The 144,179-nt window shown below is 38.7% G+C and overlaps 3 protein-coding genes across 9 annotated transcripts; 2 read left to right on the forward strand and 1 right to left on the reverse strand.

The window, feature by feature from the left end:
* The first annotated feature begins 228 nt into the window (after positions 1 to 228).
* Positions 229 to 26,235, forward strand: rin3 (Ras and Rab interactor 3). 2 transcript variants are annotated; one of them, XM_057860056.1, is made up of 14 exons: positions 229 to 397; positions 3,213 to 3,672; positions 6,802 to 6,913; positions 7,426 to 7,498; positions 10,133 to 10,224; positions 12,318 to 13,323; positions 15,404 to 15,578; positions 15,665 to 15,836; positions 17,728 to 17,852; positions 17,939 to 18,125; positions 20,801 to 20,932; positions 21,020 to 21,186; positions 23,698 to 23,812; positions 24,083 to 26,235. In XM_057860056.1, exons 1-14 carry the CDS (start codon positions 363 to 365, stop codon positions 24,352 to 24,354), a joined length of 3,123 nt encoding a protein of 1,040 aa, XP_057716039.1. In that variant the 5' UTR covers positions 229 to 362; the 3' UTR covers positions 24,355 to 26,235. The 2 variants fall into 2 exon arrangements, with proteins under 2 accessions (XP_057716039.1, XP_057716040.1); XM_057860057.1 differs by having other exon boundaries at positions 17,731 to 17,852.
* Positions 26,236 to 30,891: 4,656 nt separating this feature from the next.
* LOC130930784 (dynein axonemal light chain 1-like) lies at positions 30,892 to 75,788 on the reverse strand. Of its 5 annotated transcripts, none has more exons than XM_057858903.1 (11): positions 75,457 to 75,788; positions 74,498 to 74,649; positions 72,684 to 72,722; positions 72,298 to 72,407; positions 72,114 to 72,169; positions 71,982 to 72,037; positions 71,702 to 71,828; positions 71,458 to 71,598; positions 70,604 to 70,669; positions 68,682 to 70,503; positions 63,315 to 63,396 (listed from the first exon to the last, which is right to left on the reverse strand). In XM_057858903.1, the coding sequence occupies exons 2-10, from the start codon at positions 74,501 to 74,503 to the stop codon at positions 70,460 to 70,462; spliced, it is 645 nt and encodes a 214-aa protein (XP_057714886.1). In that variant the 5' UTR covers positions 74,504 to 74,649; positions 75,457 to 75,788; the 3' UTR covers positions 63,315 to 63,396; positions 68,682 to 70,459. The 5 variants fall into 5 exon arrangements, with proteins under 5 accessions (XP_057714883.1, XP_057714884.1, XP_057714886.1 ...); XM_057858902.1 differs by having other exon boundaries at positions 75,467 to 75,787; XM_057858905.1 differs by lacking the exon at positions 70,604 to 70,669 and having other exon boundaries at positions 75,467 to 75,781.
* Positions 75,400 to 118,975, forward strand: LOC130930783 (gephyrin-like). 2 transcript variants are annotated; one of them, XM_057858898.1, is made up of 24 exons: positions 75,400 to 75,639; positions 85,128 to 85,206; positions 85,279 to 85,336; positions 85,525 to 85,617; positions 87,210 to 87,304; positions 87,409 to 87,475; positions 89,664 to 89,969; positions 94,739 to 94,840; positions 97,331 to 97,468; positions 101,590 to 101,632; positions 101,710 to 101,847; positions 102,000 to 102,092; positions 102,299 to 102,354; positions 104,936 to 105,055; positions 105,134 to 105,192; positions 106,304 to 106,457; positions 106,539 to 106,660; positions 109,112 to 109,199; positions 109,296 to 109,369; positions 110,098 to 110,162; positions 111,778 to 111,881; positions 114,616 to 114,712; positions 115,122 to 115,260; positions 115,323 to 118,975. In XM_057858898.1, exons 1-23 carry the CDS (start codon positions 75,576 to 75,578, stop codon positions 115,253 to 115,255), a joined length of 2,349 nt encoding a protein of 782 aa, XP_057714881.1. In that variant the 5' UTR covers positions 75,400 to 75,575; the 3' UTR covers positions 115,256 to 115,260; positions 115,323 to 118,975. The 2 variants fall into 2 exon arrangements, with proteins under 2 accessions (XP_057714881.1, XP_057714882.1); XM_057858899.1 differs by lacking the exon at positions 94,739 to 94,840.
* Positions 118,976 to 144,179: the final 25,204 nt, after the last annotated feature.

Genomic DNA, 144,179 nt, shown 5'->3' on the forward strand with positions numbered 1-144,179 from the left:
AATAATAATCATTATAGTAAGAGATAACCAAGCCATCATTTAGTTTTACAAAAAAAAAAACGGTGTAACATGAATAAAAGTGAAAGAGTTTTACAAAAAAAAAAAGATTTCATATGGCCAAGACAAGAGACGAAACTTGACCACATTTGACACCCACTTCCTGTCTAAGAGCTCAGGAAGCCGAGGCCAGAGCTGACACATACAAATATTTTCCCCTTATTTTTGCCTTTTTCAGCCCTGCTTGAATAAACAGGAGGAAGGACCAAGGAGGAGTGCAAGGCACAGAGAAGGCGGGATTTATGTGAAGCTGAGAACAGAACAGAAAAACTGATTGAGCAGTCTGACAGTGAACTTGAGAATTTATGATGGAAGTCAGCGTTGATTCTCAGGAAAGAGGGTGAGTTTGAGACCATCGAGATTCTGTACTTTAAAAACCTTGTGAAGAAGCTGCATTTTGTCATTGTAGCAGGGTATTGTAAATGGAAGAAGTGGGGGAGTAGTCAGGGGTGGAAGTCAGCAAGCCACAGCAGGAAAAACAGATGTGACTCACAACCTAATAAATAGGTCAATGGCTACAAAAAAAGCAGGATTGATGGGTTTACGTCATTACATTTTTATATTGTTTCCCATAGATCTTCATCATCGTATTGTTATCAGTACTAGTCATCTCCATTATGGAAATCCTGACATTTGAACATTGTCTTGGGCCAAAATCACTTTTTGACCACATAAGAGCTGTGTGTTTGACCCTCATTTACATTTTGAAGGCAGAAATCTTTGTAATGTACATACACAACTAAATGCGCTGGATTGTTTAAATCCATGTTTGAAGTTTCATTAACACGAGACAACTTCAGTGCTTTAATGGTAGAGCGGAAGATTACATCATAGTGTTAACTATTTTTAAGGCCCTCGTTGCACACATACAGAAAATAATTGTGGTCTACTTATAAGGGATTCCTTTCATTAACTCATTCACTGCAATTCACAGTGATTGACATGATTTGAACTGGGATGGCAGGCATTGAGGGATGACACTAGATGTCCAATCCAGTTTGCTTGTAAATGGCCGCCATTAAGCTAAACATAAAAAATAGAATAATTATCGTATCGTATCGGAAGAATGACATGAACATTTCTATGGAAATTTTACACATCTGTCGTCATTTAAATAGTTTTGTTTCTGCAATGTACTTCTTGGCCAGCAGATGTACCCAATTTGGTCTGACTTGCTCCATTTTGGCATTCCGAAAGCCGTAGTAGTACCACCAATCACAAGTCACAGGTATCAATGGATAATTACTCTATAATTAATCTTTACATCTGATCAAATATATGTATACTACCGTGCTGCTTCTTTTTATACTCAATAGTTTTAGGTTGCAGCATTACTTGATGCATTTAACATTTGTTACTGCTATATCAATACTAAAAAATACTCAATTCAATTTTCGATACTATACAAAGAAAATATGCCGCATTTGGTGGAAAACACAGACAAGACTGAAAAAGTAGTTTCTGCTCTTGCACTCCTCTTTAAAATAAACTGCTGTATTTCAAGCCAAAACAACTGTTGTGTTTCATAGAACAATATGTCTATCTGCTGCATAGCAGATTCATGGCTCATTAAGCCCCGAACTATTTTTAATTTGTCCCTTTTACCCTGGAAACGCCCGTTTGCAGCCGTCGTGCAACCGCTTTTGTTTCAACCCAGCCATAAAAAGGAGGTACTGTAAGTAATTATATTTATTAATCAAAATGTCGGTCATTTTTATCTTAGAATCATTAATTGAGGTATAATATTTCATTTTTAAAAAATGACTTTAAAGAATTTTAAACAAATTATGTCATAATGAAAAAAAAATGGCGTCTGTAAAAAAGTCACGGATATCTACCTCATATCTATCGATTAATTGTATTTTTTTGTTACTGTCACATTTTCCTCAATATGTTAGATGATAAATAATCGATCCAAACGTTTAAAAGGGTAAATATATGAAAAAGAATATTTCGACCACTCCATGATGTCTGCGATTTCTGCATCACGACGCTTGTTATATTACCATGTTTCACCCATAAAATTCCCCCAAAATCTGGCTGTGGCCATTCACATCTGTGTCTTCTCTTGACACCTGATGATACATGCTACATGGAGTTTTTGGATTGAAACAAGGTAAGTACAAGATAATATCTCATTAAAACCATAGCGTCTTTAATTCTGCTCTCGCGGGCTCTTGCCACCAGTTAGGGTTTTTCTGTTTGTTTGTTTGTTTGTTTTTTAATGCCCTCCTGTTCAAAAATTTTCTACCCCCAGAAAATACAGATTTTAAGCTTTCCAATAATGTATCACACATGCATATAGGACAATTTTGAAATTTGGTCAAATTGGGGGTCTCAGAGCAGAACTTCAAGTCACCTGAGTGTTTTCCGCCATATACTAGTATATTTTAAATGAACTCTTTCATTGTTTTTCAATTGGTGGTCATTATATTTGACACAAAAAAAAACTTTTTTGAAGGTGGTGATTAATAATCAAGAGAAAGTGACCTGAAAGAACCTCAAATTAACAAGGAAGTGACTCAAAATTAACTCCTAGCCTGCTACTGACACCAATAGACATCCAAGTCATTTAAAGTGTGAATGCTCATCCTTCAGTGACAATGACGGTGCTGGACGTCCAAATAATTTTGACTCTTTTTTTTTTTTTATCCATTTCATTTCAGGCAGTTACATTCATCTTCATGAATTCAGTTCTTTGCTTTCAAGAAACACAGAGAAAAAAAAGAAATAAAAACACTCACTCACGACTCTCAGTCGAAATGGATTGGATATCTAGCGCCGTCATTGATAGCCAATGAGTCAACAAGGTGGTGACCCGAAAATGGCCCAAGACAGTGTTTATGTGTTTACCAGAAAAGATATGTTTGGCTGCACCGCGTAACAAACTACTCTTAAGTGATTCTAATGTACAGGAAACTTCAACCATGCTACTTTAACCATACACCTTTTGTATGTAATCACTATGAATGAACATCTGTTTTGACAAAATATTGACCCAGCTTGGAAAGTTTTAAATCAGGGAACAATATGTTCATTGTCATCAGATGGATCATGAGAAAACAATGCACACAGGAGAGTTGTTTCCTGAGGCATACTAAAGTTGGGACACTTTGCCAGTATGGAATGCGTGACCTTCTCTTTGTCCTTCGCAGCCACACGAACAATCTGACAGGAGCACACAACCCTTCCTCCCTTCCCCCTTTAAGGCCATGTCGACCCAAGCCGCCTCCTCCAATCACGAAGTCCTCTCAACATCCTTCTAGACCTCCTCTACCTCCATCCACTCCTCCGTCACTCCCTTTAATCTCCACTCCTACTCCACCTCTCCCGTCTAATCCACCTCCTTCATCTCTCCCACCACCTCTCTCCCCGACCCCACACACTTCTGTCAATACTGAGCCAACTCCCTGCTTAACCCCTCTCCCTTCACCCACATCCCAGGCAGTGTCAACCTCACTCTCCTGCCTACCTTCGCCCTCCGTCATTTTGCCACTATCTTCAACACCAAAGTTGAGCCTTATGGATCAATTGGTGGGGAGCAGCTCAGTATGGCTTACCAAAGGACTCAGCCAAGAACAGGTCACATGCATCCTCAGAGAGGAAGATGTTGGGGTGAGAAATTTCTTTTTAGAAAAATGTGCAGTATCATTATGAAGTAAGACTTGTGGTCTTATTTGAACAAGTTTTTGCCTTATTCTCAAACCCATCTCTTTACCTTACTTTTATGTTCAAGATCAGCAAACAATTGTAAATATCAAGAGAAGTGGATTAGGCCAGTGAAAAAAAAAAATTGGCAGGATTTTTATTTTTTAAGTGAGAACTGTCACCTACCGTCATTTTCGGACTATAAGCCACTACTTTTTCCCCTCATTTTGAATCCAAAGTGGCTTATTTGTTTATGTATTTGGGTTGATAGGTAACACTTTATTTGACAGCGGCATCATAAGACTACCACAAGACCATCACAATTATGAAATGACATTATCATGGGTAAGGGTGCCCAATCCCGGTCCTCGAGAGCCCCTATCCAGCTTGTTTTCCGTGTCTCCCTCCTTTAACACTCTTGAATCAAATGATCAGCTCATCAGCAAGCTCTGCAGCAGCCTGATTTGTTGGTTCAGGTGTGTTAGAGGAGGGAGACATGGAAAACAAGCTGGATGGGCACCCATGATCATGGGCATTAATGAATGCTTATGATGGTCGTCATTTAGTGTTATCCGGCAAATAATCATCTTTAAATCCATTCAAAAGTGCGATAATTTGCCAGATGACACAAAATGACATCTGTCATAAGCATTTATTCATGCTCATGGGCGTGTCATCTCATAGTTATGATGGATTTATGACATTCTTATTGCGCTACTGTCAAATACAGTGTTACCAAATACCATAACTAGCATTTAATGAAACAACTAGAACAGTAATTGAAGAAATATTTAGCACAGGACATGAATATTGATTGTAATTTACATCTGTAGCACTGCAATGCATGCTCGGAGGCATGTTGGACGACAACAGTGTTGACAGCATGTAGCAGCAGAGGTTGACTGTCTCCCTCAAGGGAAAAGTGATGGCCACATGAAGCTTCTTGAACCAATGAACCAATTGACTGCAAAGCTTCATTTGGTTCATTTGGTCTTATGACAGTCTTATGATGCCGCTGTCAAATATAGTGGTTAATAGGTTAATATTTTTTTGTTGTAAATAACCCATGATACAGTGAGGACAGCTGTGGCTAACATTCCAGTGCGGCTTATCTATGAACAATTGCCGCTTTTGTGCCAAATTTGGTGGGTGGCGGCTCATAGTCAGGTGCGCCTTATAGTCCAAAAATTACGCAAGTCAGAATTCTGAGAATAAACTGAGAATCATTTAAAATTTGAAATGTAAATATTTCCTGTTGAAAGGGGCAGGAATGAGTAGATTTCTTAGCACAACAGATCTTGGGTCAGTCAAAAAATAAATCTCGCTGATGCCTAAATTCGCAACTTTGATGTAAACCCAATTAATCTTTCAGCCCTAAAGGAGAATTTTTTTTTTTTTCCATTAACCATGAAAAACCCAAAGCCATAGTCTTCACAGTCCTGCTGACCTGAAATATATAGGTTAACAACACATGAATACAGTGGTATGAAAAAGTATCTGAACCTTTTGTAATTTCTCACATTTCTGCATAAAATCACCATCAAATGTGATCTGATCTTTGTCAAAATCACACAGATGAAAAAGCAGTGTCTGATTTAACTAAAACCAGCCAAACATTGATAGGTTTTCATATTTTAATGGAGATAGTACGCAAACAGTCAGATTCCTGGGATGTCTGGCATGAATCGCTGTCTTTAGGTCATGCCACAGGCACAGCATCTGAATAGGGTTCAAGTCTGGACTTTGACTAGGGCACTCCAGAACGTGTATTTTGTTCTTCTAAACCATTCTGAAGTTGATTTACTTTTGTGTTTTGGATCATTGTCTTGTTGCACCATCCATCCTCTTTTTAGCTTCAACTGTTTGATAGACGGCTTCAGGTTTTCCTGCAAAACATCCTGATAAACTTTTGAATTCATTCTTCCATTAATGATTGCAAGTTGTCCAGGCCCTGAGGTATCTAAACAGCCCCAAATCATGATGCTCCCACCACCACGCTTCACGGTGGGGATGAGGTGTTGATGTTGGTGAGCTGTTCCATTTTTCCTCCACACATGACGTTGTGTGTTACTCCCAAACAATTTAACTTTGGTTTCATCAGTCCACAAAATATTTTTCAAAAACTTCTGTGGAGTGTCCAAGTGACTTTTTGTGAACATTAAACGAGCACCATTGTTTTGTTTTTTTTTTGTTAGACAGCAGTGGCTTCCTCAGTGGAGTCTTCCCATGAACACCATTCTTGGCCATAGTTTTACATATAGTTGATGTGTGCGCAGAGATATTGGACTGTGCCTGTGATTTCTGTAAGTCTTTAGCAGACACTCTAGGGTTCTTTTTTACCTCTCTGAGTATTTTGCGCTGACCTCTTGGCTTCATCTTTAGTGGACGGCCACTCCTTGGGAGAGAAGCAACAGTGCCAAACTCTCTCCATTTGTATACAACTTCTCTGACTGTCGATTGATGAACATCCAGACTTTTAGAAATGGTTTTGTATCCTTTCCCAGCTTTATATACAAATCAACAATCCTTGATCGCAGGTCTTCAGACAGCTCTTTTGACAGAGCTATGACACACATCGTACAATGCTTCTCATGAAAACAATTCTTACCAGGTGTGTGTTTTATGGTGGGCAAGGCAGCTTTAAACCACTCATCAGTGATTAGGCACACACCCGACTTAAATTGTTTGGTAAAAAATGGTTTCAATTGCTCTTTTAGTCTCCTCAGGCAGAGGGTTCACTTACTTATTTTTCCCCGTTCTGTCATTGTTTGCATGCTATCCTCATTAAAATATGAAAACCTATAAATGTTTGGGTGGTTTTAGTTAAAGAAGACACTGTATTTTCATCTGTGTGATTTAAAAGAAGATCAGATCTCATTTGATTGTGATTTTATGAAGAAATGTGAGAAATTCCAAAAAGGTTCTTTTCCATTCCACTGTAGGTAACAACCTATTAATAGAAGTGATTTCAGTACAATAACACTGTGCGGTGCATACCTGAAAATATTGTGTCTGAAATAGCCCTGTTCTTATTCCAAATAGTGTTCAACTTTCCACAGCTTGAGACAGGGTTATTTTAATATCTGGCACTTGCAGGTTTTCTTAGTTCAGAGTGCAGAAGAGCAAGGTATGATGCTGTCAGTTCGTCTGCCTGAGGAGCAGGAGGCATCGCCAGTACATAACCTGAAGGTCAAACAGCACAAGTCATGTATGTCCAACCATTTATTACTGTATATCACCTAGGGTTGTCAGAAGTATCGAAAAATATCAAAGTATCGATACTGGAAAAATATGATTTTTGATTGCAAAAGTAGGCATAGTGAGTTACACTGTATTTGTTTTTTGCATGCCCATGAGTCATCAGGAATTTATTATTTTGGGGTAAACTTTGCACTGCTTTTGATAGTAAAAGAGGATATTTTTGCATTTTCCTTTTTAACACATTGGCTGAGCTGTCATTGACGAAGCGAGGCATCCAATTATTTTGAAGTGGGAAGGATGGCAGCGAATAAACAAAGGTCCTGCCACCCTCCCAAATTGTTTGGATGTCTATTAGTGATAAACATATTTAAAGAATGAGTTTTAAATTTGTTTTTAAGAGCCACGTGATTGGACGTCAATCATTGTCAATGTCCCTGAAAGGGTTCTTTAAAAAACAATTTTGGGTTAGAAACAATAATGTGGATACTGCAAATATCACCTGTGATTCTTCTCCCACAGTTCTTCACTTAGATGGTTCCGTTCTGGTTTTTGATGACATCTACAAACTCATCTACTTCTACTGTGTCAGCAGGTAACACACACGCACACACCTTCAAGCACTAAATCAGAAAAATAAAGTGGTGAGGCACACCTCTTAATTAAGTAATTAAAGTAATCATTGTTTGAAGGACTTTGAGCTATTTTTGATACAATTCCTGTTGGTGAAATCACATTAGCACACTGTAAATGTGATGTACACAGGTAAACAGTAAATATCATGTGAATAATTACCTAATTTGACTAAATAATTACAATTAAATGGGTGGCACATGTAAAAAGAAAGAACGAAACAATGAAGGAAAGATAAAAAATGAAAGAAACAAAGTGAGCGAACAAAGGAAACAAAAAACAAAAAATAATTACTATCACCATTGCAGTTAATTTATGGACAGATTTGAGTAGATGAGCAGTGTAAGGAGAAGACCTGTATTGTTACACTTGTGGTAGATGAAATCTTTCTTGATGTCTTTTTTAAATGACTTATTATTATTATTTACAGTCGATGATTGCTATAACTTGTTTTGGCTGTGTACAGGATATGCCTTTGAGTGTTGTTGTACTGGCCTTTGCGCATATTAATATTTACATAGTAATAATAATTATATAAATAAATACAGTAAATACAATTGACTAATTTACTATTTAAATAAGGCGAATCAATGCTAATGTTTCTTTAGAATTGAATGGCATATCCTATTTTATAATAGCATTAGCAGGTGGGTTCGAAAAACAAAATACTAGTGTATATATATATATATACATATATATACATATAGTTTTTTTTATATTTTAATCCTCAGTATGTGACACTTTCCTTGTTACGTCTTTTTAATGTTGCAGTTGGCCTCAACTGGAGAGTAATTAGCATCATCAATAATTATGTTTTTTTTAATTTTTTTATTTTTTAAATAAACATGCCTCCATGTTTAGATGCCCGGCAAACTTTGACAAAGGTCCAGCATTTCTCTTTTTAGGGGTGGAACGTAAACTGCAATTAAAAATGCGTTTCGTTTACTCAGTTTCCTTTTTGTAATAATCACAATTAAGGTGTTGTATCCATACTCTTAAATTAAGGTTACCTCAATACCATTTGTTGTTGTTAAAGAAGCATATTCATGTATTTCACTGAAGTCACATTAACTGTCATCCATATGATGTCATAGATTATACCTATCTGCATACTCCCATCTAAGTTATGTAGGGTGACCATATTTTGATTTCCACAAGAGGACACTTGGCCCGGCCTCGAGATACTTGAATTTTCCTCGAAATTCACTCAAAGATGCCTATATCATTTTAATATATTTAAAGTGTGCCTCCTCCATCTGGATGGAAAAATTCAGTTTAATAATAAAAAAAAAAAAATGTGTGTGTGTGTGTATATATATATATATATATATATATATATATATATATATATATACACACATATATATATATGTGTATACACACACACACACACATATATATACACATATATACACATATATATGTACACACACACACATATATATATATATATATATATATATATATATATATATATATATATATATATATATATATTTATATATATTTATATTTATATATATACATATATATATATATATATATATATATATATATATATATATATATATATATATATATATATATATATATATAACCAAAAGACACCATTTAAATTCTCAGGAGTTACTCAACAGGCTTATTATTCCTAAAAAAATATTTGAACAGTAAAAACGAATCAAATAATGATTAAAAAAATATATATATATATATACACACACAGAGTAGGCTATTTGCGAACTAAACATTTTTATAAATTACTATCACGACAACTGTCATTGATAAATTGTTATCCCCACTTAATTGTTATTCTCATTCAACGTTCCCAAACAATAACCAAAATAAACTGACAAACGATTCAACCAGCATGTTTCCAAACACAGCAGTTCAAAACTAAATTTCCCATAATGCTTAGCGGGGCTTAGCTCACTAACAGCTACCCTATTAACGAGCACCGGTAGCCGAGGCAAAATCAAACATTGCTATAAAAGTTTACAATTATCGCCGGTGCAAAGATGCGACACCAAACGGATTTTAACAGATCACACCAGTACAAAGCGCTGACAGAAGTCAACAGTTGCTGAAAATAAGTTTAGCAAGTGTACATGCCAATAGCCTGTGAGCTCCAGTAGTGAAGATTGTTTGTTCGTGAATGATGACTGACAGTTAACGCCATGATAACGCCAGTCTGCGACTGCGTACACATGCGCAAATTCTTATTCAAAGTAGAATAAAGGTATTTTCGACTTAATTACTCTTTTGGGTACATGAGTATTTGATTATATACGTATTGATTGTAATAAAAGCCTTAACACTGAGCAGGCATTCTGGAAACATTTCACTGGCAGCTCAGTACCGTTGTATTTTGTGTAAAGCGTCAATTTCAACAGACGCTAATTGGTCCCTGAGAAAAATAATGAAAACTGGACATTTTCATGAATTTATAAAACCCCGCCGGATGCCTGGGACAGGATGTGAAAAGTGGACATGTCCGGGCAAAAGAGGACGTTTGGTCACCCTATGTTATGTCATAGTGGAAAAGCGACCAATTATTTTATAGCATTCCGTAACATTGTTTGTTGTTGCGTTAAATCAGGGACATTCTGGCTGTGCCATTGAAGTTACCACAAGCCATTTCATTAGCAACACAGAAAGAGGAGCTGGAGATCATCTCTGCTATGTGTACAGGTAATTACAGTATGTGCAACACATAATATACAATTTACTTTGTAAAAGGTGTTAAAATTTCAACTCAATATCGGTACTAAAAAATATATTCATTACTCAAAATTAGGGCTGTAAAATGATTTAAATTTTTAATCCAGTTAATTACAGCTTAAAAATTAATTAATCGTAATTAATTGCAATTCAAACAATCTATAAAATATGCCATATTTTTCTGTAAATTATTGTTGGAATGGAAAGATAAGAAACAAGACGGACATAAACATTCAACATACTGTACATAAGTACTGTATTTGTTTGTAATAACAATAAATCCACAAGATGGCATTAACATTATTAACATTCTGTTAAAGCGCTCCATGGATAGAAAGACTTGTAGTGCTTAAAAGATAAATGTTAGTACAAGTTATAGAAATTTTAAATTAAAACCCCTCTTAATGTGTATGTTTTAATAAAATGTGTAAAATTTTCAATCAAACAAAAAAACTAGTAGCTCGCCATGGTTTATGTCATTAAATACACAATGCTCATTCATGGTGCTGAAACCCATAAAATCAGTCGCACCCAAGCGCCAGCAGAGGGTGACAAAACAATAAACACAAGTAACAAGTGGACATTACACTCTGCTGTCATTTTTATCTGTTTGAGCGGGGCATGTGCGTTAAATGCGTCAAATATTTTAACGTGATTAATTTAAAAAAATTACCGCCCGTTAACGCGATAATTTTGACAGCTCTACTCAAAACTCTTTAAAAGAGTTTATTACTTGTTCAGATATCTCATCCACTTGAACTGGGAGGGTGGTGACCCTTCTACTTCAAACGGATTGGACGTCCACCGCCGACAATGGCAGTCAATGAGTCGGCAAAGAAAATGCAAAAATAGCTTCCAATACTATCAAAAGTACTGGAAAGTCAAATTTACATACCCCGTAACCAGTGTTGTTGATAACGGTGTTAGAATGTAACGGCGTTACTATCGGCGTTATTTTTTACAGTAGTGAGTAATCTAATTAATTACTTTTCTCATCTTGGCAACGCCGTTACCGTTACTCAGGATGGAAAGGCGTGCGTTACTATACGTTGCTATATTGGTTGAATGACGCGATATAAGTCTGAGGGAGACGGACTCACCGAGACAACAGAGCAGAGAAGCTGTGGGGAGGAGGCAAAAAAGTTGTGACGCCGAGCAAACGCGATGCTAGGTGGCTCCAACAATACCTGACTGTAGCCGATAGCCTACAAACTACGCCCACATGATATGGTAGATATGGTAGACATGGTAGATATCACACATATATATAGAACTAGATGTGAAATGACAGACACGGGGGCGTTAGCAACATGTACAGTATAGAAACTAGATGTGTTAGAAAACAGCTGCCATCTTAAAGCAGTAGACTTCTTAGGAAGGCTCTGTTGTAGAGAACCTTCCTAGCGAACCTAAGTAACTTTTTATCTAAAATACTCCTAAATCAGCAAAATCTTGACTTGAATCTATCTTTAAATGATGAAACAGTTTTAAAACTTCCACATGTCAAAAGTAGACAGAAGAAAACTAATGCAATAATGGGAGCAATTTTAACAACTTTCAACAGTTGATTCAGGGTAAAAGGGTAAATTAGGGTAAAGAATTGGGCTAGGGTCAATTGTCCCAAAAACCTTTTACACTTCACATAGTGTGAGCTAAGTTTTTTTTTTTTTTTTTTTTTTGAGGGAAAAAACAAAACAAAACATGAAAATTATCACCAGTTACTTTGCCAAGTAACTAATTACTCTTACATTCAGGTAACTGAGTTACTAACGCAATTACTTTTTGGGAGAAGTAATTTGTAACTATAATTAATTACTTTTTTAAACGTAACAATACATTTTACGGTGACTTGTGCTGTTGCAAAAACAAATAACTAAGTATTGATACTTTTGCAATCAAATATCGTATCTAGATATATTTCAGTTCAATATTGACACTTCAGTACTTTTCAATACTTTTAACAACCCTACTATGTCTGTGTGTCCGTCTGTTTGTCTGTCTATTGTAGCTATCTATCCATATAGTTATCGGAACTATTTTGTATTTTCTATTGTGTCTTGCAGACTTTTGGACATCAGATATTAATCAGAAGACCAAAAACCAGAACCAAGGTTTTGATCAAAGTCACGAAAATGATTATATGTACATCAACCCAATGACTTTGTTGGAAAAAGAAAACAAGCAGCAAAAAGATTTTTCTGAGTCCAAACTAGTAATCAACACGCCTGAAAGCATAATCCCCTACTTGCTCAATGGCGAATCCCTCCCTAAGGAAAACAACCAGGTCAAAAATCAGGTTAAAACTAACTCTAACCAGGACACAAAATTCAAACGGCCTCCTCCCAGGCCTCCTAGCCTAGGATCAGGCCCAGGGATGGGCTTGCTCTTCTCATCTCCTCCTTTAGACAAATGTTGTACTCCTTTGACCTCTGCGGCTGACAAAAAAGAGGAAGGAAAAGTGGGGGTAGGGGACAAACCAGAAAGGAAGACGGCATTGATGTCACATCCTCCATCAAGGCCTCCTGTCCCACTGCAGAGTCGAGCCCACCCCTTGCTGCCTCCTGCTCCTCTCCGTCGCACTTCCTCAAGGAACAGTACAGATGGTTGTGAGAAGGGCCAAAAACCTGTGAAGGGAACAGAAAAAGAAGGGGAGGGACTAAAAGAGCAAGGGAAAACATGTCTTTTGGGTGACAGTGTTGAACTGTTAAACACTACACCTCAAGCAGAGGCTAAACAGGATAATATGAAGGAGAAAGGGGATGAAACCTATATGGGCAAGGATAAAGAAGAAGATAAATCAATTGGTCCTCCATCTTTAGTGAAGAGACCCTCACGACCGGTACCTCAGCCGAGAAAGAAACCATCCCTATCAGACAGGCCTGGCAGTGGGTCGGCCAATCAGAATGTTGGGAAAAAAGTAGGCCCTCCCTCCCCAATACGAAGGCCAGATGTTTCACTCTACTCTCCCCAGGGGTGTGCCATGATGGGAACAGATCCCGACACCTACTCCAACAGCAGCACTGAAGAAGAAGAGGGAGAGACGACCCAGGAGCAAGATCAAAACCACAGGTTGGTATGGAACAACTAAATGAATGCTGGTGTCATGCCTAAAACACGACCATTGTACATCATATTTTGTGTTAGTGATGGGCTATACCAAATATGCATTGCAATGGAAAAACTGCTGCTTTTAATAACTAGCAGTTTCCCTACAAACTCACAAACCAATCCATCAACAACAAAATCTGATTAGTCAGTCTCACTCTTTAAACATTACCCTTAAATTCATATGCACAGAACATTTCCCTGCTACACGTTGTATTTGATCAAATTTTAATCTACTTAAGTTAAATATTTTGAATCTAATTAAAGAAGGAATTAATAGTAGGATGTTACCGCCCTCTAATGATAGATCATTAAAAACAAATCCAATAAACAATATGACAAAAAGTCACTTGCAATTAAAAAAAAAAGGAATAATAGCTAATGTTAGAAATACAGTAAGGGGAGATGTGTGTTTTTAAAATGTTAAGTAATAATTCATATATTTTTTATACCCAACTTGCTAGTAGTTCACTTGACTATCCTATGGAATGTAATGTGGGCTGATTTGCCCTCATTGTATCAAAATTAATCAAATGGAGACTCACATTTAGGTTACAGTAATACTTCACTGTTGAATATGTCACTACGGTCATTTTAGTGATTTTTTTTTTTTTTATATAATGCGGTATGAACTTTGCTTTTCTCAAACAAGATGTAGCTATAACTTTCCATTACAAAGCATATTCAATAGTGCTACAAAGTTCTTTTTATGTGAGATGACAAAAACGCCATATTTATCGTTTCATATTGCACATCAGCCACTAATGCTTATATCGTCTCTCATTATCTGTTAGCACCTACGTTACCTGGATAAGTCCTGCCTTTCGCAATCGCCCCTTCTAAAGTACTTTGCTTTGCTTCGGCGGCGTGCTCGTCTTTTCTCGTGTCCTCCTGAGCGGCATGTTTTTCATTTAATTCGTCGTGTGCTTCGGGATGCACGTTTCTTAAGTGTTTCGTGAGGCTTTTGGTATAACCAGAATATCTGACAGTTTCGGCACAAACTGTACACTTAGCCTCGTTGCTACTTATTAAAATGAAATATGTCCAAACCAGACTTCTTTTACGATCTGTCGTCGATGCCGCAGCCATGCTACCACTAGCTTCCAAATGTTTGTTTGTTGTGACTGTGTTGGTGCCTCGTGAGAGGGGCGGAGGAAAAGCATGCTGATCGACATATGATAGGGACGTAAATGGGGGCGGAAGCAGACACCAGTGCTCTGCTTATGTGCGTGCACTGCTTACGTGCGTGTAGAACGCGAAAGGCAAAAGTCGTACAAAAAGTGCACAAAAATATACCCAAAAAACAGACAAAGAAAATATAATATATTTATTCCAAATATCGATACTTTTGCTTGGGGATCGATACCTAAAACTTAACGCGCTGGATCGAAATATCGATATTTTGGTATCGATCCGCCCATCCTTATTTTGTATGCTTTTGTTATGCTTGCATGAGAACATTGTAGCATAGAACATCATTGTTATATTAACCTGTTTGAGTGTGCCTTCCCATAGCTTTGACTATTGTAGACTGTATCACAATATGCCCAAATATGGACTGTTATGTTCCTGTGTTTTCCAATATGCCCTAAATGTGGTTTATCAGACTGAGCTCATCATCGTTCTAGCCAGAGCCGGTGTTCAAGGTCATAACTTAAGGTGTTTTTCCCCTACTAGAGATGTTTTCTGTAACTTGAGATGTTTTTACCAGGATATGCTATAGTAAGTTTCGGTTTTGTTTCTATGATGTCAACCCATAAATAGAGGCATGCTCTGCATTTCTCTTTTGTCCACATGCGGAGAGGACGCTTTGTGCGTGGCTTCGCTTCTGTACCCGAGTGCTCTTGTTCATAAAGCCTTCGAAGCAAAGCAATCCATGGTTGGGGTCTGATCATTTCTCATCGAGCTATCGAGTTGAATCTTGACTTGGAGTTCAAAGTTGAATTTCCCTGACAGCTGGGAAACGAGCACTCACAGTAATGTATTTGTGCAACAAATACCTTTTATGTGTGGACTAAGTTTACTTTTTTTTTTCTTTTTAAAGTAACCCTTCAGAAAATCGCTGCAACAAAATAAAGCGTACGCCAACTACCATCATGTTGGGTAAAGCACGTTCCCGCCTGTCTGGTGTTATTACCGGCCTCATCAGTCACGACCGTCGCCTCTCACAACGCATTGTGGAGCTGGCTAGAGATCCGCTGAGCTATTTTGGTAACCTGGTAAATGCGTTACCATGAAATACAACCATATATTTTTCAGAACTTCCAACACATAAAATTGATTCGTTTGCATGTGTAATTTGTAGGTGAAAGAGTACCGAGCGTTCACCCTTGAGACCATGTCCAACCACTCCACCTCCACCGAGCTGTTGCAGGAGATCAGGCAGATGATGACTCAGTTAAAGAGTTACCTGCTGCAGAGTACTGAGCTGCAGGCCATGTTGGAGCCACAGCATCAATATTCACAAGAAAAACTAGGTATGGCCTTTGTGGTTTAGTTTCAGCGTTTGCTTTGTCCGATTTGCCGAGAATATACATGGCGGAAAACATAGACAAGACTGAAAAAGCAGTTTCTGCTCTTGCACTCCTCTTTAAAAGAAACTGCTTTATTTTAAGCCAAAACAACTGTTATGTTTGATAGAACAATATGTCTATATGCTGCCATAGCAGATTCATTGCGCATTAAGCCCCCGAACTATTATTAATTTGTCCGTTTTACCCTGAAAACCCCCGTTTACAGACGTCGTGTAACCGCTTTTGTTTCAACCCAGCCATAAAACGAAGGTAATTAATTATATTTATTATTCAAAATGTCTGTCGTTTTTAGCTGAAAATCATGAATCGATGTCTCATATTTCGTTTTAAAAAAAAAAAAATAATAATAATAATTATTCACTCACATATTTTAAACTTTTAAACAAATTATGTCACAGTGAAAAAAATGGCGTCTGTAAAAAAGTCTCGGATATGTACCTCATAACTATCGCTTAATTGTAATTTTTTTTGTTACTGTCACATTTTCTCCGATATGTTAGATGATAAATAATCGATCCAAACCAACAAAAAATGGGGGGAAAAAAACATTTAAAAGGGTAAATATATGAAAAAGAAACTCTCGACCATTCCTTGATGTCTGCGATTTCTGCATCGCGACACTTGTTATATTACCATGTTTCACCCATAAAATCCCCAAATAATCCACCTGTGACCATTCACAGCTGTGTCTTGACACTCAGTGATACATGCTACATGGAGTTTTTGGATCGAAACAAGGTAAGTACGCGATAATATCTCGTGAAAGTCATGGCGTCTGTAATTCTGCTCTCGCGTGCTCTCACTTCCAGATAGGGTTTTGCTGTTTAAAAAACTTTTTTTTTTTTTTTAAATGCCCTCCAGTTCAATTTTTTTCTTCCCACAGAAAATTGAGATTTTAAGCTTTCCAATGATGTATCACACATGCATATCGGACAATTTTGAAAGTTGGCCAAATTGGGGGTCTCAAAGCGGAACTTCAAGTCACCTGAGTGTTTTCCGCAACATACAAATTACAATATGAAATTATGCAATAGAATTTTCTATAGAAAGTTCTAATTCTGTCTGTATGACATATGGCAATTTTACATATCAATTTTTCCATTTTAGGCAAAAAGGTGTTCAAAGGTTTGTAAATTGGAGGCCGTATGGTTTAGCAGGCAACAGGAAAGAAAACTTTGTCATCAACCCTTGACTGAACTGACTGACTTGTTTAAAAAACAAATAAAACATGCAGGGTGTTTTGTGTACTGTATACAGTCATCCATCGCTAATTTGAAGCTCATCTTTCGCACCCTCAGTGCATCACAGCTTTTTAAAAAATATACAGTTTTTATAGAAAATATTTCTAAAAACGTATTTATGTGCACTTCATTTACATCTACGCATGTATGTACACTTACACACACACACGCCCCACACGTATCAAATGAGAGAATGAATGTACAGTATCTATTATTTATATTTTATTTATGTTATTAATATTTTATTTACATTTCAAACAATTCTTTAATGTTCTAATGAGAACAGGCATTTACAGTGGGGAGAACAAGTATTTGATACACTGCCAATGGGTTTTCCCATTGACTGTGTATCAAATACTTGTTCTCCCCACTGTATAGTGTTTTATAAGCACTTATTTATATTATATATACACACACAAAAAATGTACTTATGTTACGTTTTTCACTTTACGCGGTCAGTTGTGGTCCCCGTTAACAGCGATAATGAAGCGATTACCGTATGAAGATAAAGAATAAAAGTCTGTCTGCATGTGATTTGCAACATGTCCTTCGCAAACATACAGCCTTGAAGTTTAATTTCTATATTGACTCAGCAGAGAGCATCGTCGAAGCTGCTCTGTGTAAGAGCGTATTGAAGCCACTGAGAGAGCCTATTTACTGCAATCTGGAAAAACTGCACACCAATAATGGCAGCCTGAAGCAATTGGCACAGAACCAGGTACTATAGCAATACATTTCTATTCTGTGTTTTAATAATTTCATGCTCAACTGCTTAATTAATTTAGTTAATCTTTTGTGAGCTAGTCTGTAGTTCTCAGCAGTACCACCACAGCTCTGGGAGTTACCACCGCTGTCCCAGAAGCCCAAGCTATGGAGAAGATAAGCATGAAATTTAGTAATCTGCATCTTGAGTATTCTCCTGCGAAGAAAATTGGCATACTGCTGAAGGCCTGTAAAATCATCTATGACTCCATGTCTGTAAGCTGTCCAGGTAAGAGCAACTACTTATCAAACATACTGTTTTCACGTGTCACTGAACACACTACAACATCAGATAGAGGGAAAGTAACAATATTTAGGATTGGCCAGCAGATGGCTTTTCTGGCCCTATCGGAGAACCACTGGTAAGTACATATACCAGGGGTCGGGAACCTTTTCGGCTGAGAGAGCCATGAACACCACATATTTTTAAATGTAATTCCATGGGAGTCATACAATCTGTTTAAAACTAAAAATACAAGTAATGTGTACATTTTATGTAATTTCAACACTTTTAAAGTACAATAAGTCCCTCAATTCTGAACATTGTTATGCTGTTGCTAATCAATGATGAGTATTTATTACCATTAATACGACTTCAGGTGCTGCATGGTTTTGCTGATGGCTTTGTAGTCTGGATGATACTTGGTGGGGTTAAGCTTCATGCAGGCTTTGAGAAACGTATGCCCGGAGCACCATCAGTGCACACCAAAACAAGTTTATCCATCGGTAGATTTTTTTCTTGAGCGAACTCAGTGAAGGACTTGAATAAAATACCCCTCTTGTTGTCCCTTTCATAATCAAAACCTTGCAATCACGCTGACCTGGGATAAATATCTTACGTCGGGTGACTCATCCAAAGCGAGAAATTAAAAACGGTGCTGCATTTATGTCCTTATGACCTGCTGAAAAGCACGATACTCACCTTCTTTTTTTTTTTTTTGCCATATTCTGAAAAAGGTTTCTATCAACACGGAAAATCGAAACTGGAAACGAGGGAAGTTTACTTGCTTATCTCATGCACATGCGCACATCGGCCGCTATTTTCGACAGAAAAATACGGCAACCCCACTTGAACAGTGTTTCTGCCTCATCTGCATTGTCTACGCAATTGATAGATAGACACAACAACATGTATGTTTGCTACTTTGCCTCTAAAATTACTACGAACCAGCTTTCTAGTCGTCTGTGACCGTCACCGTTTTGCGCAATGCGCTGTTACTAATCTGCCCTGTTTGGTAATGCGGTGCTCCAAACCGTAGTCGAGAGTGGAACAGCGATTTCCGTGGCTCGTTCGTCCGGTTCGGGGAGGTGGCGTAGTGTATAAAAACACATAGATGTGTCGCTTTTTATCGGAGACTTTATTAACACAAACAAAAACCAGTGGGTTACGCCCAGCCACTCAACACAGCGCTTCTGCGCAACTCTCTCTTTACACCTGTCTCTTTCTCACCTTACGCTCATCCACTTCTTTTTTTCCACTAAATTGGCAATGCCGGTCATATTGAAACGGGACAGCGGCCCCTTGGGGATGCCAGTAACAGCTTAAAGGAATATAACAAAACATTTTTTTTTTTGAATAGTTAAAGGTTTGTCTGCGAGCCAGATGTAGCTGTCAAAACAGCCAGATCTGGCTCGCGAGCCATAGGTTCCCGACTCCTGACATACACCATAGCAATGAAACAAGTTCATGTGACTAAAATCATTGCATTTTGGTGTACCTTAACCCTTTTACAGTATGTACAGTGGTCACTACAGAGAGAAGCCATTCAGTGTCATGTGATCTCATGTATCAATGTCCTAGCATATTGCATCACACCTATGCATCACAAAGCTTTCATCACATGGACTGGGTACTCTTTATTATGACACAAAGAACAACTGAGAACAGTATATAAAGCACAAACAAATAGAATTCAGTGTCAGATTGTCAGCGATTCAGCATATGTTTGCATGCCAACCAGCCATTACTGATTGACCTGATTGTTTCCTTTGCCTGTCAACATCAATAAAATCCTGTGTCTGCAATACGCAACTTGTTCCTCGGTCTCGTACATGACATTCAAAAGTTGAGACCTTTAACACTTTAAATGGAAAGTGACTTTCGGGTCATTTAAAATAACTGAAATATGACCAAATATTTATAAATTAATGCAATATTAATAAAAACTAAATAAAATTAAAATAATTTCTTAAAAAATCATAGGATTGCATGCCATTGATGGTGATACTGTAAACGTCCAATTGGTTTAGACCCGACAGACTGCTTGTGAATGCTGAGGTTTCAGTCCCATCCCATGTACACCTCAGCAATGTATCCTTTTAAGAGACTTATAAGAAAAGCATTTTGAGTCGCTACTCACACCAGCTGTGATAACATGTCACACACATAGCCACAACAAAATGTTCCACAGCAAACAGATGTAAAAATGTCAGGGACATGACCTAAAATTAATCGAGCTGCTTGACTGGACGCTTAGTTACCAAACCCAGATTGTTGACTGTGTTATTTTACAGTTTTGATGTATGTTCCATTCCTGAATGTGCGTCTTTAGTTGTATGGGGGACGGGAAACTGATAAGCATATGCTTCATCTCGTCCACCTATGTCGTCTTCTTCGGTTCCTTCGGGCAAATTATATCACATTTTGTACTTGTCAATGATTGTCAATGATACCGATGATGATGACAATAAAATTCCATAAATTATCGCCCCAACCACTCAAAATGGATTGGATGTCTAGTGTCGTCATTGACAGCCATTGAATTCAATGCCTGTCCTGTAATTCATGCATAAAAGGGTTCAATCTTGTTTTGGATTTACTTTTTGAGTAATGTTCCCCAGTAAGTAAATATAATTTAACCATCCTCTCAGGCGGTGATAACATCTTCTGCATGATTTCTTTAGGGCGGGCCCATGGTGCTGATGACTTCCTGCCTGTAATGATGTATGTCCTGGCTAGATCTAATCTGTCAGATTTACTGCTGGATGTGGAATACATGATGGAGTTGATGAATCCTGCGCTAACAATAGGAGAAGGTACAGTAAACTACATGACATGGTCCTTTTGAATCAAATATATGGTCCCTTTAATGATCTTTAATTGTAATGTCTATGCATATGTAGGGTCATATTATTTGACGACCACTTACGGAGCTCTTGAGCATATTAAGACTTTTGACCAGGAGAAGTCAGCTTCACGTCAGTTCAGTAGGGAGATTCAGGACTCCATCCAACGTTGGGAGCGACGACGTACACTCAACCAGGAATGTTCCAGCCAAAGATCGGTCCAGGTCAACACACTAATGTTCTAAAGCATTAACTTAAAAAAAACACAAATCTCTACACTGAAATAAAATTGTGAGCAGTTACGAATGTACAGTATATAGTAGTATTAGGGCCACATAAAGAAAAAAAGGCCGATATGAATAAAGTCCATCCATCCATCATCTTGTTCCGTGGTCAGGTCGCGGGGGCATCAACTTTAACAGCGAAGCCCAGTCTTCCCTCTCCCCAGCCACTTCAACCAGCTTCTCCGGCAGATTCCCAAGGCGTTCCCAGGTCACTCGAGAGACATAGTCTCTCCAGCGTCCCTGGGGCCTCCCGCCGGTGGGACATGCCCGGAACACCTCTCAGGAGAGGCGTCCAGGAGGCATCCGAACCAGATGCCCGAGCCACCTCAGCTGGCTCCTCTCAAAGTGGAGGAGTATAGGCTCGACGCAGAGTCCCTCCCGGATGACCGAGATTCCCACCCTATCACAAAGGGAGAGCCCGGACACCCTGCGGAGGAAACTCATTTCGGCCGCCTGTATCCGGGATGTTGTTCTTTCGGTCACGACCCACAGCTTGTGACTATAGGTGAGGGTAGGAACGTAGATCGACTGGTAGATCGAGAGCTTCGCCTTTTGGCTCAGCTCCTTCTTCACCACTACGGACCGGTGCAGAGTCCGCATTACTGTAGATGCTGCACCGATCCGCCTCTCAATCTCCCGCTCCATCCTACCCTCACTCTTGAACAAGACCCCAAGATACTTTAACTCCTCCACTTGGGCCAGGATCTCATCCCCGACCCAGAGAGGGCGCTCTACCCTTTTCCGACTGAGGACCATGGTCTCGAATTTGGAGGTGCTGATCTTCATCCAAACCGCTTCAGACTCGGCTGCGAACCGCTCCAGTGAGAGTTGGAGGTCACGGCTTGATGGAGCCAACAGCACCACATCATCAGCAAAAAGCAGACATGCAATGCTGAGGTCACCAAACCGGACCCCCTCAACGCTTTGGCTGCGCCTAGAAATTCTGTCCACAAAAATTCTGAATAGAATCGGTGACAGCGGGCAGCCTTGGCGGAGTCCAACCCTCACTGGGAACGAATATGACTTACTGCCGGCAATGCAGACCAAACTCTGACACCGGTCGTACAGGGACCAAACAGCCCTTAAAAAGGGGCTTGATACCCCGTACTCCCGGAGGCCCCCCCCCCCCCCCCGAGGCACACGGTCGAACGCCTTCTCCAGATCCACAAAACACATGTAGACTGGTTGGGCGAACTCCCATGCACCCTCGAGGACCCTGCTGATGGTCCACTGTTCCACAGCCGGGACGAAAACCACACTGCTCCTCCTGAATCCGAGACTCTACTTCACGACGGACCCTCCTCTCTAGTACCCCTGAATAGACTTTACCGGGGAGGCTGAGGAGTGTGATCCCTCTGTAATTGGAACACACCCTCTGGTCCCCCTTCTTAAAAAGAATAAATGAATAAAGTCAAATGAAATAAATTCAAATTACAACTTTAATCGTGTAATATTAGAAGATTAAAATATTAGTTAATAACATTACAACTTTTTTCCCTTAATATTAAGTATGATTACATTACATTACAATTCCTGGGCATCTCATAATGTAACATTACGATGTTTCTGCTGTTATGTGTTATGTCGTATTGCGACTTTAATCTCATTTTTTTCTTGAATGTTATGACTATCGTAATAGTACGATTTTACCTGTATATAATCTTATATTACAAAGTATGACTATTTTTGTAATATTGCTTTTTTTTCTTGTAATATTGCAACTTCTTGTAGTATTACATTCGTGACTTTATTCTCGTAATATTATGACTTCAATTTCATAATATTTAGGGCCCGAGCACTAAGCGTGTGAAGGCCCTATTGTAATATGACTTTATTCTCGTTGTCCTTTTTTTCTGTTTGGCCCCAAGACTCCGTTTTACAAATCAATATTCCATTAGATACTTGACAAAAACAAGTTTTTATAATATATGTTGTATCCTCAGAAATTGTGACTATTTTTAGATCATTAAAAAAAAAATTCCGACCTTCCGACTTCGCTAATTGCCGCAATGCCACGCTACTCAAGTCTTTTTCGTGGTTGAAACAAGCAGCCAGCAATCTTACAATGCCTATTTATTTATTTTATTGGATACATATTTTTATACTGGAGTGCCATGTCCAATTTCGTTGTTCACAATGTTCCGTTGTTGACAATGACAATAAAGACCTATTCTGTCCCAAAACATCAAAACATACGGTATATACACGATAGGTTTAACAAATTTCAAGTTGACAACAAAGAATTTCGAGTTGGCCCTTGCAACCTTCAATCTCTCCGAAACCGGCACTCAGAGAAAAAAGCTTGGACACCAATTATTTAAACCCTTTTAATTTTGTATCAACGACAGCAACATATACAGAAGTTTGTGGTGGTTTGATAATACACTCATTCCATTTCATTCCGACTGCATGTTCATGATTGTAACTCTTGTGTTTGTGGGTGTTGTGTAGGACTTCTTGACAGTTTGCTGTCCCGATACTGGAAGTAATCCCAAAACTCTCGGCATCCTTCCTACAACCACGATCCAACAGCTCACTGAAGAATGTGCTGCACGCTTTGAACAAGGTAGATATGGGTAACATGTGGAGAACCCAGTTTATAATTGAGGAAGTGCCAAATGCTCAGCAGAACCCTTACGAGATTTGTTTTGCTACCGGTTTTTCTGGTACAGAAACCAGCATATGCTGGATTTCCTTTGTTGACCAACAATAGGGCGGCTTGAAAAAAAGCAAAGCACCGCACAATAGTGCATGTCAGCAATACCTGAATAATGGCAATTTCCATTATATACAGATTTTTTTTTTATGTGGAACAAATATTTTTTCTGTCCTTCAGATTCATACATTCTCAGCATCCATGAAGATGGTGTCCGTCGGCCGCTGGCCCCTGGAGAGCTGGCGTTGACTGTGAAAAACAAATGTCAACCAGGAGCATATTGCTTCATCTATCACCCCTCAGACCACGGACCAGTCCAACCAGCCTGGCCTGGACGCAGTTGTCCCACTATCCCGCCGCCACGACCACCCCCACAAAGTACTTTCCAAAACATTTCAGCAGCAATCAATATTGAAAAGCCAGAAACAGAAACAAGCCTAATTAGCTGGTAATTTTTTGCATGTACAGTGGGGCAAGTAAGTATTTCGTCAACCACCAATTGTGCAAGTTCTCCTACTTGAAAAGATTAGAGTGGCCTGTAATTGTCAACATGGGTAAAATTCAACCAAGAGAGACAGTATGGGTAAAAAAAAAAAAAAAAAAAAAAAAAAAAACAGAAAATCAAATTTTTTAAAGAATTTATTTCCAAATTAGAGTGGAAAATAATTATTTGGTCACCTACAAACAAGCAAGATTTCTGGCTGTCAAAGAGGTCTAACTTCTACTAACGAGGTCTAACGAGGCTCCGATCGTAAACTGTATTAATGGCACCTGTTTTAACTCATTATCGGTATAAAAGACACCTGTCTACAACTTCAGTCAGTCACACTCCAAACTCCACTATGGCCAAGACCAAAGAGCTGTCGAAGGACACCAGAGACAAAATTGTAGACACCAGGCTGGGAAGACTGAATCTGCAATAGGTAAAACGCTTTGTGTAAAGAAATCAACTGTGGGAGCAATTATTAGAAAATGGACATACAAAAAAAGACATACAAGACCACTGATAATCTCCCTCGATCTGGGGCTCCATGCAAGATCTCACCCAGTGGCGTCAAAATGATAACAAGAACGGTGAGCAGAAATCCCAGAACCACACGGGGGGGACCTAGTGAATGACCTACAGAGAGCTGGGACCACAGTAACAAAGGCTACTATCAGTAACACAATGCGCCGCCAGGGACTCAAATCCTGCACTGCCAGACGTGTCCCTCTGGAGAAGCCAGTACACGTCCAGGCCCGTCTGCAGTTCGATAGAGAGCATTTGGATGATTCAGGAGAGGACTGGGAGAATGTGTTATGGTCAGATGAAATCAATATAGAACTTTTTGGTAGAAACACAGGTTCTTGTGTTTGGAGGGGCAAGAATACTGAATTGCATCCGAAGAACACCATACCCACTGTGAAGCATGGGGGTGGAAACATCATGCTTTGAAGCTGTTTTTCTGCAAAGGGACCAGGATGACTGATCTGTGGAAAGGAAAGAATGAATGGGGCCATGTATCGAGAGATTTTGAGTGAAAATCTCCTTCCATCAGCAAGGGCATAGAAGATGAGACGTGGCTGGGTCTTTCAGCATGACAATGATCCCGAACACACAGCCAGGGCAACAAAGGAGTGGCTTCGTAAGAAGCATTTCAAGGTCCTGGAGTGGCCTAGCCAGTTTCCAGATCTCAACCCTATAGAAAATCTGTGAAGGGAGTTGAAAGTCCGTGTTGCCCAACGACAGCCCCAAAACATCACTGCTCTAGAGGAGATCTGCATGGAGGAATGGGCCAAAATACCAGCAACAGTGTGTGAAAAGCTTGGAAAGAGTTACAGAAAACGTTATTGCCAACAAAGGGTACATAACAAAGTACCGATATGAACTTTTGGTATCGACCGTATACTTATTTTCCACCAAGATTTGCAAAAAAAAAATTCTTTAAAACTCAAACAATGTGATTTTTTTTTCTTTCCACATTCTGTCTGTCATGGTTGAGGTTTACCCATATTGACAATTACAGGCCTCTCTAATATTTTCAAGTGGGAGAACTTGTACAATTAGTGGTTGACTAAATACTTATTTGCCCCACTGTAACTGCAACAATGGTGCTGAATGCTAGCTGATTTTGTCCCGATTTGGTGTCTCGATAAAGCAAGCATTTCTCAACTGTTGTTTCTCTTCGGGCCATATTCTTTGTGTGCACTGTTCAGATAAAGTAGAAATTGACAGCTGCGTAAAAAAAAATAACATGGGGTCTGGAACTCCCGTGTTTAAATACTTTGTTGTAACTGCAATACAATCATTTTGTTGTTATGCATTTCGTTTTTAATAAACCTGCATCTGGCAAGCCTGGGTTGTACCCTATCTCTCTGCAAATGTGAGTTTGGAAAGGCTTCACCTTGAATAGAATAAACAGTAAAACATGGAAATATTAAATAAGCAAGCAATGCTCAAAAGACTTCATACGCTTTAAATGATTACCAGGTTCAGCACCAATATATCCTGTAAGTGAGTCACCTACTTATTTCCTCATTCAGGGGTTGCCACAGCGAATCACCTTTCCTCATCTCTCCCTCAACAGTTTATCCTATGTACTTAAACTCCTGCACTCTCTGCTCCCTGTTAAAATAACATTCCACTGGCCTTCTTTTCATCCTTATATTTACAGAAGTATTGTCTTCCTCCGACTGACCTTCATTCCCTGCCTCTGCAGTTCATATGTGCCAAAACATCTTTAGGTCCTCTTCCAACTGCTCCTGCAGAATATTGCACGATATGACCATATACAATCACAAAAAATGAACAAACTACATTTCTATCACCAAAATTGTCAATAGTGGGCTTGTGAAAACTCCTGTGACATTTTATATGATTAAAAGTTGTATAAATACTGTAAATGTGACTTGACTTGGATGTCCAAAATTTTATTCTCAGAGCCACTTTTAGAAAATAAAATCAAAGGATGCAAGGGCCAACTTGGAAATCCAATTTTATTTTTTAAACAGGGGATCGGAATCAGGTAAATATAAACTCATTGGCTGAGATAGATGTCCAATCCATTTTAAATGTGACTCAAATCGGAGTGGACGCCTGTTGCTGTCAATGGCAGTGAAACATGAACGCTCAATGCAAGACATCCCAGTTGAAATAGATTGATCTCTATAACTGTCAATGGCAGTGAATGTACGGCTGCAGCTATCGAATATTTTAGTAATCGAGTAATCGACTGAAAATTCTATAGATTAATCGAGCAATCGGATAAAACATTTTTAGGTAAAGAGCAATTATAAATATAGATGAGAAAACAAGACATTTCATCTAATATTGAACCATTTTCAGTCAATGAAGGTCTTTATTTTCGATGTACATTGTTGAAAACGGCCAACAATTGCATCTCAAATGTGACTTAATAAAAAAAAAAAAAGTAATTCACGTTTACTCAAAAAACTTTTAGATCTTATAAAAAATATATAAATTTCTTACCTAAAAATGTCATTACGCTTGATAACACACATCACTTATAAGTTAGGTGTTTTCCCCACGTGTTTCAATTGAATTTCCACTTCAGTCAAGCAGCAGCTATAAGTTCTAGTTAAGTTTTAAGTTAGTCTAAACTGTAAATCCTGATAGGATTTTGAGTTTTTGCAGTGTTCAAAACTAATGTTGTGCTGTATTGGAGCACAGTAGGCACCAGTGCTACTTGGTGTTTTATCCAGCAATGACTACTGAGCTAAAATTGACAGTTAGCATTAGTAAGTTTTTATTTTACACCCTACTCTATAGCACTGTTTTCACAGATTAAATAAAGCCTGTATGTAAGAGTTAGCCACGCATCGACAGTGGTCACAATGAAGAGAAACTTAGCCCTTCGCAGGGATAACGTTACGCGAGCGAGTGACAGTAACGTTAATCTTATTTATGAGCGCTGAGAAGTGTACTGCTTGAAGATGACGGCTGTTTAACGCCGCCGAGTCGGTAATTTCACATCTAGTTCTACGTAAATGTGATATCTATGACACGCATCAGACGCTACCTGCTACCACCGTCGCAACATGCGGGTGTAGTTTTTAGCAACGTTGACGCAGTTTGTAACGGCTGTCGGCTGCAGTAAGGTATTTTTTTTATTGCTTCTTCTTCTATGCATGTGACGTCAGCGCGTTGTCCCGCATTAAAAGTAGTCCGGGCAAAACGCGATGCTTAGAGCTGGCAAAATTAAATGATTCCTTGACGTGAATAAAATTACTCGAATCAGTTTTTAAACTCGAGTTACTCGAGTTTAAAAACTGAAGCTCAATATATAAACTTCGATCTTTTTTTTTTTTTTAAATATAAGATTATATATGCATATTTTTACACACACACACTGACGTTCTACAGTTTCCTACATTGATTTAAACAGGTTGTCAGGTTTTTACCCAAGTTAATGGACACTCTTTAAGTGACTAGGAGCGAGCTCCATCCAGTGTTAAAACTGACAAGTGCAACAGAATGTAGACTGAATTCAACCTTCTTGTGGGGGCCACGTCCACAATCTGTGCCAGTTGTTGAAGTGCTATTTTTTTGACACAGACTTACGCTACAGGCATGGCAACAGCAGCACACACAGGTAACCACATGGGCAGATTATCAAACACTAAAACGTAATAATCTAACGTGATTAGTCTTAAATTGTTGCTAACATTTTAACAAAGTAACACCTTTATTCCATTTCAACAATATTTTGACTAACGATTTCTCACTGGCCAATCTTTTTCAAATCCTTACCCTTGAAAAATAATCACTGATTCTTCATTTTTCCCCCCCCATTTTCTTCATGCTCCTCCATCTTTAACAATGAGATTATCAGACATTAACACTTAAATTAGGTTTTCTAGCAGTTATATAAATATTTATGATATTCAGAACAATCCCGCCAGCCACAGCTTCTATTTTTAAACTAGCTGGAATTACCATTAATGTTTTGCCATCACACAAGGCATATACAGTTGTGTTCAAACACGACTGAAATAAAAATATTTTTTGGAATATTCCAATTAATGGCCTTTCTGTGATTACCTCATTGACAAAATTATTCAACCCCCCCACCACTCTTAAGAACAAAGTTTTCCATCAGGTGTTGTCAAACACCTGGCTCTTCTTGGCAGTTAATGACATCTTTACATGGTGAAATCCAAGGAATGGTCAACAAAGTTCAGGAAGGAGGTCATTTCAAAAAGATAGCAAAAGGACTAAAATTTTCAAGAGACACAACTGGGAGCGTAGTCCGCAAGTTTAAAGCTAAAAACTAAGTGGAAACGCTACCTGTGCGATACCTGAAGCGGAAGGTGGAGAAAAATTCCCGGGTGACAGCTGAGGAACTACGACAGGACATGTCGGAGGGAGGTGTTCAGGTTTCATCCCAGACAATAAAAAGCACACTGCGAAATGATGGCATATTCCATGCAAGAACTCCCAGGTGCACCCCCCTGCTGACTCCAAAGCACAAGAAGAGTTGACTCCAGTATCCCAAAAACCAGGTGAACAAACCACAGAGGTTTTGGGATACTGTTCTCTGGAGTGATGAGGCCAAACTGGAACTCTTTGCGCCAATGGATCAACGGTATTTGTGGAGGGGAAAGAATGGTGCCTATAAAGAAAAGAACACGTTTCCTCCTGTGAAGCACGGAAGGCAGTCATGCTCTGGGGTTGTTTTGCTTCTTCAGGTAGAGGAAATATTCAGCGTGAACAAGGTATTATGAATTCAGTTTACTACCAGGAGATCTTGGATGCAAACGTCATGCACTCGGTGACAAAGGTAAGGCTTTGGAGAGGTTTGACAGACCTTCCAACAGGACAATGATCCTATAAGCATACCTCAACATCTACCACATTTTGGTTGCAAAAGAAGGGCTGGAAGATTTCTGGAGTTGCCATTGCAATCATCAGACTTTAATTCCATTGAAAATCTCTGTGGGAATTGAAGAAGGCAGTTGCAGCTTGCAAGCCCAAAAATGTTGATTTAACTGTAGGCCTTTGCTCATGAGGAATAGGCAAAGATACCTGTGGATCGCTGCAAGAAACTTGTGTCAAACTATGCTTCATGTCAAAAGGATGTTATTGTTGCAAAAGGATGTTATTATAAGTACTAAAGTTATACATTCCTAAGAGGTTGAATAATTTTGTCAATGAAGTAATCATAGAAAGGCCATGGATTAGAATATTCCCCAAAAATATTTTTGTAATTTCAGTTATATTTGCCTATTTGACGTCATTATTTAATGTGCTTATAAACAAGATGAAAAATAAATGTCAAACTTGAAAAAACACATCTACTGTGGGGATTGAATAATTTAAAAAAACTAATCTATTGTCCTGATGACCTGTTGACAATAACACAACTTCTTCATCTAAGTAAATTCACCTTTATTCACTTCCTTTGGCGTAAACACAGTTTTAGACTCCCATGGACGCATTCAAACAATAGATGATTAAAACAAGCAGTGGTGGTTTGAATGAATCAGTAGATGCTGCGTGTTCAAGAAGGCTGGGCCAGCAGAAGGTGATGCTGCGCTTTGGCTTGTTAAGCATGTCAGCGCTTACATGAGAAAGCTATGCAGTCTGTGCATGCGAAAATGATATGTAGTCCACAGCACTATCTTTAAATACAGTCCATGGATGGTACTGCCATTTTCCATTGAATTGTTTGACAAAGGAGCAGTGTTGGGCACGTTACTTTAAAAAAGTAATTATAGTTACTCATTACTTCCAAAAAGTAACTGAGTTAGTAACTGAATTACTCTATAGTAAAAGTAACTAGTTACCGTTACTTTAAAAAAAAGTTGTTGTATGTCAAAGAATTTGAAATTTTCTGAGCAGTATTCGAGTCAGTTGAATAAAGAACAGACAGGTAGTTGTGTTGTAGAACCTTGTAATATTTATTGCACCTCACCAGCAACAGATTTATCCTACACTTGAAGTGCAACAAAAATAAACAGTAAACAATATAATAAAATAACAACCAGCAGTAAACAATATAAAGTGAGTTTAATCAATTAAATCTCTCACAACCTGAGACAACTGGTCAAGTAGACATAGCCTACTGTACTTCAAGTATTTTGACTTGAAATAGTGTTTATATCTCCACCTCGTAAAGGACAAATTTTCCTCTGAATGCTCTGCCCTCATATCCCTCTGCATCTGCTTTGCGTGTGTGTTTGCCGCACGCGCTGTTCCGGTTTGTATGTGAAAACACCGGCTCTGATTGGCTTACCATGACACATGACTAACCCTCAGCCAATCACTTCCATCGCATCTATCCAGGTGGTGCATTCAGGTAGCCTCGTCCCCCTACTCCTCCCGTCATCCACAAAGCGTCTGCCGTCCTCAAAATGGAAGCAGCATTCTTGCTGGCTGACATTGGGGGATGGGAACGATTTGCAATGTATTGAACATTAAGAAATCAATGGGGCAAAAAGTTTATGGTGGTATCAACAACAGTTTGTCCAGTCTCCCAATCAACTCCTGCAGCTGCATCTTGTTGGCAAATCTCTGTGTGTCCCTCGCGTCTAGCAGTTGTCTCTCAGTATGAGCAAGCAGCTCTACAACCTCAGATACTGGTAACTCGTCTGCCTCGTCAACTGTACCTTGGAAACTCTTGACTGAGCTGCTCTTGACAGTCTTCCTAGTCAGGAATCTAGGTCGGTATGCTTGAGAGACAGATATCCTGGGAGGTAAAGATTCAAGAAGTGCGTCACTGCAAATGTCCAAATCATCCTGTAGTCTCCCTTTCCTGTCCTCTTTGTCCACTTTCCCAGTCTCCTGCCCTTTCCACTGAGGGGAAAAAAGAACAACAGCACTCTTTTTGAATCTGAGTTTTGATGATATTTGATTGTTTTTATCTTGTCAAATGCATTTTGCTTGAACCCACATATTCTGTTTTGATTTTTTTGCAACCAGAAGTTATATCAATTAGGCACTTTTTTTTTTTTTTTTTTTTACAAATACATGTCATTCAAATCTACAGTTGTGGTCAAAAGTTTACATACACTTGTGAAGAACATAATGTCATGGCTCTCTTGAGTTTCCAGTTATTTCTACAACTCTGATTTTTCTCCGATAGAGTGATTGGAACAGATACTTCTTTGTCACAAAAAACATTCATGAAGTTTGGTTCTTTTATGCCTTTATTATGGGTTAACAGAAAAAGTGATCAAATCTGCTGGGTCAAAAATATACATACAACAACACGAATTAGCAATTTCTTGTGAGTGATTATTGACTTGAACAATCATTGACTTGAACAAGTCAGGAAAGTCACTTGGAGCCATTTCAAAGCAGCTGCAGGTCCCAAGAGCAACAGTGCAAACAATTGTAAGTATAAAGTGCATGGCACTGTTTTGTCACTGCCACGATCAGGAAGAAAACGCTATCACCTACTGCTGAGACAAAATTGGTCAGGAGGGTGAAGATTCACCCGAGAATCACCAAAAAGCAGATCTGCCAAGAATTAGAAGCTGCTGGAACACAGATGTCAGTGTCCACAGTCAAGCGTGTTTTGCATCTCTATGGACTGAGAGGCTGCCGTGCAAGAAGGAAGCCCTTGCTCCAAAAGCGGCACCTTAAGGCTCGACTGAAGTTTGCTGCTGATCACATGGACAAAGATAAGACCTTCTGGAGGAAAGTTCTGTGGTCAGACGAAACAAAAATCGAGCTGTTTGGCCACAATCCCCAGCAATACTGGACTGTCTCAGAAAATTAGAATACACAATATTCTAATTTTCTGAGACAGTCCTGTATATTGTTCTATGTAAAGGACGTCAGCCAAGGTCGGCCCCCCACATTTTTACCACGCCAAATCTGGTCCCCTTTGCAAAAAGTTTGGACACCCCTGCTTTAAATGGTGGATTAATGTACAGGACTGTCTCAGAAAATTAGAATATTGTGTATTCTAATTTTCTGAGACAGTCCAGTATGTTTGTAGGAGAAAAGGTGAGGCCTTTAACCCCAAGTACACCATGCCTACCGTCAAGCACGGTGGTGGTAGTATTATGCTGTGGGGCTGTTTTGCTGCCAATGGAACTGGTGCTTTACAGAGAGTAAATGGGATAATGAAGAAGGAGGATTACCTTCAAATTCTTCAAGATAACCTAACGTCATCAGCCCGAAGATTGGGTCTTGGGTGCAGTTGGGTGTTCCAACAGGACAATGACCCCAAACACACATCAAAAGCAGTAATGGAATGGCTAAATCAGGCTAGAATTAAGGTTTTCGAATGGCCTTCCCAAAACCCCATTGAGAACTTGTGGACAATGCTGATGAAACAAGTCCATGTCAGAAAGCCATCAAATTTAAATGAACTGCACCAATTCTGTCAAGAGGAGTGGTCAAAGATTCATCCAGAAGCTTGCCAGAAGCTTGTGGATGGCTACCAAAAGCGCCTAATTGAAGTGAAAATGGCCAAGGGACAGGTTACCAAATATTAGCGCTGCAGTATGTATATTTTTGACCCAGCAGATTTGATCACTTTTTTCTGTTCACGCATAATAAAGTCATAAAAGAACCAAACTTCATGAATGTTTTTTTGTGACAAAGAAGTATCTGTTCCAATCACTATCAGAGAAAAATCAGAGTTGTAGAAATAACTGGAAACTCAAGAGAGCCATGACATTATGTTCTTCACAAGTGTATGTAAACTTTTGACCACAACTGTATGTATCGACCAGTCTGTACATAAGGACAGTGCTGATCCAGGAGAATGGCAATAACAATTTTAGTATGGTTGCCTTGTCTGTTGTCAATTCACTAAGACAGTGGTAGAACATGAACGACTAGTAAGTGACTGTTCACAGTCAATCATAAACGCAATTAGGCATGTTTCACTGTATACTGTAGTATGAAAACGCGTATGTTTCAAAGCCGCAAAAATCATCCATCATACAGTCTCTAAAGTATTAGATCATTTTTATGTCCCCAAAATGCATGGAGCAGCTGCAAGGCTCAAACCTCCCCCTACCGGTTGTCGCTCAGTGTCAGTGAGTCAGCTGTGCTACACGATGGCTGGAGTAGGTGAAACTCCTTAACTTTTTCCCCTCACCGAAGAAAAAAAAATTGCTGGTAAGGGAATACTTCGGCTACAGAAAAGTTACAGACGGCCATGGTTTAGAGGACGAGGGCCAAACGACATGTAAAACATGTTTGTGGAGGGTGGCTGCCGAGGAGGCAATACCTCAAATATGATTCCGCATTCATACAAAATTAAAGGTTAGTAAACACGGTCATGAACGTTTTTCACCAGCTACAAGTTAACTCCAGCGTGTTTAGTGTGTCTAGCTGTGGTAAAACTTTTTTTTTTCTCTCTGGCAACTGTCTGTGTTGAGAAAGAGAGTGTGTGTATAATGTAAACATGATACGAGTCATACACACGTGCTTTTTATGGAAAACTATTTTTCTGATGGTAATCATGTTGACCTGTGGCTGTGGGTTTAGGCTCACCTAAAGGACTGAAATTATCTTAATTTTATTTAAAATATTTTGCTATTTCTTATTAATCTATTTTAACATTATACTTATATTCCAATTAGCTAATACGTTTTGACAATTAAAAATCTAGTTCAATGTAGGGCTGGGCGATATGGCCTTAAACATGTATCACGATAAATTGAGCAGATTTATCTCGATAACGATAAATGACGATAAATTCGCCCAAGCGTACTGTTATATAATTTGAAAATCTGAATCAATGCATGAAATAGATTAACTGTTTCTTGTTTATTTACCAGCATTCAATTTCATATACTGTATTTAACAATTGTACATGCAGTCTAAACATTAAGTTTATAAAAATGTATTGTAAGCAATAAGAATTCAAGTATGTACACTATCAAAATCAATATGCCTGTGCAAACATGTCATTGTAACACAAATGACTTGCAGCTTGAACAGTACACTTCAAAAAGACAACTTATTGTTAATGGCTGCTGTGACATAATTATTCAATACAAGTGTTTACATTATGGTTTCAGGGTCCCCCCCAGTGCATTTTTTAATAAATGCACGCACAAATGAACCCCCAAACAAACACAGAGACACACACATTAAAGCTATATTGATCTTCTTCAAATGAAACGCTTAAGATTTTATGATAGCAATAATGACACAGAAATAAGCACATACAGAAAAATAGCTGGGGCCATTTCTCGGTCATTATAAGTTTCGCCGTTGGATTGTACTTTATGCTGAATGATTTACCATCACAAAAGCTATCAGAGGAATCACACACAGACAGATACAAAATAACGCCACATAGTAATTGCTAGATGCAGTCCGTGCCCAATCCACTCATTAAATTCAGCCGTTTCGACAAAGTTAGAGCTGCTATCCGACTCCATCACGTTCATTTGTAGCGTTAGCCGCTAGCTAGCGTTAGCCTGGCTACCAGTAGAAAGCACTGAAAGCACCATCTCCGGAAATCGTGAGAACAAGGGAGGACAGCAGGTGAAAGCCCGTCTGGATGCCACCAAGAGTCTACTAAATGTCGGTTGAAAGTTTGGTGAATCTCCCTTAAGCCACACTCCATCACGTTTTGCTTGTAGCGTTAGCTGCTAGCGTTAGCTTACCGGGCTTTTGTTTGATTGGCTTCTTGATGATCACGTGACTCCCTACGTAAGCCCATTGACTGCTTTCTTAAAGGGGAATGAACATAGACGAACAACACAGAATCAAAGCGGGATGAAAAGACTATATTTTCTTGTTTTATTAATTTACCGAATTTACCGACATGGTCAAAATTACGTCGGTCATCGTTAAGAATTTCGGTGACGGTAAATTTTCGGTTTACCGCCCTGCCCTAGTTCAATGGAAAAAAGTTTAAAAATTTTTTTTTTTGCCCAGATATTTCAAAGTAACACATTTTCATGCTGTAACTGCCATACCGTGATATTTTAGCTTAAAGTTATCATACCTTCAGAATATCATACCTGCACATGCCTAAACACTTTTTTTTTTAAACACTGTGGTGATAAGTGCGTCCGGTGGTGTTCATGGGGCAACACTGGTGATCTGGCTTTTAGCATTGACCTTTGACTTCATGTGTACTGGTATCACAATTATGTGTGTGTCACTATGTACCTGCAATGTTTCCAGTCTCAGCAGTATATTATCCAGTTTGTCTAAAGCTAGTTGCCCAGCGTTGCAGTTGACATCTCCCCGCATGATGTGTGTAGGCCTCTCAGTGACAGGATCCTTTTCATGCAAGTCCACCACACTGTCCTGCAACGCGACAGACAATCATGCTTATACATTCGAGATGGTGTTGAGTCGTATATATTAAGATAAAACTCACCATCCAGGTCCAAAAAACGTTCTCTAGCTCCTTCCATTTAAGGTACAATTCAAAGACGTCAGATAGCTGCTGCACATCATTGCATATCTATAAAAACACACGGTGAGGTGAAGAGTTATTAGCCACCTCCTCAAATTCTTATTTTTCAGGATAGTTTCCCTATGTTAATGTTTACGTTCATAAAACAAATGTAATTTTCAGACAAAGACAACTTGCAGTAAAGTGATTTCATTTATTAGAGCAGGGGTCCCCAACGACCGCGCATTTGGTACCGGGCTGCACAGAAATAATAAATAATTTATTAATGACTGCATTCTGGCCAATTCACTTTGGCCTGTGCAGCTTAACACACCAATATCCCTGTCTACTCTAGATATACAACTCCAGGATAGGAGGTCGTCATAGAAATGCATTGATTGGACTGTTAGCAGTACATCTTGTTTTGTACATCTATGTGCGCTTGGCCTCGATAATAACGTATGACGTAGGGCCGGCACATCACAATTGTTCCTGGAAATAATTAGCCCCCCACTAGAATGACTGAAAAAAAGACGTATTTGGACAGATTTTTTGGGGGGAAAAGGGAACCTGACGGGCCAGAAGATGAGCCTACAACCTCGAAGAAAACAAAATCTATGCTACTTCCCAATCACTAAAGACCCACGAACTGCAAAGGAGTGGATTCATGACCCGTATGTGAATAAACCGAGTGATTCGAGCATGTCTGTGCAATAGGAAGAGATGTAGAGATCGCAAATCACGGCGACCTTAAACGTACATTTGAGACAACAACTCTACCGAGGTTCTGGATTAAAGTCATTTCGGAATATCCTGACATCGCTAGGAGCGCACTAAAAACTGTGCCACAATTTCTAACATCGTATCTTTGTGAAGCCACGCTCCCATCTCGGGACCATCTCGTCACAACGAAACAAGCTCAGGCCTCCCTCTGATTCAGCGGGTGAGTTGTATTTTCCCTGCACTGAACATGACAGGGCTAAAAACAAATGCTATTTTATATTTGCTGTATTTTTCTGCCGCACATTGCTGGTGTTCTGACAAATTTAACATGCGCGTAACGTTAAAAATGATCGCGAATGCAGCGATTCCAAAGTACACACTACAAACTTTCTTTAAAGAGAGGAATATTAACTTACGTTTGCCAAGTTAACTGGCCACAACTGCTCGCAGCTCTCTCACTTAACGACTTCGCCGTGTCGTTAAGCATTAATTTACGCCATTTTTGTGTTGCACATGTATGTTTATGATGTAAATAGTTTTTTAGCACCGTTGGATAACATTGAGAGTCCAACTGAATATAAAAGAGGGCTTTTTTCACTGCCACAAAAGCTTTGGGAGCAAAATTTTATAAGGGTGAAAAATTTGACAGAACAACAGTCCGTGAAAAAAAGACCCAAATCACACCAGTCCATGGTGCAAAAAAGGTTGGGGACCCCTGTATTAGAGGAACAAACTATTCAATATAACCTGGTCTGATGTGAAAAAGGTACATTCCCTTTAAATCTATATATATTTGTTGGGTCACCCTCAGCAGAACCAACTGAAATCAAGCATCTTGTGTAGAGGTGCAACAATTAATCGATTAGCAAATTAATCGACAACTATTTTAATAACCAATTACGGTAATCGTTTAGGACCTTCATCTTAAACATGTCTAAATTATTGAAATTGTAAAACATACATATAACTTCTCAGATGTAAATATTGTCAGATTTCTTAATTATATTTTTGCTAAGTCAAAGGAGGACACAAACAAAAATCAGCTTTTGCTTTGGAAAACAACTATTCACATTTTTGCCAATTTTCGGACATCTTACTGTCTCAATTAGCTTCTTAATAAGGCTGCAACAACAAATCGATTAATAAATATGGTACAAAATCAAACGTTTCTCATTTTCAACATTGTCATATGATATTTTTTAGGCACAGCCGAATTTATACCTCATCACTATTCATCCTTCACACAACCACTGGAAACAGAAATGTCCTTCAATCCAACTGCAGGCGACTGAGAGATCAGGATTTTATGACAATGTGCGCTGGTCGTCATGGGAAATGCAGTCTTCCTTAAGGCAAAACACTATCGCTTTATCCACCTGTGCCATTTAAATGGACCAAAATTGAAAGTTCCCTAGTGTTGCTTTAAATGTATGAAGTAGTGCTGCAACAAAACACTATACAGTGTAAACAAAAGCAGCACAGTAGCATACATATTTTGTTTCTCAAATGCAAAGATTAATTATAATTCACGAATACAGTGGTAGCTCTACGTGCGAATTTAATCGTGCGAAAATCCGCCGTGCAGCCGTCTTGTGGAAAAACAATGAAATTGCAACTGTCCTAAATTGTTGTATTTCGAGCATGTCGTCATATATAGAGACAAATGACGAGTCAAATTTTACGTCGGATGTCGGAAGGATCGTATGTCGCTACTTGACTAGTGGATTTGACTTTTACGACTGTTGTATATTAACTTGACATAATACCATTAATTATGATTCAACGTGTTACATTACACATACCAAATAGTTCAACTTTCTACAGATCGGATCCGATCACGTCATTTTCAAAGTATCGGAATCGGCAAAAAAATATCGGACATGCCTTTTTTTTAATATATATATATATATATATATATATATATATATATTCTTTAATTAAATCGCTTTCTAATTGTATTTAACGTTACAGACATAATATGTTACACTCATCCAGAGTCTTTAGTTTAGGCTTAAGGTAGGGTTATCAAATTTATCCCGTTAACGGCGGTAATTAATTTTTTTATTTTTTTTATTTATCACGTTAAAATATTTAACGCAATTAACGCATGTGCTGCACGACCCACTCACGCATTGTCGCGTTCAATCTGTAATGGTGCCGTTTTACCTATATATAGAGCTAAAAGGCAGCGTTAAATGAGTAGAGTGAATATTGGCAGCCTTTGGTGCCTTTTTTTAATTGGCTTAAGCCTTGCAAACCCTCTCCGTATGATTAGAAATGTCATGGGAAGCAATGTGGGGAAGAAAGGTAGTAGTTAATCTTTTTCTTAACACCCTATGTTATTTCCCAACGCAGAGAAGATATATCAATTTGTAGCACTACGCACAGTCATGGTTCCACTTCCCATCATGCATTTGGGTTGAATGGCTGCAGTATCATTTACTGAAAGCTCAACCAATACACTACATGGCAATATTTAGTCACAATATACAAAATCACATTTATCCTTTAAGAATTACAAGTCTTTCTATCCGTGGATCCCTCTCACAGAAAGAATGTTAATAATGTAAATGCCATCTTGAGGATTTATTGTCAAAATAAACAAATACAGTACTTATGTACTGTATGTTAAATGTATATATTCATCCGAGTTTTATTCATTTTTTTTCTTAATGCATTGCCAAAATGTGTATGATCGGGAAAAATTATCGGGAATGATTGGAATTGAATCGGGAGCGGAAAAAAAAGCAATCGGATCGGGAAATATCGGGATCGGCAGATACTCAAACTAAAACGATCGGGATCGGATCGGGAGCAAAAAAAACATGATCGGAACAACCCTATAACTTTCATCTTCTCAGTACATCTTTATCAACCCTAAAGTCTTTGGAATGTTCGAGATATTTGATAAAACAAGGGTTTTACGTTTTTGGTCAGCAGTATTTATTGCCTTGGAACTCTACCATTAGTGCCATTTCTGTTGAGTCATTGCTACTCTCCACAACTGAAGCAGCTCTTTATACGTTGTCCCAGATTTCTTTGCGATTTGTCGTCAGTCAGAGTACTCTTGGGTTATTTTTTTGTACACATGAAACACTTGGGTATGCTCACAACTGTATAGAAATGAGTATACCTTTTCCAGACTAATTAATGTGAATTTATTGCTTTTGCTTGTTGTTAACAACATGTTGTTATTCATCGGTTTTTTAGTTTCCTCGATTTTTGCATTTTGTTGCAGCTTTTGGAGATATTTTGACCGACTTCATTTTGTGATACAGGTTTTTCTACAGACGTGCAGCACGAGCATCACGCTAAGCGCAAGCTTCCAGAATGGACGGACATCAAAAGGTGTTAAAGGCTACTTATAAAAATAGTGGGAAACGACCACTTTGCAATCCCAGATATTTTCACCAGCTGATGCCCTAAGCATTAACAAGGACCCTGTCACACTGACAAATGGTTTCTTTCCAGAAGCTGTGACATAAACACCAGCACAGTGGGGTTAAATTACAGGCGTTAATCTAAGCATATAATACCTTTTTCAGTGCGGGAGAACTTTGTCCTGAAGATGAGGATCGAGATGATTGGCTATGAGAAAGAACCTGGAAAAAAAGGAAAAACATAAATATACTCATTACCTTGGTCTTTCTGAAAGAAAGAACAAGGTATTGTTATTGTGCAACTTTATTGTTCTTATTACCTTGGTCTTTCCTATGGAAAGAACAAGGTATTGTTATTCTGCAACTTTATTCGCCTTATTACCTTGGTCTTTCCAAGGGAAAGAACAAGGTTATGTTGTTGTACAACTTTATTGTACTTCTTTATTATTATTCTTTATTATTATTATTATTCAATAATTGTTGACGTTTTTTTCGGCGCGCCGCGCAGCCCGAACCGTAGCACCGATCGGCACCGTTCAAGTATCGGCACGACCGGAATTTTCGCGCGACGATGGGAATTTTTCAAACGGCCCCGAAAAATTTTCCGTTCGCCCGTAAACGGCAAATTTCCGAAAAAAAAAAAAAGTTTCAAAACGCTACTTGTCCTACAATTTTTGACCAAATCACATAATTTGGGTATCAAAAATTCCGGGACGGTGAGGGGCATAAAAGTTGTATACAGAATTTGACAAAAATTTACGGTTCCCCGGAAATTTGCCAAAAACTTTCCTATTCATTTTGAATGGAAAAAAAACGTGCGCTTCACAGCCCGAACCATAGCACCGATCGCCATCGTTCAAGTTTTGGCATGACCGGAATTTTCGTGCGACGCAGGGTCTTTTTCAAACGGCCCCGAAAAATTTTCCGTTTGCCCGTAAACGGCAATTTTCCGTAAAAAAAACAAAAGTTTCAAAACGCTACTTGTCCTACAATTTTTGACCAAATCACATAAATTGGACATCAAAAATTCCGGGATGGTGGGGGGCATAAAGATTGTATACAGAATTTGGAAAAAAATTACGGTTCCCCGGATATTTGCCAAAAACTATCCCATTCATTTCTAATGGGAAAATTTCCCATTCACTTCCAATGGGATTTCCATTGGAATTTACATCATTGATGCCATTGACGGCTATAAATGTCGAATCTATTGATGCCAATGTACTTGGATTCAATTGACTATATGGATGTCGATGCCAATGACGGCCATGGACGTCCAAAATTTTTCCCATTCATTTTCAATGGGGAAAAAACTACATTTCCCCAAATCAACAGAAAATGACCAGATATCAATAGGACGTGTCCCCCAAACGTCCCCAACTCCATTGACGCTTATAGGGGGTTCTGCCATTGACGGCCATGGACGTCCAAAATTTTTCCCATTCATTTTCAATGGGGAAAAAACTAAATTTCCCCAAATCAACAGAAAATGACCAGATATTAATAGGACGTATACCCCAAACGTCCCCAACTCCATTGACGCTTATGGGGGGTGCTGCCATTGACGTCCATGGACGTCCACAATTTTTCCCATTCATTTTCAATGGGGAAAAAACTAAATTTCCCCAAATCAACAGAAAATGACTAGATGTCAATAGGACGTGTCCCCCAAACTTCCCCAATTCCATTTACGCTTATGGAGGGTGATGCCATTGACGTTCATGGACGTCCAAACTTCCCATTCATTTCCAATGGCATTTCTTCATGTTTGTTCATTCTATTGATGCCAATGTACTTGGATTCAATTGACGCTTATGGGGGGTGCTGCCATTGACGTCCATGGACGTCCAAAAATTTTCCCATTCATTTTCAATGGGAATTTTTTTTTTTCCCCAAATCAACAGAAAATGACTAGATATCATTAGGACGTGTCCCCCAAATGTCCCCGATTGCATTGCCGCTTATGGAGGGTGATGCCATTGACGTCCATGGACGTCCAAACTTCCCATTCATTTTTCCAATGGCATTTCTTCATGTTTGTTCATTCTATTGATGCCAATGTACTTGGATTCTATTGACGCTTATGTAAGTTGATACCATTGACGTCCATGGACGTCCAAAATTTTTCCCATTCATTTTCAATGGGAATTTTTTTTTTTTTCCCCAAATCAATAAAATATGACCAGATATCAATAGGACGTGTCCCCCAAACTTCCCCAATTCCATTGAAGCTTATGGCGGGTACCGCCATTGACGGCCATGGACGTCCAAATGTCCCATTCATTTCTAATGGCTATAAATTATGTTTTTTCATTCTCTTGATGCCAATGTACTTGGATTCCATTGACGCCTCTATAAGTTGATACCATTGACGTCCATGGACGTCCAAAATTTTTCCCATTCATTTTCAATGGGGAAAAAACAAAATTTCCCCAAATCAACAGAAAATGACCAGATATCAATAGGACGTGTCCCCCAAACTTCCCCAATTCCATTGACGCTTATGAAGGGTGCCGCCATTGACTTCCATGGACGTCCAAAATTTTTCCCAATCATTTTCAATGGGGAAAAAACTAAATTTCTCCAAATCAACAGAAAATGACCAGATATCAATAGGACGTATACCCCAAACGTCTCCAACTCCATTGACGCTTATGGGGGGTGCTGCCATTGACGTCCATGGACGTCCAAAATTTTTCCCATTCATTTTCAATGGGAAAATTTTTTTTTTCCCCAAATCAACAGAAAATGACTAGATATCAATAGGACGTGGCCCCCAAATGTCCCCGATTGCATTGCTGCTTATGGAGGGTGATGCCATTGACGTCCAGGGACGTCCAAACTTCCCATTCATTTCCAATGGCATTTCTTCATGTTTGTTCATTCTATTGATGCCAATGTACTTGGATTCCATTGACGCTTATGTAAGTTGATACCATTGACGTCCATAGACGTCCAAAATTTTTCCCATTCATTTTCAATGGGAAATTTTTTTTTTTCCCCAAATCAACAGAAAATGACTAGATATCATTAGGACGTGTCCCCCAAATGTCCCCGATTGCATTGCCGCTTATGGAGGGTGATGCCATTGACGTTCATGGACGTCCAAACTTCCCATTAAATCCCAATGGCATTTCTTCATGTTTGTTAGTTCTATTGATGCCAATGTACTTGGATTCCATTGACGCTTATGTAAGTTGATACCATTGACGTCCATGGACGTCCAAAATTTTTCCCATTCATTTTCAATGGGAATTTTTTTTTTTTCCCCAAATCAACAGAAAATGACTAGATATCAATAGGACGTGTCCCCCAAATGTCCCCGATTGCATTGCCTCTTATGGAGGGTGATGCCATTGACGGCCACGGACGTCCAAACTTCCCATTCATTTCCAATGGCATTTCTTCATGTTTGTTCATTCTATTGATGCCAATGTACTTGGATTCCATTGACGCTTATGTAAATTGATACCATTGACGTCCATGGACGTCCAAAAATTTTCCCATTCATTTTCAATGGGAATTTTTTTTTTCCCCCAAATCAACAGAAAATGACTAGATATCATTAGGACTTGTCCCCCAAATGTCCCCGATTGCATTGCCGCTTATGGGGGGTGATGCCATTGACGTCCATGGACGTCCAAACTTCCCAATCATTTCCAAAGCCATTTCTTCATGTTTGTTCATTTAATTGATGCCAATGTACTTGGATTCCATTGAAGCTTATGGAGGTTGATACCATTGACGTCCATGGACGTCCAAAATATTTCCCATTCATTTTCAATGGGATTTTTTTTTTTTTTCCCAAATCAACAGAAAATGACTAGATATCATTAGGACGTGTCCCCCAAATGTCCCCGATTGCATTGCCGCTTATGGAGGGTGATGCCATTGACGTTCATGGACGTCCAAACTTCCCATTAATTTCCAATGGCATTTCTTCATGTTTGTTCATTTTATTGATGCCAATGTACTTGGATTCCATTGACGCTTATGTAAGTTGATACCATTGACGTCCATGATCGTCCAAAATTTTTCCCATTCATTTTCAATGGGAATTTTTTTTTTTTTCCCAAATCAACAGAAAATGACTAGATATCATAGGACGTGTCCCCCAAACTTCCCCGATTCCATTAACAATTATGAAAGGTGCCGCCATTGACGTCCATCGACGTCCAATTCTCCCATTCATTTCTAACGGCTTTTACTTTGTTTTTTGCCAATGACTGGCATTATGATCCATTCTATTGATAGACCTGAGTGGGGCTAAGATCTGTATCTCCACAGAGGAAAGACCAAGGTGTGTAATTTCTCCCGAAATTGCAGTTTCTAGTTATTATTATTTATTATATCTTCATCTTATTCTCCGCGTTTTTTCGGCGCGCCGCGCAGCCCGAACCATACCACCGATCGGCACCGTTGAAGTATCGGCACGACCGGATTTTTCGCGCGACGCAGGGACTTTTTCAAAATCCCCCGAAAAATTTTCCGTTCGCCCGTAAACGGCAATTTTCCGAAAAAAAAAAAAAGTTAAAAAATGTATCTAGTCCTACAATTTTTGACCAAATCACATAATTTGGGTATCAAAAATTCCGGGACGATGAGGGGCATAAAAGTTGTATACAGAATTTGGCAAAAATTTACGGTTCCCCGGAAATTTGCCAAAAACTTTCCTATTCATTTTGAATGAAAAAAAAACGCACGCTGCACAGCCCGAACCGTTTGACCGATCGGCACCGTTCAAATATCGGCACGACCGGAATTTTCGCGCAACGATGCGAATTTTTCAAACGGACCCGAAAAATTTTCCCTTCGCCCGTAAACGGCAATTTTCCGGAAAAAAAAAAAAGTTTCAAAATGTATCTAGTCCTACAATTTTTGACCAAATCACACAATTTGGGCATCAAAAATTCCGGGACGGTGAGGGGCATAAAAGTTGTATACAGAATTTGGAAAAAAATTACGCTTCCTCGGAAATTTGCCAAAAACTATCCCATTCATTTCGAATGGGAAAAGTCCCATTCACTTCCAATGGGATTTCCAATGGAATTTACATTGCATTGATGCCATTGACGGCCATGCATGTCGAATCTACTGATGCCAATGTACTTGGATTCAATTGACTATATGGATGTCGATGCCATTGACGGCCATGGACGTCCAAAATTTTTCCCATTCATTTTCAATGGGGAAAAAACTAAATTTCCCCAAATCAACAGAAAATGACCAGATATCAATAGGACGTGTCCCCCAAACTTCCCCAATTCCATTGACGCTTATGAAGGGTGCCGCCATTGACTTCCATGGACGTCCAAAATTTTTCCCATTCATTTTCAATGGGGAAAAAACTAAATTTCTCCAAATCAACAGAAAATGACCAGATATCAATAGGACGTATACCCCAAACGTCCCCAACTCCATTGACGCTTATGAAGGGTGCTGCCATTGACGTCCATGGACGTCCAAAATTTTTCCCATTCATTTTCAATGGGAAATTTTTTTTTTCCCCAAATCAACAGAAAATGACTAGATATCAATAGGACGTGTCCCCCAAATGTCCCCGATTGCATTGCTGCTTATGGAGGGTGATGCCATTGGCGTCCACGGACGTCCAAACTTCCCATTAATTTCCAATGGCGTTTCTTCATGTTTGTTCATTCTATTGATGCCAATGTATTTGGATTCCATTGACGCTTATGTAAGTTGATACCATTGACGTCCATGGACGTCCAAAATTTTTCCCATTCATTTTCAATGGGAATTTTTTTTTTTTCCCCAAATCAACAGAAAATGACTAGATATCAATAGGACGTGTCCCCCAAATGTCCCCGATTGCATTGCCTCTTATGGAGGGTGATGCCATTGACGTCCACGGACGTCCAAACTTCCCATTCATTTCCAATGGCATTTCTTCATGTTTGTTCATTCTATTGATGCCAATGTACTTGGTATCCATTGACGCTTATTTAAGTTGATACCATTGACGTCCATGGACGTCCAAATTTCCCATTCATTTCTAATGGCATTTAATTATGTTTTTTCATTTTATTGATGCCAATGTACTTGGATTCCATTGACGCCTATGTAAGTTGATACCATTGACGTCCATGGACGTCCAAAATTTTTCCCATTCATTTTCAATGGGAATTTATGGGACGTCGGCGTCATCCGCACGTTGGACTTCGTCGACTGGACGTCGGCGTCATCCGCATGTTGGACGTCGGCGACGTTTGCTAGTTGGACGTCATCACCGTCCGCTCATTGGACGTCGGCGCCGTCCGCTCGTTGGAAGTCGGCGCCGTCTTTATGTTGGATGTCGGCAGCGTCAGCACTTTGGACGTCGGCAGCGACAGCAATTAGGACGTCGGTGACGTCCGCTCGTTGGACGTCGCCAAACTTTGGACGTCGGCGTCGTCCACTCTTTTGACATCGTCACCATCCGCTCGTTGGACGTAAGACGGCGCATTCTGCACTTTTGACGTTTGCTTGTTGAACGTCGTCATTGTCCCACGTTGGACGTCGGCACCGTCCGCTCGATGGACGTCGGCAGCGTCAGCACTTTGGACGTCGGTGACGTCCGCTCGTTGGACGGCGCATTCTGCACTTTTGACGTTTGCTTGTTGAACGTCGTCACTGTTCCACGTGAGATGTCGGCACCGTCCTCTCGATGGACGTCGGCGTCATCTGCTCTTTTGACGTCTTGGACGTTGGTGACGTCCGCTCGTTGGACGTCGCCAAACTTTGGACGTCGGCGTCGTCCACTCTTTTGACATCGTCACCATCCGCTCGTTGGACGTAAGATGGCGCATTCTGCACTTTTGACGTTTGCTTGTTGAACGTCGTCATTGTCCCACGTTGGACGTCGGCAGCGTCAGCACTTTGGACGTCGGTGACGTCCGCTCGTTGGACGTCGGCGCCGTCAGCAGTTTGGAAGTCGGTGATGTCCGCTCGTTGGACGGCGCATTCTGCACTTTGGACGTCGGTGACGTCCGCTCGTTAGACGGCGCATTCTGCACTTTTGACGTTTGCTTGTTGAACGTCGTCACTGTTCCACGTGAGATGTCGGCACCGTGCGCTCGATGGACGTCGGCGTCATCTGCTCTTTTGAGGTCTTGGACGTCGATGACGTCCGCTCGTTGGACATCGTATTCTGCACTTTTGACTTTTGCTTGTTGAACGTTGTCACTGTCCCACATGGGATGTCGGCGTCATCTGCTCTTTTGACGTCGGCCTCTCACGCTAACTTTTGACGTCGGCGCCGTTTGCTCGTTGGACGTCGTCACCATCCGTTTGTTGATCGTCGGGGACGTCGGCGTCATCTGCTCTTTTGACGTCTTGGACATCGCATTCTGCACTTTTGACGTTTGCTTGTTGAACGTTGTCACTGTCCCACGTGGGATATCGGCATCATCTGCTCTTTTGACGTCGGTGACGTCAGCCTCTCGCGCTAACTTTTGACGTCGCCGCCGTTTGCTCGTTGGACGTCGTCACCATCCGTTCGTTGATCGTCGGCGCCGTCCTCTCGATGGACGTTGGCGTCATCCGCTCTTTTGACGTCGGCGACGTCCAATCCACTCTGAGGTATACGCATAAAGTAGGAAACTGACCGGGGATCGAACCACCATCCTCTCGTACCAAGGTCAGCGATATTAACACTGAGCTATCCATCTGCTAAATGCAGTGTTGTGTGATATGTATATAAAGTTATCATGTATGTGATACAGGCATTGACAAAAGCTAACTTGGTATTAACAGAGGTTCGATCCTACGACCTCCCGCATCAAAGTCATTTTCAATTGGAATTTTTTTTTTTTCCAAAAATCAAAAGAAAATGACTAGATATCAATAGGACGTGTCCCCCAAACTTCCCCAATTCCATTTACACTTATGGAGGGTGATGCCATTGACGTCCATGGACGTCCAAATTTCCCATTTATTTTTAATTATGTTTTTTCATTCTATTGATGCCAATGTACTTGGATTCCATTGTAAGTTGATACCATTGACGTCAATGGACGTCCAAAATTTTTCCCATTCATTTTCAATGGGAATTTTTTTTCCCCCCAAATCAACAAAAAAACGACCTGATATCAAAAGGACGTGTCCCCCAAACTAGTCCAATTCCATTGACGCTTATGAAGGGCGCCGCCATTGACGGCCATGTACGTCCAAATTTCCCATTCATTTCTAATGCCATTTAATTATGTTTTTTCATTCTATTGATGCAAATGTACTTGGATTCTATTGACGCTTATGTAAGTTGATACCATTGACGTCCATGGACGTCCAAAATTTTTCCCATTCATTTTCAATGGGAATTTTTTTTTTTTCCCCAAATCAACAGAAAATGACTAGATATCAATAGGACGTGTCCCCCAAATGTCCCCGATTGCATTGCTGCTTATGGAGGGTGATGCCATTGACGTTCATGGACGTCCAAACTTCCCATTCATTTCCAATGGCATTTCTTCATGTTTGTTCATTCTATTGATGCCAATGTACTTGGATTCCATTGACACTTATGTAAGTTGATACCATTGACGTCCATGGACGTCCAAAATTTTTCCCATTCATTTTCAATGGGAATTTTTTTTCCCCCCCAAATCAACAAAAAATGACTACATATCATTAGGACGTGTCCCCCAAATGTCCCCGATTGCATTGACGCTTATGGAGGGTGCTGCCATTGACGGACATGGACGTCCAATTCTCCCAATCTTTTCTCATGGCTTTTACTTTGTTTAGTGCCATTGACTGGCATTATGGTCCATTCTATTGATAGACCTGAGTGGGGCTAAGATCTGTATCTCCACAGAGGAAAGACCAAGGTGTGTAATTTCTCCCGAAATTGCAGTTTCTAGTTATTATTATTACCTTGGTCTTTCCAAAGGAAAGAACAAGGTAATGATATTCTACAACTTTATTGTACTTATTATTATTATTATTATTACCTTGGTCTTTCCAAGGGAAAGAACAAGGTTATGTTGTTGTACAACTTTATTGTACTTCTTTATTATTATTCTTTATTATTATTATTATTCAATAATTGTTGACGTTTTTTTCGGCGCGCCGCGCAGCCCGAACCGTAGCACCGATCGGCACCGTTCAAGTATCGGCACGACCGGAATTTTCGCGCGACGATGGGAATTTTTCAAACGGCCCCGAAAAATTTTCCGTTCGCCCGTAAACGGCAAATTTCCGAAAAAAAAAAAAAGTTTCAAAACGCTACTTGTCCTACAATTTTTGACCAAATCACATAATTTGGGTATCAAAAATTCCGGGACGGTGAGGGGCATAAAAGTTGTATACAGAATTTGACAAAAATTTACGGTTCCCCGGAAATTTGCCAAAAACTTTCCTATTCATTTTGAATGGAAAAAAAACGTGCGCTTCACAGCCCGAACCATAGCACCGATCGCCATCGTTCAAGTTTTGGCATGACCGGAATTTTCGTGCGACGCAGGGTCTTTTTCAAACGGCCCCGAAAAATTTTCCGTTTGCCCGTAAACGGCAATTTTCCGTAAAAAAAACAAAAGTTTCAAAACGCTACTTGTCCTACAATTTTTGACCAAATCACATAAATTGGACATCAAAAATTCCGGGACGGTGGGGGGCATAAAGATTGTATACAGAATTTGGAAAAAAATTACGGTTCCCCGGATATTTGCCAAAAACTATCCCATTCATTTCTAATGGGAAAATTTCCCATTCACTTCCAATGGGATTTCCATTGGAATTTACATCATTGATGCCATTGACGGCCATAAATGTCGAATCTATTGATGCCAATGTACTTGGATTCAATTGACTATATGGATGTCGATGCCAATGACGGCCATGGACGTCCAAAATTTTTCCCATTCATTTTCAATGGGGAAAAAACTACATTTCCCCAAATCAACAGAAAATGACCAGATATCAATAGGACGTGTCCCCCAAACGTCCCCAACTCCATTGACGCTTATAGGGGGTTCTGCCATTGACGGCCATGGACGTCCAAAATTTTTCCCATTCATTTTCAATGGGGAAAAAACTAAATTTCCCCAAATCAACAGAAAATGACCAGATATTAATAGGACGTATACCCCAAACGTCCCCAACTCCATTGACGCTTATGGGGGGTGCTGCCATTGACGTCCATGGACGTCCAAAATTTTTCCCATTCATTTTCAATGGGGAAAAAACTAAATTTCCCCAAATCAACAGAAAATGACTAGATGTCAATAGGACGTGTCCCCCAAACTTCCCCAATTCCATTTACGCTTATGGAGGGTGATGCCATTGACGTTCATGGACGTCCAAACTTCCCATTCATTTCCAATGGCATTTCTTCATGTTTGTTCATTCTATTGATGCCAATGTACTTGGATTCAATTGACGCTTATGTAAGTTGATACCATTGACGTCCATGGACGTCCAAAATTTTTCCCATTCATTTTCAATGGGAATTTTTTTTTTTCCCCAAATCAACAGAAAATGACTAGATATCATTAGGACGTGTCCCCCAAATGTCCCCGATTGCATTGCCGCTTATGGAGGGTGATGCCATTGACGTCCATGGACGTCCAAACTTCCCATTCATTTTTCCAATGGCATTTCTTCATGTTTGTTCATTCTATTGATGCCAATGTACTTGGATTCTATTGACGCTTATGTAAGTTGATACCATTGACGTCCATGGACGTCCAAAATTTTTCCCATTCATTTTCAATGGGAATTTTTTTTTTTTTCCCCAAATCAATAAAATATGACCAGATATCAATAGGACGTGTCCCCCAAACTTCCCCAATTCCATTGAAGCTTATGGCGGGTACCGCCATTGACGGCCATGGACGTCCAAATGTCCCATTCATTTCTAATGGCTATAAATTATGTTTTTTCATTCTCTTGATGCCAATGTACTTGGATTCCATTGACGCCTCTATAAGTTGATACCATTGACGTCCATGGACGTCCAAAATTTTTCCCATTCATTTTCAATGGGAATTTTTTTTTTTTCCCCAAATCAACAGAAAATGACTAGATATCATTAGGCCGTGTCCCCCAAATGTCCCCGATTGCATTGCCGCTTATGGAGGGTGATGCCATTGATGTCCATGGACGTCCAAATGTCCCATTCATTTCTAATGGCATTTAATTATATTTTTTCATTCTATTGATGCCAATGTACTTGGATTCCATTGACGCCTATGTAAGTTGATACCGTTGACGTCCATGGACGTCCAAATTTTTTCCCATTCATTTTCAATGGGAATTTTTTTTTTCCCCCAAATCAACAGAAAATGACAAGATATCAATAGGACGTGTCCCCCAAACTTCCCCAATTCCATTAACAATTATGAAGGGTGCCGCCATTGACGTCCATGGACGTCCAATTCTCCCATTCATTTCTAATGGCTTTTACTTTGTTTCGTGCCATTGACTGGCATTATGGTCCATTCTATTGATAGACCTAAGTGGGGCTAAGATCTGTATCTCCACAGAGGAAAGACCAAGGTGTAATTTCTCAAGAAATTGCAGTTTCTAGTTATTTATTCATCTTATTCTCCGCGTTTTTTTGAGCCAACGCACAGCCTAAACCGTAGCCCCGATCGGCACCGTTCAAGTATCGGCATGACCGGAATTTTCGCGTGACGATGGGAATTTTTCAAAACGCCACGAAAAATTTTCCGTTCGCCCGTAAACGGCAATTTTCCGAAAAAAAAAAAAAGTTTAAAAATGTATCTAGTCCTACAATTTTTGACCAAATCACATAATTTGGGTATCAAAAATTCCGGGACGGTGAGGGGCATAAAAGTTGTATACAGAATTTGGAAAAAACTTACGGTTCCCCAGAAATTTGCCAAAAACTCTCCCATTCATTTCTAATGGGAAAAGTTCCCATTCACTTTCAATGGAATTTACATTGCATTGATGCCATTGACGGCCATGCATGTCGAATCTACTGATGCCAATGTACTTGGATCCTATTGACTATATGGATGTCGATGCCATTGACGGCCATGGACGTCCAAAAATTTTCCCATTCATTTTCAATGGGGAAAAAACAAAATTTCACCAAATCAACAGAAAATGACCAGATATCAATAGGACATGTCCCCCAAACTTCCCTGCTTCCATTGACGCTTATGGGGGGTGCTGCCATTGACGTCTATGGACGTCCAAATTTTTTCCCATTCATTTTCAATGGGATTTTTTTTTTTTTCCCAAAATCAAAAGAAAATGACTACATATCAATAGGACGTGTCCCCCAAACTTCCCCAATTACATTGACGCTTATGGAGGGTGCTGCCATTAACGGACATGGACGTCCAATTCTCCCAATCTTTTCTAATGGCTTTTACTTTGTTTAGTGCCATTGACTGGCATTATGGTCCATTCTATTGATAGACCTGAGTGGGGCTAAGATTTGTATCTCCACAGAGGAAAGACCAAGGTGTAATTTCTCCCGAAATTGCAGTTTCTAGTTATTACCTTGGTCTTTCTGAAAGAAAGAACAAGGTATTGTTATTGTGCAACTTTATTGTACTTATTACCTTGGTCTTTCCAAGGGAAAGAACAAGGTTATGTTGTTGTACAACTTTATTGTACTTCTTTATTTTTTATTTCTTTATTATTATTATTCAATAATTGTTGACGTTTTTTTCGGCGCGCCGCACAGCACGAACCGTACCACCGATCGGCACCGTTCAAGTATCGGCACGACCGGAATTTTCGCGCGACGATGGGAATTTTCCAAACGGCCCCGAAAAATTTTCCGTTCGCCCTTAAACGGCAATTTTCCGAAAAATAAAAAAAGTTTCAAAATGTATCTAGTCCTACAATTTTTGACCAAATCACATAATTTGGGCATCAAAAATTCCGGGACGGTGAGGGGCATAAAAGTTGTATACAGAATTTGGCAAAAATTTACGGTTCCCCGGAAATTTGCCAAAAACTTTCCTATTCATTTTGAATGGAAAAAAAACGCGCGCTTCCCAGCCCGAACCGTTAGACCGATCGGCACCGTTCAAGTATCGGCACGACCGGAATTTTCGCGTGACACAGGAAACTTTACAAATGGCCCCGAAAATTTTTCCGTTCGTCCGTAAACGGCAATTTTCCGTGAAAAACAAAAAAGTTTCAAAATGTATCTAGTCCTACAATTTTTGACCAAATCACATAATTTGGGCATCAAAAATTCCGGGACGGTGAGGGGCATAAAAGTTGTATACAGAATTTGGAAAAAAATTACGCTTCCTCGGAATTTTGCCAAAAACTATCCCATTCATTTCGAATGGGAAAAGTCCCATTCACTTCCAATGGGATTTCCAATGGAATTTACATTGCATTGATGCCATTGACGGCCATGCATGTCAAATCTACTGATGCCAATGTACTTGGATTCAATTGATTATATGGATGTCGATGCCATTGACTGCCATGGACGTCCAAAATTTTTCCCATTCATTTTCAATGGGGAAAAAACAAAATTACCCCAAATCAACAGAAAATGACCAGATATCAATAGGACGTGTCCCCCAAACTTCCCCAATTCCATTGACGCTTATGAAGAGTGCCGCCATTGACTTACATGGACGTCCAAAATTTTTCCCATTCATTTTCAATGGGGAAAAAACTACATTTCTCCAAATCAACAGAAAATGACCAGATATCAATAGGACGTATACCCAAACGTCCCCAACTCCATTGACGCTTATGGGGGGTGCTGCCATTGACGTCCATGGACGTCCAAAATTTTACCCATTCATTTTCAATGGGAATTTTTTTTTTTTCCCCAAATCAACAGAAAATGACTAGATATCAATAGGACGTGTCCCCCAAATGTCCCCAATTGCATTGCTGCTTATGGAGGGTGATGCCATTGACATCCAGGGACGTCCAAACTTCCCATTAAATCCCAATGGCATTTCTTCATGTTTGTTCATTCTATTGATGCCAATGTACTTGGATTCCATTGACGCTTATGTAAGTTGATACCATTGACGTCCATGGACGTCCAAAATTTTTCCCATTCATTTTCAATGGGAATTTTTTTTTTTTCCCCAAATCAACAGAAAATGACTAGATATCAATAGGACGTTTCCCCCAAATGTGCCCGATTGCATTGCTGCTTATGGAGGGTGATGCCATTGACGTCCACGGACGTCCAAACTTCCCATTCATTTCCAATGGCATTTCTTCATGTTTGTTCATTCTATTGATGCCAATGTACTTGGATTCCATTGACGCTTATGTAAGTTGATACCATTGACGTCCATGGACGTCCAAAATTTTTCCCATTCATTTTCAATGGGAATTTTTTTTTTTTCCCCAAATCAACAGAAAATGACTAGATATCAATAGGACATGTCCCCCAAATGTCCCCGATTGCATTGCCGCTTATGGAGGGTGATGCCATTGACGTCCATGGACGTCCAAACTTCCCATTAATTTCCAATGGCATTTCTTCATGTTTGTTCATTCTATTGATGCCAATGTACTTGGATTCCATTGACGCTTATGTAAGTTGATACCAGTGACGTCCATGGACGTCCAAAATTTTTCCCATTCATTTTCAATGGGAATTTTTTTTTTTTCCACAAATCAACAGAAAATGACTAGATATCAATAGGACGTGTCCCCCAAATGTCTCCGATTGCATTAACAATTATGAAGGGTGCCGCCATTGACGTCCATGGACGTCCAATTCTCCAGTTCATTTCTAATGGCTTTTTGTTTTGTGCCAATGACTGGCATTATCATCCATTCTATTGATAGACCTGAGTGGGGCTAAGATCTGTATCTCCACAGAGGAAAGACCAAGGTGTGTAATTTCTCCCGAAATTGCAGTTTCTAGTTATTTATTCATCTTATTCTCCGCGTTTTTTTGAGCCAACGCACAGCCCAAACCGTAGCACCGATCGGCACAGTTCAAGTATCGGCACGACCGGAATTTTCGCGTGACGATGGGAATTTTTCAAACCGCCACGAAAAATTTTCCGTTCGCCCGTAAACGGCAATTTTCCGAAAAATAAAAAAAGTTTCAAAATGTATCTAGTCCTACAATTTTTGACCAAATCACATAATTTGGGCATCAAAAATTCCGGGACGGTGAGGGGCATAAAAGTTGTATACAGAATTTGGCAAAAATTTACGGTTCCCCGGAAATTTGCCAAAAACTTTCCTATTCATTTTGAATGGAAAAAAAACGCGCGCTTCACAGCCCGAACCGTTAGACCGATCGGCACCGTTCAAGTATCGGCACGACCGGAATTTTCGCGTGACACAGGAAACTTTACAAATGGCCCCGAAAAATTTTCCGTTCGTCCGTAAACGGCAATTTTCCGTGAAAAAAAAAAAAGTTTCAAAATGTATCTAGTCCTACAATTTTTGACCAAATCACATAATTTGGGCATCAAAAATTCCGGGACGGTGAGGGGCATAAAAGTTGTATACAGAATTTGGAAAAAAATTACGCTTCCTCGGAAATTTGCCAAAAACTATCCCATTCATTTCGAATGGGAAAAATCCCATTCACTTCCAATGGGATTTCCAATGGAATTTACATTGCATTGATGCCATTGACGGCCATGCATGTCGAATCTACTGATGCCAATGTACTTGGATTCAATTGACTATATGGATGTCGATGCCATTGACTGCCACGGACGTCCAAAATTTTTCCCATTCATTTTCAATGGGGAAAAAACAAAATTTCCCCAAATAAACAGAAAATGGCCAGATATCAATAGGACGTGTCCCCCAAACTTCCCCAATTCCATTGACGCTTATGGGGGGTGCTGCCATTGACTTCCATGGACGTCCAAAATTTTCCCCATTCATTTTCAATGGGGAAAAAACTAAATTTCTCCAAATCGACAGAAAATGACCAGATATCAATAGGACGTATACCCTAAACGTCCCCAACTCCATTGACGCTTATGGGGGGTGCTGCCATTGACATCCATGGACGTCCAAAAATTTTCCCATTCATTTTCAATGGGAAATTTTTTTTTTCCCCCAAATCAACAGAAAATGACTAGATATCAATAGGACGTGTCCCCCAAATGTCCCCGATTGCATTGCTGCTTATGGAGGGTGATGCCATTGACGTCCAGGGACGTCCAAACTTCCCATACATTTCCAATGGCATTTCTTCATGTTTGTTCATTCTATTGATGCCAATGTACTTGGATTCCATTGACGCTTATGTAAGTTGACACCATTGACGTCCATGGACGTCCAAAATTTTTCCCATTCATTTTCAATGGGAAATTTTTTTTCTTCTCCCAAATCAAAAGAAAATGACTAAATATCAATAGGACGTGTCCCCCAAATGTCCCCGATTGTATTGCTGCTTATGGAGGGTGATGCCATTGACGTCCATGGACGTCCAAACTTCCCATTAATTTCTAATGGCATTTCTTCATGTTTGTTCATTCTATTGATGCCAATGTACTTGGTATCCATTGACGCTTATGTAAGTTGATACCATTGACGTCCATGGACGTCCAAAATTTTTCCCATTCATTTTCAATGGGAATTTTTTTTTTTCCCCAAATCAACAAAAAATGACCAGATATCAATAGGACGTGTACCCCAAATGTCCCCGATTGTATTGCTGCTTATGGAGGGTGATGCCATTGACGGCCATGGACGTCCAAACTTCCCATTAATTTCTAATGGCATTTCTTCATGTTTGTTCATTCTATTGATGCCAATGTACTTGGTATTCAATGACGCTTATGTAAGTTGATACCATTGACGTCCATGGACGTCCAAAATTTTTCCCATTCATTTTCAATGGGAATTTTTTTTTTTTTTCCCAAATCAACAAAAAATGACCATATATCAATAGGACATGTACCCCAAATGTCCCCGATTGTATTGCTGCTTATGGAGGGTGATGCCATTGACGTCTATGGACGTCCAAACTTCCCATTAATTTCTAATGGCATTTCTTCATGTTTGTTCATTCTATTGATGCCAATGTACTTGGTATCCATTGACGCTTATGTAAGTTGATACAATTGACGTCCATGGACGTCCAAAATTTTTCCCATTCATTTTCAATGGGAATTTTTTTTTTTTCCCCAAATCAACAGAAAATGACTAGATATCATTAGGACGTGTCCCCCAAATGTCCCCGATTGCATTGCCGCTTATGGGGGGTGATGCCATTGACGTCCATGGACGTCCAAACTTCCCATTCATTTCCAATGGCATTTCTTCATGTTTGTTCATTCTATTGATGCCAATGTACTTGGATTCCATTGACGCTTATGTAAGTTGATACCATTGACGTCCATGGACGTCCAAAAATTTTCCCATTCATTTTCAATGGGATTTTTTTTTTTTCCCAAAATCAACAGAAAATGACTAGATATCATTAGGACGTGTCCCCCAAACTTCCCCGATTCCATTAACAATTATGAAAGGTGCCGCCATTGACGTCCATGGACGTCCAATTCTCCCATTCATTTCTAACGGCTTTTACTTTGTTTTTTGCCAATGACTGGCATTATGATCCATTCTATTGATAGACCTGAGTGGGGCTAAGATCTGTATCTCCACAGAGGAAAGACCAAGGTGTGTAATTTCTCCCGAAATTGCAGTTTCTAGTTATTCATCTTATTCTCCGCGTTTTTTTGAGCCAACGCACAGCCCAAACCGTAGCACCGATCGGCACCGTTCAAGTATCGGCACGACCGGATTTTTCGTGTGACGATGGGAATTTTTCAAACCGCCACGAAAAATTTTCCGTTCGCCCGTAAACGGCAATTTTCCGAAAAATAAAAAAAGTTTAAAAATGTATCTAGTCCTACAATTTTTGACCAAATCACATAATTTGGGCATCAAAAATTCCGGGACGGTGAGGGGCATAAAAGTTGTATACAGAATTTGGCAAAAATTTACGGTTCCCCGGAAATTTGCCAAAAACTTTCCTATTCATTTTGAATGGAAAAAAAACGCGCGCTTCACAGCCCGAACCGTTAGACCGATCGGCACCGTTCAAGTATCGGCACGACCGGAATTTTCGCGTGACACAGGAAACTTTACAAATGGCCCCGAAAATTTTTCCGTTCGTCCGTAAACGGCCATTTTCCGTGAAAAAAAAAAAAGTTTCAAAATGTATCTAGTCCTACAATTTTTGACCAAATCACATAATTTGGGCATCAAAAATTCCGGGACGGTGAGGGGCATAAAAGTTGTATACAGAATTTGGAAAAAAATTACGCTTCCTCGGAAATTTGCCAAAAACTATCCCATTCATTTCGAATGGGAAAAGTCCCATTCACTTCCAATGGGATTTCCAATGGAATTTACATTGCATTGATGCCATTGACGGCCATGCATGTCGAATCTACTGATGCCAATGTACTTGGATTCAACTGACTATATAGATGTCGATGCCATTGACTGCCATGGACGTCCAAAATTTTTCCCATTCATTTTCAATGGGGAAAAAACAAAATTACCCCAAATCAACAGAAAATGACCAGATATCAATAGGACGTGTCCCCCAAACTTCCCCAATTCCATTGACGCTTATGAAGGGTGCCGCCATTGACTTACATGGACGTCCAAAATTTTTCCCATTCATTTTCAATGGGGAAAAAACTAAATTTCTCCAAATCAACAGAAAATGACCAGATATCAATAGGACGTATATCCCAAACGTCCCCAATTCCATTGACGCTTATGGGGGGTGCTGCCATTGACGTCCATGGACGTCCAAAATTTTACCCATTCATTTTCAATGGGAAATTTTTTTTTTTCCCCAAATCAACAGAAAATGACTAGATATCAATAGGACCTGTCCCCCAAATGTCCCCGATTGCATTGCTGCTTATGGAGGGTGATGCCATTGACGTCCAGGGACGTCCAAACTTCCCATTCATTTCCAATGGCATTTCTTCATGTTTGTTCATTCTTTTGATGCCAATGTACTTGGATTCCATTGACGGTTATGTAAGTTGATACCATTGACGTCCATGGACGTCCAAAATTTTTCCCATTCATTTTCAATGGGAATTTTTTTTTTTTCCCCAAATCAACAGAAAATGACTAGATATCATTAGGACGTGTCCCCCAAATGTCCCCGATTGCATTACCGCTTATGGGGGGTGATGCCATTGACGTCCATGGACGTCCAAACTTCCCAATCATTTCCAAAGCCATTTCTTCATGTTTGTTCATTTTATTGATGCCAATGTACTTGGATTCCATTGACGCTTATGTAAGTTGATACCATTGACGTCCATGGACGTCCAAAATTTTTCCCATTCATTTTCAATGGGATTTTTTTTTTTTTTTCCCAAATCAACAGAAAATGACTAGATATCATTAGGACGTTTCCCCCAAATGTCCCCGATTGCATTGCCGCTTATGGAGGGTGATGCCATTGACGTTCATGGACGTCTAAACTTCCCATTCATTTCCAATGGCATTTCTTCATGTTTGTTCATTTTATTGATGCCAATGTACTTGGATTCCATTGACGCTTATGTAAGTTGATACCATTGACGTCCATGGACGTCCAAAATTTTTCCCATTCATTTTCAATGGGAAATTTTTTTTTTTCCCCAAATCAACAGAAAATGACTAGATATCAATAGGACCTGTCCCCCAAATGTCCCCGATTGCATTGCTACTTATGGAGGGTGATGCCATTGACGTCCAGGGACGTCCAAACTTCCCATTCATTTCCAATGGCATTTCTTCATGTTTGTTCATTCTTTTGATGCCAATGTACTTGGATTCCATTGACGGTTATGTAAGTTGATACCATTGACGTCCATGGACGTCCAAAATTTTTCCCATTCATTTTCAATGGGAATTTTTTTTTTTTCCCCAAATCAACAGAAAATGACTAGATATCATTAGGACGTGTCCCCCAAATGTCCCCGATTGCATTACCGCTTATGGGGGGTGATGCCATTGACGTCCATGGACGTCCAAACTTCCCAATCATTTCCAAAGCCATTTCTTCATGTTTGTTCATTTTATTGATGCCAATGTACTTGGATTCCATTGACGCTTATGTAAGTTGATACCATTGACGTCCATGGACGTCCAAAATTTTTCCCATTCATTTTCAATGGGATTTTTTTTTTTTTTTCCCAAATCAACAGAAAATGACTAGATATCATTAGGACGTTTCCCCCAAATGTCCCCGATTGCATTGCCGCTTATGGAGGGTGATGCCATTGACGTTCATGGACGTCTAAACTTCCCATTCATTTCCAATGGCATTTCTTCATGTTTGTTCATTTTATTGATGCCAATGTACTTGGATTCCATTGACGCTTATGTAAGTTGATACCATTGACGTCCATGGACGTCCAAAATTTTTCCCATTCATTTTCAATGGGAAATTTTTTTTTTTCCCCAAATCAACAGAAAATGACTAGATATCAATAGGACCTGTCCCCCAAATGTCCCCGATTGCATTGCTACTTATGGAGGGTGATGCCATTGACGTCCAGGGACGTCCAAACTTCCCATTCATTTCCAATGGCATTTCTTCATGTTTGTTCATTCTTTTGATGCCAATGTACTTGGATTCCATTGACGGTTATGTAAGTTGATACCATTGACGTCCATGGACGTCCAAAATTTTTCCCATTCATTTTCAATGGGAATTTTTTTTTTTTCCCCAAATCAACAGAAAATGACTAGATATCATTAGGACGTGTCCCCCAAATGTCCCCGATTGCATTACCGCTTATGGGGGGTGATGCCATTGACGTCCATGGACGTCCAAACTTCCCAATCATTTCCAAAGCCATTTCTTCATGTTTGTTCATTTTATTGATGCCAATGTACTTGGATTCCATTGACGCTTATGTAAGTTGATACCATTGACGTCCATGGACGTCCAAAATTTTTCCCATTCATTTTCAATGGGATTTTTTTTTTTTTTCCCAAATCAACAGAAAATGACTAGATATCATTAGGACGTGTCCCCCAAATGTCCCCGATTGCATTACCGCTTATGGGGGGTGATGCCATTGACGTCCATGGACGTCCAAACTTCCCAATCATTTCCAAAGCCATTTCTTCATGTTTGTTCATTTTATTGATGCCAATGTACTTGGATTCCATTGACGCTTATGTAAGTTGATACCATTGACGTCCATGGACGTCCAAAATTTTTCCCATTCATTTTCAATGGGATTTTTTTTTTTTTTTCCCAAATCAACAGAAAATGACTAGATATCATTAGGACGTTTCCCCCAAATGTCCCCGATTGCATTGCCGCTTATGGAGGGTGATGCCATTGACGTTCATGGACGTCTAAACTTCCCATTCATTTCCAATGGCATTTCTTCATGTTTGTTCATTTTATTGATGCCAATGTACTTGGATTCCATTGACGCTTATGTAAGTTGATACCATTGACGTCCATGGACGTCCAAAATTTTTCCCATTCATTTTCAATGGGAATTTTTTTTTTTTCCCCAAATCAACAGAAAATGACTAGATATCATTAGGACGTGTCCCCCAAACTTCCCCGATTCCATTAACAATTATGAAAGGTGCCGCCATTGACGTCCATGGACGTCCAATTCTCCCATTCATTTCTAACGGCTTTTACTTTGTTTTTTGCCAATGACTGGCATTATGATCCATTCTATTGATAGACCTGAGTGGGGCTAAGATCTGTGTCTCCACAGAGGAAAGACCAAGGTGTGTAATTTCTCCCGAAATTGCAGTTTCTAGTTTAGATTCTTTTTTCTCATTGAGCAACTTTAAATTTCTCAATACTCTCAAGAAATTGTCAAAGTACAATTAATTTTGTACTACTTTAACAGCTTGCAGTTAATCAACTTCATTAACATACATTAGCAAAGTGATCAAATTATATATATTTGGCTAATTAGAAAAGATGAACTTCCTCACAGCGTGAAATAATGAGGCTTGCTCGTCCTGCATGGACAGCAGCATCCGTCCTTGGTGTCTCAGGAAACCAACGAGCCATTGAAGTCGTTTAACAGAGCTGCACTCAACCAATGGCCCCTGAGGAATCTCAAGTTTCAACTAAAAGAAGGGAAAATATAATCTTAACCTTTTCATGCACAAAATATGACTACTTTTTTTTTTTTTTAAATAAATCTTACAAGGCACTCATTTAATTCATTGCCTGCCATTGACTGCGCTAGACGTCCAATATCTTGACTGGGACAAGAGAAAGAATATTTGTTTGTTTTGTCTTCTAGAGGTAGGTAAAAGTTTTTAAAAATTGTCAGCTACAAATTGCAAAAAAAAAAAAAAAAATCAATATTGTTTATTTTTACATTTTGAAATACTGTAGCTTGTTTTCTCTTTAATAGCTGTATCGCAGAGTATCGTTGATTACTGATCCGTGTATGAATAGTTGTTGTATCACCACAGTGCGAGAAAATTGTTATCGTGAGGCATGTATCGCAACTCGTATCAGGAGGTAACCAGAGATTCCCATCCCTAATGGAAACCCCGAAATGCAAACAATCTGAGCTATAATTAACATCTTAACTGTGCCAAAGGCGGATCGACCTCCATTCCTCAATGACTTGATGCTGTGAAGGAGGCCCAACAAAGTACAGAGGGCATATTACTAAAGTGCACTTTTCCGGTTGGATCAGTAATGACATCCAATTCAAAAACTGAATGGTGCGTAGTAATGGAGCACAGTGGTCACTGTACTTGAAGGACTTACAAGTACGGGAGGAAGTAGTGTTTTGTCCAGTTGCTGAACTCGTTGGATCAAAAGTTTCTCTAGCATTCCAGCGGCAAGCAGCCAGCCAAGTGCCAAAAGGAGTTCCCTGCTAGAGACTCCTTTCACCTCCCTATCATACAACCAGCCAGCATAGTAACCACTCTTCCACAGGCCTGTGCTCACCAGTATCTTGCACTCCAAGGAAACTATAGAACACAAACACCAGAGAGGAAAGTTTATCAGCCCTGCAAGAACTACCGCAGATTCTGAATCTAACAGATCTGTAAAGATGTACGACTGACCATCTTTCGTTAGGGTACCGCCAGTCGGAGACACCGTTTTTGTCTGCAGGATGTTCGCGAGCAGCTGCCAGAATTCATCCTCCTGGAAAACATTACGGAAGCAAAGAAAAAAAAAAAAAAGTGTCATCACTGTACTAAATGACGAAATCGGTATCGGCAAGTACTGGAAAATAACGTGCCAATGTAAGCACTACATCTAGCCAAGACGGCCACCAGCTACTCATGCTGCCGATAAAAAATGTATGTTTGTCGCACTCCCCAAGATAATGATAAACATCCAAGGAATGCTTGTCGACCTTCCTAAAATGATAAATGTGTGGCATCCAATCATCCTTCTGCTGTGAATTTAAATGAATGTATTAATTGTAGACATCCAATCCATTTGAAATGGGAGGGTGGCAGCGTCAAATAAACTTTTCAATTCGCTGCTAGGCTTCACACTTCAAATGCATTAGATGTCTAGCGCTTTCAATGACAATAAGTTAAGCAGTGTCTAAGCATGCCAGATAGAGATTAATTTACAGTGAGTTTACAGTAATTTGTTAAAAACTAATTGTATTTTTTTTTTTTAAATGAGGTACAGATGTTGTATTTGATATTGGGAAACTAAAAGAATTGTATCAGTGAAACCGTAATTTATATATTTCTGATTTGCATTCAACTGTTAAAGCAACACTCTGTAGCTTTCAGTTTGTCGATTTTAGCGACGCCGGTGGCCAAAAGCGATAGTGTTTTGCCTTAAGGAAGACTGCGTTTCCCATAAGGACCAGTGCACACCCGCATAGTGTCGTAAAATCACGATGGTCGCCTGCACATGGATTAAACAACATCTCTGTTTCCACCGGCTGTGTGAAGGATGAAACGCAATAAGGTAATAAATCCAGGTTTGGCTAAACAATAGCATATTACAGTAAGCAACCATGTGGCTTAGTGTGGCTAACACCCCCAACCCCACCCTGACAGTTAGCAACCATGTGGCCGAGTGTGGCTAACACCCCCAACCCCACCCTGACAGTGAGCAACCATGTGGTTCAGTGTGGCTAACACCCCCAACTCCACCCGTTGGTGGGAGTTGGGCGTCACGCCAGCGAATGAAAGCCAGGCCAATGTTTATTCTGTATATCCTGGTAGCCACCCTTTCTTTTTCCTCCTCAGACATAAGTTTTTGTCTCTGTTGCTCTGCCATCTTTGCAGAATTCGCGCGAAAGCGTTAGCATCGACTTCTGTCTTTATAATGAATGAGGAAAAGGGGGAAGTGACATATGCCGTAAAGCAGTCAGCACATTTGTTTTTTTTTTGAGTGTGGCAAGGTTCCCGCCACCCTCCTCAAAGTTAATTAGTGCCAGTGAAAGTGATACAGACTAAGCCTGAACGATATATCGTTTACATCGCGATGTGTGCATGCGCGAGTCCCATCGCAAGGACGTGCGATAGTTTTTGTTTTTTTTAATCCACATACGCCCTGCTTTCTGCTCACACCCTCCCTCTCCCAGCTCTTTAAACCTCAGTCACTGCAGCACTTGCTTATTGAAGTTAACGATGCTGGTATCTTTGATCTTGCCAAAGAAGCGACATCACAGCGCAGCAGCTATCAATCATCGTTTAACTTGTTAAACACTTTCTGCAAGGAAGCCGCTTTGGAATGAATGTGTGTGTGTGCGGAGATGTTCGAGACATATAAATTAAATGCCAGAAGTGGTCACGAGGAGTTTGTAATTTCTACATGTCCACCAAGAGTAGGGATGGGAATTGATAGGATTTTTACGATTCCGATTCCATTATCGATATTGCTTAACGATTCGATTCTTTATCGATTCTCTTATCGATTCTAATTTGGGGGAAAAGAACAAACGTTTTGATTGGCATCGAGTTTGTTTAATCAGAAGTCACAACCTTACAAACTCACAACGAGATCAAAAGAGGCCCAAAGCCTCAATGTTAACTGTGGCAATAAGTGGCAAATACACAAGAATGTGTAACATTTTACTGAAACATTTATCTAATAGAAATAAAAAATATTGGTATATATTGGCAGATAGGTTTTTGTTCTGCCTTTGGCAATATGTGTTAAAGCAGGGGTCCCCAAACTTTTTCCTGTGAGGGCCACATAACTTTTCCCTTCTCTGATGAGGGGCCGGGGTCAGTTTGTTACAGAAAAAGTGTGACGATTGCAGAAATGCATAAATGTAAAAAATTATTGTTTTTCAGAAAGCCACAATCAAATAACCCTTTCTGGATTCTTTATAATAATAATAATAATTAATAATAAAAACACTATTAATTAAATAGATAATAACCAAATAACCCTCTCTGAATTCTTCAAGGAAAAGGCCAGAAAATAAATAACACGATTGAGAAAAAAAAAAAAAAATCAAAATGGCCGGACCAAATGTGGAGGCGGGCCGTATTTGGGCCGCGGGCCGCAGTTTGAGGACTGCTGGAGCGCGCATACACCCAAAGCAGAAATGCCGCATCCAAGTGAGTGAGAGAGGGAAACACTTCTACGAGCCTACGTTCTTTGTTAATGTTAATATCTACAGAGGCAACGCCTGTATGTATCATCTTTTGTGTTGTTGTTGTTGTTGTGTTTCCACTCGCGATCGGACACTTAAATCCAGTTGTGTAGTGGTTTGAACGATGTGCTAATGCTAGCGAACGAATGCTAACCATACTGGTATTAGCAGCTACTCATCGCTGATTCACGTTGATGCAAACCTGTTTGTTATTGGGGACGAAATTGATTTGTTTCATTTCTATTCTTAGTTTCACTCTTCAGGTGATGGTTGAATAAAGTCAGCAAATTATACCAACGTCTTCTGCATCGTCATTTGGGAGATTAGCTAGCTGTATAGCCGGGACTTTTATTTTTTATTTTTTATAGCCAGGACTGAGCCTCTCTGTGAGGACAGCGCAATCGTATTCCCTCCCAATGCAGTTATCTCTACCTTGCAATGACTGCAAGTCGCTTTGTTGTAATTTTTCCTCGTGAAGTGAAGACACACTTTCGAGCGTTTGAACCTACGTGCTGTCATTGTTATGTTTATGGCTGCAATGCTCGTGCTTACCCGTCGTAACCTTTCATTTTCACACTCTTTCCTGGTGAAGTGTAGTCAAACTTTGGAGCGAGTGGTTCTTGGCGCCATGCTAGTTTGATGCGTCTGGACAACAACACATGTCACGACGCAATACGCGTCTTTAGGAATCGTTAAAGGGATCGTTAAGGCTTTTTCATTGTGATGTCGAGGCCTCGAAACACTCGGAACCGGTTCCGAATTGGAATCGGATTTCGATTCCCATCCCTAACCAAGAGTCACAGCTAAGGTAGATAAACAGAAGTGTTTAATAAAGCCAAGTATTTTTCTACTACAGTACTTTATTCTTGTTCAAAAATGATTTGGTTGGACAGTTATGTTTAAAAATGATCATAATTATTACATTTGAAGTGCTTAATACCATATATATATATATATATATATATATATATATATATATTTTTTTTTTTTTTTTAATCATACTGTGGGGAAAAAGTGAGAAAAAAACATGCCTTATATGTATCTTTCCAATGCTAAATCTGAATAAATACACTGAGCTCACACACACAAAAAAATAAAAATTTGGGGGGCGGGATGCGCAACTTCGCGGTTTTTCACTTATCGCGGCGGGTTCTTGTCCCCATTAACCGCGAAAAACGAGGGATCACTGTACACTGGTCATTGTGAGTCATCCAAAGTCTTTCCAACCAGCTATTCAAGTCATCTAGTGAAAATTTCTTTAAAAAAAAAAAAAAATATATATATATATATATATATATAACCCTATATATATTTTAATATCACAATATAATATCGCAAACCCCCCAAAAATCACAGCAATAGTTTTTTTCCAATATCATTCAGGCCTAATACAGACCCTCTGAAGATATACAATCATGTGAAAAACTTAGGACACCCTATGGAAGCCTGTGTGTTTTCTAACATATTTGGTGATATGGATATTTTAATATCAATTTTAACAATCTTGAGAGATTCGGGAAAAAAAATGGTTCGGGGGAACTCTTGTCGGCTTCCTCTAGTTTTCTTCCGGTGACACAGCAACGCCAACGGAGATGGAAAGCTTGAATGTAGATTTTCACCTCATCAACATGTTGATCATAGAGGCAGTCGGACATCCGGGCATTAATGACATCACCAGCCACAACAAAGCGTCGCCATATTGAAATAGGGGCAAACGACGGGTCACAAGCAGTTGCTCTGTCGTGCATTGTAATACAAACGTGTTGAACTTTCGTCTTATTTGCGGTCTTTTTTCCGTTTGAATGACTAAAAGTTGCTGTGTTGCGGGTTGTCACACAAGGAAGAGTTCGGAGCCGCATTTGAAGTTCCTCATTCTTCCTCGTAAAAAGAAAAGGAGAAACAAATGGCTGAAAGCAATTAATCGAGGAACAGTAAAAGAAGACAGTTCGATGGACTATTCTCGCCTGTGGGAACCTAAATCCAAGCACATTTACGTTTGCAGCCGACATTTTATTACTGGTGAGTAAACTTTAATCGATTTTTTTTTGCCCCAATTAGCTGTTAGGATTCAATAGACTAGGCAGTGGTTATTATTACCGTAACCGGCAACTCGCAAAGCGTTATTTTTCTTTTGCCATAAACTGCTCTGATTAGTCAATCGGTATATTATTGGCCTGGTGGGAATTGGTTATTTTGCCTTGACATGTTCACGGCTAAATAACGCTTGGAGGCAAATTACCGGTTACGGCAGAAATAATCAATCTGTTTATACTACCAGTTTTCTTAGTTCCACACAGTACATATTCCGCGTAGTTGATAAAGTTCAACTTACTGGGTGACTTTATGAGGTAGTTGTAGATGTTTCCGAACTCCACTGCAGGCCATTCCTTTGGATTGTTCATTCAGCTATCAACATTTGTATGATCAACATTTATTCAATGTTGATGAGCTGAAGATTTACATTCAAGCGTTCCATCTTGCATTGTTTATTTTTTTTCCGTTAAACTTAACTGCCGGAAGTCAACAAGCATGCTCCAAAACCGTACAAACATAACGCCACACCCTCTAGTGGCTCGGCGCTGAATTACAGCGCAACGCGTTCCCTCACCGCAGAACTATCGAATGCTCATTCATTGCCGTAGTCACTTCGCCGTCACCGCAACGCAGGAGCATACCTCAGGCTTCAGACGTCCAATCCAGTTTGACTGTGATGATTAGCAGCGATTCAATCTCCCAGTCAAACTGGATTGGACGTCAAGAGCAGCTAATGGCAGCATACGAGTATTTAAAGCATATGAGTATTTAAGTACTGTAACCTGTTGGAAGGATGTACTACAGAGTATTTGACACCTACCGCATTGTGCTCGCCATACTTCGCCCTTCTAAAAGTCTCCGGCGCTGGGACATGTAGGAGTCCGGTGGACGTCATTAATTTACACAAAATTACAATGGCCTGCTTTACCTCCACATTCGCTTTATGCCGCTGCATCACGCAGTACAACAAACTTCAAAATGAGACTGCTTTACCTCCACGTTGGCTTTATGCCGTTGCAACATGCAGTGCAACAAACTTCAAAATGAGACGAGACAAACGACTTCCTCTATTTAAAATTCTCGGGAAGTTGAGGGTAATCAAGGAGCATTACTGCCCTCTTTTGGGCAATGATTGAACAACAACTTCTTGTCATTTTAAACTTTGTAATCTCATTTCATACAGGGATATAATGTTAGAAAAAGATAGGAACAAAAATCAATACAAAAAGTAAGATTTTCTCTGAGTGAAATATGGGCCACTTTAATTAAACACCAAGCTCATATACTTGCAAGAAGTCATAACTAACTTCCATCACTATAGTCTGTACAAAAGTCAAAGAAACAAAGACATATGGGCCATTTTTTAAATAGGCTACCATTTGTGTCTCCGGGATAAATTAAGCTTTTTTTTTTTTTTTTTAAACTAAAATTGGACAATACTCAACTTTGTGTGTGTGTGTGTGTGTGTATTATCAATTGCCATATGCTATGTTCCCAGTGTGTTTCAATCAAATTCAGTCTAAAAAAATAACTAATATAAGTAGAAAAAAATTCCAAAATAATTGTTATGATTTGATTGTCCCGGATAAACTATCTTTAATCATGTGTTGTTTTTAGATTATAACATATAAATAGATTTATTTAAAAAGAAAAATGAAAAATCTCCCATTTATGAATGACATCACTGTTGTGCAATAACATCGCACCAGTGGCAGGGAATTGTACAGAGGATGATTAGTACCACCGAAGGAAAAGTAAAATAAAAATCTGGCCAAGGTACTACAGAAGAGTACGGAAGAGTATTACGGCCACTGAGAGAAAAAAGAGCTGGCCAAGATGTGACCTTAAAGTCAGAATTCTCACTTTTTTCTCAGAATTCTGACATTATTCTCAGAATCTTGACCAGTGTTTTTTTCTTCTTTAGTGGCCCTAATCCTCTTCTGTAGAATTCAACAGTGGTAAGCAGTTTTTTTTTTTTTTTTTTTTTAAATCATTTAACAATCATATTTTGCAGTTTTGTGACATGTTCAGCATGGTTGGTTATGATATGGCCACTCTTTTAAAGCTATATATCAAAGAAATTAAAGGAATTGAATAATTTCAAAAGGTATATTTATAAAATTATAGATTTCTCATCAAATATCCAAAGTTATGTTAGCTATTATGCTAACAAAGCTGGTCTGAGGGATAAATTTAGCACAAAATGTCCCCTCTGTTAGTGTCCACTCTGTTGTGTCCAAATGACACCCTATTTAAAAAATGACCCATATTTGTAGTTTACAAATAATTATTGTCAGAGAAATTTAGTGTAGTTTTTAAGTACTTTTCTAGACTAAGGGCTCATTAAATTTCTATTTCTTAAGAGGCACTCCAAGGTGACACCAACCACGTAGACTGAAGTTTACAGCTGACCAAGGATCTGAGTGAATGGTTTCTAGTTTATCCACAATATACTATACATACTATTTGAATGGTAGCAACAGTAGCATAGCACTGCAGAGCTGGTTTGACATTTGATTTTTCACAAAAAGAAATTTCAAGATGATGACTATCAAAGAGAACTTTTGTAGTTTTGCAGCAAGACAGTCCTAGAGCACATCAGTCGTCATCAGCACCTGCATCTTGTTTAATGACTGGAATCCCTGGAAACAATAGAAAAAGAAAGGATGTATCATCCTTCCACTGTAGAAAGCAAGCATACTGCACATCAAATGATATTCAGTGCCTTGTGGGTGAGACTACTTAATTGTGCACTGGAATCAAAGTGGGAGGCTCCCCCAGGAGGTTTTCTCTTCAGTCCCATTGAAACTACAGGATGAACAGCAACGTAATTCATCTCAGGAAGACAGTTCAGTTCTGCAGTACTTTATGTGCTTGTGTATATTGTCTCTTGGCAAACAATATATATATAATATGTGAAGTTGTGGACTATAGACCAGCAGTGTCATTTTTTTTCCAAAGCACAGAAAAATAAGGCTTGTATGTAAATAAGTCCCAGGATGTGACCCAGTTAGTGAAAATTAGTGTTGCATCGATTACATGTTGCATTTTTGGGTAGGCTCGCAATGCCAATTCTGACAACCAATTGTGCGGTATCAGCCAATGCTAATACTGTATCGATGACACATTTTTGGAAATACTTTATATACAGTTTTATTTCTTTTAATACTGAATTGCTGCATACTCACGTGACTGTACAGTAAATTATATCAGGACTTGGTCAGACACTGCTTACCTCATTGTGTGCCATTGACGACACTAGATGTCTATGTAAACTGGGATAGGTTCAAGATTCTAAGTGATCCATAAAAGTCATGAAGAAATATTATTAAAGAGGGTAAAACAATACTAAACTAATTAATCAATTAAAGGATGTAGATGCCATGTTTGCAATTTGCTGGGACCCAGCCTGGGTGACGTTGTTAACTTTTCTGTAAATGTTTTCTTTGTAACAAACAAATCATATTGTTTTTTTTGTTTTTTTGTTTTTTTTTGCTAGCTTCAAACACTCCAAAATTTTAACGAAACGATCTAAATTGGATGAACAAATTTACCAGCAGTGGGATTTTAAATGTCTCAAGTGCTGTAATTCTCACCATCCAGTTTTGTCAGTCTAGGTAATCTTTTAGTAGCTTCATCCATCCATGTTCCATCAGGGGTGTGTTTTTCTTCTAGAGGATTTCCCACAAAAACCAGATCTACAAGGCATGGTAAATCAGCCAACTTTGCAAATTCTCCTGCAAAAAAATGCAATTAAAGAAACTCAATTATATAATCGATAAAATATGGTTTAGCTTCACTTTTCTGCACATCAGTTGTATTGAGTGACCATATGATTACCCCAATCTTTGACTAGGTTATTGGACATATAGAGAACCCTTAGTTTTTTCATCAAATGAACTCCCTTCATTTTCTCAATCAGGTTGTAAGAGATCCACAATTCTTCTAATGTGTCGCCAACTGCATCCTGTAGAATCGACACACACATGATGTGATTGCATGTGTTATTATGCGTTATAAAACCGACAAAAATACATAATAATAAATAAATGTTCAGAGTGAAAAACAAAAATGTTGAAAATATTTACAAAATTTAACAATGTAATGTATGTACACTCACCAAGCCAGTGAAGGCCTTGATATTATTTCTACCCAATGATAAAATTTTCAGGCTTTCTGGAAAAACAGAAAGGAAAATGATAGTAACAAGTCACATGCTTTGTTTATAACTGCATGTTTGATAAGTCCTTACTTAGTTCTCCTAAATTGGTTATTTTGTCAATGCAGTTTGTGGAAAGACACAGCTTTCTGGGGATGCAGTAAACAGAGAATAAAAGACAGGCACAAAGACATGATAACTGTTGGGTAAGCAGATAAACATCATACATTATTGCATATATACTGACAATTTGATTTAAGTCATGTAAATGACTCACTCGCAACAGGGGATTTTGCTAAGAGTGGAATCCAACTTTTCAATCGGGGGAATCTGACCATAGAGCTTTATAACTGTGGCCTCTCCGCTCTTTTCTCCGGTTTTCTCCTCCTGAACACCAGAAACACATATTAAACAGTCCTATTTCAATCACTACTATCGTCCATATTTACCAGAGACTTAAAATCCCTGCTTGGAAATCCGGCATATGTTGGTTTAAGTACCAGCAAAACCAGTGCCAAATCACAACAAATCTAGCAGCTGGATTTGTTGTGTTTTGGTACTGGTTTTTTTCTAGTACAAAAACCAGCATGTGCTGGATTTTTTTAGTAGGGATGTTACAGTATATTGCGTCCGTATTTCTAAAATGCTTGATACACCACTTACCCATTTGGTCAGCGCTTCCTTTATTGTTGTTGCTTTCCCCTAGGGACATGGACCAAAGAAAGAACTGTATACTGTTGAATTTCAAAAAGTTGTCCCATTGTTTAAGAGTAATCACAAACACTATAGACTGGTTTTGAAGGCTAACTGCTAAATTATTATCATTTCATATGGACTAATGTTCTGCTCAAGGGTGTAGGTTTGCATATAGGGACGGTAGGGACATAACATTACCAACTTTTCAGGATGCTCAAATTGTCTTCACCATCTTTAAAGCAACCTTATTATTGATTGGCTGATGACATGACCCCCCCCCCCCACACACACACACACAGAGGAAATCCAGCCCCGACACAAATACAACACGCTGCCTCCTTCGAAGACGAGGAATATTTTTTCAGCTAGTGGCAGCCACTGTAAGTAATGTAAAAATGTTGCGGCGGTGGGGAACACACCGCTAATTTTGCTACTGAAAGTCCGACCTGCATCAGAGTTAGCATAATATTAATCTGTGTGAATTTCCTGAACTCAAGGAGAAATTCCTTTGAGAGAAATATCCTCCTGTATGTCTTTTCTACTGTTAGCGTTAATTAAACTGTGAGAAATGTACTTAAACAAGGTTTACCCTCTTCTCCCATATTTTCATTTTGAGTTTATTTTTGTGGTCTTAAAGCATCCCAAAAAAGGTTTCATTTTTTGTTAAGTTTGGCTGTGCTTCTGGACAAAAACAGTAGTGTTACTTGAACAAAGGCTCCATTTTTATTTATTTTTGTTATACGCTGAGATGTTTTTTCAGTTATATTTATTTATTGAGACAGACAATGTTGAGTGGTCTTAAGACAAATGTTTTTTTTTTGGGTTTTTTTGCATTCCTGTAGTTGAGAGGTTATTAACATGTTTGTATTAATTGTGTATGTTAATATAATTTAAGTTATGTTCAGATACTGCATTTTAAATTTGCTAATAAAATCCAGACATTTATTCTGGAAATTTTCAAAATATTTCTTTAGCAGTTTTTGAAAACAAAAGTTTGAATTGAACAGTGTATCACCTGAACCGACACATATGCACTGCAAAAACACACCTTAAAACTTGTTAAATTCCTTTGTTTTTAGTGTAAATCTACCAGAAATAAGTGAAATGATCTGTCAATGCTTCAAGTAAATTTTACTCACCTAAATTTCTTGAAATAAGAAAAATAGCTAGCTGAAAACATGATTAACATACTTATTTTAATGTAAAAGTTATCATCTTTAAAAAAAAAAAAAAAAAAAAGAAAGAAAAAAAAAACTTGTTTGTCAGAAATTTTAAAAAAATCTTAAATCAAGGATAGATATTTTTCTAAACATTATTTGAAAGCATTTTTTTCTGGATTTAGGTGAAAAATTACCAACTTTTAGATGAATGGGCTTAATAAGAACACATAGTAATATTTACTTAATTTAAATGGAATAATCTGATGTATTAATCTGTTAACTAGTCTTTAACACTCAAAACAAGATGGAGAAAATTATTCGACTAGATTTAAAATGATCAGATTAGGACGTTATAAATGTGCATTGTAAAAGTTGGTATAAGTCAATACAGATTTATTTTGCATTGATAATTTAGTTTATCAATTAATTAGATTCATATTCGTGACAAATGTAGCCCTGATCCCCGTTCACCCAATCTGTTTGGTCTTATTAATGTCCAGTCCCCAGCAAAAAGTGTACATGCAGGTCATGCTGTTATATCGTCCCTACCAATATTGAATCAAACCTACGCCCTTGGTTCTGCTATAGAGAATAACAAAAAATTGTCGACGAACTACTCACCACCATTTCGAGAGGACGCTGCAGTTGCTATGACAGTAGAGTAAACAAGCTAGTTGCGGTTACCGCCCACTTTCTTCCGGCGTCCAAAGAAAACTCCGCTCCCGAAAGTTTTATTATGTCACCGTTGAAATGGCATGCAACGGTCCGATGCACTGAAACATCAAAGCGGTCAAAAAACACACGTTTTTACACGTCAAAATCTAACGTGTAAAAATTTACACGTCAAAATCTGACGTGTAAAAAATAAAAAATATATATTTATATATATATATATCGTTCATGTATAAATGATTAGCCGTGTGACTGACTTGACTCAAGCTATGCCAATGGGGATAACAGGTATGGAGGTAGATTTGACATATAACAGGCGGCCTCCCCAAAATCACTTGCTAGAACTGTAGAAAACCTAGAACTGGTTTCTCATGCTGGAACACTATCCTCCTATGTTGCCATGCAATACGTGGGGATTCACATATTTTAAGTGTATTGGAGGATATATTGAATTATCCTTTTAAGACCCCAGTTTTGTCGAATAATCATAATGTGATTAACGTCCAATCTATTTGAAGTGGGAGGGTTGACATATACCAGAATGTTCATTCGCCGCCTCCCCCTCGCCCTCCCAGTTCAAATGTAATGGACGTCTACTGCAGTAATAAACATGGATTGGCACCGAAACACAGGCATTCAAAGCCAGTCTTCCCGTTTTAAATGAATCGGACGTCTATTGTTGTCAATGGCAGCCAATGAGTGAATAATAAATATATATAGTACTGTATATTAAAATATAAATAAATACAGTATCCTATTTGAAGACTTTTTACTTCGTGCAAAATTGCTCTATTAAAGTCGGTAACCCACACAACCCGTTTTTTTCTTGCGTGAAGCCTGATCTTATTTTTTAGGCAACCTAAAAATACACTTGGAGCGATCGAAAAACGTAGTGTACATCCACGCACGTCCACGCACATGCGCCAGCACGCGCAGCCAGTCGTCCTCCAGAGGTGCCGCGGCAGCTAACGTTCCACAGCACCGATTCTCTCTATGTGCTGTCACAGTGCAGACAGCGGTTGTAAACATGGCGACGGACGGGATGGTGCTCACCAACCACGACCATCAGACCCGAGTGGGAATTCTGACAGGTAAGAACGTGTGAGAGAAAATATAGTGAAATGCCCCGAAATTGCACAGCTATGTGCCGCTTTCCCGTCGTTTGCCGCTGCTCGACGGTGTCACGAAACGAGCTGTTTTCACTGCAGAGCTAGCCGTGGTTAGCTACTATGCTAACCGGTTCCGTTGACTGTCATTGGTTTCACGCTAGCATCTAGCTGTTTGACAGGTCAGACAGATGTTGCATGCGGTTTAAACCCACGACTAAGCTTTTATGTGTTTATATGTTTAATGCAACAATTCCATGTGGGTTGTAAATACTTGATGCCACGTGATTCGACACTATTTTTGGTTAGATTCACGCTGCTATAGCGAGATATTTTAATCAGCACTAGCGGCATTAGGGCAGTAGACTTTTGTAAAATACTTTCAAAATTACGGTTTTTCTCGTCACAAGCCTGTCTGGCAAGAGGCCTATACGTTAAATATATGCTTTTATTTTGAAGATCATTTCCCTATTTCCTGTAGAGCTCTTCTTTCGTTGCTACCTTGATGCTGGGAAGTGGTATAATTTTTAGCAGTGTAACGACTGTGCAACCTACCAAGCCTATGAGCTGCATTATTCATGTATTTTTGCAGATTTGTTGCCTGCTTTTACGGGCGTATTTCGTTTTCACGATTACACTGTCACTTTGACAGACATTTTGACTGTCCAGCCTAACCGTGTAACCTTTCATTTCAAGAATTTTAATCTGTTAAGCATAAATCGAGGGCTTCTAAATTTAATTAGAAGGCTGGAGCCGTCAACGGAGCAAAATGAATTCTCCTCTGCAGGTTGTTTAGCAGCTTCATTAATTCGTTCGCCGATGTTTTCCTTAGAGTCGTGAAGATGAGGATGGGGACTAGCGGAGAGTCGTGTGGCAGTCACCAGTAGGCCTACTGCCTCCTCTCCAAGGCAGGAGGAGACGTGCTCAAAATGCTCAAAGAGGATGCAAGGCATCCAGCAGCTTACTGCTAAATCTTTTGTAGTGATTTTGACAAGGTAGCGTTTTATTTGCAAAACCTCGTGAACGACGTTAACAGACTAGCCTTTTACATCTAAAACACTTTAGTAACATCAGCCTAAGGTTTGACCCAACCATGTCCTGTGTTTAAATTTATTTATTTTAAATTGTAACCTGGATTTAAAGTGGGAAATTCAGTTTCCGGAGTAATTTTGTGGGGATGCTTTGCTCTCCCATGGGTCATTTCCCATATATTTAATGGGCATTTTTGGTTCACTTCCTTATTAACTCATTGGCTGCCATTGACAGAGCTAGACATCCAATAGCGTACCGCACGGATGCTATTTTTAGACCATGACGTCGCCATCGTAACACGGAAGTGGGTCAACATAGAAACGCCCTCTCATACAATCCATGTTATTTATGCTTGTTTTCTCCGGTAGTCTTTCAAAAAAGAACATGCCGAGTAAACACTGCTGCTATGGAACTTGTAAAAACGACTCTAAACATTACGACATATGATGTTTTCTTCATAATTTTCCCGAAACCAAAAACTCGGAGGAAAAAATATGAAGAATGAATAAACTTGCGCGGATGTCCAAAAGACCAGTTTAACGGCAGCAAGGTGAAGCCATTCACATTTCAATATGCAGTAAACATTTTGTTGGGGGCCATGGTCCTACAGAGGATGAAGAGGTAAGCCATTTTGATATTTTTATTTTTTAGCGTGGCGTTTTGCCATGCTCCTTCTCTATGACAATGAATGACCTGAAAACAATTAAAATGGTATCTGACTGCCACTGTTGTTACCGTTTCTGTTGTAAAAAAGCCACTTTAGTAAGGGGGAAGTGTAAATACATTATATCAGGGGTGCACATAAGTGGTCCGCATGCGTGCATGCGTACTGGACGTAGACAAATGCGCTGGCCCTCAACGACTTCCAAACGCTTTTGCGTACCGATGGCTGACCACTGTATTTGCGGCGGACACGAGAAAATAACTTCTCAAAATTTTGAAGAGGCAGGCCACACTGAGTAATTACTTTAGTGATGGGACGAAATGAGCCGAGGTTCCGAAGCTTGTGTCGAGTAATAGGAGGGGGGTTTCCACGAAGCTTGTAGCGAGGAGCGCTTCATTTCGGCAAAACCCGGAAATGATGACGTGGGAAGCCTCGCCGGCGGCCGGCTGAATCTCGTGAGTGCTTCGGAAGTGATCCAACGTTTGGCGCACATTGCAAAAACAGGACGGACTACGGTATAAATTGGTTGCAAAACGCAATGGCGATCGCCTGTTATCTCACATTTTGTGGATTTCGGGCTCCTGTACTTGTTACATCTGTGCGCAACAGTGCAACCAGTGCAATCTTTTTTCGAGCCTTGTCCTTTGCTTGCGATGGAACCTGCGCGAAAAGAGCGATCCTCCCCTGTATGGGAACATTTTGATTTGATTGCTTTCAATAAGGTAAGGGAGAAAAACGACTTTAATATAAATGTGAGTGTGTGTGTGTACCTATCTGAACCAAACATCAACAGAATGAACAATCCATTAGTGTACTGGGAGGCACAAAAGAATACCTACCCAAATTTATATAATCTGGCACTCACATTTCTCTGCACCCCAGCTTCATCTGTGCCTTGTGAAAGAATATTTTCTAAAGCTGGTGAAATATTTTCCAAAAAAAAAGAAACTGTTTAAAGCCAGCCACTGTGGCAAAGCTATTATTTCTAAATAAAAATGAATAACAAATTACCCTTAGCACTTGTTGTATTTTGTTCACATACTAAATTACTAACACAAGCACATTCATATCTTTGTCTTAAGCAAATAGCCATTGAATTCTTAACAATGTCTCTTAACTCTAACTTAACTCTTGGGCTTCTAGACCACTTGATGGCGCCATAGGGTAAATGAAGCACCATGAAGCTTTGCTACATGTGCAAACCAATTGGCTGCAAAGCTTCATTGCTTCATGAGGCTTCATTTGGCCATCACTAAATTACTTCCGTGTTCCCCCACCCCCGTCAAAAGACAGACAGACGACAGAGACGTCACCGGAGCTACCGAAAAAAAGGACTTTTGCTGAAAAGTGGCTACAGGAGGTACCATGGCTAGAAGCAAATGATGCTCGCACGGAAATGCGGTACAAAATGTGCTGTGAGAATCCCAATGTCGCCGATAAGAGCAGCGCATTTTATGTAGGGTCAAAGAATTTCAGCCATCCAAACTTTGAAAAGCACGAAAAAAACAGCATGTGGCAATTAAGCAAACTATCGATGTCAAACAGGACCCCACTCGCCCTACGGACAAGTGGCGGAATAAAGGTAATGAACAACGACATGCACTGACAAACGTGTTTTTGCTCGCATTTTACAAAGCTAAACATGCACGTTCAATGAGGTCTTATGAGGAGGATATCCCACTTTTAAAAAGGCTTGGAGTTAATGTGGGAGCCGCATAATGCCCTTTATTTTGAATTGGTGCTTCTTATTTCTTTACATTTCACTTCAAAGTAATGGCAATTTTGTTGTGCCAGTTGATGTTAATCAAGCATTAATTGTTAATATAATTAATTAAAGTTAATTGGCTCTAAGTAAAGCTTGTCATAAATTTATTGCATCGGGCGGGTCGGCTCTCAAGCTCAATGAGGACCAAGTCACATCTCCAGGTCCTCCTCTGAGAACCTGGGCAAAAAAATTATGTGCACCCCTGATTATAGAATTAAGATTTGTTATCAATGAAAAAATTTAAAGTGTTTGTTGGCTGTCACTGAGTAGCATTTGCGATCGCTACACAAAAATAGCAATGTAAATTGCCCCCAAGAAAGGTTAGAGACTTAAGACAACCTGAGGATATAATACTAGTATATATAAGAAAGTAATATATATAAGAAAGACAGGGCATATGGTGGTAAAGGACAGATTGTTGAAACAGGAGAATGTCATTGTCAGTGGCTTAAGAAGCAATGCACAAAAGTCTTTTACAGCCCTCGACACTCAAGCCATCTCTTTAACTGAACATTTGTATGTTCTTCCACATCTTTACCAGTGAATTTGGCACCAGGGATATCATTTTCGGACAGAATTGGTAGGTTTAGCTCAGTAAACATCTCGTTCATACACTATTTCCATACATTTACTATTAGGGACAAATGGGAGGTTGACCTGCCCTAACCACAATTGCTAACGTCATGAATATTAAGGAGCAAAAGTATTGCTTGCGGTATGCCATTCAATTTTACTGGGAAAGTCAAAGACTCAGGACTTTGTGTCGGCAGAGCCTCAAAATAAGAAGACTCGAACCCACGAGCAAAAATATGCCATCGGGACAGCCTTAAAGTTAACAACCAATGTACTGTATTAGGCATATATTTTTCATCGTAATAGTTAATGCCGAGTGTTAGTTGGTTTCAATTTACAATGTTTCACAATTCAATGACCGGAAAGACTGATAAAATTATTCAGGAAATATTTTATTAACAGTTTAAAAATTGTTAATAATTTGATCCTAGCTCACTACTATTATCAGTTTTATTATTTTCATTAATTCAAATATGAAAACAAGCATCCCAAAAGTTTTCTAAGTACTGTACTTGAATGTTCCTTGCGTGCTTATTAAAAATAATTCAAAACAAACATTTATCACAGTTTATAGAACTGTATCGCCTGAATGTATGAATTTTTAATGACATGCTTATTAGAGGACACGGAAAGAAAAGGTAAAAGCAGTTCTGTATTTTCCAATTGTTGCGTTTTGCTAGTTGGAGTGTAAAGACAGAGCTGCAGTACTTTGTTGTTGCTCAAGTAGTCGACAACTCGGCTGCGTAAGGATGAACACTGCAAAGATGGTTGTGGTGGGGGTTTCAGTAATGTAGTTGTGTGCATGTTTCCGACCAAACCTGCCAGACACCCTGAGGGCAGTATGAGTGCTGGAAGTCCTCAAGTTAGACCTGTGCTCACGTCCCATCACTGTCCACCTTGATCGGCATTCAATACTAACAGCACTACAAAGTTGACTGTTTAGCCATCGTGCCCTGTTCTATTCACAGATTAGAGAAGTTTTATACTGAGCACATGTGACAGATGCGAGAGCTGGAATGACATGTTGTTTCACTGCCTGCAAATCATCCAGTCATAACCAGTTTTGTTTGTGGGTCTCTGGCTACGTTTACATGCAGCCAAAACCTTGTCATAATGGGGTTTTGGCAGTAACTCAGTTATTCAAGGCCAGGTAAACAAGTTCAAAAACCTGTATTCTGTTTTAAACTGCCTGGATGGAGGGCCCAAAAAGTCACTTGCTTTTTCTTCTTCTTGTTCTTCTTGGCGAGGACACAAACTAAAATGGCTACTCCTCCATTATTTGTTTGGTCTCCTGCTGTAGGGTTCTGCCTTTACCGTTACTTGTGCCGAAAGGAAGTCCTTAGAAATTTGACTAGTTGTGAATATAAGGTGTTCACTTGTTAGCTGTGAACCAATATAAAAATAAATTTAAAAATCAAGACTGACAATTTGGTTAATGACAAGAATTGAGAATGATTCATTCAGGTACTTCACTGCAAAAGATGCTGAAGTCAGGGGGCTATACCACTACTAAACTATCCATTACTCTTAGCCAGTGCTTCTCAATTATTATCTGTTACGCCCCTCCCAGGAAGACGTATAAGTTTCGCGCCCCGCCAATTTTCTGCCACCACTATAAATAGTATTATTTGTCAATAAAATTTTTTATCATAAGTATTATAAGCACCGTAATTTTTGGACTATAAAGCGCACCTGACTATAAGCCACCACCTACCAAATTTGACACGAAAACAGCATTTGCTCATAGTTAAGCCACACTGGACTATAAGCCGCAGCTGTCCTTGTTGTATTATGGGATATTTACACAGTAAGATATTAACCGGTAACACTTTATTTGACAGCGGCATAATAAGACTGTCATAAGACCAAATGAACCACCATGAAGCTTTGAACCGATTGGCTGCCAAGCTTCATTGCTTCAAGAACCTTCATTTGACCATCTCTGCTCCGTTGGAGGAGACAATCAACCTCTGCTACCACCTGCTGTCAACACTGTTGTCGTCCAACTTGCTTCCTAGCATGCACTGTAGCTCTACAGTAAATAACGGATGTCATTTTGTGTCGTCCGGCAAATTATCTCACTTTTGAATGGATGTAAAAGGTCCGAGCTGGACATAAATGGAGTTAGTGACATAATTTGCCGGATGACACTTAATGAGATATGTCATAAGCATTTATTAATGCCCATGATGTTGTCGTGTCATAATTACGACAGTGTTATGGCAGTCTTATGACGTCGCTGTCTAATAAAGTGCTACCTATTAACTAAAATAAATCAACAAATAAACCGCACTGGACGCAGAACTCAAAATGAAGGAAAAAAGTAGCGGGTTATTGTCCGAAAATTACGGTACACCTCTGCATAACATTGTGTCCTTTACAATATTAAAGAAAAAGTAAGATAGATCAACTTACAATAAAGTATAACTGTGTTAACATTCTTTTGTTTGTAACAGTAAAAGACAAAGTTCAGCAATTTGCCTGAGTTAAAATTTTTTTTAAAAAAAGTGCATCAATCTGCCTGAATTTAACAAAGAAAAAAAAAAGTCACATCAAAACTAAAAATACACTCAAGGTACATTTTTTGACCATTTGATACTGTAAAAGATTAATAAAATCAATATATAATAATAAATTCAAACTGAGTAGCAACATTAACTCATGAGGACAATATGCCAAAGAATTTGACGGAAAAAAAAAAAAAAAAAACGACAGCGTCATTGGACAGAGAGGAAGTTTTTATTTTTACTGCTGGCAGTATCAGCTCCTTTGCTGTGGTGTGAGGTTATTTTGCACTGAATAACTTGGTAGGCCCCCTTATATGATGCTAACAGTGCTTGCAGGTTTACTGATGTAACACTGTGAAACAAAATGTGGGACGATTGTTTGCAATATTCAGCCCCCCCCCCCCAAAAAAAAGAATCAAGTAGGCCTGCAGCAGATTATTTTAGTTGTCGACTAATCGATGAAGTATTTAGTTCGAATAATCTCGTAATCGGATAAGGAACATAAAAAATTAAAATACCTGACCTGAGCTTCAAACGGTATAAAAAAATAAATAAATGCGGATATATGTAAAATAAAAGAACAATTGGCTAACTTACATAGTAAAAGTCCGGTAGTTTAAATGCTATATAATGCCAAGGTTTTTTTTTTTTTTTTTTTTTTTTTTTTTTTTTTTTTTTTTTTTTTTTTTTTTACAGTGCTCTTAACAAATAGGTAAAACACATGTTCCCACAAAAAATGGCTAAATAAACCTTTAAATTAACTTTTTTTTTTTTTTTTTTTACAATGCTCTTAACAAATAGGTAAAACACATATTCCCACAAAAAATGGCTAAATAAACCTTTAAATTACGAATGCATTAAAATAACATTAGCTCAAACAAAAACTTACCATATGTTGGTCTTAACAGGGAGCAGCTGGATTCAGCCATGTGAAATGTGGCAGCCTAGAGGGCAGTGTATCCACCCAAATCAATGAAACTAAAGGCAAACACTTTCAAAACAAACCATTACAGTGCCACTTTAATTAAACGAATACTCGAGGCAGGAAAATTTAATTTGAATATTTTTTTTCTGATCAAATACTCGAGTTAATCAATTAATCGTTGCAGCACTAGAATCAAGTGATGTCTTACTTGATTTGGCTTCCTGCTATCGGCTGCAAACATTTTTAGACACTGTAAACAGACCGGTCTTTCCTCGACTCCCATTGTATTAAAAGTCAAAGCCAAAACCTGCATATGCTCTGTCAAATTTCCTCGTCTTAGCTCTTCATATCTCCAGTGCTCTTTGCTGTGTGCTCTTGTTTGGTTCGAAAATACAGTGCACACTCTGAAAATGAGAGCGTCACTGCCACCCACTGAGTGGATGTGCAATTACACTTTATTTTAGTACGGCAAAAAAGTATGTTCCTCGAGGTCACATGCGCCACCCCCGGCATCGCTCTGCGCCCCCCTATTTCAGAAGTACTGCTCTAAGCACAGATTTTGGCTTATAATTTTGGACTGTATGTTGTCCTTTGTGTCCAGTCCATTAGACACTACAGCAGGGGTGGGCAAACCGGTCCTCGAGGGCCGCAGTGGGTCCTGGTCTTTGTTCAAACTGACCCAGCACAGATAGTATAACCAATGAAGTTTCAGCAGAAATGAGAAGCACCTGACTGCAATCGACTGATTGCACTTGTAAAACAGCAGATTGGTGAAAATGTGTCCCCTAATGGGTTGCAACAAAAACCCGCACCCACTGCGGCCCTTTGTGGAATAGTTTGCCCACCCCTGCACTACAGTATACCTTAGGGGCGAAGCTTGTGGGAGCGGCGGCACCCGGGTCAGGGCATCTTAGGGGGCTTAGTTTGCAGTTGTGAAGGGGGCGTGATTGGTCAAGGGGAGGGTCAGACAGAAACGTAAATTGATGGGCGGAGCTGTAATATAGTGTTAAAGTGTTTAAATACACACTCACACTCCCCCGCCGCACCGGGACCTCAAGGGGGCCTGGTACGTGGGCATAAGGGGGCGTGGTTTTGTGAGGGGAGGGTCGATCTTAAAGGTAAGATAGAGCTGAAATATAGTGTTTAAGTTTTAAAATATCTCTAATTTTTCCCTGCTCGGCTGGTTGTCTGGGGGTGCAGGCAGAACATTTTTCACTAGCACCACCCCACACATCGGACGGACCTTGAGGGGCCTGGGAAAGTGTGGAAGGGGTTGCGAGTAATTATCCACTTGGACCCCCACCCGCCGGATGTTCACTTACGGGGGCCTGTTCATACTCATTGCACTCGGGCCCTGTTCACATTTGTTTCGCCACTGTTCTACCATATTTTTGATCAGTTGACCTGCTGTTTTTGCAATTTGCTTGTAAAATATTCAAATACCGTGTATAATTTAGCAAATATAGTATTAGATGGTATAAGGCATAGCCTGTTCTTTACCAGCATGATTGTGCTATAGAACTCATAGCAGGCTTAATAGAAAAACTACCCAACAAAAACTTCTTACCTCTTCCAACGTGTCAAGCATTTTTGTAGTACCAGTATAAACATTGTGGTAGACCCTGGAGTTTGGTCTCTGGATTGGAATACCCATTCAAGTCAATATTTTCAAAGCAAGCACCTTATGCAAGGAAATTGTAAGTCAAATATTGTTTAAGGTCTTCTTGATATGTTCATCTTGTACAATAAGACATGCCTTGCATCAATTCAGCACTTTAGTAATAGTGTGGCTTAAGTGTTCCAGATCATAATTAACTACTTTGTCATTTATTATATGAATGTGAATGTTACAAATACTTTTTGTAACAATTTTCAATTTGAGTTGTTAACACTTCTAAACAGGGTTGTTTTCCAGTTTTCTAATTTAGCTATATCAATAGCAGTTGTAGTTATGATAGTTTTGCATGGTTCCTTTTGGCATGTCAAAACATATGACCTTCTCCACAGTCAGTGACAGTTGTTTCAAGAACTTGGCTGAGGACAGAAGTGGGGTCAACTTGAAGGACCTGGTCCATGATCCGTCATTGTAAGTCTGCAAACACATTAGCACAGATTTGTACTTTTACAGGTTACTCTAATTACTTCTCACAACCTGCAGGTTAGGTGGGGTGATCGCTGCCTATAAAATTGTTCCAGATGAGATTGATGAAATCAAGGTATCTGAATGTGCTTTGGGCACATGAATTAATACATTGAAGTCATGACACCCATTTGATGAGCATTAGAAACCTGTAGATATTAAGTCTTAATTTTTGAAGAGCCTAAGGTCTGACAAATTAACGCACTATCCCATCTGATTTCCGGAGTAGATTGCAGTTCTTAATTCTACAAATTTCTTGAACAGGAAACACTTTTGGAATGGTGCGATGACCAGGAGCTTAATCTCATTCTTACAACAGGAGGCACGGGATTTGCACCGCGAGATGTTACGCCAGAGGTATTGACATTTCATCGCTAAAATAACCTCAATGTATTCCTCCTTCATTTAGATATGTGGTCATGTCTCAGTTGAGTCGGGTGTTAACTAAGACCAAGACCTTGATAAAGTGCATCTCAGCAGAAAGAATCTTTTGTAATAAAGTGGAAGAACAGAATTTCATTTTTCCGATGTGTAAAAGTGGAGAAAATTTTGAATGATAGACTATATTTGCTGGAAGTAGGAAAAAGAGCCGTTGTCATACATTTTTAAATGCCAGGACCATTTTAGCCAGTCAAGTGGGAGTATCTCAGAATGTTTCGCCTACTCATCATGCATTGGCTACCCACTGTGCTATGCGCCATCAATGGCCTATACACCCTTTAATGGACCGAGGAAGTGAAGCAGGCTACGTCTGAGTCTTAGACGAAGAGGGAAGACAGAGACATATTGCAAAGGTACAGAAACTATAAAGTGTGTGCTTATTTTCTTAGCCACCTTTTACGAGTGTATCAGCGTTTATGTGCTGCTCACGCATGGCGTGACTAATGTCACGTCTTTTACATTTAGTTGGAATCTCATTATCCAAAAAGTGCCAAACAAACAAGTTACACCATAAACAGTAAACACATATATGCAACATGAATACGGGGTAAATAAATGCTCTAGAGGGATAAGCGACATGGAAAATGAATGAATGCATTAAATTTAGTTTGATTGCTGACTATTCGTATCATTTTCAGCCCACCAGATTATAATGACGCCTTATTTTGCACATTTAGTTATAAGAGGACTGTCGTGTACTTTATTTGTACTTAAAGCACGTTCGCTGCATGTAGTTTGCGTTCAAGACCTCACTGTTTAGGAACATTAACTAACACCACAAGGACCATGTTATTTTTTTTTCTACATCGATAGTATGGGTATTGTTTACACGCGCAGGGAGACAAAGAAAGGGTAGGTGACAGTAGGTTGGGATCAATTAAAAAAAAAAAAAAAAAGAACGAGGTAAAACCATGGTGAGAGGCATATGAAAAAAAAAAAAAACAAGCCCAGGATGTAACTAGCAACAAGGGGATCAAGAATACAAACTGTCAAATGGCAGCAAGTCAATATCTCGACAACCCGCCTAGGATCGGTTTTAAGACACTGCTGATGAGCTGGAATTTGTTGCAGGTACGATGTCAGGAACTTATCCCACAGCTCAGTAACAAAACAATCTGACCAGCAGCAGAATATGCCAGTCGTCATACTAGCTCTGCTGCTACATAGCACAGATATTCTCCCCGTACAATCCAACCGCGCCATCACCCCCAGCGTGCATTGCACGCATAAAACATATAACATATATGATAGGTCTAGGTTATAATGGTCTAGTGAAAAATTTTGGTAGCAACCTGTTTGTTCATTTATTAAAATGTGACATCTTTTTAAAATGATATATAGATTATTTTCAGGAGCATATCAATAACCTATAGCAATACAAAGTATCGCAATATATCAACATATCGATATATTGTCACACCAAAATTCTAAATTAGTGCCTCATGTCCTAAAATCATAATGTGGGATTTAATCAATTGCTCACTATCAAGCCTTGTTTCACACTGTAGGCCACCAGAGAAGTGATTGAGAGGGAAGCTCCAGGCATGGCTCTGGCAATGCTAATGGGTTCTCTGAACGTTACACCGCTGGGGATGTTGTCTAGGTGAAGATATAAATTCTCCTCTGCTCACATTTCACATTTTATAACACAAATGTGTTTTATTGTACCTTTTTTCACATGTCTTCATTAACAATTTTTAATTACAGGCCTGTGTGTGGTATCCGTGGTAAAACTCTGATCATCAACCTACCAGGGAGCAAGAAGGGCTCTCAGGTACTTTACTGAGATTTTCTGTCACATTATACTGTTCCTCAAAGGGTATATTCACTTAGAGTGGCTATAAAAGGTCTTCACCAGGGTTGTCCAAACTATTCCACAAAGGGCCACATTGGGTGCAGATTTTCATTCAAACAGTTTGAACTCTGCCAAGTCAGCCTTTTGTCTGAAATTCTGTTTAATAATCCTCATGAACAAAATCTCGAGGCGCAGCTGAAACATTAAGAATTTTGGTTTGGTGTCCTAAGCATTGCATCGCTGCTTTTTAGAGATGATGTGGTTCTTTCGGCTTAGTCGAGCTGCAACCCCAAATTTTAACTGGAGCAGTTCACAGCTGAATTTGAAAAGGTTGGAAAAATAAGCATCTCCAAATCAAAGACCATGGTCATCAGCCAGAAAAGGGTAGAGAGCCCTCTCTAGTTCTTGGAGGAGTTCAAGTACCTCAGGGTTCACCAAAAGGGGGATTTGTGTGGTATCTGTGGTGACAATTGGCTAACATTATTTGTACTGCACCAAATTCAATATCCCTTACTAGTATCAGTACCGATACTGCATTAAAATGATCGGTATCAGGGAGTATTAAGAAATAAAATGCCAATGCTTTGCAACATGTACCTGTAGATATTAAGTTTCCAACCGCTGTTTGCCCTACCCAAGATGGCTGCCAGCTAAGCATGCCGCCATAAAAACAGGAGCACATGTCACTTTTCCCAAGATGATGATAGACATCCAATAGTCTTTCACCCTATCATTCTTCTGCTGTGAATTTCAATGGGTTTGTCACTATCAGATGTCCAATCCATTTGAAGTGGGAGCCCTCTCACTTCCAATGGATTGGATTTATTAAACAATACAATTTGTTCTTCCTCTGGCCAAGATGAACCCTCTCACCAATTAGTTCATCACTAGTAGATGTTTAATCCATTTAAAACAGGAGGGTGTAAGTGACTAATGTTCATACATTTCTCACATCAACTATAGTGCCATCAATGGCAAACAGTGATTTAAGCAATATCTGTCCAAGCCATGATAGAACATTCAACTGAGTGTACAGTAATTTAGTATTAAAAGAAAAAAATAAAAATAAATGTTTAAAAAAAAAAAAAGTGGCAATGATCATTAGAGCTGGGAATCTTTGAGCACCTAACGATTCGATTACGATTACGATTCAGAGGCTCCGATTCGATTATAAAACGATTATTGATGCACCCCACTCCTTTTATTTTTTTATTTTATTTATTTATTTTTAATTTGTTTTGTACATTAGTTCCAAAATTGTTCAAAAATCCTCTCAGGCTAAACCAAACTACTATTTCAGTATCAAGTTAACATATAGCAGTAAACAAATATACAAAAATAACAGTAAATAAAAAACTCCAGTCCCCATTCTATATCAGCAGCTTTAAACTACTTTCAATTAATTTAATGTTGTGAATCAACCGTTAAAGTTGTTAAAATTGCTCCTGTTATTCCATAATTTCTCTTTTGTCTACTTTCAACATGTAAAAGTTTTAAAACTATTTTAAAGATAGATTCAAGTCAATATTTTACCGATTTAGGAGTACAGTATTTTAGATAAAAAGTTAATTAGGTTCGCTTGGAAGGTTCGCAACAACAGCCTTGCAGGGAAGTGTACTGCTTTAAGATGGCGGCCGTTACTAACGCCCGCATCTAGTTTTTTGTAGATGTGCTGGTAACGATACCGAAGCTATAATGCATCTAGTCCTATATAAATGATATCTACCGTAACATAATGTGGCTTGTAGCAGCTTTTCGGCAGCAGTCAGGTATGTTGTTGTTTTTTTTTTTTATCTCGTGGCATGAGTTGAGCATTGGCGTTACCCGAGGGGCCGGGTAATGAGAAGCACGATGTTTAGCTACTCTCGCTCCGTCCCTAATTGCGTACCGAAGACCGCACGGCGCGCTGAGTGTGTCGTACTTCTGCTTTACTTGGCATATTTCAATAATCGGAATTTGGATGTTTGTGAATCGTTCTCGAATCTTCCACGGCCGAATCGCGAATAATCTAAGAATCGGAAATTTTGCACACCTCTAATGATCATTATCCACATTGGCCAATACCACACAACTGGTTCTCAGAATCCACATCGGGAGGTCAAAAATGTTATCAGTGCAACACTAGTTGTCAACCTCTTATTTTTGTGCATTGTGCTTTTTTTTCCAGGAGTGTTTTCAATTTATCCTTCCTGCTTTGCCTCACGCCATCGACCTGCTGCGCGAGGCGACTGTTAGGGTTAAATCTGTACATGCCGCACTAGAGCAACTGCCTTCTCCTTCTTCTCTGCTATCCAACGCACACACCAACGCGCATGCCCACTCGCATACTATGGAGCGCGGCACACAGTGTGAGGAAGAAGACGATGAGGAGGAAGACCGGCGGAGAGGTCGACATGCACACCACCACCACCACCACCATCATCATCACCAGCACGGCTCCTCCCACATTACCGCAGCTGCTATCGCTGCAAAGGTAACAGATTGGGGGGGGGGGGGGGGTCATACAGTACTACTGTTGCAAACTTGATCACAAAAACTTTTCGAAAGTAAACCCAAACCTTAACTGTATTGGTTGGTACCATATGATGCACTATACTCTATGGCTAGGTTCATACTACAAGTCTTCATGCACAAATCCGATTGTTTTTGTTTGTTTGTTTGTTTCCGGCTTGAGCGAGGCATTAACTTGCATAGAAGTGGATCATTTCAGATCTGATGTAGGTCACTTTCGTATGTCATTTTAAAGCCAATTTGGTCGCATTTTTCAAAATGTGGAGACGGTCTGAACTCTCCCAAAACCCAAGGGTGGGTAGTAACGTGTTACATGTACTCCGTTACATTTACTTGAGTAAATTTGTGAGAAAAATTTAAGAGTAGTTATACTAAGCCATACTTTTTACTTTTGCTTGAGTAGATTTGTGAAGAAAAAAAACGCTACTCTTACTCCGCTACTCCGGGCTACACAAGAGTCATCAGATTTTAGATTTATTTCTTTTTTTTTTTCCAGCGATGCCAAGAGTATCTCTACCAATTTCACCAATGAGGTGTTGCAACAATAATGACATCACTACAATATACCAGATGCAAGCTTGCCGTTTTATGATCACGCCAGCCTGTTCAATCACATGGCGTCTATAAAGCACCGTAAAAAATGAAGTATTTGACATAGAGCGCTGCCCTCAACATGACTCGATTCATTACTTGTGTATTCTTTTCACCAAATACTTTTTACTTTTACTTGTGCGGGAGTATATTTTTTGGATGACGACTTTTACTTGAGTACCGTATTTTTCGGACTACAAGTTGGACCTGAGTATAAGTCGCACCAGCCATAAAATGCCCAACGAGGAGAAAAAAAACCCATATAAGTCGCACCGGAGTATAAGTCGCATTTTTCGGGGAAATTTACTTGATAAAATCCAACACATAGAACAGATATGTCATCTCGAAAGGCAATTTAATATAAAAGTACAATAGAGGCATGCTGAATAAGTGTACAGTGTACAGTGCATGAACGACGAAATGCGAAAATACTGTCCTCACCAAGACGCTACGGCTCGGTCCTGGCTATACAGCGAGCTGAACTCCCAAATGACGATGCTGGACGTCCTTATAATTTGCTGAATCAATTTCGTCCTCGATACCAAACAGGTTCGCATCAATGTAAATAAATGATAATTAGGTGCTATTACGGCAATGACACAAACGGTTAGCATGCGTTCGCTAGCATTAGCACATCGTTCAAACAACCACACAATTGGCTCTAAGTGTCCGATCGCGGGTGAAAAACACACAACAACAACAACAACAGAAAAGCTGATACACACAGGCGTTGCTTCTGTAGGGATATTTTACAAGCATAAACAATGAACTTAGGTTTGCAGCCTTCTCTCACTCTCTCTCTCTCTCTCTCTCGCCCTCTCTCTCGCCCACTTGCTCAGAGACACTGCGTAGCTGTCCGTCTTCTTCTGGCATGTAAGCGCTCTACTTCGCGTAAACAAGTGCGAGTGCGCGTGAAAGCACCACAAACTAAAACCATGCATTTCAATATAAAAAAGTCAATAATACAATTGAACACACATTGCCGAACGCGAACGCGGCCATAGCTATTAAGAGTTATTCAGATAACTATAGCATAAAGAACATGCTAAGAAGTTTACCAAACCATCAGTGTAACTCCAAAACAATGTGTTAATAATTTCACACATAAGTCGCTCCTGAGTATAAGTCGCACCCCCAGCCAAACTATGAAAAAAAAAAACTGCGACTTAATAGTCTGAAAAATACGGTAATATTATTTTGAAGTAACACTACTCTTACTTTAGTACAATTTTTTGCTCTACTAACCTCTGCCAAAATCTTCCACCATTATAGTGTCTTGGTTAACTGTATAGCTGGTATTGACGGCGCCCAACACCCAATCCATTAAGACTGGGAAGAGCGAATTAACGTTTGTCCATTCGAAACTAGAGCATTCACAGTCACTCTTTCTGATTTTCGGGGCATTACCAGGTCACTTTCTGTTCATTTAAGGGCATTTACAGGTCACCTCCTGTTGATGGAGTCATTGCCAAGTCATTTGGGAGATTCCCGGTGTTCTGCCAGACCAGCGTACTTTATCAGAATAGCATACCAGTATGCCAGTCTGGCAACTACGTCTATCATGCGAGTTAATTTAATGACAGGAGCATTCTACGTTTACTACAACGATATTCTACTTCATTTCAGAATTTGAAGACGATTTACGTCCTTTCCTTCACATTTTAAATTCACACAAGACAACCGTGCTTTTTTTCCCCCATCTTTTTGTGTTTTTATTTTGGGCTGGTACAATGGGATCAGAAAAGCATTCCTATGTATACTACGACAATGTTCTAGTGATTATCAGAGTATCATTCGTCTGTATGCTACAACAATGTTCTAATGTATGGAACAATTCTACATCATTTTACAGCTGATGTGTACCTGCTACAACGCCGATAATCAAATAGTTTAAATTTAACGATGCAGTGAATAATACTGTAAACGTGAATACCCAATGAGGGAACGCAGAACGTGACCCACGGCGAAAGGTGATAGAATTAACGATCCGAAAACGGTTAAAAAACCGAAAACGGTTCAAAAACAAAGAAAAACGCTTAGCTCCTTTTGAGTATTATTATAAGTAAATCAAAAAAACATGTAAACAATAAAATGTAGCATGAAACCATCGTTAAAAATCATTATTTTGCTTCCCCGTCGTCTCCGGGATGCCACCTTGATGAATGGAAAGCTAGTTCATGTACAATTTCCTACTACGCATGCGCGCGCATGTGGTGTAATGCGAGGTATGCCCGTATGATGGGCATCCTGATGTGTTAGAACACCGGGTCACTTCCTTCAGAACAGCAAGTGACCTGTTACATAAAATGCTCCAAAATCAACAGGAAGTGACTGGTAATAGGACCTGAAATGGCCAAAAATGACCTTATTGCCTGGCATTGGCTGTCACTGATGGCCATAGCAGTGGGAGGGGTTCATTCGCTGCCACCTTCCCAGTTCAAATGGATTGGATGTCTACAAGTGATAAATTACAGCAGAAGGATGGAGATAGCTTGCTTTTCTGTTTACTAGTTGTTTTGTCATCGAATGATTTCCTGTCCAATATATCGCTAATCGTTGTATCGCCATATCGTGAGATTATCGTTATCGTGAGCTTTGTATCGCAAATCATATCGTGAAGTACCAATAGGTTCCTATCTCTGGTTATTTGTATCCTCTTTTTGGAACTCAAAATATGGTAACCCTAGAACAGGGGTGTCCAAACTTTTTGCAAAAGGGGCCAGATTTGGTGTGGTAAAAATGTGGGGGGCCGACTTTGGCTGACGTCCTTTACGTAAAACAATATATTTAAGCAAATTTCAGCAAGCCATTCTGTGTGTCACATTTGCTTTTTTTTTTTTTTTTTTTTGAATTAATAATTTCAACAATCTCGCAACGAGCCTTTGTGGCGTACTCTTTCGAATCTTGGGCTCTTGCAAAATACTGCTGCTGTGAAATTAAACTACCTTCAAGTTGCTTCAATTCATCGCTACATATTTACCATGTAATCTTGTACATGTCAGCATGTCTTTTTTGGTAATATCGCCTCACATTGAACTATTAAAAGCAGCAACTGTCTCTTTGCAAATGAGGCAGACACAGTTGTTGCGTATTTTAGAGAAGAAATAGTCCAATTTCCACCTATCCTTGAAGCGTCGGCCATCGCAGTCAACTTTCTTTTTTTTTTTTTGGTGATTGTCGCCATTTTAGAAAATTGGGAGTAAAGGGTCACACAGGGTAATGTTGCTTAGCGTGCTGCTGCCTTTTAGTGGGTAAATGAGGAGCAGCATTTAGTGTGTAAGCTACTTCATATGCTGGTAGCAGCACTGCTGACCAATTTATTAAGTCTGTGTGTGGGCCAGATGTTATTGATTTTATGACAGAGGCTGGGGGCCGGATGAAATTTGTCCACGGGCCGCATTTGGCCCCCGGGCCGGACTTTGGACATGTCTGCCCTAGAATAACGTAGAGCCAGCATATGTAGTCATTTGTTTTGATGCTTCTGCACATGTGGGTCAGTTTGCTCAGCACATATTGGTTAGTGTGCATGCGTAATACTGTACTTGATCGGGCTCAATTGGAAAAAGGCCAACGGGAACGCCAAAAAAAACCCAAAAAAACTGATATGACGAAAATATTGGAATTGTGCAGAAGGACCTGCAGTTTTAACCTAGCGTGTTTTGCTGTTTCATGGAGTGGATTCAGTCCCCCAAGCATTTAAAACTTTTCTTAACAATAAGTGAAATTACTTTTTTTTTCCCCAGACTAATTCCCTGCTTTTCTTCTTAAGAGAAGACACACTTAAGCACCAGCGAAATTGCAAAAGAAAACAAAAAATAAAGACAAGGATAATACAAGTGTACGACAAAAGCTAATGCTGATTTGCCTTGTTCTTCTTCATCTTGTCCAGTTTTTTCCCCATCCCATGGACCATTTTTACATTTTAATTTAAATTCCGAGTTTTTCGACCACTGAACTAGTCATGTTCCAAGGTGTGCAATGTCATGTACAGTACATTGGTGTGGCCGAAAAATTCATACACCGGATTCATTTAAGTAAAATGCTCACGATATGTTCATATGCCCATATCATGTCATTCATGTGTTCCATTCTGCCAGCATGTCTGGTTGTGACTCTTGCATGCATTTTCATGTCCATCAGACCAGCCATGTCGTGGTCATGGCAAAGGGCGCTCCCTATCTTCCCGGCAACACGCCAGCCCCTCCTACTCATTTCACTTGCTCCTGTACCCATGATCAGCAGGTGAGGCACCCACTCCCTTCCTCTCCTGTCATTGAACAGCTCATAATGTCTGTCTGTCAGAAGTTTAGAACCTGCCATTTCATATTGTAATTTATTTTACACATTATTGTGGTTGGATAAATGCAATATGTCGTGTACAGCAGTCATTCCACTGTGAAGCAAAGCCAACCAGTGACGAGTAGTGTACACAGAGTTTAGATTCAAAATTGAAAAAATTTTTTAAAAGAAATTGCTAAAGTCTAAATTGGTTATAAACAAATGAATTGAAAAAAGATATGTACTGTGTATATGTAGCTACTTGGCTGCATCTGCATTTAAAATTCAATATCATTACATGAGTGGGGGAGGCTGTTCTTCTAATTGTTGCATAATTTTTCACCAAATCATTAAAAATATATTATAATGTGGTATATCGAGATGGTGATTTAAAATGGTCCTTATTGTCATCGGGATTTTTCCCCATATCCCACAAGCAAAATATACTTTACAAAGGAGGATTCATATTATGTTTTCGCCGTTTCTCGGAAAGCTTCCTCTGGATTTGTACTGTATGCTAGAGTCTGTTCACAAGTGAGTAAAATACAACCATTCCAGGCATTTAGTTGTATAATCTCTTTTGTGACTCAGGAGGTGCCTTGTCAGTCTCTTGAAACTGCTTAACTGACTACCGTAATTGTTTAAGACATCTTAAGTTGCTGTGGAGACTACTGGTTTTTGCATGTTTTACATCTAACTATTACCAATCAGAGAGGGCTTCACAGCTTGCATTGAAACTACACAGTAGTTGACAACGATATAACTTATAAATATATCAAGGTGTGATTGAAGTGTAGAGCTTCAGCTTTAATTTAACATTTAGGAAAGTTTGCTATATGCCCATTTTCAGTATTAATAGTACCGTAATTTACGGACTATAAGCCGCTACTTTTTTCCTTCATTTTGAATCCTGCGATTTATAGTCCAGTGTGGCTTATATGGTGATTTATTTCGGTTAATAGGTTATACTTTATTTGACAGCATGGGCATTTGGGCTTATGTCATTAAGTGTCATCTGGCAAATTATGCCACTAACTCCATTTATGTCTAGCTTGGATCTGTTACATCCATTCGAAAGTGAGATTATTTGCCAGATAGCACTAAATGATACCTGTTATAAAATTCATAAATGCTCATAAAAGTGTCATGTCATAATTATGATTGTCTAATGCAGTGGTTCTTAACTTTGCTAAAAGTACTGAACCCCACAAGTTTCACATGTGGATTCACCGAACCCTTCGGAATTAGATAATAAAGCAATTTTTTTTTTTCAAATTCAAAACCGTTTTATCTAAGGTAGCAAGCTAATAATTTGGCAAATACCCATTCAATATTCTCATTTTGACAGCATGTTTCATAAACAGGTCAAAATTTGAGGCTGCGCTGCCCATTGGTCTGTTATATTCCCTCATAACAAGTGTGAGTGAACCTTCCACTGAGCAAACCAGTTCCTCCTCCCGTCAAATCGAGGACTACCAGTTTAAAAAACGGGATTAAGCCTGTAAATTGGAAGCAAACCAGTCCAAAACCTGGTCTAAAAAGCCACTTTGCCTGGATTTAATCAGTGTACAATATTAGGGTTCTGCGTTTCTTTACCTTTGCCGAACCCTTAGACATACTCACCGAACCCCTGGGGCTCGCTCAAACCCAGGTTAAGAACCATTGTTCTAGTGACAGTCCTATGGTGCCACTGTCAAATACAGTCTTACCAAATACCATAACTAGCAAATACTGACGCAACTGCAACAGTAACCACAGAAATAATTAGCACACAACTTGAATTTTGATTGTTATTTACATCTGTAGCGCTGCAGTGCAAGCTAGGAGGCATGTTTGACAACAACAGCATTGACATCAGGTGGCAGCAGAGGTTGACTGACTCCCCCAAGGGAGCAGTGATGACAAATGAAGCCGCTTGAAGCAATGAAGCTTTGCAGCGAAGTGGTTCATGGTGCTTCGTTTGGTGTTATGAGAGTTGTTTGATGGCACTGTCAAAGTGTTACCGGTTAATATCTTTTGGTTGTTAATATCCCATAATACAGTGAGGACAGTTGTGGCTTATTGTCCAGTGCAGCTTATCCATGAAAAAAAATGCAGTTTTCATGCCAAATTTGGTGGGTGGCTGCTTATAGTCAGGTGCACCTTATAGTGCAAAAATTATTGTATTTGGCTATCATTGACTGTGATAGGCGTCCAATAATGTGGCTCTTTTCCTTTTTCTGCTGTGAATCCAAATGAGTTCATCACTAGTTGATGTTTAATCATTTGAAATAGGAGGGTCTATCATCATCAATGGCACTGAAACATGATCGTTCAATGACAGCCCGGTTAAAATGGTTATGATGTCTACGGCTATCAATAGCAGTGAAACTCTTAATGTTGTGAAAATATTGTAACATTCAGGAAGGCCAGAGACATGGATAATTTTATTGTCTATGCTCTCTTAACCTGTAGATTCCAGACTCAATCATTTCTCGAGGTGTTCAGGTGCTTCCTCGAGACTCTGCCTCTTTGAGCTCCACTCCTTCAGAGTCACCACGGGCAACACAGGCAACTTCCCGCCTTTCCACTGCATCATGCCCAACACCTAAGGTACACACATACAATCACACTTTAATGTATGGATATAAAGCTGAAGCCCAATTTTTTTTAGTTTGAACATTCAAAGATGTGCCTTGTCAAGACAAATCGATTACAATTAACATGTACCCAAGAAAAACATGCAAAAACTTTATAATTCATCTTACTGGTAAAAAATGTGTCTTCATTTTGGGCTAATTCACATTTATTTTCACTGAATAGTGTGAAATAATTATTTGTTGTTTCTGATGGTTTTTTTGTTTGTTTTTTTGAATTGCTAATACAAGGTGTCCCAAAAATTGATGTAATTGTAGAAGGAAATGTCTTGGAAACAGCTGGCGCTAGCGCAGTGAAATTGAACGGTTAAGAACTGACCATTATCAGTTTGAATTTCTCTTTCATATTTGGGTGATTAAAAGATTTGTAAATTCTGTGAAGGATTTCTCAAGTGTTCAATATCTGCGCCCATAACACAGTACTCATCAAATTACTAGTCAACTTCTTACCAAACACGCAACTTTGCCCTTTAGATTTTTGGTAACAGGTACACATTTGTATGCTAGTTGGTGAAAATGTTTACAAATTTTCCATTAAACACACATTCGTGGGTGACCGGGTTCGAGCATTTTCCAAAACACGAAATTATTTTTTTGGGAGGTGAACAGCATTTCCCTCCCTGAAAAGAGGATATAAAATATTAGATATAAAATGTTCATGTTTCTTAAAAATTTTGAAGGTATTAGTTATTTTCATCAATAATTGCCAAAATTATTGGCTCCTGAAATGCCTGTGTAATGTTCCTGAAAATTACACCAACGTCTGAAAATACTTAATTTTTTACTAACTTTCAATAACATCGTTGATTGAAACCTGAACTTTGACAGCCATCTACAGTTTATCACTAACTCTGCCTAATTCCACTTAAAGGGATCCACGGATAGAAAGACTTGTAGTTCGTAGAAGATGAACATGATTATGAGTTAAAATAATTTGATATTGAAACCTCCCCTGATGTTTTCGTTTTTGTACAGTTTGTAAAATTAGTTTAACTGGTAGGTCGCCATTGTTGTTGACGTCGCAGTGCGGTGACGTCCCATGGTTACTCTGCGGGGCTTCCAGAGTATGACTCTAGCGACATAAACTTGTCATCTGTTCACCCCTTTCAATTTGAACCCGAGAGTAACATCAATGAGAATGACAGCACTGTCGATATTTGACAAATGAACAGGAAAGACGGGATGAAACGAGACAAGACTAGGGAAAAAATAGGGTGTTCTGCCAAAATATCCCACACCGGCGAAACATCTACAGGAGGCGAATTTGACATCCAAAGTACTACCGTGTGCTTTTAGCTAGAGATGCCAATCGATCGGGTCCGATCACGTCATTTTCAAAGTATCGGAAGCAGCAAAAAAAATATCGGCCATGCCTTTTTTTAATATATATATATTTTTTAATTAAATCGTTTTCTAATTATATTTAACGTTACAGACATAATATGTTACACTCTTCCAGAGTCTTTAGTTTAGGCTTAAGGTAGGGTTATCAAATTTATCCCAATAACGGCAGTAATTAAATTTTTTTTAAATGTATCACGTTAAAATATTTAGCGCAATTAATGCATGCGCTGCACGACCCACTCACGCATTGTCGCGTTCAATCTGTAATGGCGCCGTTTAACCTATATAGAGTGATAAAAGGCAGCGTAAAATGAGTAGAGTGAATTTTGGCAGCCTTTGGAGCCTTTTTTTAATTGGCTAAAGCCTTACAATCCCTCTCCCTACGATTAGAAATATCATGGAAAGCAATGTGGGGAAGCAGGGTAGTAGGTGCTCTTTTTCTTAACACCTTATGTTGTTTCCCAACGCAGAGAAGATATATCAATTGGTAGCACTACGCACAGTCATGGTTCCACTTCCCATCATGCATTTGGCCATGGCTACAGTATCATTTTTTTGAAAGCTCAACAAATACACTAGATGGCAATATTTAGTCACAATATACATATACAATATGTATATTGTATATGTATACATATTGTATATATTGTATATATATTGTATATATTGTACATATACAATATACATATAGAAGTCACAAGTCTTTCTATCCGTGGATCCCTCTCACAGAAAGAATGTTAATAATGTAAATGCCATCTTGAGGATTTATTGTCATAATAAACAAATACAGTACTTATGTACTGTATGTTAAATGTATATATTTGTCTGAGTTTTATTCATTTTTTTCTTAATGCATTGCCAAAATGTATATGTTCGGGAAAAATTATCGGGAATGTGTGAAATTGAATCGGGAGCAAAAATTTTAAGCAATCGGATCGGGAAATATCGGGATCGGCAGATACTCAAACTAAAACAATCGGGATCGGATCGGGAGCAAAAAAACATGATCGGAACAACCCTACTTTCAGCTTGTTTTATTTAGATGCATACAGACAGAACATACTAAACATGCCATAAGAAAATACTTAAAACTGAAGATCTGAGGTGTGCTCAAACAGTTGCCTCCTTTAAAAATTGGAATACAGCATACCGTATTTTTCGGATTATAAATCGCACCTGAGTATAAGTCGCACCCGCCATAAAATGCCCAACGAAGAGGTCGCATTTTTGGGGGGAAATTTACTTGATAGTCCAACACATACATAGAACAGATATGTCATCTTGAAAGGCAATTTAAAATAAAAATACAATAGAGAACAACATGCTGAATAAGTGTACAGTATGATAATGTTACATGATACATGAACAATTAAATGCGAAAGTGGGCGGAATGTTAACGTAACATAGCTATTAAGAGTTATTCAGATAACTATAGCATAAAGAACATGCTAACAAGTTTACCAAACCATCAGTGTCACTCCAAAAACACAAAATAACATGTGAAAATTATATAATAATTTGTTAATACTTTCACAAATAAATCGCTCCAGATTATAAATCGCACCCCCAGCCAAACTATGAAAAAAAACAGCGATTTATAGTCCAAAATATACGGTATTCAAAACTGCCCCGACTGTATGACTTTCGCTTTTTATCCATTTATGTGTTTTTATCTCCATTTCCTGTTTTGTTTTTATTTTAAACGGTCTTACTGATTTAACATAACTTTTATGTATCCTTTTATCTGTCATGCCGATTTTCGTGTGGTGTGAAGCACTTTGTGTTTAATTGTGCTACACGATTAAATTTGCCTTGCTATCAGTAGGTCAGATTTTATAATAGCTTGCACTGATTTGTCAAGCAAGTCTTGATCAAACTCGTCATGGCGTTGAAGCAATTTTAAGTAATCTATCAATATTAGTGATGCACGATAATACATTTTTCAACCGATATCGATAACCGATAATTTCCTGCCCCTTCCACCCGATAACCGATAATGTCACGCCGATAATTCTATTCAAATATATATGTTAAATTTTAAAGTATACAAAGATCAAATGTTACTGTACAAAAATGTAATTTAGTGTAATTTTTTCCACATCAAATGTGAACAAGTAGTAAATTCCAACATCTAAACAATGGCAATGACATTGTGTAATGGTAAGCTTTTGGCAACAATTACTTAGAGAGTAAACACCAGAGTTGCACAAAAATGCCTTTAAAAGTAAGCCATTCCTAACATATATCACATTACTACACTGCAAAAACACCTCCTTAAAACTAACAGAATTGGACAAAACTGTTGATTGCGCACATTTGGAGGCTAAATCAAGTATATAATTATCGGATTGCATTATCGGTTGAATTTCGTTTTATCTGGATTATCTGTGTGACGTCATAATTGCCATTATCGGCCGATAATTATCGGTGACCGATATTATCGTGCATCTCTAATCAATATCTTAACTCATTGGCTGCATTCACGGCGCTAGGTGTCCAATCCATTTTGACTGGGAAGGGTGAATGAACATTTGTCATCAGTGGCATTGAAAAATGAGCATTCACAGCCATTCCTCCCAGTTTAAATGAATTCAATGTCTATTGTTGTCGATGACAGGCAAGGAGTTAATCATCCACCCCAGTTCTTTTTCACGAGACAATCAACTGTGAAGAGTTTGTCCATGCAACTAAAAAAAATTGACTAATAACAGGAGAATCATTGTCTGCTTGTAGGTCCAATCCCGATGTGGAAGTAACGAGAACATCCTGAGGGCAAGTAAGTTATTTAACACATCAACTTTGCGAAATTGAATTATCATGCAAAAATATTACTTATTGTTTTTATGTGTCCAGGCCACAGTGCAGTTGACATTAGTAAAGTGGCACGACGTCATCGGATGTCCCCATTTCCACTGACGTCAATGGACAAAGCCTTCATCACTGTTTTAGAGATGACTCCTATTCTGGGAATTGAAGTCATTAACTACAGAGGTGAGTCTTGTAGACGACAGTGTGTTTTGGGTGCAATGACTACCTTTTTGCATTGTACGCAGAAATTTTGTTGTTTTCAATGTTTACATAGACTTAATGTGAAGTTTGGAGTGTTGCTGGGAATGTTTTTTTATAACAATTATTCTTTCTAGACGGATTGGGTCGAGTGCTCGCTCAGGACATCTATGCCAAAGACAACCTTCCTCCATTTCCCGCCTCAGTTAAAGATGGCTATGCTGTAAGAGGTAGGTGTTGGGAAGACTTTAGCAAAGCTAATGTTTCTGACATTTAATCATCACTACATGTGATCTTTTCTCGTGGCACTCAGTGTTTTGAAGATTAAATCGTTTTCACAGTGTAATCAGCATTGAAACAGTTTTTGGAATTTCCATTCCAGACACATGATTTAGATTTCACAGATCAATTTGTTTATGGTATTGTTGTCCTGCAGCTGCTGATGGTCCAGGAGATCGCTTCATCATGGGAGAGTCACAGGCTGGGCAGCAGGTCAGTCCTTATTTACGCTTCCACTAATTAGTTCGATACGGACCAGTTCAGTTAAATTAAATTGTCAAAAGTAGTGAAGACAACTGTAACAGATGGAGTTGAGTTTCTGTTCTGAAACTCCTCCTCCCCTCAATGTACTTGTGAACAGCATACTAATTTTAGGTCGTGACAGATGTGGCTGTGCCTCTGTATTTTCCTGTCTTTAAGTTTTCGACATAGATTGGGGCTAGGCCTGAACGATATTGGAAAAAAAATGTCATCGCAATATTTGGGGGGTTTGTGATATATTGCGATATTATATTGCGATATTAAAGCTATAGTTTTAAGTTGTATATATAGATCATAACAACCCCAGGTCGTTGACCGCTTTGCATTGATCTTGCATTGCAATGATTTGGTAGTAATATCTTGCTCTGCTTGCAATGAAAAAACACAAAAGAGAATGGGAAAAAAATTTAAATCATTATCATGTTACACAAAACTCCAAAGATGGGCCGGACAAAAGTATTGGCACCCTTTGAAAAATCATGTGATTCTTCTCTAATTTGTGTAATTAACAGCACCTGTTACTTACCTGTGGCACATAACAGGTGGTGGCAATCACTAAATCACACTTGCAGCCAGTTAAAATGGATTAGGGTTGACTCAACCTCTGTCCTGTGTCCTTGTGTGTACCACATTGACCATGGAGAAAAGAAAGAAGACCGAAGAACTGTCTGAGGACTTGAGAAGCAAAATTGTGATGAAGCATTAGCAATCTGAAGACTAAAAAGTCCATCTCCAAAGACCTGAATGTTCCTGTGTCTACAGTGTGCAATGTCATTGATAAGTGTAAAGCCCATGGCACTGTGGCTAACCTCCCTAGATGTGGACGGAAAATAAAAATTGATAAGAGATTTCAACGAAAGAATGTGCGGATGGTGGATAAAGAACCTTGACTAACATCCAAACAAATTCAAGCTGTCCTGCAGTCCATGGGTACAACAGTGTCAATCTGTACTATCCGCCAGCATCTGAATGGAAAGGGACTCTATGGTAGGATACCCAAGCAGACCCCACATCTGACCCAGAGACACAAAAAAGCCACACTGGAGTTTGCCGAAACTTGCCTGAGAAAGCCAAAAACGTTTGGAAGAATGTTCTCTGGTGAGATTAGACAAAAGTAGAGCTTTTTGGGAAAGGCATCAACATAGAGTTTACAGGGGAAAAAAACAAGGCCTTCAAAGAAAAGAACACAGTCCCCACAGTCAAACATGGCGGAGGTTCCCTGATGTTTTGGGGTTGCTTAGCTGCCTCTGACACTGGACTGCTTGACCGTGTGCATGGCATTATGAAGTCTGAAGACTACCAACAAATTTTGCAGCGTAATGTAGGGCCCAGTGTGAGAAAGCTGGGTCTCCCTCAGAGGTCATGGGTCTACCAGCAGGACAATGACCCAAAACACACTTCAAAAAGCACTAGAAAATGGTTTGAGAGAAAGCACTGGAGACTTCTAAAGTGGCCAGCAATGAGTCTAGACTGGAATCCCATAGAACACCTGTGGAGAGATCTGAAAATGGCAGTCTGGAGAAGGCACCCTTCAAATCTCAGCGACCTGGGGCAGTTGGCCAAAGAAGAATGGTGTAAAATTCCAGCAGAGCATTGTAAGAAACTCATTGTTGGATACCAGAAGCGGTTGCTTGCAGTTATTTTGTCTAAAGGTTGTGCTACCAAGTATAAAGCTGAGGGTGCCAATACTTTTGTCTGGCCCATTTTTGGAGTTTTGTGTAAAATGATTATGATTTTTTTTTTTTTTTTTCATTCTCTTTTGTGTATTTTCATTGCAAGCAAAATAAATGAAGATAGTTCTACCAAAGCCTTTGTAATTGCGATCATTTTCTGGGAGAAATTGAGCATTATCTGACAGAATTGCAGGGGTGGCAATACTTTTGGCCAGCACTGTATATATCATTTATTATGTATATATGTAATTTCTATATTCTTGTAATTGTATGTAATTTCTAAGATGTGGGCGGCTGTGGCGCAGTTGGTAGCTGGAGTTGTCCTTGGACCGAAGGGTCAGCGGTTTGATTCCTGGCTACGACTGCCCACTGTCAAAGTGCCCTTGGGCAAGGCACTGAACCCTGATTTGCCTCCAATGGGTTAACAGCGCCTTGCATGGCAGCAGCCCCAATGGTGTGTGAATGTGTGCGTGAACGGGTAAATGTGTGCTAATGTAAAGCGCTTTGGACATGGTAACCATGCAGATAAATGCGCTATATAAGTACTGTCCATCCATTATTTCTATATCTTAAATAAATTTATGCTACGTTTGTGGGGTTTTGCTGTAAAAAATTTCGTTTGTGCTGCTTTTGTTTAATAGCTATTGAAATACTAATTTCTAGTGATGACGTCAGTCGCAGTGACTCTGTCGCCAACTGTCTCAATAACAGAGGGCTGTCCCAACAACTAGTGCAAACAGAGCCCAAACAAACGGCACCCCTTCAGGTCCATTTAAATGGGGGCGGCAAGTCACGTCATCACTTGAAATTAACATCTCAAGCAAATCATGTAGTTCATATATAAATGTGCATCAATGCAGCCCACCCACACAGTGATGCCAGGCCAGGTGATGAGGGTGACCACCGGCGCTCCCATTCCTTGTGGCGCTGACGCAGTAGTACAAGTGGAAGATACAGAACTCTTGAGGGAGTCTGAAGATGTGAGCAAAATAAACCAAAGTCGGCAAAGGACCACGTTTTCAAGTTTGTTGTGAATTAATATTACTGGTATGTTTCAGGGAACAGAAGAGTTAGAAGTGAGGATTATGGTGCAGGCTCGACCTGGACAGGATATCAGGTAAAAAAAAAACAAATACACATACACCTGAAAGTATATGGCGGAATGACACTCAGGTGACTTGAAATTCCGCTCTGAGACCCCCAATTTGGCAAACCTTCAAAATTGTCCGATATGCATGTGTGATGCATCATCGGAAAGCTTAAAATCTCAATTTTCTGGGGAAAGAACAGTTTTGAACAGGAGGGCATTTAAAAAAAATGTTTTTTAAACAGCAAAATCCTATCTGGAGGTGAGAGCACGCGAGAGCAGAATTACGGACGCCATGACTTTAACGAGATATTATCGCGTACTTGGCTTGTTTCGATCCAAAAAGTCCATGTATCACTGAGTGTCAAGACACAACTGTGAATGGCCTCGAGATAGTGTAAAGCGCTTTGAGCGCCTTGAAAGGTGGAAAAGCGCTATATAAGTATAACACCATTTACCATTTACAGCTGGATTTTCAGTGGATTTTATGGGTGAAACATGGTAATATAACAAGGGGTCGCCATGCAGAAATAACAGACATCAAGGAGTAGTCGAGATTTTCTTTTACGTATATTTACCCTTTTAAACGTTTTTTTTTTTTTTTTTTCAATTTTTCTTTGTTTGGATCGATTATCATCTAACATATCGTAGAAAATGCGACAGTAACCAAAAAAAAAATACAATTAAGCGATAGTTATGAGGTAGATATCTGTGACTTTTTTACAGACGCCATTTTTTTCATTGTGACATAACTTGTTTAAAAGTTTAAAATATGGGAGTGAATATTCTAATTTTTTAAAAGTTGTTTTATATAATTAATTACCTTCATTTTATGGCTGGGTTGAAACAAAAGAGGTTGCAGGACGTCTGTACACGGGGGTTTTCAGGGTAAAACGGACATATTAAAAATAGTGCGGGGACTTAATGCGCCATGAATCTGCTATGGCAGCATATCGACATATTGTTCTATCAAACACAACAGTTGTTTTGTCTTAAAACACAGCAGTTTCTTTTAAAGAGGAGTGCAAGAGCAGAAAATGCTTTTTCAGTCTTGTCTGTGTTTTCCGCCATATATCAGAATTCTTACTATTGTATGATTTAAGTTTAAGTAAATTTAATTTAACTTTTATTGTATGGTCAGGCCAATAGGTCATGACATCAGACGAGGAGAGTGCGTGTTAGCTAAAGGAACGCACATGGGCCCATCAGAGATTGGTCTTCTGGCTACAGTTGGAGTGACTGATGTCAGTGTGCACAAGTTCCCAGTGGTGGCCGTCATGTCCACTGGAAATGAGGTGTGTGTGCAACCAAACAATGTAGGATTATTCCTCTTATATTCTCTGTTCATAATTGCACTGATTTTTTTTGCTTTCAAGTTATTGAATCCAGAGGATGACCTCCACCCAGGGAAGATCAGAGATTCCAACCGCTCGACTCTGCTTGCAACTATCCAGGAACATGGTTATCCCACCATCAACCTGGGCATTGTTGGAGACAAGTAAATACCTTTTCTAAAGTGCTACATTATGCATTCTGGCCCCTAGAAACTTTTCTTAAAATAACTAAGAAAATATTGTTCTTTTTAATTACGGCTGCAACAAGTGATTGATTAAATCAATTAAAATCGATTAATAAAATAGGTGCCAACTAATTTGATAATCCATTTTTGTCAGCAGCTATTTTTTCCATATTGCACAGTACTACCAAAAAATATGTATAAAACTGTTTTTCAGTTCCTGTTGTGCCACTTTTGATTTCTTTCTAGCATTTATACAGTACTAGGAAAACGTGTTTACCCTGTTTGAACCTTAAATGCAGTTGTGTTACCCATCATAACAGTCAATAAAATCAGGCATTTTCATTTATAGTTTGTATTGCAGTATTTAACATAATAAATAAAGATACACGATAATATCGGTCACCGATAATTATCGGCCGATAATGGCAATTATGACGTCACACAGATAATCCAGATAATTAAAAAAATTCAACCGATAATGCAATCCGATAATTATATACTTGATTTAGCCTCCAAATGTGCGCAACCGAAGAATTCAGCACGTCACCTCCTCAACCCCTCCCCTCTCTAAAGCCCCTGAGGGAGGAGGGGTTGAGGAGGCGGAGTTACATGTCAAGAAGTAGTTGAATATTATGGCGGCTGTTACTAAAAAAAAACGACGCTCTCGCCATCTGCGAAACATGTACCTCAGAAGTTCCATGAGGCGGAAAGAAAGCGTCCTCATTCAAAACCACTAACCCAGCATCCATTTAAAACTGCATCACGAAGATTTTTGGAACGAATACGAGGCTGCTGCTAGTGGGAATACTAAAGCTATTGTAAACACAAACTAAGTTAAACTACGGGGCTTTTGACGATAAAGAGTCGGGTTGTTTGGGAATGCAGCCCACGGCGGGTGGTAAACTCGTATCTAAGGCTAAACACCGGCACGACTGGAGACAGATAGTCGGCATGTACCTGTCTTCCGATGGAGCCTGTCGCTCTGGTCGGTCCGGCAGGCCGGCGAGGTGGGGCCGAGCCCGGTCCCCCGGCTTCGGGACCTCCGGCGAACACCCCGGTTTCTCGAGCGTTCCCCCACGGCGTGCGAGCAGAGCCAGGCTCCGAATAAGCCGCGGCGAACCGGCCGATGCGGGCGGATTATCCGGTACAAACGTATGCTGCCGCCGCCGAGACGAGACACGGTTTTATTTTTACCGAAATGACCCGAGAGCCAAAGCCCTGGATAAAAAAATAATGCAGTTTATACGACCACCATTCTTCATGAAAAACATCCCAATCACATTTTCACCACGGACAATTGGAAAAGTGATGTCCAGTAAGCAAGCTTATCATGACGACACAGTGGTTAGATGATAATTTAAACATGGAGAAAACGAAGTCAGCCAGTCAATAATGCATTCAGTATGTAAAATGACGAGTGGTCAGATGACTTTGTAACGCTGCCTTTATTTTCGGCTCGAAAAAACTCAGGCACAAAACAACACGCACTGAGATGCAAGCTTCAACTCCGTCCAAATAGTACTGCCGTGTATCAGTTTAGCTGCTGTAAAGCAAATGTCGTGTGTGCCGCAAATGTAAACAAAGCGCTGCAGAATGGGTACATGACATCTCGCTCTTTTGAGTTAATCATTTTCACAGTGTGCAACAAAGCATATAACATTAGCAATCACTTTTCAAGTTAATCTAACTTATTTGTCTGCTCAGTTACAGTCACAGTAGATAATCAAAACTTATTGGCACTTATTAACACTTATCAGTTTTTATATGCACATTCCTGTTGTAATGAAATAACAATTATATTCTGTAGCCACACATATTATTCAAAATCTTTCCTTCTTCCAAGTTTTTTTAGGATTAAGTATAATAATGTATTGCTTAAAATAAGGCTGTTAAGATTATTTTCAGCTAGCTATTTTTCTTCCAAGAAATCTGAGAGAAATACACTTGAAGCGCTGGCAGATAATTTCACTTATTTCCAATAGATTTACACTTAAAACTGACTAGTTTTAAGGAGGTGTGTTTTGCAGTGTATTTAATGTTATATATGTTAGGAATGGCTTACTTTTAAAGGCATTTTTGTGCAACTTAGGTATTTACTCTGTAAGTAATTTTTGCCAAAGGTTTACCATAACACAATGTCAGACAATCTGTCATTATTTAGATGTTGGAATTGAATACTTGTTCATATTTTATGTTGGAAAAAAAGAGCAATAAATGATATTTTTGCACAGTGATATTTTCTTTTGTGTGAACTTTAAGATTTTACATAAATCTTTTAATAGAATTATTGCTTGACATTATCGATTATCGGTTGGAATGAGGAAGAAATTATTGGTTATCGGTATCGGTTGAAAAATGTATTATCGTGCATCACTAATAATAAATCATGAGTCATGAACCTATTGTGACATTTCATACCTGTATGTGCAGTCCTGATGACCTGCTGTCAGCTCTCCATGAGGGAATCAGTCGTGCTGATGTCATTATAACCTCAGGGGGCGTGTCCATGGGAGAGAAGGTAAGTCCGACGCTCAACTCGTCCATGCTAACCAATTCCACTAGCAATAATGTCTGGCACAGTCAACTGACCATATCGTACTGCATGTCCAACCAGGACTTCCTGAAGCAAGTGCTGGACATTGACCTTCATGCTCAGATTCACTTTGGACGTGTGTTCATGAAGCCAGGGTGAGTAGCTGAATGAAGATGTCACTATATTTTATAGTTCATTACTAGTAGACATCCAATCCAGTTGAACAGAGACAATGGCAGCAAATGAGTGAAATTCATTTGCTGTCAGCCCAACCAGTTCAAATGGATTGGACGTCTATTGCTGTCAATGGCAGGCAAGGGGATCAGCAATAGACCTTCATTTGATTCCCGTAATTTTTAGACTATTAACTGCTACTTTGAACCTTGCAGTTTATAGTCCAGTACAGCTAATTTATGATTTTTTTCTGGGCATAATAAGCTACATGTCTTTTATGTCAAATAGCATTTTGAAAATTTGAAATGTCTTTTTCATTGGAAACGAAAGGAGCTTTTTTTGTCCTCTTAAAAAAAAAAAAAAAAATGTTTTTGGCACAACCGTGAATGTTAGGGGTGAAATCAACGTCGTGTGAATTTTTTACACGTTTTGAAGTTTGAAGGGTGTGAATCGGTCAAAGTGTGTAGGCTCTGCAGCACATGGAACAAGTGGACTTGAAAAAATATGGAATTTTATATGTTGTAAGATGAGTTCAAAATTAAGTTGTTTTTATCATGGTTTGTGATATACGTCATCTTTATTGTTCAAGTAATACTTCATTGTAATGATGACTCAACGAGAAAACGTTTTGAAATAGAATTTCCAATCAAATGAAGGTAGATGTACAGTAATTTTATCATTGTCACACACCCTTTTTTTATATTTTCAGTCTTCCTACTACCTTTGCCACCGTTGACATTGATGGAGCACGGAAACTCATATTTGCTCTGCCAGGTAAAACATTTTTGTCTTTTTATGTTTTGTTTTCCTGTCAGTGGGGGAATGTGACTGTTATATATCCTTTTATTTGTGGTTTTAAATATATTTCTTAATAAGGTCATGCTGATTTTCATATCACATAAAGCACATTGTGTTGAATTGTGCTATACAATTAAATTTGCATTGCCATACTAGACGTCCAATCCATTTGATTTGGGAGGGTTGGCAGCGATTGAACATTCGTTCACCCTCCCACTTCGAATGGATTGTACGTCTACTAGGCATGTGCCGGTATGAGATTTTCACGGTACGATAACCGTGAGCAAAAATACCGCGGTTTCACGGTATCACGTTATTGCAATTATGGCTCCGAAATTTTGAGATGTATGGGTTTAAAAAAAAAAAAAAAAAAAAAATTTCCATTGAACAGGATTTTTTTTCAAAACATATTTGTAAATTGGAACATGAATATAATGTGAAAATAAATAAATTAACACAAAATAACAAATATTTTATATAAAATTAAAATAAATAGAACCTAGACTATACCCACAGCCACAGCTCAAGTTGCTCAATATTAGAGTAAGAACAAAATAATTGCTATAAAAAGTAAAAAGACTTCTAAATAAAATTAAAAATATATACTGTATGACTTTTTTTGAGGGGGGGAAGCTCAAGTGAAGTTTTGCCATTTTCAGCCACCTTTTTCAACTCTAGTCTACATGATGCCATGCCTTTGTGTTAAAAAGAACAAAGAATTCATAAGTTAATAAGTTAGTTAAAAATGTATAAGTTAGTTTTATAAATGTTAAAAAGTAAATATTGTTGAGGAAAGGTTTCATCTAATTCAAAAAAAAAAAAGTGAGGAGTGAGACCTCCTTTCTCAATTAGCGATCTTTGACGCGATTCTTTTTCTTTCCCCCCTTCATTCAAGCTTGTCTCTCTCTCTCAGCGGCTGTGAGACATAAAACCACAACGAAGCTTCTCTCCCAGCTTAGCCTAGGCTAACATTCGTCTTTGTAAGTTTTAGTTAGTTTGTATATTGAATTTGAAATGAAAATGTGTGTTTTGTTTTTGGCGAACTTTTTAATGGTGCTACTGCTATCCTGTTGAACCTAATCACACGTGGAAAAATACAATTGTACAACGTTTTAAATGCATTCATTTGTATATTTCACCACGATTTGAGAGCTCAATAAATTGAAGAAAAGTACGCCTTGTGTTTGGAGGATTTGTATTTGGGTTTGCTGGCTATTTAGCAGAATAGCGTCACTGACACTCACGGCAACAAACGGGAAGGGGTGAGCGCTGCCGCACCAAGCCACTTCGGCTGCATTTTGGCACATGAAAAATAGCGAATACCGTACTAAGGTATGACGGAAAATTTTAGTGGTTTTGAAACCGCAACGTTTTCACACCACGGTAAACCGTGAAACCGGTAACCGGCACATGTCTAACGTCTACTAGTTAAAAACTAATTAAATTCCACATATAGATGAAAGGCCCACATGATTGGACGTCTAACATCATCAGTATAGCATTGAAATAGTTAAACATATGCAACCGCAATTTAGCTGGCATCAGGTGCTAGTTTTTCATTCTTTAAACATCTGCTAACTTGTTTTTGCAGGCAACCCAGTGTCAGCAGTGGTCACATGTAATCTCTTTGTGATTCCTGCACTGAGGAAAATGCAAGGCATTTTGGACCCCAGACCCACAATTATTAAAGCAAGGGTATGACACTTACTTAACAAACCTACACACACTGACAAAGGATGGAATCAAAGAAAATGTCAAGGCTATAATTATATTAAATGCATGGAGGAAAAACACTATTGTGTCCACATATTCCTGCACTAGGGTGTCAAACTAGCCCGGAAACCTCTGTATCCTTGAATTCAGCCTGGTCTGGATATGTGAAGAAAGCTGTAATACACTTTAACTACAGTCTGAAGCTTTGAGCAGCAACAGTTAACAACTGCAGTGCTTAAATTTGATCATATGACTATAACCCACTTGAATGTAGTAGCCTTGTGAATAGCAGCTCAAAAAGGGCAGAATACGCAGATTTTTGATTCACGTTTTTCATGTACAAACATTCTGTGATATGTTATTTTCACGTGTTCTTGAGCTCCTCCATTATATGCATTTATGGTATACGATCTAACTATATATAGTCAAAACAATAAAAGTCCTTCTCAAAAAATTAGCATATTGTGATAAAGTTCATTATTTTCTGTAATGTACTGATAAACTGAAGTAAACTGAAGTAGTTCAAGCCTTTTATTGTTTTAATATTGATGATTTTGGCAAAAAAGTCAAGAAAAACCAACAATCCCTATCTCAAAAAATTAGCATATCATGAAAAGGTACTCTAAAGAAGCTACTAAACTAATCATCTGAATCAACGAATTAACTCAAAACCCCTGCGAAAGATTCCTGAGGCTTTTAAAAACTCCCAGCCTGGTTCATTACTCAAAACCGCAATTATGGGCAAGACTGCCGACCTGACTGCTGTCCAGAAGGCCATCATTGACACCCTCAAGCAAGAGATAAGACACAGAAAGAAATTTCTGAGCGAATAGGCTGTTCCCAGAGCGCTGTATCAAGGCACCTCAGTGGGAAGTCTGTGGGTAGGAAAAAGTGTGGCAGGAAACGCTGCACAACCAGAAGAGGTGACCGCACCCTGAGAAAGACTGTGGAGAAGGGCTGATTCCAGACCTTGGGGGACCTGCAGAAACAGTGGACTGAGTCTGGAGTAGAAACATCCAAAGCACAGGGGTGTGCTGGAAATGGCAGAAGTGCCTGACCTTGGCTACAGAGAAGCAGCACTGGACTGTTGCTCAGTAATCCAAAGTACTTTTTTCAGAGGAAAGCAAATTTTGCGTGTCATTTCATAAATCAAGGTGCCAGAGTTTGGAGGAAGACTGGGGAGAAGGAAATGCCAAAGTGCCTGAAGTCCAGTGTCAGGTACCCACAGTCAGTGATGGTCTGCATGTCAGCTGCTGGTGTTGGTCTACTGTGTTTTATCAAGGGTAGGGTCAATGCAGCTAGCTATCAGGAGATTTTGGAGCACTTCATGCTTCCATCAGCTGAAAAGCTTTATGGAGATGAAGATTCCATATTTCAGCACGACCATGCACCTGCCCACAGTGCCAAAACCACTGGTAAAGGGTTTACTGATCACGGCATTGCTCTGCTCAATTGGTCTGCCAACTCTCCTGACCCAAACCCCATAGAGAATCTGTGGGATATTGTGAAGAGGAAGTTGAGAGACACCAGACCCAACACTGTGGATGAGCTCAAGGCCGCTATCGAAGCATCCTGGGCCTCCATAACACCTCAGCAGTGCCACAGGCTTATTGCTTCCATGCCATGCCGCATTGAAGCAGTCATTTCTGCAAAAAGATTACCGACCAAGTATTGAGTGCATAGCTGGTATAATTAATTGAAGGTTGACTTTTTTTGTATTAAAAAACACCTTTTTGTATTGGTCGGATGAAATATGCAAATTTTTTGTGATAGGGATTTTTGGGTTTTCTTGACTTTTTTGCCAAAATCATCAATATTAAAACAATAAAAGGCTTGAACTACTTCAATTGTGTGTATATGAAAGTCTAATGTTTATCAGTACATTACAGAAAATAATGAACGTCATCACAATATGCTAATTTTTTGAGAAAGATTAGTACAACTTTTTATCGACATTTTACGTGTCTATTGTCATTATCACCATGGACTTGTTCCTGCAATACACATTCTTGCCAGCAGATGGTGGCCAATTGCGCTGACTTGCTACATTACAGTTTGTCTTTCACAATCCAGTTTGTATAAAAATAAATTGTCAAGCAGCTGATTTGTCAGGCATTCAAAACTGTCATTTCACAAAATAAATCTGGTGCTAAATGTGAACTCCCATATCAACTGGCTACTTGTTTTTGCACTAGCACATGTCACCAGAAATGATTTTTCACCACACTTGATAGTCATGGGGGAATATATTTGCATCTTACTTGTTAACTCATTGACTGCTTTTGGCAGTGCTAGATGACGTGTTTATAAATCTTGGGTTTTTCATTTATGTAATATCGAAAATGGTCGAGTATTTTTTGGAGTGTCGATATAGTTAAAAACTTAAGTATTGAGACAACAGTACTGTGAAGCAATTTGACATTATCGCTGTTGTGTTGTAACTTGTCAAAGTTCCTAGATAACACTTGTAAGTTCAAGTGTTCATACATGTCAAGTCCAAGTGAAACATGAAAATCGCAAATATGTTTGTGAATGTCAAAAACATGAAAAACAAAGATGAATTTGACTTTGTGTAAATAATTTTGAAACAAATCTCTTCCCGTATTTTTAATTCCTTAGAAGAGTAATACAAGTATTGTGAAAATCGATTTTACTTTGTTACATTGCGTCCTGTAATTAAGGTGATTATTATTTTACTAATTTGTCCATGTTGCAGCTTTCATGTGATGTGAAGCTGGATCCTCGGCCAGAGTACCATCGTTGCATTCTCACCTGGCATCACCAGGAGCCACTGCCCTGGGCTCAAAGCACAGGTATGAACATGCATGGGGACTCAGTTGAAATGGCACTGAAAGATGAGCATTCACAGTCAGTCCTCCCAGTTTCAGTAAATTGGAAAATTGTGCACTGACATAAGTTCTGTGTTGTCATAAGGTTCCGAGATTGGAACGCAACTCGCAATTTAATTACCTTTTTTAACTCGTTAATCTTTTGAAATAAATAAATGATAGTAATTAACACTTTAAAGTCCCGTCCCTAGTTATTAACTCACTGCCATTAATAAGTATAGACGTCCAAACCAATTTGACTGTTTCTGGCCATGATGAAAGTTCTCTTAGTCAAAATGGATTGGACATCTATCGCCATCAATGTCAAAAAAATGAGTTAAGATGTCAGATTTCAAAGTATTTTTCTCAATTTTACTCGCCCCCGTTCCCACAGGTAACCAAGTGTCCAGCAGGCTAATGTCAATGCGTAGTGCCAACGGCCTGCTGATGTTACCTCCTAAAACAGAGCAGTATGTGGAACTGCACAAGGGAGAAGTTGTAGACGTCATGGTCATCGGACGGCTATGATGCAGGTACGTTTGATATCTTTGTCAAGTAAAAATGCATCAACCACTTCAGATGTTTTTCTCCCCAGATTTCAGTCACTCAAGACAAATACATTGATGGTGCTGGGACTTCCTGTATGGACAGAAAAAAAAAATGGGTGGGGGCATCTGCTAGCTGTGATGTCATATGCAACAGCCAAGTGGAACCAGCAGAGGCTGAATCCTCAAAGGTCTGCAATGGGAAGATTAAAAAGAAAAAAGTGAAAAAATATATAAAAATGAAATTTATTCTGTAATATTATATAATTCTCCTGATTCTAATGATTATTAATATTCGTACTTCATATTATATTATTATGGTTCTGATTGAATATCATCATTATAGTAGTAATCACGTTCTTGTCTCAAGTTCATTTGCTTTGTGCATTCAGCCTTTTTCCTTAGTAGATATTTAGAATGACTCTTTCCTCTGCTTCTGCCATGCACCTTTGACCCCTTTACCTTTTGTCTTCATTTTGCTCTTACATCCTCCATCCAGATATCTAGACCTTCTCAAAACCCACTTTATAGAATCACAAAAATCTGCCTCTGCAAATGACTGAACATCCTTCCCCTGACTTTGTTTTATCAATGTATTAGAAAATAAAAACAACCGTGCATTTTATTGCACAGTAAAGCTAATCATTAGCAAAGATTCACAATACTTGAATGACATGTGACAACCATAAGCATACCAAATACAGACCTTAAAATGAGGTGGTCATTGGCTCAGTAGTAATTGGCTCGTGCGTTTGAAAGCAATTTTAGTCCAGGGCCCCTGCTTGTAGCCTGTGGAATATTTTCCGTTTTGAACCAAAAATCCCCTCATATAAGGAGGTGTGGAGTTATAAACACACTTACTGTGGTTTGCTGGGAAATGCTATTAGAGTTCCCGTCCAAAGTTGTCCTTAACCCCATGATGCCTGGATTTAAAATTAATAAAATATATACAACAAAAAGTATTGGGGAAATACATAAATAATATTTAATTATTTATAAATTAAATGGAAAATTCTAACTTAAAAAAACCAAAAACATGTTTTTAAACTGAAATAAAAAGGAAATATAGAAAATTATTTTAAAATATAAATATTTAGATTTTTTTTTTTAATTGAAATGAAATATAGAAAATTATTTAAAAAATATAAATAGATATATAAAAAAAAGAAAATATTTTCTGGGAAAATTTTAAAATTAAGTGAAGAACTGAATAATTATTTTATTTTTTAAATGTATTACTTCGTTTTAATTGCTATCTTTTTAAATATATTTTTCGTTTTTAATTTACTTTTATTTATTGTTATCTTGCCCTGATGAGTACACAGAACCCTGAAATTTTAACCGAGAAAAGCCCTTTTTTTTCACTAGTAGAGAGACTTGGGGTGGCGAACACACACCTGTGCGCGTCCCCACGGCAGCAGTGCCGTTTCGCCTAGTCTACACATGGCAAAAACACTTTTCCAACCCACCAAGAATTACTATGAACAGTAAACAATCACATTTGCTGTTTTTACGTTTTTGGTGCTGATTTGATGGGCGACAAGCATGTGCACCATGTACAAGCTTATTAACACAAGCTACAGTTACGCTTTAGGCAGGTGACCGTTGTGAGTAAAAAAAAGTGACAAACTGCATATAGAAACTTTACTTTTTTTTTTTTTTTTTTTTTTTTTTTTTTTTTTTTTTTTTTAAGATACTCCATATTTTACTATTTCAATAATACAATTTTATGTACTTATGTATTCCTCCAATGCATATTTTTTAAAAGTAAATTCTGGCATCAACAGGTTAAACTACAGATGTGTTTACATGAAGTTGCTCGATAAAACTTAAGTTGGAATCATTACGTTAGTTAGTTGGCAAGAAATTTTCTTGCTTTTCTGCTGTGGTGTTGTTTTATTTTTATTTTTAATGTGTAGCAGAACATAGAAGCGACAAACTTAATTGTGACCTGAACTGCCGCGTCTACATTTATATTTTATTATTGGAAATGAAGGATATAGAATATAGAATATAGAAAGGACAAAAAAATCACTGTGCTTTTACAATATTTGACTATCCTTTTTAACTCCTTGGCTGCTATTGACGGTGACAGATGTGCTGTTTTTACATTGACTTCACAGGAAGTTTCGCATATTATTACTTACAGCACTCAAAATCAGGAAACGGTTCAACAACCTTCCCACTGTCAAAATGGCTTTATTGTTATTTCATAAATTAACATTGGCTGCCATTGATAGACGTCCAATCCATTTTGACTGGAAGGGGAGAATTTGCCCCTCTGGGTCAAAATTCATTGGACATTTACCACCTTTAATGGTACTGAAACCTGATCATTCAATGCCAGCCATCCCAATTCCCTGTCAATGGCAGTGAATGAGTTCATTTTTGACTTCTTAACTTTGTAAAGGTCAAATTCTAGAAATGGCCTATAGACTTCTGAATTGAGCAAACATTTTTAAAAAATTTAAAAGCCTAAATTTTTGACATTTCTTTTATTGTACCTAAGATTAGAGATGAATATCAGGGACTTAAAATGTATCGTACCCCTCTACATTTGAAGATTTTGGTGCCTTGCTCAATTCCAATGCTCAGGAAGCAGACTAATGCATCTTCAACAACAACCAGTCCCACACCGAAAAATCTTTAACGGATTTTGAAATTTACAGCTCCTTAAAGCGAATAGCTGTTGTTATTACATTTTTGTTTTGGATTCAAATCTTCTGCTTCTACTTTTGCTGAGCCTGTAAATTTCGGCATTCATCCACAGATGCCCTGATAAAATGTCAAATAAACTTGCGGCACTTCAGCAAACAAAAATTTCACAAAATGCAAACAATGAATTCTGAAGTAATGAACTTGTCTCAATTTACTCACAAATGTATATGCTGGTACTTCCTGTATTGTGAAATTTAGACTTTTTTGATTGAGCCCAAACCTATTCCAATGGCAACAGGTGTGCTGTACCTTCTGCCATCTCATGGAATAGTATTTAATTGTTCTGTCCTTCACTATCTGTTGCAAATTAACAAGGACATATTCATCACATCACAATTGATTCTGGGTTTACCCCACCTACAGCCCATAGTTAGCTGGGATTGGCTCCAGCACCCCCGTGACCCTCGTGAGGATAAGCAGCTCGGTAAATAAATGAATATAAATTTTCACACAAATGAAGTAAAATAGATAATTTTCCGTCACACCCTTGATTATCCCACATGGTACCATGGTTTTGGATTCACATGAGTACTTAATGCTAGCCTGGCTAGTTAGCCCAACTTTCCACATGTACAAGATACATGGCCAAGTCAGTCTGAGGTTTGGACTGGATTTCAAAATTGATGCTTGAGGTGGGCATTATTAGCACAGACTGAATCTGAAAGAACCACTAACAGAAGCATGGATGTATCATGTGACATAAACCGAACGCAATTCACACTGTCGGTTGAGTCAATTTGTAGTTCTCAAACAATCACCATATCTGCTATTTTTGTGTGAAAAATCTAAGAATACTGTTGCATTGTAATGTACAGTGCTTGTTTTTGAAAAGAGAACAAACGCTAAAAGTCCGTTCCAAAGATTTGTGGAGTTAGGTCTGCCTTAGACCCGGTCTGATAAGCAAGTTTGAGCGTGCAAAGTTCAGTGTTCTCTCGTGCTTTGAACGAGCAATAGGACGACGCTGAAAAAAGTACCGAGTCCCCTACAGCACCCTTTTTGTCGGATAAGATCTGATTTGCGATACAAGACTCATAACAATTGTTTCACAATATGGCGATCCAAATATTAATGATTTTTAGGTTGGGAAATCTATGATAATCTACAATACAACTATTAAAGAGAAAAACAAGCTATTACTAAATGGAAAAATGTTTATTCTTTGCACTGTTGCAGACAAACTATAACAATATTTCAGTGCAACATTTCTGGATATAAATACAGCAACATAATATTATTGTAATATGTTTGTAAAGAAATGAATCTCTTTCTTAACTCATTCCTTGCCACCCACGACAATAGATGCCCAATCAATTTTAACTTGGGGGACTGCCTTTGAATCCGAATGTTTGAGTAACATTGGAGGCGCAAGACGTTCAAGTCGTATTGACTCATTCGCATAGGTGGGTAGAGTAGCCAAAAATATTACTCAAGTAAGAGTAGCCTTACTTCAAAATAATATTTCTCAAGTAAATGTAGTCATCCAAAAAATGTACTCAAGAAGAAGTAAAAAAGTATCCAGTGAAAAGAAAACTCAAGTAATGAGAAACATTGTAACTGCTTAAGATGTTTTTTTAAAACAATGGTATTTTTTTTCTCAGCACAAAGTTATCTATTCAAACTGTTATTATTATACCGTGCTGTTACATAACCACATTAAGCCAAAGAAATACCAAAAAAAAACATTGAAATCCCGCGAGAAAAAAATTGACAGAAATTAAGCATTATTCATCAAATGCATCATATCTTCGGTTTTCCGAGGTCAATTGATGCCAAATAAAAACTGGAAGAGAGATTAAAATCCGTGCTTTCGAGTCATGTTGACAGCCACGCTCTGTTTAAATACTTAATTTTTTATGGTGCTTGACACCATGTGATTAAACAGGCAGGCTTGATCATAGAACGGCAAGCTCGAGTTTGAGTCGTATAATGGAGTCATGTGATCATTGTTGCGACGTCTCATTTGTGAAACTGGTTGTGCCACTGTTGGCGTCTCTGGCAAAAAAAGTAAAATCTAATATGTATATTAAAGAGGAAAAATGTAACGACTACTGTAAAGTAGAGGTTTAAGAGTATTGTTTCTTTTTCACAAATCTACTCAAGTAAAAGTAAAAAGTATGGCTTAGTAAAACTACTGTGAGAAGTATTTTTTTTCTCAAAAAGGTACTCAATTAAATGTAACACGTTACTGCCCACCTCTGCTCATTTGTCCCCTCCCTGTCAAAATTAATTGGACATCTAGCAACGTCAATGGCAGCCAATGAGTTTACATAAACACTATTCTAGTAGAAAATTTTGTTCCAGTGGAGAAATATGGAAGCAACCTTTACTAAACAGTGACATCTTTTTAAAGCGATATTTCATTCTTGGCGGGAGCATATCGATATAACCTACTGGGAGTATCGCGATATATCACCATACCGATATATTGTCACGCCCATATTTATGATGCATCACAAAATCCTGCCTTGTGTGCTATGATTCGTCAGTCCAGATTGCATCGGAGTGGAAATCCAATTGAAACCACAGAATACCTGAATGACTTGCCATGTATCTTGCTCATGGCTATAGTCAGGCTGCCTAACTTAATGTGTCCTGAGAAGAACACTGACCTGGCATCAATTAAAAGCAAAGTGCCACTGTTAGATGCTCATCAATGACAGGCATGTGATTAAACATAGTATTGTTCAGGTGTACCAAAGTAAAAAAAATAAATAAAACAAAAAAAAATCAGAGTCCTTTAAACAAGTATTCTCTCACTGTACTGTATGCAGCCCAAGAAATGTGAAAAAGACCGAATAATGATATTGTATCTTGTTTTATATATATATATATACAGCTGATTCAAACAAGTTGACTGCAAATGTTCTCATCAGAAAATGACCTTATTTCCAATTAATGTCCCCCGTTATAATTTGCTCCGAAAGTTTGTGAGTCTTCTTATTGATGTGATCAGTGCCAAACAAAACCCTGTCAAACCGGTCAAAGGTTTAATGCTGCATTCTGATCTTATGAGAAAAGCAAGTTTATTGCACTGATACTTATCATTTAATAAATATAGTGTTGACACCAAGACAATGTTGTTTTTGATGAAAGGATGCTGCTACTAATTATTCTGCTTCACTGGCCCAAAGTTAGATGTTATTTATTTATTTATTCTATAATAATTAGTGTTGCACCAATACTAGTACCAATAGGCACAAAAACGATATCGCTATCGGCGAGTACTAAGAAATACCGCGCCGATGCTGTGCAATATGTACTTTTTGAGATGTAGTTCCTAACTGCCAGTCGCTGTACTCAATATGGCCGCCTGCTATGCACGCCGTCGCAAAAAACATAACACTTGTTGCCCTTCCCAATTTAGACGTCTAATCTTGTGGCGTCCAATCATCCTTCTGCTGTGAATTTAAATGATACACTTCAAATGGATTGGACGTCTAGCACCATTATTGGCAGTGAATAGCAGAAGCTTTGACATTTTTAAGATAATCTTTTTAAAAGAAATAGGCCAGTTATGACTTGATTTTGATGAGAATGTCATCCCTACCAACATGGCCGTCTAGGGTGATGGAAGCTCTTTTGTTGCTTGTTACTGTGAATTGAAATGAGTTTATCACTCGTAGACGTCCAATTCATTAGAAATGGGAGGGTACCATAATAGCAGTTACTTCAAGTGAATATGCAGTAATTTACTGCTGTATTATTAGCAAACAATTTTTTTTTTTTTTTTTTTTTTCTTTCAAAAAAACGTATCTGCCTATACTACACAGCTGGAATCTGTACCGGGAGCCAAAATATGGTATCAGTGCAACACTTTAACAAAATATTACCATCTTCATTTGTGACATGAATGCAGTAGGAGCAATTGTGTTTTTTGAACTACGACTATTCTCCTGAGTGACTTTTGTACTGTTTGCTCCATCCACCAGTCGCTCTTCAAACTTCCATTCTCACCTAAGTATTGTCCGCCCTAGAAAGGGGCAAGTCTTATTTTTGGGGCAGGTGGCCATATCTGGGCAGGATTTATTTCTGATGATAATGTTTCATTTGTGCTTGTGCTTATTTTGGTTGTACAGTACATAAGATGATGTTGGGCCATTCTTACTTATCTCTGTAGTATATCAGAAATTTCCCTCATACTGAACCTCAAATTCATCGTATTTATATCGGGGGCTCATGCTGCGTTCATATCATAGATGGCAAAATGGAGGATGGTGAATAGAAAAAAAATCTCATTTCAGCTCGGTCAATAGTTGTGTGCTCTAAGTTGGTAGAAGTGAACACATTAGAATAAAAAGATCAAAATACTTGCCAAATTTTGTGCAACTTTATTTCCAGTAAATCCATTATGACCTGAACCCAGCATAGGAGCTCCTCCAGGCATTTGCCCAAAGAGGCTCAATCAAACCTTGACAGATTCATTTGAGTAAGAAGAAGCAGGTTATTACTGCCTTTGTACTGAGTGATTCTTAACACTTGACTGAAACAGTCTCACGTTGCACACATTATAAACTATGACCAGCACTTGAAGCAATTACACAGCATTCTACTATTACTGTATAAAATATAATGTAAATTGTTTTTCTGTAATGATATTATTGAAACTAAAAATGAATTAATAAAATGAATCCTGATTATTCTGTATCCCGCTTTGTTCCAGTTCTGTTGAGTCTGAAATGTATTGCTGCTATTACATATATCAATGGGCTACAGGATTAAAAAACCTGGAATGGAGTTTATCTAGGATTTAAACTCTATTACAATTTCACGTTGTTGGCCACTGTATTTTTAAATTGCAGCTCTTGGTCTCTTTATAGGAATTACAAAACTTGGTTTTAGACTTGTCACTATTGAGCCAAGGAAATTCCCTTCTTAATATGAATCTTTTAGATGGACAATTATTAAGTTGGAGTTGGCCGTTAACCCCTTGTTTAAATTTACATTTAACACATAAAGCAGTGGAGGAATGTATACATAACGACATAAAAATAGTATCAATAAAATAAAATTGCATATAGAAAATTAAATCAAATATACAGCTAAAAATTAAAGAATCCTAAAAAACATATAAATACACCGTATTTTCCACTCTATAAGGGGCACCGGATTATAAGGAGCACCTTCAATGAAAGACATATTTGAACATTTTTTCCATATATAAGGCGCGCCGTATTAAAAAGCGCTTAGAATAAATTCTACAGTAGAGGCTGGGATTATTTTATGCATCCATTAGACCAGTGCTTCTCAATTATTTTCTGTTACGCCCCCCCAAGGAAGACGTAAATGTTTCGCGCCCCCCCCCAAGGAAGACGTAAATGTTTCGCGCCCCCCCAAGGAAGACGTAAATGTTTCGCGCCCCCCCCCAACTCTCTGCCGCCACAGTAAATAGTATCATTTGTCTATATTACTATTATACTGTAAGTACGCCTCTGCCTAACATTGTGTCCTTTTTTTCTATTAAAGAAAAAAAGTAACATAGATCAACTTATAATAAAGTATAACTTTATTAACATTGTTTTGTTTGTAAGAGAAAAGATTAAACGCGCGTCAATTTGCCTGAATTAAAAAAAAAAAGTCACATCCAAACTGTAAAAATACACTCAAGGAACATTTGTGACCATCTGATACTGAAAAATAAAATGTAATAAAATAAAAATAAAATGTAATAAAATCAGTAAATAATAACAAATTCACATTGATTAGAAACATTAACTCTTGAGGACAATATGCCAAAAAATTTGACCGAAAAAACAAAACTGAATAGAAGGGGGGGGGGGGGTGTCTTTGGACAGAAGGACAGTTTTTGTTTTCGCTGCTCACAGTATCACCACAGTGCTCACTGGTTTACTGATATAACACTGACAAAGCAGGACGATTGTTGGCAATATTCGGCACGTTTTCGCTGAAAAACAATCAAGCTGCTTATCAATGAGATTGAGGTCTAATGTCTTTAAGTGGCGTCTTAACTGATTTGGCTTCAGACTGTCCGCTATAATCATTTTTAGACACCGTAAACAGTGGTCTTTCCTCACCTCCCACTGTATTAAAAGTCAAAGCCAAAAGGCAAACGGCCCGAAAAAAAGCGCATTCTCGGCGGCCGAGGGAGAACCGTAGGTGAGGGTATGGGGGGCTGTTAGGGACATAATTCAGGATTACCTTTCACACACACTAGTCAAACGTTCTCACACACACTACTGAAACGTTTTCAGCGCACGCATACATGTGAATCACATGTATACGTGCGAGAATTTCACATGTATGCGTGCGCAGAAAACGTTTCAGTAGTGTGTGTGAGAACGTTTGACTAGTGTGTGTGAAAGGTAATCCTGAATTATGTCCCTAACGGCCCCCCATAGTAAACGGCTTTCGAGCGGCGCACCGCTGCGCTCTTCATATCACTTTTCTGTGTGCTCTTACTTAGTTCAAAAATACTGCGCGCACTCTAAAAACGTGAGTGCCACTGCCACCCACTGAGTGGATGTGCAAGTACACTTTATTCTAGTACGGCAATAAAAAAATAAAAAAAGCATGTTCCCTGAGGTCACATGCGCCCCCCCGGCATCGCTCTGCGCCCCCCTGGGGAGGGCGCGCCCCACTATTTGAGAAGTACTGCATTAGACTGTGCTGCGCTAAAGGGAATGTCAATAAAACAGCAACACAACAGCAAGGTAAAACATGTAGTGCAACATTTATATCACATAGTGGAGGGGAACTTTTTTCTTTTCCACAGTCACCCTTTTTGTGTTAGATGGGTTATAATTTTTCCACTGTTTTGCAATGTATGTCCTGTATTTGACCAGAGCATGTACAGTGCCTTGCAAAAGTATTCGGCCCCCTTAAATCTTGCAACCTTTCGCCCTATTTCAGGCTTCAAACATAAAGATATGAAATTAAATTTTTTTGTCAAGAATCAACAACAAGTGAGACACAATCGTGAAGTGGAACAACATTTATTGGATAATTTAAACTTTTTTAACAAATAAAAAACTGAAAAGTGGGGCGTGCAATATTATTCGGCCCCTTTACTTTCAGTGCAGCAAACTCACTCCAGAAGTTCAGTGAGGATCTCTGAATGATCCAATGTTGTCCTAAATGACCGATGATGATAAATAGAATCCACCTGTCTGTAATCAAGTCTCCGTATAAATGCACCTACTCTGTGATAGTCTCAGGGTTCTGTTTAAAGTGCAGAGAGCGTTATGAAAACCAAGGAACACACCAGGCAGGTCTGAGATACTGTTGTGGAGAAGTTTAAGGCCGGATTTGGATACAAAAAGATTTCCCAAGCTTTAAACATCTCAAGGAGCACTGTGCAAGCCATCATATTGAAATGGAAGGAGCATCAGACCACTGCAAATCTACCAAGACCCGGCCGTCCTTCCAAACTTTCTTCTCAAACAAGGAGAAAACTGATCAGAGATGCAGCCAAGAGGCCCATGATCACTCTGGATGAACTGCAGAGATCTACAGCTGAGGTGGGAGAGTCTGTCCATAGGACAACAATCAGTCATACACTGCACAAATCTGGCCTTTATGGAAGAGTGGCAAGAAGAAAGCCATTTCTCAAAGATATCCATAAAAAGTCTTGTTTAAAGTTTGCCACAAGCCACCTGGGAGACACACCAAACATCTGGAAGAAGGTGCTCTGGTCAGATGAAACCAAAATTGAACTTTTTGGCCACAATGCAAAACGATATGTTTGGCGTAAAAGCAACACAGCTCATCACCCTGAACACACCATCCCCACTGTCAAACATGGTGGTGGCAGCAGCATGGTTTGGGCCTGCTTTTCTTCAGCAGGGACAGGGAAGATGGTTAAAAATGACGGGGAAGATGGATGCAGCCAAATACAGGAACATTCTGGAAGAAAACCTGTTGGTATCTGCACAAGACCTGAGACTGGGACGGAGATTTATCTTCCAACAGGACAATGATCCAAAACATAAAGCCAAAGCTACAATGGAATGGTTAAAAAATAAACGTATCCAGGTGTTAGAAAGGCCAAGTCAAAGTCCAGACCTGAATCCAATCGAGAATCTGTGGAAAGAGCTGAAGACTGCTGTTCACAAACACTCTCCATCCAACCTCACTGAGCTCGAGCTGTTTTGCAAGGAAGAATGGGCAAGAATGTCAGTCTCTCGATGTGCAAAACTGATAGAAACATACCCCAAGCGACTTGCAGCTGTAATTGGAGCAAAAGGTGGCGCTACAAAGTATTAACGCAAGGGGGCCGAATAATATTGCACGCCCCACTTTTCAGTTTTTTATTTGTTAAAAAAGTTTAAATTATCCAATAAATTTTGTTCCACTTCACGATTGTGTCCCACATGTTGTTGATTCTTGACAAAAAATTAAAATTTTATATCTTTATGTTTGAAGCCTGAAATGTGGCGAAAGGTTCAAGGGGGCCGAATACTTTTGCAAGGCACTGTATAAAGGCCAAAAACGCCTATGATTATACCTGCTGCTTATGTTGAATTATCAAATATAAAACTATTTATTCAAATTTGGGGGGGAATTTTTTTGTCTTTTTGGTGCCAAAATGTTGATTTATAATTGTTCAGTGAAGAAAACAACAGTTTGGACAGTGATGAGGGAAAAAAAAATGTGAAAGCACAGGCATAAGTGAAAGACTTTGCTGTGTATAAGGTTAAAGTAATGAATATTGACCTGTCTGTCTAAAATGCCATGTTTTTATTCCCCCAATTATACCAGTGGTAAAGCATAATGTATTTATGATAACACTAGCAGGTTTAAATCTTTTTTTTTTCTAGAGCTGCTGCATATAATTAATATTTTTTTTGTAAGATGTTTACGTTGAAAGTTTGCACTTAAATTACCTCTTTTGTTCAAAACACAAGGAAATACAGTAATTGAATTACTGCACTTTATTGTTGTCTGTCACTGGAGTTTTATTATCAATCCCATCCAACAAAATGACGGTCATATGGTAAGCCTTATTTATTTTTTTTTTTTTCATAAAAAATAAAACATAACATTGGTATGAAATTTTGTTGTTTAATTTTGCTATTAGAAATGTGGTATTTTTTATATGTTTAAAATACTGTACCAACACACACAACAAATGTTTACTATCGTATCATTTTCACTCTGTATTGAACCGTATTGTTCTTAAAGTTTATCAAATCGTATCGAATCGCTCGGCCTTAAAAATGTAACGTTTTTTTAATCGAATTGTAACCTGTGTATCTAGATACATATTAAATCGGCTTCATGCCAGAGATTCCCAACACTAATATATATATATATATATATATATATATATATATATATATATATATATATATATATGAATGGCAGAAAACACAAGGCTGAAAAAGACGTTTCTGCTCTTGCACCCCTCTTTAAAATAAACTGCTGCATTTTAAGCCAAAACAACGGTTGTGTTTGATAAAACAATATGTCTATATGCTGCCATAGCAGTTTCATGGAGCATTAAGTTTTAAGGATCGCGGAAGTGGTGGGGGATCCCAACGCAGACAACAGGGAACGTGAGTGGGGAGATGTCAAGTTTATTGAACACATGATGGTTACTCAGACGGAAAGAGGAGTTGTTTTGCCGGTCGCCGGCGGCTGTCGAGTTGAGCGGGTCAGAGGGTAAGCGAGGTATCCGACGAGGGACGCGCTGATCAGGTCCTGGAAGCGGGAAAAAGATGTCATGAGCCTGGAGTCAAAATCAATGTATATAATAGGGGTGCAGGAAACAACTGACTGAGATGTAAGACAAGTTGATTTGGCGATGTGGTGGTGCGTCCACTGGGCTTTTAAAGCTGGTTGATTGCAACTGCTCACAGCTGCGTCCGGTTCACCCCTCTGACCTGTAATCAGGGCTCAGGAAGGAGGGGCAGAGGCCCCAACATTAAGCCCCCGAACTATTTTTAATTTGTCTGTTTTACCCTGGAGAACCCCGTTTACAAACACCGCAGAACCGCTTTTGTTTCAACCCAGCCATAAAAAGAAGGTAATTATATTTGTTACTCCAAATGTCTATCATTTTTAGCTTAGAATCATGAATTGATGTCTAATATTTAGTTTAAAAAAACGGCTTTAAAGAATTATTCACTCGCATATTTTAAACTTTTAAACAAATTACGTCACAATGAAAAAAATAGTGTCTTTAAATAGGTCACAGATATCTACATCATAACTATCGCTTAAATGTATTTATTTTGTTAGTGTCGCATTTTCCCCGATATTTTAGATGATAAATAATAGATCCAAACAAAGAAAAATTGAAAAACATTTAAAAGGGTAAATATTTGAAAAAGAATCTCGACTACTTCTTGATGTCTGCGATTTCTGCATTGCGACCCTTGTTATATTACAGTGTTTCTCCCATAAAATCCCCCAAAAGTACGGCTGTGGTCATTCACAGCTGTGTCTTGACACTCGGTGAGACATGCTACATGGAGTTTTGGGATCGAAACAAGGTAAGTATGCGATAATATCTTGTTCAAAACTTAAAATCATGGTGTCTTTAATTATATTCTCTCATGCTCTCACCTCGAGTTAGGGTTTAGGGGTTAAAAACATTTTTTTTTAATTCCCTCCTGCTACATGGAGTTTTTGGATCGAAACAATGTAAGTACGCGATAATATCTCGTTAAAGTCATGGCGTCTGTAATTCTGCTCTCGTGTGCTCTCACCTCCAGATAGGTTTTTGCTGTTGTTTTTTTTTTTAAATGCCCTCCAGTTCAAAATTTCTCTTCCCCCAAAAAATTGAGATTTTCAGCTTTCCAATGATGTATCACACATGCATATAAGACAATTTTGAGTTTGGCCAAATTGCGGGTCTCAGAGCGGAACTTCAAGTCACCTGAGAGCTTTCCGCAATATATTTTTTTGGGGAAGGGCAGTTTTATTTTTGCAAATGATTTTTTCTTTGATTGAAAATAGTTTTTTTGATTGAAGAAACTTCTTCTGGGATTGAATGATTCAGACACAAATGTCCTACCCAAAATATGGTCCAAACACAAAAAGGATTGCTTCAATCAAAGTAAACAGTTTCAATGAAAAATTAAGTGTTCAAATGTGAATTTCTGAGTCTCAAATATTTTTTCGCAATTAAAAATGTTTTTTTCTATGATTGATTTTTTTAAAAAGTGATTTTTCTTTTGAAAACATATATTTTAGCAATTTATTTTTTGATTGAGTAATAAAGACACAAACGTCCCAGCCAAAATGTGGCCCAAACGCAAAACTACATTACTTCAATCAAAAAAGTTGTTTCAATTAAAAAAAAAAAAAAAAAAAAAAACGAATTAAATATCCATTTTTGTTTGATTTCTATGTTTTAGAAATCAAACAAAAATAGTTTTCAAATGCAATTTTTTGAGTTTCAATTTATTTTTGCATTCAAACATTTTAAATTGAAGTGACTTTTTCTTTGATTGATTGAAGCAATTTTTTTTGTTTTTTTGACTGAAGCAACTTTGTTTTTGATTGAGTAATAAAGACTCAAATCCACCTCCATAACCGGTTAAATAAATTCACAATTATCTTTTGTGTAAAATGTTATTTTCTGCGCTTACTTTACCCTTGCTTTTGTACAACAGGATTTTCTCCTGCGTGTGTAAAGGAAGTGAATCTCTTCACAGTATAACTTTTGTTAAGGTTGGCATTTTCCAGAATTTCGTCTGAAAATGTTAAATGGAGTTCTTCTTAAAAAGGCCGTGCATGCTCCGTCAAAAGATATAAATTCTGCCGTTAGCGAGTTCAAAATCCCGATGTCTGAATTCACGATTTCGATGTAAGGTCGAATAACCTTTCAGCCATGGTGAAGACCAATCTATCTACGTATAGTAAAGTACTCTCTGATATGCCTTTGGGACTTCAAAGATAGCCATTTTTTATTGATACAAAGAGAAAGGTACTGAACACTTGATATAAGTGGCCGCCAGTTCCACAAGCTCAGCGATTAAATGAAGTCACACTTGATTAAAACTTGAATTATTTATCACAGGAAAAATCAAATACGAATTTTGCAAAACAGCCATTATGTTAGAACTGGGCTATATTAATATCCCGACAGGAAGTCGTCCGTGAGAGTCACGTCCGTTGTCCACCACCAGCTTCACAATGTGTAGCAGTTAATAACGATACAGGAATTCCACATCGGCTCATCATGCTTGATATGAACTAGATGAAAATGACAGAGGGTTGAACATTCTGCAAATTCCAATGAAGAAGGCCACAGTAACGTGTCGACTCACCTTAGTAGCGCTTACAGATGTAGCGTCGATTGAGTTTGCACTCACTGTCGCTCCAGCGATATGAATCCCCATACGACATCTCAACACAGTGTTCATATCCGCCCCGGTTGTCCGGTTGACGTGGAGCCCAGTTCCTGCACAGAAGCACCTTCTCATAAAAAGGTTCTGCCAAATAGCTGCAATAAACTTTCCAAACCCAGTCACGTTTACAAAAGATGAGCACAATTACAACAAATACAATTCTTACAATTCAAACAACACATCACCAGGCAGGCTGTTCAACTGGACTCTTACTTCCCATTCCAAGTTTTTCATCCAACTTCCAACAAGCCTGATGATTCAAATTCTCATTCTATCTATTTAACAATGATACCTGATAAAATGAGAACACTCAAAATGACAAGCTACTTAGGAGCATCTTTGTGTTCTGACTTTTGATTTATATCTAATTGAAATTTTAGCATGACTAATAGCAAGTTGTATATTTTTCCCTGTGTAGAACTATAGTTTGTGAAGAAAAAAAATCCTTTTCCAGTGACAAAAATCAATTTAATTAAATGAAAAGTAGTTCCATATTCAAAATAGTAATAATGATAACTCATTCACCACTACGATAGCTAACGTTCCAGAGTCGTATGTGGCTCTTTTCATCCTACTTAAGTGATTTTTAAAATTGGTTATTCACTAGATAGACGTCCATCTTCTTCCCACTAAATCAGAAGTTTTTGTTGTAGGCACCACTGCCATGTTAACTTATGAAAATAACTTCTCTATTTCCATCAAAAACATACCCATCACTCCTTCCCCCTACGTTAAGAGTCTGGGTGTCATCCTCGACAGCACACTCTCCTTCTACTCCTATATTAACGACACTACCAGATCAGCCTACTTCCACCTTCGTAATGTCTCTCGTCTTCTTCCTTCTCTCACCCCCCACACGCCACACTTCTTGTTCGCAGTCTAGTCACTTCCCGGATTGATTATTGTAATGTAACACGCTGCTTTACGGTCTCCCAAAAAAATCCCTCCAGAGACTGCAGCTCCTCCAAAACTCACGGAGCACGCCTCATCACTCGAACCCCCACCACACACCACATCACCCCCATCCTCCATTAACTCCACTGGCTCCCAATTAAACAAAGAATTATCCACAAGATTCTCCTCATCACATTCAAAACACTTCACGGCATGGCTCCATCCTATATATCTAACATCGTCCGTATTAACACTCCCCCCCGCCCCCTGTTCACTTCGTCTTCTACCATCCACCTTTCTGTCCTTCGTGCCTGTCTCACCACCTATGGTTCCAGAGCGTTCAATCACTTTGCTCCCCAGCTCTGGAACTCCCTACCACCTGAGCTTCGCAACATACTGTATCTACGCTGCCACTTTTCAAATCCCGACTCAAAATGCACCTGTTCAATCTTTCTTATCCACCGTGATCCTTAGCTCTGTTCTGTCTCAACCTCTTAATTTTCTATTACTTTTATTCTGCTTTTAATTTGTGTTTGTTGATTTCTAATCTATCTCTTGTACAGTGTCCTTGAGTGTTTTGAAAGGCGCTTGAAATAAAATGTATTATTATTATCTATGCTCCTCCCAGTTCAAATGGGTTGTTCTTCCATCTCTGTCGATGGCAGCGAATGGACTGTCTCAGGAAATTAGAATATTGTGTATTCTAATTTCCTGAGACAGTCCTGTATATATACACAGGACTGTCTCAAAAAATTAGAATATTGTGTATTCTAATTTCCTGAGACAGTCCAGTATACATATACTGTATAAATATATATATATTAGGGCTGTCAAACGATTAAAATTTTTAATCGAGTTAATTACAGCTTAAAAATTAATTAATCGTAATTGATCGCAATTAATCGCAATTCAAACCATCTATAAAATATGCCATATTTTTCTGTAAATTATATATATATTCTGTAAAATAAATTGTTGGAATGGAAAGATAAGACACAAGATGGATATATACATTCAACATACGGTACATAAGGACTGTAGTGGGCATTTCACTCTCCTGTCATTTAAATCTGTCTATGCTGTCTTCACTCCGAAGCGTCTACTTTTTCCAAAGCTAGACAGCTAGTGAACGACGCCTTAATAATCAGACTTCTCCCTTTTTCATCTGATTTATTAATAAAATAGCCTCAAACCATTGTCCTCTTTAGACCGTCGTAAAACTACAACAAAAAAAGTACACAAGCATTGCATTAGCAACAACGTTAGGTTAGCATGCTATACAGGTTCACTAAACATAAAAAAAAAGCGTCTCATACAAAAAATAGAACATTTCGCTTACTAACATAATATGTACATTCTTTACAACAACCATACTTACGGACAAATCTTGTCCAAGGATCATATAAGCACAACATTACAACTTAGGCGTCAGCCCGAGACGTCGTGCAGCCATATTGAACTGGCAAGAAAAAAAATAAACCATGTCGCAAAGCGACCACAAGAGTTCGCTGTTAGACAGCACAAAAAGCCTGCTGTAAAACTTACCAAAAGGCAGAATACTGTCTGAGTGGGACATGTGCGTTAATTGCGTTAAATATTTTAACGTGATTAATTTAAAAAATTAATTACCGCGTGTTAACGCGATAATTTTGACAGCCCTAATATACATATACTGTATATATATATCTGTGTGTGTACACCGAATTGGCCTGAATATAAGATGGTCCTGATTATAAGACGACACCCACTTTTTCAAGACTCAAGTTTGAAAAAAGACTTTTTGAACACCAAATTAATTTTTACACAGAAAATAATTACAGTACATCCGAAACAAATGATTATAACAATATATTTGAGAGAAAAAGCATGTCATTTTGCCTCATTCAAATCTTAGTTTAACATTTAACATTTAAATATGTAAACTAAAGTGCAATCACATTCGTAAATGAATGGCTTCTGGTTTTTGAAATGTAAATAAACCAATCTATTGTGCTAAAACAACAAAATTGCAATAACTGCGTTAACCATCAAAGTGAAGTCTAACTGTAACTGTAGTCGTGAAACAAATCTGAATAAGGAAAAACATTGCAATAAAATAATGCAAACTGGTTAAACTAAAAAGAGTAGCTGAGATCTGTCATGACAGAAAATCGCTTCAATGACATCTGGCACCATCTAGCGTCGTGAATGGGTATAATGTCTAGACCGCGAATACAAGACGACCTCCTCTTTTTCAGTGTTATTTCAATGCAAAAAACACCGTCCGGGCCAATACGGTATATAAATATATATATATATACTATCATCACTTCACAAGGGGGCAAGTGAGGAGGTGGAACCTCAACTTTTAAAGTGTCTGCTGCTGATGAGCGTATCCAGCTACTTACGCTACACGTGGGTTCAAAGTCGTTTCATCGATCCATTCCCATACATTCTCATTTTTCTTGTTTGACAGACCAATCCAGTAGTTGGCATATCCGAGTTTTGATTGGAGCCATCTCTACAAGAAATTGCATCATACACAACTAATTTGGAGTGGGGAGAACAGAGAGGGAGAAAGAGAGGAAGACTCACCCTCTCGCCAATGTTACGGATCATCACTAGGTGGCCCCCCATGTTCCAACAGTCATCTTTGGCCGCACCCCATGATTTGTACCCATTGGAGAAGTAGTAACAATTGTTCTGGTAGCCCAGCCAGCCTCGCGGACATGCTTGCATTGCAACAAAGATGCAGAAGAAGCAAGTTCCCGTGAGCTCATTTAAAGCCCTCTTTTTTGTGCTCAACCCATTAACTTTGTTTTGAAATAAACATGTACGTATACTCACCTATGTGGCGCTTGCAGATGTAGGGTTGTTTCACGTAGCACTTAGTGTCATTCCAGCCACCTGACAAACCTGACATATGCCCACAGTTTTCACGTCCATTACTGTCAGGCTGACCTGCATTCCAGTTCCTGCACAGAAGCAAATTTTACACAGAGACCCCAGCCAAATAGCTGCAACCAAATTATCAGGCGTACTGTCCCGTTCCCATTTCAATTTTTTTACATCCAGATACCTGTTCCCCTCAAATATTCTGAAAAGTAATATTTTAATGATTTTCCCCCATGAACAAAATGTATATAAATAAAAAAAACAGCAAAACTTCATTTTTTATAATCCTTTTTTTCATACTCATTTCATCCTAAAAATGTAATTTTAAACATTCAGCTGTTTTTCCCCTCTCAAATTATGACTTAATACATGTAAAATTATAGTTTGTTATCAAGAGAAGTACTTTCAACAAAATTCTTTTAGCGCCATTGACAATGATTGACACCAGACAGCTGCAGCTCCACAGCAGCATGTGGCTCTTTTCATCCTTCTTCCGTAAATTTAAATTAATCTGTCATGAGATCATTTGATGTCAGCCCCTTCCGGTTCAAATAGGTAAGGCGTGTGCCACTTGCAGCCAATGAGATAATTGGTTGATAAATTTACCCATACCATAAGAATAACAAAACATTTTGTTAGATGACATTATTTAGGAGTGTTCATCAGTTGGCAAAAGCGCTTCACCTCAAAGAACCAAATTTGATTGCAGAGAACACAGGGGCATAACTTAAGGCGCAGTGTTTAGAGTCGGCCCGCCACGTCATTGTGTAGCCAGTGAAAATAAATCATTAGTTTCAGCATATTTATTTTTCGATAAAGTAAAATTTCTGTACTCCTCAATAGGAGTTTTTACTGTTTTTTTCCTTTTAAAAATAACTAAATAATAATAATAATATACAGCTACAGTATAGTATATATAGTAGAGATGCCGATCGATCGGGTCCGATCACGTCATTTTCAAAGTATCGGAATTGGCAAAAAAATATCGGACATGCCTTTTTTTAATATATATATATATATATTTTAATTAAATCGTTTTCTAATTGTATTTAACGTTACAGACATAATGTGTTATACACTTCCAGAGTCTTTAGTTCAAGCTTAAGGTAGGGGCGAGAATTAATATTTTTTACATTTATCACGTTACAATTTTTAACGCAATTAACGCATGCGCTGCACGACCCACTCACGCATTGTCGCGTTCAATCTATATAATGGAGCCATCTTTCCCATGCAGTATATAGAGCTAAAAGGCAGCGTAAAATGAGTAGAGTGAATTTTGGCAGCCTTTGGAGGCTTTTTTTAAATGGCTAAAGCCTTACAGTCCCTTTCCCAACTAGAATAATTATGGGAAGCAATGTGGGGAAGAAAGGTAGGAGTTGATCTTTTTCTTGACACCCTATGTCATTTACCAATGCAGAGAAGATATATCAATTGGTACCACGACGCACAGTCATGGTTGCACTTCCCATCATGCATTTGGGCAGAAGTTAAATGGCTCCAGTATCATTTACTGAAAGCTCAACAAATACACTAGATGGCAATATTTAGTCACAATATACAAAGTCACATTTATCCTTTAAGAATTACAAGTCTTTCTATCCGTGTATCCCTAAGAAAGAATGTTAATAATGTAAATGCCATCTTGAGGATTTATTGTCAAAAAAAAAAAACAAATACAGTACTTATGTACTGTATGTTGAATGTATATATTCGTCCGAGTTTTATTCATTTTTTTCTTAATGCATTGCCAAAATGTATATGATCGGGAAAAATTATCGGGAATGATTGGAATTGAATCGGGAGCAAAAAAAAAGCAATTGGATCGGGAAATAGCGGGATCGGCAGATACTCAAACTAAAACGATCGGGATCGGATGGGCAGCAAAAAAAAAACATGATCAGAACAACCTTAATATATAGTATTATGTTTTCTATTTTAAATAAATGAGAATATTTACTGTTCTATTTAATCAAAAATGTACATAAATATATATTTTTAATTATATGATAGAAAATATTTACAACAGACTAAAAAAAAAAAAAAGGCGGAGTAAAATTAAATTACGAGATATATGCTCGGATAGTAGTTTAGCCCATGCTCGTACAAACTGGCATCCCAGCTGTGTGTATGTGTGTGTGTGTGTGGAGGGGGGGTGCGTGACTGTGTGAGAGCGCGCGTTTTTCTGTCTTACCTAGTGGAGAAGTAGACGCCACATCCTTTTTGACTGAATATTCCAGCCAGAATCTGTCCTCAGGTGGTTTTAGCTAAGCAAAGCAAATGGCCGTCTCTAAGGTGATAGTCACATGATGTGTTCGAAAAATAATTCTGACCTATTGTAAAATTACAAAAAATGTTTTTCATTTCCTTCATTTTTGTTGTTTGTTTTATTGCTTTATTATTGAGTTATTTTACCAGCAAAGGCTTAGTTTTATATTCATATACTATAGGAAAGTCGGTTACATGCAATGACATTTTCGGCCACCAGGGGAGTAGGCTATGCCCCCCGGTCCCCCTTTATCTCTGCGTATTCTTTTTAATCAACAATGTCTCTGAAAGATGAATCAACTATCAAAATAGATGTGGGTCACGACAAAGATGACTTTGACAACCCTGTCGAATAACTATGATTTTTGAAAGAAGAGCAACTTTTTGCCTGTTGGAAGTCACAACATCTGTTGCTCACTTCTTCAATCTACTCACGATAGGCCTGCTTTCAAAGGAGTTCCGTCGATCCACTCCCACGTTCTCTCAAAACCCTTGTATTTTAGGCCGATCCAATGCGGTGTTTGGATTTGTGATTCCACCCAGGCCTACAAGAAATTGCACCACACACGATAATGAGGAGAGGAAGATAGCAGGGGAAAGGGAAGTAAATGTCATTGCCATCATACAGTATATTGCCAGGATTTGTTTACTTTCTACAGTGGATATAAAGGGGAAAAATGGCGCCCGTACATTAATCCCTTATTAGGCACTCATTGGCTGCCATTGACAGTTAGACATCCAATCCTTTTTGACTGGGAGGGCAAGCAGTGAATGATTGCTGCGACCAAATTTCTTGCCCCGTCAACGGGACTATAATCTGAGTTATGCTTCTGCATTGCCGACGTAGCGACGATGTAGACCCTATGGCGTCAATGAGCATTTGATAGTTCTGCCGCAAGGGAACGCGTTGTTCTGTAATTCACCGCCAAGCCACTAGAGGGGTGTTGTGTTGTCTTTGTGCAGTTTTGGGGGACTTTTGTGGAATTCCTTGAGTTTTCTTCTGGTTAGCCAACAATGGCAACAGAGATGGAACGCTTGAATGTGGATCTTCAGCTCATCAACATTGAACAACAAACGTTGATCATACAGATGTTGAGGCGCAGGCGACGCAGAAGAAAGTTGCGGAGGTGGTCTGTCCGACTGTCAATGCTGCACAGAGTCTGGGAGTCACATTATGAATTCTAGCATCGGGTGGAAGTCAGCAAGCTGCGTTGTCCAGCGTTTTGTCCGATTTCTTTGCCGTGTTCTACAACCAGCCAGTGGGAAGCCATAGCAGATTTGTGGCGTCTATGGAACTTCCCAAATTGCGTTGGAAGCCTTGATGGTAAACATGTTATCATAAAAGCACCGAGGCACTCTCAATCAGTGATGATATATAAAGTGTGTGAACTGTCTGTTGTTAAAAATTAAACATCAAAACAACTCTTTTGACACGAAACCTGTGCTTTTTCTTCATATACATATAATATATATATAATATAGTATATACTGTATGTTAAAGTGTAAAATGTAAATAAGTCACAGACTCACAGCAAACATATGTACACAATAAATGATAAAGTGCACCAACCAAAAATACGACATAAAGTGATAAAAGGCTGGCAGTTTTTGGCCGGCTGGGTCACCGTTTCGTGTGGCCATTCGCTTCCAAACACACACATACTTTTTTCGGAGGTTCTTCCAATTTTGTATGCATTCGCTGACCTCCAGCCCCGTATTTTCAGCAATCTTATTCCACGAATTGCTTGCCATTTGGCAATCTTTATAATGTCTTGACGACACATTGTAGAGGTTGTCATACTTGCGGACCTCTTCGACGATACGCTCGTCGGCTTGGTCCATTTCTGCGTGTAGCACAGCAATGTTTGATAATGGCGGTGATCTCGCGCTGAACCGGAAACAACAGTCTGAGCGGACCATTCACAGTCCATTTGCATCACGTCATCATGCGTTGACGTGACGCCTAGTCAGGATTTTGTGGATGTGCACCTCAGGCTACGGTCGGGTGGGGGGGGGGAGTCATAAATTGGGTCTGCCTTGATGGCGTAGGTCTGCCGCAGAAGCATAACTCAGCCTTAAGACTTCAGCATTTTCACTCACTGCTTCCAGTTTAAATCAATGTCCATTTACATTAAAACAAAAATGGAGGAAATATTCCCTTATTTATTTATTTAAAATTTCTTAAGTTAAAAAATTAAAAAGTAAAAAAATTAAATAACAAAGATAAATTGCAAATATTCTCTTTTTTTTTTTTTCGCAAAAAACAAAAAAAAAAAAAAAACTAATTTGTTATTATGTTTTGTTTGTTTACCAACTTTCGAATGTTAGTGGAGGCCATAACCAATGTAATTCTGTTTTTATTCATTCTAAATTTGTTTTTATCAATATTTTATTTAGTATACATATATATATATATATATATATATATATATATATATATATATATATATATATATATATATATATATATATATATGCAGGAAAACACTCAGGTGACTTGAAGTTCCGCTCTGAGACTCCCAATTTGGCCAAACTCAAAATTGTTCGATATGCATGTGTGATACATCATACATCAGAAATTTTTTGAACAGGAGGGCATTTAAAAAAAGAAATAAAAATAAAATTTAAACAGCAAAACCCTATCCGGAGGTGAGAGCACACGAGAGCAGAATTACAGACGTCATGACTTGTTGTTTTGATCCGAAAACTCCATTTTTGGGGGGATTTGTATGGGTTGAATGAACAAGGAAATATAACAAGTGTCGCGATGCAGAAATCGCAGACATCAAGGAGTGGCCAATGATCTTCTTTTTCATATATTTACCCTTTTAAACGTTTCTTTTTTTCCAATTTTTCTTTGTTTAGATCCATTATTTATCATCTAACATATCGGAGAAAATGCGACAGTCACAAAAAAAAAAAAAAAAAAATACACTTAAGCGATAGTTATGAGGTAGATATCCGTGACTTTTTTAAAGTCACAGTTATTACTCAAAATGTCTGTCATTTTTAACTTTGAATCATTAATAGATGTCTATTATTTCGTTTAAAAAAATAAAAAAAAGGTATAAAAAAATTATTCACTCACATATTTTAAACTTTCTAAACAGTCACAATGAAGTCACAATGAAAAAATGGTGTCTGTAAATAAGTCACACATATCTACAGCATAACTATCGCTTAATTGTATTTTTTTGTTACTGTCGCATTTTCCCCGTTATTTCAGATGATAAATTATCGATCCAAACAAAGAAAATTTGAAAAAAAAATGTTTAAAAGGGTAAATATATGAAAAAGAAAATCTCGACCACTCCGTGATGTCTGTGATGTCTTCATCGCGAACCTTGTTATATTACCATGTTTCACCCATAAAATCCCCCCAAAATCCGACTGTGGCCATTCACAGCTGTGTCTTGACACTCGGTGATACATGCGTTTTTGGATCGAAAAGAGGTAAGTACGCAATATCTCGTTAAAATCATGGCATCTTTAATTATGCCCTTGCTTGCTCTCATGTCCAGTTAGGGCTTTGCTGTTCAAAAAAATGTTTTTTTCTAAAATGCCTTCCTATTCAAAATGTGACTTCCCCCAGAAAATTGAGATTTTAAGCTTCCCGCATGCATATAGGACAATTTTGAAATTTGGCTAAATTGGGGGTCTCAGAGTGGAACTTCAAGTCACCTGTGTGTTTTCCTCCATGTACAGTATACAGTTTATACATATATATATATATATATATATATATATATATATATATATATCACAATGAATAATAATAATAATTGTATACAAGGTGACCTAAACAGGCTCCAAATTTGGATAGGCGTCATTTCTTGAGTTTCCTTTTTTTCTGAATAAAAAGAGACTGCAGCTAAATCTAGTTTATTTTTAATATAATGGATAATGTTCTGGCCGATTTTTATTTATTTATTTTTTTAAAAACTTTTTTGTGGCTTCACCATGTGTTTGTCCGCGACTAAAATCCTTACCCTCTCCTTGATGTCCCGAATGATCACCAGGTTGCCTCCTTTGACCAAACAGTCGACTCTGGCCGAATACCATGATTTCTGCTCCACCTCGTTTTGGGCGAAGTAGTAACAGTTGTCCTCATATCCGCGCCAGCCAGGTCGACATACTTCGCACAACACTTCTAACACACAAAGATGCAGAAACAGCAAGCAGCTCATTTCGTGCCATCGACATCTATACGGTAAAAGTCTAATTTATGTACATTATTCAAAATGCAATATTTACAAACATCTGCTTTGGAAAAAAACATTATAGTAATAAAATGTATGTATGTATAAATAGCAAATAGAATGCAATTTCTATCTGTATCAATTAGTTGACTCATCGCAGAAATAATTAGTGATTAGTTGACTATTCAAAAAGAATTGTCTGTAGTAGCCCAACTCACCGTTAAGAGCCAAAATGCAAAGTGCGATAGACGCCTGGAAAAGAAGCGCTGGTGCCTTCATCTCAAAGTCTAGTGAGAGCAGCTTCACAAACTGTCCACGTTTGGAGCCTAAATATATATCCTTGCGAACAGAAACCTGATGTCACGCCTCCTAAAGGAGGACTGGATCAACTCGCTCATGAGAAATAGGCAAATAAACCTAAAACAGCTTGCACTTAATGCAAAATAATATAATATTGTATTTATACCTCTATTTTTTGTTTGGAAAACCCAGTTGTTTAAAGTTTACTTTGAAAAGTTTAAATTTTTAAAGGTATTAAAACTTTTTTTTACCCACAAAAAAAAAAAAAAAACTCGTACAGGTCAGTTACGGTATTTATTACATCAGTCATTATGTGGGTTTTCTGGCGCAATGATAATTTTCATTGGCTGCCATTGACAAACAAATCTGCCCTGAAGATGAAATGTTTTACGCTGACCTCACAGGAACTTTGGCATATTGCTACGTACAACACTCAAACTAAAGAAACGCATCAATCTTACGACTGGTCTCATGGCATTAACGTTATTTCATAAATTAATCAATTAGCTGCCAATGACTGTGATAGATGTAAATCCATCTGGACTTGGGAGGGACTTATTTGATAGTTGTCAGCCTCCCAGTCAAAATGGAAGTCAAAGGCAGTGAATGAGTTATATATTCGACTAATTATTTTCAACATTTCTGTCAAAAAATTTAAATGTCTAGTTTGAGCTTTGTTGCTGTTAAATAAAATGAAATGACTGTCAGATTTGACTTTAAGGCAGGACAAATATTTGGGAGTTTTTTTGCCTGTGGTCTTGTGTCAGTCGCCCATCTGCATTTTTTGTCAAAAGGTGACAATGTGACCAGTGGACTTTTCAGATGGCAGGTCACACCCTGAGCACTACTGTGGCCTTATCTCTCCCCTAATTGCATTTTTTGGGTGAAAAAGTGAGAATGTGTCAGGTGGTCATTGTTTGATGGCAGGCCGCACCCTGACCGCGTGCCTTCAGTCTGACATCAGTGCTTAAAAACGCGTTCAACGCAACTGCTACTTGTACCTAGAATTGTGTACGTAATGTTCTGTGTTTGATTAAAGCACATGAAAATTGGAAGCTTTAACACGTCTACATGTGCATGGTGTCACTTCAGGTTTGCATTTTTCACTTGAAATTATGCTTTGTTTTGGACTTGGCACATAACGCTTTAACTTTTAGCTTCAACTGGAATACTGTCATCATCTTTACAATAATAAGTTGGAATCAGTACCCCTGGAACAAAAGACTACCTGCGGTTAGAAAAGTGGTCCAATTTCATATTTTTGGCAAATCTATTCATATTTCATGAAAGATGGTTCATAGACTTCATAATGTATTGACGGGACACGGGGCGCGGTGCTGATAAACAGGGGGCCTGCATTGTAAGCGAGGCCGTTAAAGCTGGAGTGAATTATTATTATTAATTGCACATGTGTAAAAGTTGAATTGTCTCAATGGACAAAGGCAGTCTGAACAGGCAAGCCAAAAAAACAGATATGACAAAAAATTGGATTTGTGCATTAAGACCTGTAGTATGAACCTAGCCAATGTGCCTCGTTATTTGGACCACAGGCAATGTAAAACATCTAATTGGACCTAATTCAAGAATTAAAATCATTCTATTAAGTTGCACATGCTAACACATGAAAAACAGCACTATGCTTCTGCATTAATATCAGTTATCCATTTCAAGATGAACCTCAAGAACTCGCCTATTGGACCAAATACCAGTTTGTTTCCCACACCTTGTCACACTTCCTATTTCCCACACCTTGTCACACTTCCTACGAAACAATCGAGACTCAACAAAAAGAGCCAAAACGCAAGCATGATGGATGCCTGGAGAAGAAGTGTTGGCCGTCTTCATTTCAGAGCTGAGGACAAACATTTTTTTGTTGTTGTATAGCTGTAAGCTGAGCAATTAGCATGGTCGGTCGGTCCCATATACAAAGTGGCAATGCAATAGTTTGATCCCAATGTAGGGTAAGAACTGAAGGGGCTTAGTGTCACAATCACCTGACTGGTTACATTAAGCTAAATATAGCATTAATCTGGTTGTTGTTCCTCCTGTTTTTGAGGGGGTTTTTTTGCCTCAGGTGTCATGTCTGTAGAGTGCCACACCAGTCCCCTGACTGCATTCTTGGGTCATAAAGTAAGAATGGGAACAGTGGGACTTTTTGGATATAGCAGGCACACCTGACTGCTTGCTTTGGGTATGTTATTAGTGCTGAAAACTCTTTCGCCACACCTGCAGTTATTAGAAATGAAGTAAGAATTGTAATTCGGTCTGGCCATGTATTTTCCATTAGTTTACCTGATTCCAAAACTGATCTGAACACGTCATGAAGATTAAAAAACATGAACATTGAAAGCTTTGACATGACTGCCTGCATGTGGCATCTCTATCTGTTTTGCTTTTTTCACTTTAAATTTTTACTTCGAACATATTGCTTGTACTTTCCTCCTCACCCTCACATCTTCACTATCATCGGTTGGCTTCAGTCTCCCAGAAAGAAAAGAGACACTTTGTGATTAGAAAAAAAATCAAATTACAATAGTGATCCAATCCATACAACTGGCAAATGTATTTCTATTTCATGAACGTTCGTACAGTGGGGCAAATAAGTATTTAGTCAACCATTAATTGTGCAAGTTCTCCCACTTGAAAATATAGAGAGGCCTGTAATTGTCAACATGGGTAAACCTCAACCATGAAGATCACATTTTTTGATTTTTAAAGAATTTATTTGCAAATCATGGTGGGGGGAAAATAAGAATTTGGTCAATACCAAAAGTTCATCTCAATACTTTGTTGTTAACGGAGGCCAAACGTTATCTGTAACTCTTCACAAGCTTTTCACACACTGTTGCTGGTATTTTGGCCATCTCCTCTAGAGCAGTGATGTTTTGGGGCTGTCGTTGGGCAACACGGACTTTCTTTCTTTCCTTTTACACTGATCATTCGTCCTGGTCCCGAAGGAAAAATACAGCCCCAAAGCATGATGTTTCTACCCCCATGCTTCACTGTGGGTATGGTGCAATTCAGTATTCTTTTTCCTCCAAACAAGAGAACCTCTGTTTTCACCAAAAAGTTTCTATTTTGGTTTCATCTGACCATAACACATTCTCCCAGTCCTCTTCTGGATCATCCAAATGCTCTCTAGCGAACCGCAGACGGGCCTGGACGTGTACTTTTTTCAGCAGGGGGACGCCTAGCAGTGCAGATTTGAGTCCCTGGCGGCGCATTGTGTTACTGATAGTAGCCTTTGTTACTGTGGTCCCAGCTCTCTGTAGGTCATTCTAGGTCCCCCCGTGTGGTTCTGGGATTTTTGCTCACCGTTCTTGTTATCATTTTCATGCCA

This window comes from Corythoichthys intestinalis, chromosome 15 (genome assembly GCF_030265065.1).
Source record: "Corythoichthys intestinalis isolate RoL2023-P3 chromosome 15, ASM3026506v1, whole genome shotgun sequence".
Lineage (NCBI taxonomy): Eukaryota > Metazoa > Chordata > Actinopteri > Syngnathiformes > Syngnathidae > Corythoichthys > Corythoichthys intestinalis.

Excerpts from the sequence above, each read along its gene's own strand:
- rin3 (XM_057860056.1), top strand. The coding sequence starts at position 363 with ATGATGGAAGTCAGCGTTGATTCTCAGGAAAGAGG. Across the intron at positions 3,673-6,801 it reads TCAGAGAGGAAGATGTTGGG|GTTTTCTTAGTTCAGAGTGC; the intron begins GTGAGAAATTTC and ends TGGCACTTGCAG. Across the intron at positions 23,813-24,082 it reads TGCTGCACGCTTTGAACAAG|ATTCATACATTCTCAGCATC; the intron begins GTAGATATGGGT and ends TCTGTCCTTCAG.
- LOC130930783 (XM_057858898.1), top strand. The coding sequence starts at position 75,576 with ATGGCGACGGACGGGATGGTGCTCACCAACCACGACCATCAGACCCGA. Across the intron at positions 75,640-85,127 it reads CCGAGTGGGAATTCTGACAG|TCAGTGACAGTTGTTTCAAG; the intron begins GTAAGAACGTGT and ends CCTTCTCCACAG. Across the intron at positions 101,633-101,709 it reads CGAGAACATCCTGAGGGCAA|GCCACAGTGCAGTTGACATT; the intron begins GTAAGTTATTTA and ends TTATGTGTCCAG.
- LOC130930784 (XM_057858900.1), bottom strand. The coding sequence starts at position 68,816 with ATGCAGCGGCATAAAGCGAATGTGGAGGTAAAGCAGGCCATTGTAATT. Across the intron at positions 63,397-68,681 it reads AGTATGGCGAGCACAATGCG|GAGGATGAATTCTGGCAGCT; the intron begins GTAGGTGTCAAA and ends AATGTTTTCCAG. Across the intron at positions 63,219-63,314 it reads CGGTACCCTAACGAAAGATG|TTTCCTTGGAGTGCAAGATA; the intron begins GTCAGTCGTACA and ends TGTGTTCTATAG.